The sequence below is a fragment of the Triticum urartu genome, chromosome 7A (genome assembly GCF_056163025.1).
Source record: "Triticum urartu cultivar PI428250 chromosome 7A, HENAU_Tu73, whole genome shotgun sequence".
In the NCBI taxonomy this organism is placed as follows: Eukaryota; Viridiplantae; Streptophyta; class Magnoliopsida; order Poales; family Poaceae; genus Triticum; species Triticum urartu.
In genome coordinates, this window is record NC_141879.1 from 703,738,501 (window position 1) to 703,869,157 (window position 130,657).

A 130,657-nucleotide genomic window follows, 5' to 3' on the forward strand; every position below is an offset into this window, starting at 1 on the left:
TACCTTTTCGTTACTATAGTTTGGGGTACGAGCTACTACAGCTCAACCAACCATATTTTGCCTACCTCGAACCGTGACGTGATATTGTAGATCAATACGACCAACTAAGTTAGGATCACTTTAGCCCGACATATTTCTAACTTCCAAGTGTGCAAAATTGAATTATGTTGCATGATCAGGACGAAATAGACATCTCTCGTAAAAAAAAAAGACATTAGACATCGTCGCCAACATAATGATCTCGGTGTCAGACCAGCTATCGGCCGATCTCCAACAGACTGAGCCACCAATTTCCTTGTACTACGTACTGGGAGTTCACGAAGACAGTGATCGTGCTAAACATAAAGCAGATCACGTACGTCTTTGGATCATCAAATTAATGATGTACGCTCGGACCACAACGCATGCATGTCATGTCGACGCAAAATCACACAAGACATAATTCAAGTGTGTGCTCTTCCAGCACACACACGACCGACATCAGTACAAATATAAATCGGTTGACCGATGTCGATCTGCTTCGCGTGGTGCGATTATATAGCAGCGTTCGTATACGCTCCTAGCTAGAGCTAGCAAGAGAATGGTGGATCAAGAGCCAGCTACCAGCTAGCATGCATGCAGTGCATGCAGCATGCGCGCTCTAAGTCTATAACTGTTAAACTGTACGTACCTTCGCCGCAGCCGAGCTTGGTGCCGGTGAAGGGCGTCCGGGTCCGGATGAACTCGAGCAGCGTGGTCCCGGGGTGCACGTCGGCGCCGGCCACCTCGTACCGCCGCCCGTTCAGCGCGAACACCACTTTCTCCAGCCTCGTCGACCCCATCGCCACTTCGCCGTCGCCGCCGCTCGGTCGACCTCGGTGAGCGAGCGAGCTAGCCAGAAATGGTGGATTGAGATGTCTACTATATGAGGAGGTACTCAGCCTGGCTGGCAAGGACGACGCGCACTGCCTGCGATGTGAGCGACGGGGGGACGTGGTGGGCGAGCTGCTGCTGGCAGCTAAGCTATAGGGAGTTGGACGAGTGCTGGTCAGCCTCTGTTGCCTCTTTACTTGCGTGACGGCGAGTGCTTAGCTGCCCCGGCGACTCGGCGCGCGGGGGAGGAGATCGGGCCAGCCGTCACCCGACGGGGACATCCACGATATGGGCGGCGATCCGGTAGGTCCGCGGACGTGCACGTGCAGTGCGATGTACTTTACTTGTAAGCTATGCCGTCTAGACACCAAAAAAGTCTCAGCATATTCTGTTGCCTTCATATACTCGTATTCGTATAATAAATTGAGGCGAAATAGATATGATCCAAACTCCCGTCCCGATCAATCTACTGTCTCGCCGTCTCTTGCTCTGTCAGTGACACACGGTGGTTCTTGTCACGAGGATGAAACAACCCATCACCTGTTTCTCTCGTGTCTAGTAGAATTTCGCCCGCTCTCTCAAAATAGACTTTCGTCAAGTTCAAAAAAATAATAGACTTTCGTCATGCTTTATGAACATAGTCACACGGCCAAACGACACAAAGTGTTCGAGAAGCCCTGTTACAAAGATTGAAGAAAAGCCAGACGAACAGAAAAGACAACACAAAATACTGCACAAGGCATGCATTATCGGACGTTACCCTCTCACCGGCAAGCATGAACACAGAACGACACCTGCATGCATGCATGTTTAAGGGATAGGATGCCTCAAGATCACCACGTGTTAGTGCCAAAGATACTTCGAGCTACAACCCAACCCACCGGGAAAATGTTAATGCGGGACAAGAAGGTATTTCTATACCTGACACCCCAAGATCACACTAGTGCAGGTGTACTTATAGACAATCTACATTTACTAGAAGAACGCCCGTGCGTTGCAATGGGGCCACGTTAACTTAAAGAGTTCAATATTACGACATTGGCGACCTTTTTTACCATCAAATCCTCACACACACACTCCCTCCCTCTTCCTCACTCTCTCTCCCCCTTTCCCTCTCTCTAACACACACACATATCCATCTTATTGGGTACGGGACCATAATCCATCTATTTCACACACACACACGCTAGTGCATAACAATATGGATTATGTGTATTATATTTGCCACCAGAATTGAGGGAATTAATTTCATGTAAATCGGCCAGCCACAGCTCCAAGAATACGTGGAGGAGGTGGCCCGGGTCAGCGTCGGCGCCGTCCGGCGCGGGCCACGGGCCCGCTTCCAAATGCACGTGCAATGCACGTCTTCACAAATATTACAACCAGATGTGAGAAATCACATACTAACACGATGTTGCAATCAATTTGTAATTAAAGAAGCCAAAAGTCTTTTTTCTTAAACAAGAATTCCTTATGCTGGAGTTTAAACAAACCCCACAATAGCCCTACTTATCACCTAATTAAGCAGATGCATGACTTATGAAGCGGATAAGAAATCATGTTAACTTGGAACTAAAATTCCAACAAAAGAGTGAGGAATAAACCTTTTTATCATTGCTCTGAAGTCTGAACCTCCCCCTATTTGTTAGTGAAATGTGAGTATGCTTGGAAGATAATAATTTCTTATGCAACATATGCTTTTACATCCGAAAGAGCTACAAAATATGTTGACCTACCTATGTGCACTTCCTAAATCAAGCGGATAAAATTATTTCTATCGGCAATATAAAATATTAAACATTAGAAAGAAAGGGACAATGTCCACTAACCATGCAAATATTCTGACCATGGGATATTTAGGCTGGCGTATATGGGAAATCAAAGCTAAAAATGACTCGATGAGTTAGGGATACATCAATAAATATTGTAAAAAGTGATAAAAACAAATCTGCAGCAACTCGCGACCCCACGAACTCGTATTCGCAATGAGCAAGTTAGTGAGGCCACCACGGTAGGCTAGCACCAAGGGACAAGGGCAACAACCGCCTTCCCATCCAACCTACTGATTCTGCTGGCGCTACTTTCATCCTAAGCCCATGAGTACCGTTAGTGTGTTGCCACGTATGGAGAAACTATGAACTGAAATTTTCATCCAAATCATGAAAAATGTTAATGTTCCTCTCCTCTCCCATCCCTCGTGTGAACATACCCAATTCGTGGTTGGCTCGCTACATTCAGCGTAGCTCTGATGTGCACTACCCTCGCTCTTGATTAGTTGCCGCAGTGCCACGCATCTACGCCAACAAGCTGGGGAAACAAATGCAAATGTTACACCGAGTCAAAATCAACCATCCCACAATCGTAACAATAGAAAAGATAATAACCAAAATTTAACAGAAGAACTATTGCTTGGCTCCCAGATCCATCTCGATAGCCCTTGATCTGGCTGCTGAGCTTCTCCTAGCCGCCTCAACATCACGTCATTACCAAACATGTAGTGGATGCCTAGTGGGACAAGGATTAAGAAATAACATGAGGTGAAAAATGCGATGGCTGTCAATTCCATAAGACGATACAAGTAATTTGACAAAACAGATCGGGAGCATCTTGTATAATCTCAAAAAAGCAACTAAAAATATGAGAAATGAAGTGATGAAAATCAGCCCCTGCTCTCATTTATGCTCGCTTTTGTAATGGGAGGCAAGGAATGGGGATACCGGGAGAAGAAAGGATCACATGGACGGCAAGCCTCCACCACCGGCAAGTGGGGTTGCTTCACATCCAATCTCCACGGCCGCCGCCTCCATGGGGACGAACTCCCATGTTCACAACCGGGCTCCCAATCGGCCGCTGCCTCGCCGACCTTGACGACGAAGTAGTCCCTCCCTTCGATCCCATTCGCAACGGAGGCAACACCCATCCCAGCGGACGGGTCCGCGGTGAGATTGTTGGAAATATGCCCTAGAGGCAATAATAAAAGCATTATTATTATATTTCCTTATTCATGATAATTGTCTTTATTCATACTATAATTGTGTTATCCGGAAATCGTAATACATGTGTGAATAACAGACACCAACATGTCCCTAGTAAGCCTCTAGTTGACTAGCTCGTTGATCAACGGATAGTCATGGTTTCCTGACTATGGACATTGGATGTCATTAATAACGAGATCACATCATTAGGAGAATGATGTGATGGACAAGACCCAATCCTAAGCATAGCACAAAGATCGTGTAGTTCGTTTGCTAGAGTTTTTCCAATGTCAAGTATCTTTTCCTTAGACCATGAGATCGTGTAACTCCCGGATACCGTAGGAGTGCTTTGGGTGTACCAAACGTCACAACGTAACTGGGTGACTATAAAGGTAGACTACGGGTATCTCCGAAAGTGTCTGTTGGGTTGACATGGATCAAGACTGGGATTTGTCACTCCGTATGACGGAGAGGTATCACTGGGCCCACTCGGTAATGCATCATCATAATGAGCTCAAAGTGACCAAGTGTCTGGTCACGGGATCATGCATTACGGTACGAGTAAAGTGACTTGCCGGTAACGAGATTGAACGAGGTATTGGGATACCGACGATCGAATCTCGGGCAAGTAACATATCGATTGACAAAGGGAATTGCATACGGGGTTGATTGAATCCTCGGCATCGTGGTTCATCCGATGAGATCATCGTGGAGCATGTGGGAGCCAACATGGGTATCCAGATCCCGCTGTTGGTTATTGACCGGAGAGTCGTCTCGGTCATGTCTACTTGTCTCCCGAACCCGTAGGGTCTACACACTTAAGGTTCGGTGACGCTAGGGTTGTGAAGATATGTATATGCAGTAACCCGAATGTTGTTCGGAGTCCCGGATGAGATCCCGGACGTCACGAGGAGTTCCGGAATGGTCCGGAGGTAAAGAATTATATATAGGAAGTGCTGTTTCGGCCATCGGGACAAGTTTCGGGGTCACCGGTATTGTACCAGGACCACCGGAAGGGTCCCGGGGTCCACCGGGTGGGGCCACCTATCCCGGGGGGCCCCATGGGCTGAAGTGGGGGGGAACCCAGCCCAAAGTGGGCTGGGGCGCCACTCCCCTAGGGCCCATGCGGCTAGGGTTGAGGGGAAACCCTAAAGGGGGCGCCCCTTGCTTGGGGGCAAGCCCCCCACCCTTGGCCGCCGCCCCCCCTAGGAGATTCCATCTCCTAGGGCCGGCGCCCCCCTAGCACCCCTATATATAGTGGGGGAGAGGAGGGACTTCATAGACCAGCCCCTGGCGCCTCCCTCTCTCCCCGTTACATCTCTCTCTCATAGTATAGGCGAAGCCCTGCTACTGTGACGCCCTGCATCCACCACCATGCCGTCGTGCTGCTGGATCTTCATCAACCTCTCCTTTCCCCTTGCTGGATCAAGAAGGAGGAGACGTCTCCCGTCCCGTACGTGTGTTGAACGCGGAGGTGCCGTCCGTTCGGCGCTTGGTCATCGATGATTTGGATCACGTCGTGTTCGACTACATCATCACCGTTCTTTGAATGCTTCCGCACGCGATCTACAAAGGTATGTAGATGCATCTGATGTCTCGTTGCCAGATGAACTCCTAGATGGATCTTGGTGAAACGAGTAAGAAAAGTTTTTGTTTTCTGCAACGTTCCCCAACAGTGGCATCATGAGCTAGGTCTATGCGTAGTTCTTCTTGCGCGAGTAGAACACAATTTGTTGTGGGCGTAGATTTGTCAACTTTCTTGCCGCTACTAGTCTTTTCTTGCTTCAACGGCATTGTGGGATGAAGCGGCCCGGACCAACCTTACACGTACGCTTACGTGAGACCGGTTCCACCGACTAACATGCACTAGTTGCATAAGGTGGCTGGCGGATGTCTGTCTCTCCCACTTTAGTTGGAGCGGATTCGATGAACAGGGTCCTTATGAAGGGTAAATAGAAGTTGACAAATCACGTTGTGGCTTTAACGTAGGTAAGAAGTCATTCTTGCTAGAACCCTAAATTCAGCCACGTAAAACTTGCAACATCAATTAGAGGACGTCTAACTTGTTTTTTGCAGCAAGTGGTTTGTGATATGATATGGCCAAAGTTGTGATGAATGATGAATGATCTATATGTGATGTATGAGATGTTCATGCTATTGTAATAGAAATCACGACTTGCATGTCGATGAGTATGACAACCGGCAGGAGCCATAGGAGTTGTCTTTATTCTTTTATATGACCTGCGTGTCATTAAGAAACGCCATGTAAATTACTTTACTTTATTGCTAAACGCGTTAGCCATAGTAGTAGAAGTAATAGTTGGCGAGCAACTTCATGGAGACACGATGATGGAGATCATGATGATGGAGATCATGGTGTCAAGCCGGTGACAAGATGATCATGGAGCCCCAAGATGGAGATCAAAGGAGCTATGTGATATTGGCCATACCATGTCACGTTTATTATTTTGATTGCATGCGATGTTTATCATGTTTTGCATCTTGTTTACTCAGAACGACGGTAGTAAATAGGATGATCCCTCATAATAATTTCAAGAAGTGTTCCCCCTAACTGTGCACCGTTGCGACAGTTCGCTGTTTCAAAACACCACGTGATGATCGAGTGTTTTATTCAGACGTTCACATACAACGGGTGTAAGACAGATTTACACATGCAAACACTTAGGTTGACTTGACGAGCCTAGCATGTACAGACATGGTCTCGGAACATAGAAGACCGAAAGGTCGAGCATGAGTCGTATAGAAGATACGATCAACATGAAGATGTTCACCGATGTTGACTAGTCCGTCTCACGTGATGATCGGACACGGCCTAGTTAACTCGGATCATGTAATACTTAGATTACTAGAGGGATGTCTAATCTAAGTGGGAGTTCATGAATAATTTGATTAGATGAACTTAATTATCATGAACTTAGTCTAAAATATTTTACAATATGTCTTGTAGATCAAATGGCCCACGTAGTCCTCAACTTCAACGCGTTCCTAGAGAAAACCAAGCTGAAAGACGATGGCAGCAACTATACGGACTGGGTCCGGAACTTGAGGATCATCCTCATAGCTGCCAAGAAAGATTATGTCCTACAAGCACCGCTAGGTGAAGCTCCCGTCCCACAGAACCAAGGCGTTATGAACGCTTGGCAGACACGTGTTGACGACTACTCCCTCGTTCAGTGCGGCATGCTTTACAGCTTAGAGCCGGGGCTCCAAAAGCGTTTTGAGAGACATGGAGCATATGAGATGTTCGAAGAGCTGAAAATGGTTTTTCAAGCTCATTTCCGGATCGAGAGATATGAAGTCTCCGATAAGTTCTTCAGCTGTAAGATGGAGGAAAATAGTTCTGTCAGTGAGCACATACTCACTATGTCTGGGTTATATAACCGCTTGTCTCAGCTGGGAGTTAATCTCCCGGATGATGCGGTCATTGACAGAATCCTCCAGTCGCTTCCACCAAGCTACAAGATCTTTGTGATGAACTTCAACATGCAGGGGATGCAAAAGACCATTCCTGAGTTGTTCTCAATGCTTAAATCAGCGGAGGTAGAAGTCAAGAAGGAACATCAAGTGTTGATGGTCAATAAAGCCACTAAGTTCAAGAAAGGCAAGGGTAAGAAGAACTTCAAGAAGGATGGCAAGGAGGTTGCCGCGCCCGGCAAGCAAGCTGCCGGGAAGAAGCCAAAGAATGGACCCAAGCCTGAGACTGAGTGCTTTTATTGCAAGGGAAGGGGTCACTGGAAGCGGAACTGCCCTAAATACTTAGCAGACAAGAAGGCCGGCAAAACAAAAGGTATATGTGATATACATGTAATTGATGTGTACCTTACTAGTGTCCGTAGTAGCTCCTGGGTATTTGATACCGGTGCAGTTGCTCACATTTGTAACTCAAAGCAGGGGCTGCGGAATAAGCGGAAACTGGCAAAGGACGAGGTGACGATGCGCGTCGGGAATGGTTCCAAGGTCAATGTGATCGCCGTCGGCACGCTACCTCTATATCTACCTTCGGGATTAGTTTTAAACCTTAATAATTGTTATTTAGTGCCAGCTTTGAGCATGAACATTGTATCGGGATCTCGTTTAATTCGAGATGGCTACTCATTTAAATCCGAGAATAATGGTTGTTCTATTTATATGAGAGATATGTTTTATGGTCATGCTCCTATGGTGAATGGTTTATTCTTTATGAATCTCGAACGTAATACTACACATGTTCATAATGTGAGTACCAAAAGATGTAAGGTTGATAATGATAGTCCCACATACTTGTGGCACTGCCGCCTTGGTCACATAGGTGTCAAACGCATGAAGAAGCTCCATGCAGATGGACTTTTAGAGTCTCTTGATTATGAATCATTTGACACGTGCGAACCATGCCTCATGGGTAAGATGACCAAGACTCCGTTCTCAGGAACAATGGAGCGAGCAACCAACTTATTGGAAATCATACATACTGATGTGTGCGGTCCAATGAGTGTTGAGGCTCGCGGTGGCTATCGTTATGTTCTCACGCTCACTGATGATTTAAGTAGATATGGGTATATCTACTTAATGAAACACAAGTCTGAAACCTTTGAAAAGTTCAAGGAATTTCAGAGTGAGGTTGAAAATCAACGTGACAGGAAAATCAAGTTTCTACGATCAGATCGTGGAGGAGAATACTTGAGTCACGAATTTGGCACACACTTAAGAAAATGTGGAATAGTTTCACAACTCACGCCGCCTGGAACACCTCAGCGTAACGGTGTGTTCGAACGTCGTAATCGCACTCTATTAGATATGGTGCGATCTATGATGTCTCTTACCGATTTACCGCTATCTTTTTGGGGCTATGCTTTAGAGACTGCCGCATTCACTTTAAATAGGGCTCCGTCGAAATCCGTTGAGACGACACCGTATGAATTATGGTTTGGGAAGAAACCTAAGCTATCGTTTCTAAAAGTTTGGGGATGCGATGCTTATGTCAAGAAACTTCAACCTGAAAAGCTCGAACCCAAGTCGGAAAAATGCGTCTTCATAGGATACCCAAAAGAAACTATTGGGTACACCTTCTACCTCAGATCCGAAGGCAAGATCTTTGTTGCCAAGAATGGGTCCTTTCTAGAGAAAGAGTTTCTCTTGAAAGAAGTAAGTGGGAGGAAAGTAGAGCTTGATGAAGTATTACCTCTTGAACCGGAAAATGGCGCAACTCAAGAAAATGTTCCTGAGGTGCCTGCACCGACTAGAGAGGAAGTTAATGATAATGATCAAGATACTTCTGATCAAGCTCCTACTGAAATTCGAAGGTCCACAAGGACACGTTCCGCACCAGAGTGGTACGGCAACCCTGTCTTGGAAATCATGTTGTTAGACAACGGTGAACCTTCGAACTATGAAGAAGCGATGGCGGGCCCGGATTCCGACAAATGGCTAGAAGCCATGAAATCCGAGATAGGATCCATGTATGAAAATGAAGTATGGACTTTGACTGACTTGCCCGTTGAACGGCGAGCCATAGAAAATAAATGGATCTTTAAGAAGAAGACAGACGCGGATGGTAATGTGACCATCTATAAAGCTTGACTTGTCGCTAAGGGTTATCGACAAGTTCAAGGGGTTGACTACGATGAGACTTTCTCACCGGTAGCGAAGCTAAAGTCCGTCCGAATCATGTTGGCAATTGCCACATTCTACGATTATGAGATATGGCAAATGGACGTCAAAACGGCATTCCTTAATGGTTTCCTTAAGGAAGAATTGTATATGATGCAGCCGGAAGGTTTTGTCGATCCTAAGAATGCTGACAAGGTGTGCAAGCTCCAACGCTCGATTTATGGGCTGGTGCAAGCATCTCGGAGTTGGAACATTCGCTTTGATGAGATGATCAAAGCGTTTGGGTTTCGCAGACTTATGGAGAAGCCTGCGTTTACAAGAAAGTGAGTGGGAGCTCTGTAGCATTTCTCATATTATATGTAGATGACATACTTTTGATGGGAAATGATATAGAACTCTTGGACAGCATCAAGGCCTACTTGAATAAGAGTTTTTCAATGAAGGACCTTGGAGAAGCTGCTTATATATTAGGCATCAAGATCTATAGGGATAGATCAAGACGCCTCATAGGTCTTTCACAAAGCACATACCTTGATAAGATTTTGAAGAAGTTCAAAATGGATCAGTCCAAGAAAGGGTTCTTGCCCGTTTTGCAACGTGTGAGATTGAGCTCAGCTCAATGCCCGACCACGGCAGAAGAGATAGAAGAGATGATTATCATCCCCTATGCCTCAGCCATAGGTTCTATTATGTATGCCATGCTGTGTACCAGACCTGATGTAAACCTTGCCGTAAGTTTGGTAGGAAGGTACCAAAGTAATCCCGGCAAGGAACACTGGACAGCGGTCAAGAATATCCTGAAGTACCTGAAAAGGACAAAGGACATGTTTCTCGTTTATGGAGGTGACAAAGAGCTCGTCGTAAAGGGTTACGTCGACGCTAGCTTCGACACAGATTTGGATGACTCTAAGTCACAAACCAGATACGTGTATATGTTGAATGGTGGAGCAGTGAGCTGGTGCAGCTGCAAACAGAGCGTCGTGGCGGGATCTACATGTGAAGCGGAGTACATGGCAGCCTCGGAGGCAGCACATGAAGCAATATGGGTGAAGGAGTTCATCACCGACCTAGGAGTCATACCCAATGCGCCGGGGCCAATCAAACTCTTTTGTGACAACACTGGAGCTATTGCACTTGCCAAGGAGCCCAGGTTTCACAAGAAGACAAGGCACATCAAGCGTCGCTTCAACTCCATTCGTGAAAATGTTCAAAATGGAGACATAGAGATTTGTAAAGTACATACGGACCTGAATATAGCAGATCCGTTGACTAAACCTCTCCCTAGGGCAAAACATGATCAACACCAGAATTCCATGGGTGTTCGATTCATCACAATGTAACTAGATTATTGACTCTAGTGCAAGTGGGAGACTGTTGGAAATATGCCCTAGAGGCAATAATAAAAGCATTATTATTATATTTCTTTGTTCATGATAATTGTCTTTATTCATGCTATAACTGTATTATCCGGAAATCGTAATACACGTGTGAATACATAGACCATAATATGTCCCTAGTAAGCCTCTAGTTGACTAGCTCGTTGATCAACAGATAGTCATGATTTCCTGGCTATGGACATTGGATGTCATTGATAACGGGATCACATCATTAGGAGAATGATGTGATGGACAAGACCCAATCCTAAGCATAGCACAAAGATCGTGTAGTTCGTTTGCTAGAGCTTTTCCAATGTCAAGTATCTTTTCCTTTGACCATGAGACCGTGTAACTCCCGGATACCGTAGGAGTGCTTTGGGTGTATCAAACGTCACAACGTAACTGGGTGACTATAAAGGTAGACTACGGGTATCTCCGAAAGTGTCTGTTGGGTTGACATGGATCAAGACTGGGATTTGTCACTCCGTATGACGGAGAGGTATCACTGGGCCCACTCGGTAATGCATCATCATAATGAGCTCAAAGTGACCAAGTGTCTGGTCACGGGATCATGCATTACGGTACGAGTAAAGTGACTTGCCGGTAACGAGATTGAACGAGGTATTGGGATACCGACGATCGAATCTCGGGCAAGTAACATATCGATTGACAAAGGGAATTGCATACGGGGTTGATTGAATCCTCGACATCGTGGTTCATCCGATGAGATCATCGTGGAGCATGTGGGAGCCAACATGGGTATCCAGATCCCGCTGTTGGTTATTGACCGGAGAGTCGTCTCGGTCATGTCTGCTTGTCTCCCGAACCCGTAGGGTCTACACACTTAAGGTTCGGTGACGCTAGGGTTGTGAAGATATGTATATGCAGTAACACGAATGTTGTTCGGAGTCCCGGATGAGATCCCGAACGTCACGAGGAGTTCCGGAATGGTCCGGAGGTAAAGAATTATATATAGGAAGTGCTGTTTCGGCCATCGGGACAAGTTTCGGGGTCACCGGTATTGTACCAGGACCACCGGAAGGGTCCCGGGGTCCACCGGGTGGGGCCACCTATCCCGGGGGGCCCCATGGGCTGAAGTGGGGGGGGAACCCAGCCCAAAGTGGGCTGGGGCGCCACTCCCCTAGGGCCCATGTGGCTAGGGTTGAGGGGAAACCCTAAAGGGGGCGCCCCCTTGCTTGGGGGGCAAGCCCCCCACCCTTGGCCGCCGCCCGCCCTAGGAGATTCCATCTCCTAGGGCCGGCGCCCCCCTAGCACCCCTATATATAGTGGGGGAGAGGAGGGACTTCATAGACCAGCCCCTGGCGCCTCCCTCTCTCCCCGTTACATCTCTCTCTCGTAGTATAGGCGAAGCCCTGCTACTGTGACGCCCTGCATCCACCACCACGCCGTCGTGCTGCTGGATCTTCATCAACCTCTCCTTTCCCCTTGCTGGATCAAGAAGGAGGAGACGTCTCCCGTCCCGTACGTGTGTTGAACGCGGAGGTGCCGTCCGTTCGGCGCTTGGTCATCGGTGATTTGGATCACGTCGTGTTCGACTACATCATCACCGTTCTTTGAACGCTTCCGCACGCGATCTACAAAGGTATGTAGATGCATCCGGTGTCTCGTTGCCAGATGAACTCCTAGATGGATCTTGGTGAAACGAGTAAGAAATTTTTTTGTTTTCTGCAACGTTCCCCAACAGAGATCCCTACTGGGTTGTGGTCGCGCCTCCCCAAACCTCACCGCGGGACACATGAGAGGGCGCCGTTGCCATGGTCAGGCTTGGATGGGGAAAGGAGGCGACATAGCAGCAACGGCGCCTTCGCCGGGATTGGTGGCGACGGCGGCGGCGAGCGAGCGGGAGGATGGCGGCGGCGAGAGAGTAGGAGGGTGGTGGCGGCAGTCCATCGGCCGCCGTGACGTGAGAGGAGGATGGGGATGGGGCCGCGATCTGGACGTATGGAGCGGTCGAGAGGAGGGGAAGCAGGCGGCTGGGTTTTTCCATCATGCGGGGTTTGGGGGAGGTCAAACGAGAGGGTTTTTTTTTCGTGCGGGAGGCAGAGCAACGAGGGCGGATGTAGGGAGACGGGACGCGGTCGGTTGGCAGGAAAAGGAAAGCTACGCAAAATCACATCAATATAAGAAAATATCCCATCAATACTTGATTGATTGCGATTTATTTTTTATATGGTAACTAATCTGATCATCAATACTTGATTGATTGTGATTTATTTTTTATATGGTAACTAATCTGATGGGTTTATGTGGGTGGTGAAGCGAAAAGGAAAGCTACGCAATTTTTTAGTCAGTAGAGATGATTGATGATAAGAAAGGGAAAATCACATCAATATAAGGAAATATCCCATCAATACTTGATTGATTACGATTTATTTTTTATATGGTAACTAATCCGATCATCAATACTTGATTGATTGCGATTTATTTTTTATATGGTAACTAATCTGATGGGTTTATGTGGGTGAAGCGAAAAGGAAAGCTACGCATTTTTTAGGCAGTAGAGACGATTGATGATAAAAAGGGGGAAATCACATCAATATAAGGAAATATCCCATCAATACTTGATTGATTGCGATTTATTTTTTATATGGTAACTAATCTGATCATCAATACTTGATTGATTGCGATTTTTTTATGGTAACTAATCTGATGGGTTTATGTGGGTGGTGAAGCGAAAAGACAGGTGGGAGGGAGACAAAATAAAACCAGCGAAATAAAACCAACGAAAGTGGTGAGGCGAAATAAAAACCAGCGAAAAATAACCGGCGGACTATTCGTAGATTTTTTTGGTTCGTCTGTCTTGGTGCGACGGGATGTTAGGGCCTGGAGTGCGTGGGGGCGGGCGGGGGACTCGGCTTGAGGTTTTTTTTGGTTCTATGCGGCTTAGCGTGAGATGGGAGGTTGGGCGTGTGCGGGACTCGATCGCGGGGTTTTCCTTGGTTTTTCGCGGCTGAGAGGGAGGTGGGAGGAAGTACCAAAGAAGTATCAAAAAAGACCGGGTGAGGTGGGACGAAAATAAAACCCGGAACGCGACCTACCAACTGAGACATTAGGAGTAGAGATGGTGCGCCACCAAAGTGCCACACCAGTGGCGTGCCAAAGTTACAAAACACCACTTGTGAGGTATTATTAGTGGCACGGAGGCGATGGCGCACGCCACGAGTGTGTGCGACCCAGGAGGGAACAAGGGCAAAAGTTACTAGTGGCATGGTAATAAAACCGACATATCTCAGGTAGGGGGTCCCAAACTTGGTGATTTGAGCTAGATGGTAACAAGACAATAGGGACACTATGTTTTACCCAAATTTGAGCCCTCCCGATGAGGTAAAACCCTACGTCCTGCTTCTTATATATTGATTGTGATGGGGGTAAAAAGTACAGATTGATCTACCTCGAGATCATATGAATATGTTCTATGTCTTCTATGAACTAAACTCAACGGTTTTATATAAGCACCGGTGATATCTAGGGTTTACACATGGTAGGTTGTGATCTATGGATAAACATGCCAACTTATAAAAAATATGCTTAAAGTGTACACCAAGCCTTCAGGAGATCTTCATCTTGATTATGCCGTGAGTTGGGGTTGGTAGGGCCCCATCATTAGTCTTTAGTGGGTCTTTGGCCCGGCCCATAATTGGCGGACCGATGTGGCTAGCACCCCTAATCTAGGAGAAACACAAACCACTTCCACTGAAGATCTACTTATCAACTAGGCCAAAGAAAACTCATAGGTCAGAAAGAATTACATAGCTGTAGAAATCAGACATAATAGAATTCGGAAAAGACTCAATTACTTTATATGAATAACCTGATCATAGACCCATAATTCATCGCATCCCATTAAATTCACCGCAAAAGAATATTACATCGAATAGATCTCCAAAGATAACATTATATTGAAGATCAGAGAGAGAGAGAGAGAGCCATCTAGCTACTGCTATGGACCCATAGGTCCTGTGGAGAACTAGTGATGCATCATTGGAGAGGCAACAAGATTTATGTACAGGCCCTCCGTAATCGATTCCCCCTCCGGCAGGGTACCAGAAGAAAAATCTCTAGATGAGATCACGGAAGAACAGAGACTTGTCATGGCAGAAAGATTGTTTCAGACCTTTCTAGGGGTTTTGGAATATTTGGCAATTTATAGCGCTGGAATTAGGTGATGTCTACTACACAACCTTCTTCTTGTAGACGTTGTTGGGCCTCCAAGTGCAGAGGTTTGTAGGACAGTAGCAAATTTCCCTCAAGTGGATGACCTAAGGTTTATCAATCCGTAGGAGGCATAGGATGAAGATGGTCTCTCTCAAGCAACCCTGCAACCAAATAACAAAGAGTCTCTTGTGTCCCCAACACACCCAATACAATGGTAAATTGTATAGGTGCACTAGTTCGGCGAAGAGATGGTGAAACAAGTGGTATATGGATAGTAGATAAAGGTATTTGTAATCTGAAATAATAAAAACAGCAAGGTAACGAATGATAAAAGTGAGCGTAACCGGTATTGCAATGCTAGGAAACAAGGCCTAGGGTTCATACTTTCACTAGTGTAAGTCCTCTCAACAATACTAACATAATTGGATCATAAAACTATCCCTCAACATGCAACAAAGAGTCACTCCAAAGTCACTAATAGCGGAGCACGAACGAAGAGATTATGGTAGGGTACGAAACCACCTCAAAGTTATTCTTTCCAATCAATCCGTTGGGCTATTCCTATAAGTGTCACAAACAGCCCTAGAGTTCGTACTAGAATAACACCTTAAGACACAAATCAACCAAAACCCTAATGTCACCTAGATACTCCAATGTCACCTCAAGTATCCGTGGGTATGATTATATGATATGCATCACACAATCTCAGATTCATCTATTCAACCAACACAAAGGACCTCAAAGAGTGCCCCAAAGTTTCTACCGGAGAATCACGACGAAAATGTGTGTCAACCCCTATGCATAGGTTCATGGGCGTAACCCGCAAGTTGATCACCAAAATATACATCAAGTGAATCACGTGATATCCCATTGTCAGCACAGATATCCACGGCAAGACATACATCAAGTGTTCTCAAATCTTTAAAGACTCAATCCGAAAAGATTACTTCAAAGGGGAAACTCAATTCATTACAATAGAGAAGAGGGGGAGGAGAAACATATGATCCAACTATAATAGCAAAGCTCGCGATACATCAAGATCGTGCCAAATCAAGAACACGAGAGAGAGAGAGATCAAACACATAGCTACTGGTACATACCCTCAGCCCCGAGGGAGAACTACTCCCTCCTCGTCATGGAGAGCACCGGGATGATGAAGATGGCCACCGGAGAAGGATTGCCCCCTCCGGTAGGGTGCCGGAATGGGTCTAGATTGGTTTTTGGTGGCTACGGAGGCTTCTGGCGGCGGAACTCCCGATCTATTGTCTCCTGGAAGTTTTACGATACGTAGGTATATGTGGGTGAAAGGGGTACGTCGGTGGACCGAAGGGGGGGCCACGAGGCAGGGGGCGCGCCCCAGGGGGGTGGGCGCGCCCCTACCCTCGTGAGCACCTCCTTCATCTTCTGACGTAGGGTCCAAGTCTATCCGGTAAGTTTCCTTCCAAAAATAACTGCTCCAGTTGATTTCGTTTCGTTTTGACTCCGTTTGATATTCCTTTTCCTCGAAACACTGAAATAGGCATAAAACAGCAAATCTGGGCTGGGCCTCCGGTTAATAGGTTAGTCCCAAAAATAATATAAAAGTGGAAAATAAAGCCCAATATTGCCCAAAACAGTAGATAATATAGCATGGAGCAATCAAAAATTATAGATATGTTGAAGACGTATCATTAGTGAAGGAAATATGCCCTAGAGGCAATAATAAAGTTATTATTTATTTCCTTATTTCATGATAAATGTTTATTATTCATGCTAGAATTGTATTAACCGGAAACATAATATATGTGTGAATACATAGACAAACAGAGTGTCACTAGTATGCCTCTACTTGACTAGCTCGTTAATCAAAGATGGTTATGTTTCCTAACCATGGACAAAGAGTTGTTATTTGATTAATGGGATCACATCATTAGGTGAATGATCTGATTGACTTGACCCATTCCGTTAGCTTAGCACTCGATCGTTTAGTATGTTGCTATTGCTTTCTTCATGACTTATACATGTTCCTATGACTATGAGATTATGCAACTCCCGTTTACCGGAGGAACACTTTGTGTGCTACCAAACATCACAACGTAACTGGGTGATTATAAAGGAGCTCTACAGGTGTCTCCAAAGGTACATGTTGGGTTGGCGTATTTCGAGATTAGGATTTGTCACTCCGATTGTCGGAGAGGTATCTCTGGGCCCTCTCGGTAATGCACATCACCTAAGCCTTGCAAGCATTGCAACTAATGAGTTAGTTGTGAGATGATGTATTACGGAACGAGTAAAGAGACTTGCCGGTAACGAGATTTAACTAGGTATTGAGATACTGATGATCGAATCTCGAACAAGTAACATACCGATGACAAAGGGAACAACGTATGTTGTTATGCGGTCTGACCGATAAAAGATCTTCGTAGAATATGTAGGAGCCAATATGAGCATCCAGGTTCCGCTATTGGTTATTGACCGGAGACGTGGCTCGGTCATGTCTACATTGTTCTCGAACCCGTAGGGTCCGCACGCTTAAGGTTTCGATGATAGTTATATTATGAGTTTATGCATTTTGATGTACCGAAGTTTGTTCGGAGTCCCGGATGTGATCACGGACATGACGAGGAGTCTCGAAATGGTCGAGACATAAAAATTGATATATTGGAAGCCTATATTTGGATATCCGAAGTGTTCCGGGTGAAATCGGGATTTTACCGGAGTACCGGGAGGTTACCGGAACCCCCCGGGAGGTACTTGGGCCTTAGTGGGCTTTAGTGGAAGAGAGGAGAGGTGGCCAGGGCTGGGCCGCGCGCCCCTCCCCCCTAGTCCGAATAGGACAAGGAGAGGGGCCCGGCGCCCCCCGTCCTTCTCTCTCTCCTCTTTCCCCCCTCCCGAATCCTATTCCAACTAGGAAAGGGGGGAATCCTACTCCCAGAGGGAGTAGGACTCCTCCTGGCGCGCCCTCCTCCTGGCCGGCCGCACCCCCCCTTGATCCTTTATATACGGGGGCAGGGGCATCCCTAGACACACAAATTGATCCACGTGATCATATTCTTAGCCGTGTGCGGTGCCCCCTTCCACCATAGTCCTTGATAATATTGTAGCAGTGCTTAGGCGAAGCCCTGCGACGGTAGTACATCAAGATCATCACCACGCCGTCGTGCTGACGGAACTCTTCCCCGACACTTTGCTGGATCGGAGTCCGGGGATCGTCATCGAGCTAAACGTGTGCTAGAACTCAGAGGTGTCATAGTTTCGGTGCTTGATCAATCAGGCCGTGAAGACGTACGACTACATCAACCACGTTGTGCTAACGCTTCCGTTGTCGACCTACAAGGGTACGTAGATCACACTCTCCACTCTCGTTGCTATGCATCATCATGATCTTGCATGTGCGTAGAATTTTTTTTGAAATTACTACGTTACCCAACAGTGGCATCCGAGCCTAGGTTTTATGTGTTGATGTTATATGCACGAGTAGAACACAAGTGAGTTGTGGGCGATATAAGTCATACTGCTTACCAGCATGTCATACTTTGGTTCGGCGGTATTGTTGGATGAAGCGGCCCGGACCGACATTACGCGTACGCTTACGCGAGACTGGTTCTACCGCCGTGCTTTGCACACAGGTGGCTGGCGGGTGTCAGTTTCTCCAAATTTAGTTGAACCGAGTGTGGCTATGCCCGGTCCTTGCGAAGATTAAAACAACACCAACTTGACAAACTATCGTTGTGGTTTTGATGCATAGGTAAGATTGGTTCTTGCTTAAGCCCGTAGCAGCCACGTAAAACTTGCAACAAACAAAGTAGAGGACGTCTAACTTGTTTTTGCAGGGCATGTTGTGATGTGATATGGTCAAGACATGATGCTTAAATTTTATTGTATGAGATGATCATGTTTTGTAACCAAGTTATCGGCAACTGGCAGGAGCCATATGGTTGTCGCTTTATTGTATGCAATGCAATCGCGCTGTAATGCTTTACTTTATCACTAAGCGGTAGTGATAGTCGTGGAAGCATAAGATTGGCGAGACGACAACGATGCTACGATGGTGATCAAGGTGTCGTGCCGGTGACGATGGTGATCACGACGGTGCTTCGAAGATGGAGATCACAAGCACAAGATGATGATGGCCATATCATATCACTTATATTGATTGCATGTGATGTTTATCTTTTATGCATCTTATCTTGCTTTGATTGACGGTAGCATTATAAGATGATCTCTCACTAATTATCAAGAAGTGTTCTCCCTGAGTATGCACTGTTGCGAAAGTTCTTCGTGCTGAGACACCACGTGATGATCGGGTGTGATAGGCTCTACATTCAAATACAACGGGTGCAAAACAGTTGCACACGCGGAATACTCAGGTTATACTTGACGAGCCAAGCATATACAGATATGGCCTTGGAACACGGAGACCGAAAGGTCGAGCGTGAATCATATAGTAGATATGATCAACGTAGTGATGTTCACCAATAAAACTAATCCATCTCACGTGATGATCGAACATGGTTTAGTTGATTTGGATCACGTGATCACTTAGAGGATTAGAGGGATGTCTATCTAAGTGGGAGTTCTTAAGTAATATGATTAATTGAACTTAAATTTATCATGAACTTAGTCCTGGTAGTATTTTGCAAATCATGTTGTAGATCAATAGCTCGCATTGTTGCTTCCCTGTGTTTATTTTGATATGTTCCTAGAGAAAATTGTGTTGAAAGATGTTAGTAGCAATGATGCGGATTGGATCCGTGATCTGAGGTTTATCCTCATTGCTGCATAGAAGAATTATATCCTTGATGCACCGCTAGGTGACAGACCTATTGCAGGAGCAGATGCAGACGTTATGAACGTTTGGCTAGCTCAATATGATGACTACTTAATAGTTTAGCGCAGCATGCTTAACGGCTTAGAATCGGGACTTCAAAAGACGTTTTGAACGTCATGGACCATATGAGATGTTTCAGGAGTTGAAGTTAATATTTCAAGCAAATACCCGAGTTGAGAGATATGAAGTCTCCAACAAGTTCTATAGCCAAAAGATGGAGGAGAATCGCTCAACTAGTGAGCATGTGCTCAGATTGTCTGGGCACTACAATCGCTTGAATCAAGTGGGAGTTAATCTTCCAGATAAGATAGTGATTGACAGAATTCTCTAGTCACCATCACCAAGTTAGTAGAACTTCGTGATGAACTATAGTATGCAAGGGATGACGAAAACGACTCCCGAGCTTTTCATGATGATGAAATCGATGAAGGTAGAAATCAAGAAAGAGCATCAAGTGTTGATGGTAGACAAGACCACTAGTTTCAATAAAAGGGCAAAGGGAAGAAGGGGAACTTCAAGAAGAACGGCAAGCAAGTTGCTGCTCAAGTGAAGAAGCCCAAGTCTGGTCCTAAGCCTCAGACTAAGTGCTTCTACTGCAAAGGGACTGGTCACTGGAAGCGAAACTGCCCCAAGTATTTGGCGGATAAGAAGGATGGCAAAGTGAACAAAGGTATATTTGATATACAGATTATTAATGTGTATTTTACTAGTGTTCGTAGCAACCCCTCGGTATTTGATACTAGTTCAGTTGCTAAGAGTAGTAACTCGAAACGGGAGTTGCAGAATGAACAGAAACTAGTTAAGGGTGAAGTGACGATGTGTGTTGGAAGTAGTTCCAAGATTGATATGATCATCATCGCACACTCCCTATACTTTCGGGATTAGTGTTGAACCTAAATAAGTGTTATTTGGTGTTTGCGTTGAGCATGAATATGATTTGATCATGTTTATTGCAATACGGTTATTCCTTTAAGTTAGAGAATAATTGTTGTTCTGTTTACATGAATAAAACCTTATATGGTTACACACCCAATGAAAATGGTTCATTGGATCTCGATCGTAGTGATACACATATTCATAATATTGAAGACAAAAGATGCAAAGTTAATAATGATAGTGCAACTTATTTGTGGCACTGCCGTTTAGGTCATATTGGTGTAAAGCGCATGAAGAAACTCCATGTTGATGGGATTTTGGAATCACTTGATTATGAATCACTTGATGCTTGCGAACCATGCCTTATGGGCAAGATGACTAAGACTCCGTTCTCCGGAACTATGGAGCGAGCAACTGACTTATTGGAAATAATACATACTGATGTATGAGATCCGATGAGTGTTAAGGCTCGCGGCGGGTATCATTATTTTCTGACCTTCACAGATGATTTGAGCAGATATGGGTATATCTACTTAATGAAACACAAGTCTGAAATATTTGAAAAGTTCAAAGAATTTCAGAGTGAAGTGGAGAATCATCGTAACAAGAAAATAAAAGTTTCTACGATATGATCGCAGAGGTAAAATATTTGAGTTACGAGTTTGGCCTTCAGTTAAAACAATGTGAAATAGTTTCACTACTCACGCCACCTGGAACACCACAGCATAATGGTGTGTCCGAACATCATAACCGTACTTTATTAGATATGGTGCGATCTATGATGTCTCTTATCGATCTACCACTATCGTTTTGGGGATATGCATTAAAGACAGCTGCATTCACGTTTAAAAGGGCACCATCTAAGTCCGTTGAGACGACACAATCTGAACTGTGGTTTGGCAAGAAACCAAAGTTGTCGTTTCTTAAAGTTTGGGATTGTGATGCTTATATGAAAAAGTTTCATCCTGATAAGCTCAAACCCAAATCGGAGAAATATGTCTTCATAGGATACCCAAAGGAGACTGTTGGGTACACCTTCTATCACAAATCTGAAGGCAAGACTTTTGTTGCTAAATTCGGAGTTTTTCTAGAGAAGGAGTTTCTCTTGAAAGAAGTGAGTGGGAGGAAAGTAGAACTTGATGAGGTAACTATACCTGCTCCCTTATTGGAAAGTAGTTCATCACAGAAATCTGTTCCTGTGACTACTACACCAATTAGTGAGGAAGCTAATGATGATGATCATGTAACTTCAGATCAAGTTACTACCGAATCTCGTAGGTAAACCAGAGTGAGATCCGCACCAGAGTGGTACAGTAATCCTGTTCTGGAAGTCATGTTACTAGACCATGACGAACTTGCGAACTATGAGGAAGCGATGATGAGCCCAGATTTCGCGAAATGGTTTGAGGCCATGAAATCTGAGATATGATCCATGTATGAGAACAAAGTATGGACTTTGATGGATTTGCCCGATGATCGGTAAGCCATAGAAAATAAATGGATCTTTAAGAGGAAGACGGACGCTGATAGTAGTGTTACTATCTACAAAGCTAGACTTGTCAAAAAAGGTTTTTGACAAAGTTCAAGGTGTTGACTACGATGAAATTTTCTCACTCGTAGCGATGCTTAAGTCTGTCCAAATCATGTTAGCAATTGCCGCGTTTTTATGAAATCTGGCAAATGGATAAACAAAACTACATTCCTTGATGGATTTAAAGAAGAGTTGTATATGATGCAATCAGAAGGTTTTGTCAATCCTAAAGGTGCTAACAAAATATGCAAGCTCCAGCGATCCATCTATGGACTGGTGCAAGCATCTCGGAGTTGGAATATACGTTTTGATAAGTTGATCAAAGCATATAGTTTTATACAGACTTGCGGTGAAGCCTGTATTTACAAGAAAGTGAGTGGGAGCACTATAGCATTTCTGATAAGTATATGTGAATGACATATTGTTGATCAGAAATAATGTAGAATTATTCTGCAAAGCATAAAGGAGTGTTTTGAAAGAAGTTTTTCAAAGAAAGACCTCGGTGAAGCTGCTTACATATTGAGCATCAAGATCTATAGAGATAGATCAAGACGCTTGATAAGTTTTTTCAATGAGTACATACCTTGACAAGATTTTGAAGTAGTTCAAATTGGAACAGTCAAAGAATGAATTCTTGCCTGTGTTACAAGGTGTGAAGTTGAGTAAGACTCAAAGCCCGACCATGGCAGAAAATAGAATGAGAATGAAAATCATTCCCTATGCCTTGGCCATAGGTTCTATAAAGTATGCCATGCTGTGTACCAGACCTATTGTATACCCTACACTAATTTTGGCAAGGGAGTACAATAGTGATCTAGGAGTAGATCACTGGACAGCGGTCAAAATTATCCTTGGTGGCATAAGGATATGTTTCTCGATTATGGAGGTGACAAAAGGTTCGTCGTAAAAGGGTTACGTCGATACAAGTTTTGGCACTGATCCGGATGACTCTTAGTCTTCATCTGGATACATATTGAAAGTGGGAGCAATTAGCTAAAATAGCTCTGTGCAGAGCATTGTAGACATAGAAAATTGCAAAATACTTACGGATCTGAATATGGCAGACCCGTTGACTAAACTTCTCTCACAGGCAAAACATGATCACACCTTAGTACTCTTTGGGTGTTAATCACATAGCAATGTGAACTAGATTACTGACTCTAGTAAACCCTTTGGGTGTTGGTCACATATCGATGTGAACTATGGGTGTTAACCACATAAAGATGTGAACTATTGATGTTAGATCACATGGCGATGTGAACTAGATTATTGACTCTAGTGCAAGTGGGAGACTGAAGGAAATATGCCCTAGAGGCAATAATAAAGTTATTATTTATTTCCTTATTTCATGATAAATGTTTATTATTCATGCTAGAATTGTATTAACCGGAAACATAATATATGTGTGAATACATAGACAAACAGAGTGTCACTAGTATGCCTCTACTTGACTAGCTCATTAATCAAAGATGGTTATGTTTCCTAACCATGGACAAAGAGTTGTTATTTGATTAACGGGATCGCATCATTAGGTGAATGATCTGATTGACTTGACCCATTCCGATAGCTTAGCACTCGATCGTTTAGTATATTGCTATTGCTTTCTTCATGACTTATACATGTTCCTATGACTATGAGATTATGCAACTCCCGTTTACCGGAGGAACACTTTGTGTGCTACCAAACGTCACAAAAAGGAGCTCTACAGGTGTCTCCAAAGGTACATGTTGGGTTGGCGTATTTCGAGATTAGGATTTGTCACTTCGATTGTCGGAGAGGTATCTCTGGGCCCTCTCGGTAATGCACATCACCTAAGCCTTGCAAGCATTGCAACTAATGAGTTAGTTGCGAGATGATGTATTACGGAACGAGTAAAGAGACTTGCCGGTAACGAGATTGAACTAGGTATTGAGATACGGACGATCGAATCTCGGACAAGTAACATACCGATGACAAAGGGAACAACGTATGTTGTTATGCGGTCTGACCGATAAAAGATCTTCGTAGAATATGTAGGAGCCAATATGAGCATCCAGGTTCCGCTATTGGTTATTGGCCGGAGACGTGTCTCGGTCATGTCTACATTGTTCTCGAACCCGTAGGGTCCGCACGCTTAAGGTTTCGATGATAGTTATATTATGAGTTTATGCATTTTGATGTACCGAAGTTTGTTTGGAGTCCCGGATGTGATCACGGACATGACGAGGAGTCTCGAAATGGTCGAGACATAAAAATTGATATATTGGAAGCCTATATTTGGATATCGGAAGTGTTCCGGGTGAAATCGGGATTTTACCGGAGTACCGGGAGGTTACTGGAACCCCCCGGGAGGTACTTGGGCCTTAGTGGGCTTTAGTGGAAGAGAGGAGAGGTGGCCAGGGCTGGGCCGCGCGCCCCTCCCCCCTAGTCCGAATAGGACAAGGAGAGGGGCCCGGCGCCCCCCTTCCTTCTCTCTCTCCTCTTTCCCCCCTCCTGAATCCTATTCCAACTAGGAAAGGGGGGGAATCCTACTCCCGGAGGGAGTAGGACTCCTCCTGGCGCGCCCTCCTCCTGGCCGGCCGCACCCCCCCTTGATCCTTTATATACGGGGGCAGGGGGCACCCCTAGACACACAAGTTGATCCACGTGATCATATTCTTAGCCGTGTGCGGTGCCCCCTTCCACCATAGTCCTCGATAATATTGTAGCGGTGCTTAGGCGAAGCCCTGCGACGGTAGTATATCAAGATCGTCACCACGCCGTCGTGCTGACGGAACTCTTCCCTGACACTTTGCTGGATCGGAGTCCGGGGATCGTCATCGAGCTGAACGTGTGCTAGAACTCGGAGGTGCCGTAGTTTCGGTACTTGATCAGTCGGGCCGTGAAGACGTACGACTACATCAACCACGTTGTGCTAACGCTTCCGTTGTCGATCTACAAGGGTACGTAGATCACACTCTCCCCTCTCGTTGCTATGCATCATCATGATCTTGCGTGTGCGTAAGAATTTTTTTGAAATTACTACGTTACCCAACAATTAGGTCATACGGAGCCATGAAGGGGCCCACAAGACACCATGGCACGCCTACCCCCCCGGCATGTCGTGCTTCCTTGCCGTCTCCTCGTTTGTCGTCTAGGTTCCCCCGAAACTTCTAGAGTCCCTTTTAATCCAGAAAAAATCATCAAAAAATTTCATCATGTTTGGAGTTCGCTTGGTATGGATTTTCTATAAACGCAAAACAAGCAAAAAACAACAACTGACGCTGGGCACTATGTTAATAGGTTAGTATCCAAAAATGATATAGAATGGTATACAAAGCATACAAGATTGATAATATAATAACATGAAACAATCAAAAATTATAAATACGTTGGAGACGTATCAGGGAGTCAACAACCACACTTATTGTGAGGGACAACACCCTCTACAGGTATCACCTTACAAGTTACAATCTAGGCACACACACCTGTCTTCTCTTCCTGAGAGGATGAAATCAATCTAACTAGAGTGTTGACCACTACTAAAATTCACTAGATGTGATTCTCTTTTCTTAAGGAGGATGTTAGCTACAATCATGTCGTAGGCTAGAGCAAAGCTTAAGACATCTTCTCCTTCTTGATTCATGATACCGTAGCCAAAGCCCCCGTGCACACATTCAAAAATGGTGTTAAATGTGCCCACGTGGTCATTGAGATGTCCTCCTATGGAGAGCCTCTCACTAATCGGTACACTCTTAACCATGTCCTCCATGCCATCTCAGAACTCCCTCTTGATGTTCTCATTGTGGTCTACTTGCAGGGCATATGCGATGATAACGTTGAGAACTAGGTCCCCAACTACCAGATTGATCAGGATAATCCGGTCCTCATGTCTCTTACATCCACCACTCCATATTGAGGCACTTGTTGGTCAAGATGCCTACTCCATTTCTATTTGCAGCCGTCCCAGTGTACCACAGCTTGAAGTCAGTACCCTCCATCTCCTTCGCCTTCTGTCCCCTTCATTTGATTTCTTGGACGCAAAGGATATCAATGCCTCTCCTCACCGCCATACCAACTAGCTCTTGAAGCTTGCCTGTTAGGGACCTTACATTCCAGCTACCTAAGAAGAACTTCCAAGGCTCGCCTAGCTTCCTTACCCTTTGCACTCGTCGAGTCAAATGCGAAGACCCATCCTCATTTTCCACTACACCCGAGCGTCGATGTAGCGCTCCACTAAGGAAGCGATGAACCGATTCTTGCTCACTTGCCATTGTATCCAGATCAAGATACAACGCGCCACCAGGGGGTGATGGCCCGGGCCTTGCCCATTTGACACCACACCCAGGTTTCGATGTCGCGCGTCGCTGAGAGGGTTATGCCCCCAACGAAATTCGTTTCGGTTTGATCTTCATAATAGTGGTTGAGTTTTGACCTTGACTCGTCAAGCCTATCACAACCCTCCTCCTTTACCCGGGTTTGTGACCGGCTATGTTGAGACAACATAGGCGGAGTTTGAGAGCATCTACACTCGAATACACCAAATCCGGTCCTTCAAATGTTCGCGGATGCGCCCGAACGTGTCCACAGACAGTGACTGTCACACCTTAAATTTTCGTTTCCACAACCAAATACCACAATTACGAATTCTTAAATTCATAAAATTACATGCAAAGTAAAGTCTAATTAAATCTACCGCGGCGCTATGGCCGTGCCCATGTCCGGCGGCAGACTGAGCCCCTTGGAGTGAAGGTGCGGTCGCCCACGAGGTAAAGTAAGGCATGGGACACGGACCGGCTGACAGGACTCAAGGCGATGCCATCTCACATGCCCTACTTCCTTGTCGAAGCCCGTCGCCTGCACGTCGCCGATCGATGTTAGGTCGAGACGATAGATCCGTCGTGGTCGGAGCCTGACACGTCCCCATGATGCAATTGCGGCGCTAGGGATTGCCAGTCACCCGTAGCAGTGCCGTGACGTGCAACTCCGCCTCGCCGGCATCTGCTGCAAGGGCTTCCGCAGCTTCCCGCATTGCTGCCTCACACGGTGGTCATGCCGTGCCATATTAGCATCCGTCGACGACGGGCCATAAGTTCGGGCCTCTAGCTTGGCGCGCCAACAGAAGGGCTGCGCATCTGCCACAGTGTTCAAACGCTAGACGTATCCCACCACCTCCGGTAAGGCAGCGGCAACGCGCCTCATGCCGGATCCAAGCGACATTTTGCTGTACGCTGTGGATTCTCATCGAATCAAGTTCGATCACTATCAGGCTTTCTCCTCGCAGGCACGGCGGAGCGCTATGCTGATGGCCATCTCCTCCTCGAGCGCGCATGAGATGAGCTCCTAGTCCCTAGATCGGGCGACGGAGGACTTAGATGTGCTGCCGAGATTGTCGGATGGGAGCTTGGAAGCGGAGCAGAGTGGGGTTTGGTTCAAGGAGTGGATGGGAACGAATATATATGGGGTTGGGAAGGGCCAGCGTGGGCTGGATCCGACGTGACGAATGCGCCTGAGTGCGCGCGGGGCTCCCTATTTCTGTCGAAGATTTTGACCGGATACGAGGATTGTCGGTCAACCCCAGGAGTTTGGGGCCGATACGAGGGTCTTTCTGGATTAAATAATTTTGACCGGTCAGTAGCCAAGTAGTCCTTGCGGGTGTACAGAGTGGATTTAAGGAGGCCGACGGTAGATGCTCTGAATGCCGGTTGCCTGCTTGCCTTGCGTGATGGCGATTGCGAGTGCGACGTCTCGATCAGCGTGCTTCGCGCGCGCGGGGTCGGGAGGGAGAGGATCAGAGCTAGCCAGCGTCACCGACGGGGGCAGCGCGGTACGGCGGCGATCCTTCCGCCACATTTTTCCGTTGCGTGGATAACGATCCTTCCTGTTCCTGAAGACTAAACTATAAAGGAGCTGTGCGGGCAGCAGCAAACAGAAGAAAATCGGTCGAGAATCGTTTCTCGATCGTCAAAACAGAGATGCGATCCTGAATTCCTGACTCCCAATAGAAAACATTATCTGATGTTCCACCGTCGCCTCTCCTCTGATCCTCTCTCCATTGAAAAAGGAGTTTCATCATGGACGTGGAGCTTGCAAAGCTTGCGGCGTGGTCGTGGAGTCCACATGCATCGTCTCTCTGTCTCCGGCCCCGTGAAAGAAAATTTTCCATGGGTCTGTCGCAAAATATGGGTCCGGTGTCGGTGTGGTCTCCTCCCATGTCGTGACGTCCTCTCACGACGACCCTCTAGCACCGAGGCCCCAACAGTACCAACCAACAACAATTTCCACATGCATGCAAATTTCTCATGCAACGGAGGATTGCACCCAAGCCGATGATGAGGCGTCTAGGCATGCACGCGGACGGCCCGAATTAGTTTTTTTCTCTTCAATCTCCGGAATTAATTAACACGTCATTGTTTTCTTAACATAGATGCATACGCTCATACATACACACACATATTGTTCCTATATAAACACGCGCACGCAAATCCTACCCTATGAGAAAGACCGAGTCGGAAAATCATCTTGAGATTGACAGAGTTGTCAAAGTCGACTTTGTAGTTGACGGAAATGTCTTCTCTCACTGAATATATAATGTTGAAAGACTTAAAATAAAATCAGAAAAATATGAGCACCGGTGTCAATCTAGGACTTGAATCTTATGGCCTGAGGATACCAGAGGCGGAGACACGACCGGGGCACCCAGGGCCTATGCCCGGGGCGTTGGAAATTTGTTTTACGCACGACTACCTAGATTTTAAGTTGTGCCCGGGTCTAGCCTACCAAGCACTCCACTCAGCCACCCACGAAGGAGCTCCGCCCCATTCCCCAATGTGTGCCTTGGCGGCACCACCGCCACCGGCGGGTCTCCCTGTTGCCCTTCTGGACAGATTGCTCCAGCAAATTATTGTATTGACCATTTTGATCATATTAAGGACAGTATAACCGCACCTAAAGCGAGCCCTCTCAGCGATTCGCGTTTTAGGCTGTTCGTTTTCATGATCAGGATGTTTTTGGTCGTTCGATCTCTGTGTGAAGCGATCTGTCCCGCACATGGTTAATATTGGGCCTACTGTCCTATGGGCAGTTGCTCCACAGGCCGAAACGGCGCCCTGTGGTTAACTGGGCCGTAGGCCAGCCCATTCCCGGTGATCGCTCGTTTCTCTAACCCTGACCTCTTGTCCCTCCCGTTCGATTCCCAGCCCCATCTCTCCTCCCTCCTCAAAAAAAAAATCTCTCCTCCCTCTTTCAACCACGACACAGGCGGCGCCGCCACCATACTCGTGGGGCAGTCAGAGGAGGAACTAATCCAACCGAGGCGCCACGAGGGGTTAGGCGAGCAGACCCATCCCTCCCGAGTCGTCCTACCGACCTCAACCTTGGGCGGATCCTAGGTCCGCCACCACCACCGGATCGCAGGTCCTCCACGCCAATGGAAATCCTTGCCCAATCGCTGGCTGTTGTTCGTCTCGCCAGCAGGGAAGAAAGGAAGTTGTTACTTGCACATGCTGGTCGACTGTCAGTTTAGGGGTGGAGACCAACTACAAGCAGTCATGTGGGTGTTCTGCAGTTCATAAAAATATAACCATTATTTTACTGTTGCACTGCACATTCTCCAACTCCTTGTTATTTGTGCAGATCGATTTCTTATTCAAGACATGGAACAACCGGTAGACTCTGCTCAATTCTTTTCTGCACTAATGCGAGGATGATGATGAGTTCTGCATGAAACAAAGTTTAATTGGTGTTCAGCACAGTTCTGGTCAAATGATTCCGGTGAATATTTTGGCTGGTTCTCATATTTTGGTTCAAGGAATTTTTCAATCTACAACGGCTGCTAGCCAGGTAATTAGTTTCCATGAACTGCCATACCTCATATCTCCATGTTTTCAAAGTGTGCTAATTGATCAAGAACCTAATTACGAGGTTTTGCAATTGTTATCTCCCCTGAATTTATATTTCTCCATTACAAGATTGCAACCTTTTTTAAGTACTGGTACAAGATGGAAGACACCTTGGCTTTATCTTTCTTCTTGCAAGCACTCTGATGAAACCCTAGCCATGGTCTAGCGGCGCTGCCGCTCTTGCAATGCTCGTCTGCACCATTGCAGCAGCCGTATCCGATGAGCCCAAGATTAACAAGTGCATGCCTTTACCATTCCTGCAATGATTATATTTTCGTTAGGGGACTGACAACCTCTCTTTCTTATCTTCATTCAGTGGTTGAAAGATTGTCTACCAAATATGTGTACTGCAATGATTATCTTCATTCAGAGGTTAAAAGATTGTACATCTCGGCTGTCAATTGAGGCTTTGATCGAGCGATGACAGCTGTTTGATCCCACGAAGGGTTTCTAGATGCGCGCCAGTTAACTGAAGATCGACACTTTTCAGGTTCAGATAGATGGAGCCTGACACTCTCCACCCTCAAGAACCACTTCGGTGCCGCCACACCCGGCAGCGACAAGTTCGGTGGCCTCTTCTCCGCCGACACCGCCGACCAACTCGCCCTCAGAGTTCCCCACATTCAACGCATGTGTGAGCCTCCCACTCCCTCGACCCCCTTTCCTCACACCGCAATCCGTCGGCCTTTGATCCGTTTGCACCCTGTTGTTGTTTCCCGGTGGCAGTTTGATGAATTCCAGAAGGCGGCCAAGGAGATGGTGAACCACAAGAAGGAGACGACCACACTCTCCTTCATCTTCGACAATGGCGTCATCGTCGCGACCGATTCCTAGGCCAGCTTGTGCGGGTACATATGTAATCCTGCACCTCTTTTTCATGGCATCATACAAGTCTCTTGTATTACAATATTTGCACTATACACATCCTGACGGTTTAGTGGAATGCTTTCTTCAAATTCTCGGAATGCTTTCTTCAAATTCTCTGGCAAGGTGCTTCACACATAGATAGAATGCTTATTATTAGGTGGTGGTTCAGTTGGTTTAAAGGTGAATGGTGTATAAGAAGCTCACTTGTTGGTTGGTACATAGTAATTTTATTTCTTCCAGTAAGAGATCTTTGACAACTGTCAAATTCTGTTTGGTACTTGCACATGTAAGAGGCAATGGCAGCAATGTTTCTTGTATTATAGTATTTGCACTATACCCATCCTGTATAAACTGTTTTAATGGGAATGCATTCTTCAAATTATCTGGCAAAGCTCCTTCACACAGACAACATGCTTCTTATTAGTTTGTGCTTCAGTTAGTTGAAATGTGAATGATGTATAAGAAGCCCAGTTGGTGCTTTCTACAGAGTAATTTTATTCATCCCAGTAAGAGATCTTTCAAATATATCAAATTTTGTTCGGTACTTGCATATTATGTATAAAATGCGGCAATGTTACCCATGTGAATTCAAAAATATTTGCACACCATATGACAAGGTGAACTAACCTGGATCTCTTGTATGATCTAATTAGTATGTACTACTTTGCTTCATCTATATACAACATGATGTGCTCTTCACTTGTATACATCTCGATCCAATGTTATTGGACATTATTCAGCTATAATCAATTTCTTGATATGGACCTGGATCTAGATGAGAGGATCATACATAAATCAACTTCGTGCAGCCAATATCAGTAGTGTTGTCAAGATGAGGCGGTTGACAAGGAGATGGGAATGACAAAGCTCTTCTGCTTACTTGAGATCCAAGTAATAAACACAATCATACTGCAACTTTCGTACATGCCCTCCATTTATGGTAGAAAAATCTACAATCTAAATTGTAATGTTCAGACATGAGCATTGAGCGTACATTTCTCTTGACACGAGACACTTAATTTAAAAAAGGTCATAGGCATACACATTTAGGACAGTAACCTTTGAATTTCCAGTGATGTTTGTTCATCAACGAATGAATGGATATGCCTGCAATTGTTGCATGCAAAGAGAACAACTTCGAGGACGGCAGCCAGAACCTGTACCCCTTCCTGGAACACGACCCTGTCGTCCCCAAGTACTACAATTTCAGGGATCAACAAACAACAGCGAGCCCAAGCAGAAAAATCGAATATCAAAAAATCTGTCCAGGCCTAACAGTTGTTGGAAACGTAATAAAAATAGTACTGAAAAGTATGATTTACCATATTTGATTTTCAAGAAGGCAAGATCCAGAGCAGCTGACAAAGACTAAATCATTGATCTTTATCTTGGTGCAGACGATTTGCCTAGAGAAGACGGAACCAGCAATTGCTTTGTGGTGCAGGACAGGGACAAGCACACACACACATTTCTGCTTCCTTTGTGTTCGAGAAAACAAGTGGTCATTACATAATATTTTAAAAGAAGTTTTTTACTCATCAGTTACAAATACGTAATCAAGAATGAAAAATGAAAAGCCATAAGCACTTTATTATTGCCACCCATTGATAAACATATAATATTTCATTAACTTGCCTCCTCTAGCTTCTATGGGACAATTAAGACCACGGGAACCTCACCAGTCCTTTTTTGAGAAAACCATGGTCTATTGATGTGACTGCGTGTGCACTTCACAAAAAAAAGGCCCACAACAACCCAAGAAAAAAAGAAATTCTATTACGTGGCCCATAACATCCTAAAATATATATATATATATATATATATAAACAAAATAGATGTTTTTACAATTTTTTTTTGCAAATCTATTTCATCCAAAATTCCTAATACACGGGCGCAGCAACGCGCGCCATTCCCGATCTAGTGATGGTGAGAACTCGTACACCTTTATGAAGATTTATCCTTCGTACATTCCAATACATCAAATCTGCTTTGGTTTAGAGCTGCAAAATATATGAGGGTACCGCAACAACATCCGCAGCCATGGCGATGGTGATCGTCCTTCATAGAGGAAGAAGCCGAAGGAGGCGAACAGAGGTCCAGTATGTAATCGAATTTTAGTGAGCAGTCACACTGAGACACTTCTCGAAAACTTTATTAGCACTCACCCACTACAGATTCTTAAGGGAAACGATTTTGAAGGCATGCTCTCACGGACGGTTGTGTACACAGTTGTTGGGAAGGGTTGCCGGAGAAGCGACTCAGCACTATGAATTTGATCAGAGTGTGTGTTCTGTTTACTGCTCTACGCGTGTGTATCCTATCTCCTCTGCATCTCCTCTACATATAGGGCATGTTGAGAGAGTGAAGAGATGCAACTGACATGTGATGAAAATACTCTTTGTAAGTACAAAACATGTCCAAAACAAGCTCAAGTATTGACACGTAGACCCAAAGTTAGGCAGTGCACTGTCATGCGAAAAGTTTAATTCTTTCAGTAACTATAAGGTGCATAACATTAGTCGAAACTCAACTTGATTCACGAATGGAAGACGCGCGTGTGGTGTGGCATGAGTAAGTGAGCACTCATGTTACTGGTCTCTTTTCTCATACTACACGATGTAGTAGATAAACATTTTATATTGGTGATTTTTATCGTGAATTGAGCGTAGTTCAGATGGTGTTTTTGTGTGATGGAACCAACCCATCAGGGTCCAAGTCCTACCTTTGGCATTGGTGATCCCACAATGTGTGTTTAGTGGAAGAAGACGTTTAGGTCGATTATGAAGATAATTGTGACCACTTTGTCAATCTCAAGATGATATGTCGGATCAGTCTCTCGGAGTTGCTCATAGGGTTCATGCATTCTAAGACTTAATATGTCTCGCCTACATGGCGACATTATTGGGCCTGGCCAATATTGTAGCTGCGCTTGTGTTTTTTTTTTATTGATTTTCATTATTTTGGATAGTTTTTCTTGGGTTCTCTGCGCGTTTTTTGTGTTTCCTTCAGTTTTTTTTTCTATTTTCTTCAGATGCTTTTGTTTCTTTCCTCGTTTTTCTTCATTTTTTTTTCTGTTCTTCCTTTTCTTTTTATTTTTCATTTTTGTGTAACATAATTCTAATTTTTTGAGAAACATTGTATATTTTTTGCATGTATCCGGAACATGTTTTATACATTTTGAACATTTTATACATGATTAACTTTTTTTAAATATATGCTTTGATGTCTACTTTTCTCATACACATTGCACATTTTTGTATACATTAAAAAATTATATATGTTTAATATTTTGAAATACATGATTAACATTTTTTCCAAATATTTTCTTTGAATACATGTTAAATATTATTGAGATACATGTTGAAACCGTTTTTAAAACTATGCAAGAATGTTTTTACAGTGATTTTTTTAAATGTCACAAATCATTTGTTTGAAATGCATGAACACTTTTTTAGATGTAACATATATTCTTTTAATGTTATGAAACATTTTTATGAGTTATAAGAACATTTGTTTACATTGTATACCATTTTATTTAAAATGTGAGGTACATTTTTTTGAAATGCGCGTACATTTTTGAAATATCACATACATTTTTTTGAACAACACAAACATAAAAAAAATACAGGCACGCGGCATCAGCATGACCAAACCACATGGTTACTAGGCTGACCCACTACCGGCTGATTTTAACTTGGGCGAGGTAGAAGATTTAGTGGGCCGAGGGCCCATCTTGTGAGAGGGGAGAGAGAAGGGTGGGGGACGAGAAGGGATGATGACCCGAGCACTGTTGTCACCCAGGTTTTCTTACCTTTATTGGCTGCTCCGGTGGCGATGGGAGGGAGAGGAACCCCGAGATCTTGTTCCGTGGATGTTTAGTACTCCCCCTGTCCCATAATATAAGAGCGTTTCTGTAGTGTCGAAAACGCTTTTATATTATGGGACGGAGGGAGTAGTTTAATTTGTTATATAAATTAGGGTCTTTGGCATGTTCAAATTTATTTTATTTAAGGTTTTGGGTTATCCACGACTTTAGCTCTGGCGATGGTGATGACTTCACTCTCTCGACATTGACGTCAAAAAATGACGAAAAAGGGTTTCCCCCCGCTTTATATTATAAAGCATACCACCAAGCATCCAACACCAAGCATCCAACATCAAGTTACAAGTACAATAAGTCATAGAATCATGCTGGGGGCACAGCAAGACAAGCCCCAAATAAGACTACTAGGAGACGCTAATCTGGCTCAAGAGGGGGCGGGGGAGGTGGCGGGGGAGGAGCAAAAGACGCAGCCGAGGCACGAAGACCCGCCATGATGTTGTCGATGACGCCTCGATCGCTCCGCTTACTAAGCGGTCTCCAGAGCTGCAAGAAGCCACACATTTTGTAGATCACATCAGTCACACATGACGGAATCACTCGTTCGACGACTAATTTATTGCGGGTACACCAAAGGGACCAGGCAAGGGTACCTAGCGCGACCCAAATAGGGGCACTCCTAGTCCCGGGGAGCCGGAGGACCTCCCCGAACAAATTCGGGAGGTTGTCATGGCACCATGTGCCCCCAACTACCTCCCGGAAGCAGCTCCATAAGAACCGCGCCGCCGGGCACAGGAAGAAGATGTGGTTGCAATCTTCCGGAACCAGACAAATGGGACATAGACCGTCCCCAGGTCCATTACGCTTACGGACCTCATGCCCGAGGGGAGGCGTCCTCTAACCCATTGCCATAAAAAATACGGATCTTTAGGGGGAGTTTGATCTCCCAGAGCACCGTGAGCTCCACTGGACCAGGAGTAGGCACAATCGCCTGGTACAGGGATCTAGTCGAAAATCTACCGCTTGGCTCGAGGTGCCAGGAAAGCGAATCCGGTTCCAGAGAAGGAGGATGAAGGGCAATGCATTCAAGTAATTCATCCCATTGCGAAAGTTCGATCGCCCCGAAGGTGCGACGGAAGGCAATCGCGCCTAGGTTCTCTAGTGCCGCGGCCACAGAGATCTGTGGGCGAACACAGAGAGAGAATAGAGCGTAAAAACACTTTGCAAAGGGGCGGGGTCCCGCCCATCTATCCAGCCAAAAAAGGGTGGCAGACCCAGAGCCTATCTGGATGGAGGTCCCAATGCGCAGGACCGGCAACAAAGATATCACCGATTGCCAGAATTGGGAGCCTCCAGACCTAGAGGCAAACGCTAATGGCTGCCCGCGAAGGTACTTCCTACGAATAATCTGAAGCCACATGCCGCCCTCCTCAGTCTAGATCCGCCAAAGCCATTTGGACAGGAGGGCAATGTTCATGCGCTTGGAGGAGATGACCCCAAGCCTCCCTGGTCCTTAGGTTTGCAGATCTCAGACCATTTGACCATATGGTACTTCTGCTTATTGTTCTCTCCCGCCCAAAAGAAGCGGGAGAGTAGTTTGGTAATTTCCTGATGAAGGGATTCATGTAGGCTATAGAATCCCATTATATACATCAGTAGTCTAATAAGGGAGGAGTTCATTAGAATCACTCGAGCGGCTTTTAGAAAGCCATCTCCCTTGCCAAGGCTCCATTCTAGGTTGGAGCTTGGCGACTATTGGACGGAAACCCTTTTCCAGGAGTCGTGCATCACTAAGGGGCATGCCAAGATAGGTCATCGGGAAGGAACCCAAGCGACAGTTCAGACGATTGGCAATCCGCTGGGCCTCCCTTTGGGAATATCCCATGACCATTACCTCGCTCTTGGCAAAGTTTATTTTGAGGCCCGACATTTCCTGGAAGCAGAGGAGGAGGAATTTGAGGTTCTGAATATCCTCATCAGATCCCTCCACCATCATAATGGTGTCGTCCGCGTATTGGAGATGGGTTAAACCCCCAGGTGTCACCAAATGAGGACACACCCCTCTAATGTGACCCGCACGCTTGGCTAAGTCCAGAATCGAGGCGAGCGCATCAACCACAAGGTTGAATAAGAATGGGGAGATCGGGTCTCCCTGCCGGACCCCTTGGCCAGTCATGAAGTAGGGGCCAACCTCCCCATTGATGTTAACAGCTGTCCGGCCACTCGTAACTAATTGCATTACCCGGGCTACCCAGTGGGGGTCAAAGCCACGTTTCAGCAACACTTCCTGAAGGAAGGACCAGTGCACAGTATCATAGGCTTTATGGAAATCGATCTTGAAGAAGACCGCACGAAGGTGTTTGCTCTTAACCTCATGAATAATCTCATGGAGGGCAAGAATCCCATCTAAGATATATCTCCTTTTGTGAAGGCCGACTGGTTCGGATGATGAATCCGGGGGGCAATAAGGGCCACCCTAGTGGCGTACCCTTTAGCGAGGATCCGAAAGATCACATTGAGGACTGTGATGGGACGGAATTGTCTAATGTCCGCCGCTCCCGGTACCTTGGGAATCAAGGAGATAATCCCGTAGTTAAGTCGGGACATGTCTAGGGTACCCCTAGAGAACTCGCTAAACATATCAAGGATGATGTCCTTGACCATCGGCCAGAAGGCCTGGAAAAAGCGAACCGGCAAGCCATCGGGGCCAGGGGCCGATATCGGGTTTATAGCCTTAACAAAGGTCTCCACTTCCGCAGCATCGAAGGGGGCTAGCAGGGTAGCATTTTCCGCGGGGGAAATCTGTTGGTCGCGTGACCAGATATGGTCAGCTAGGGCGGCACCATTCCGCTGCCGACCCTGAAATAGAGACTTGTAAAAGTCGTCAACTAGCAGGCGAATAGCCTGAGGGTCTTGAAACAACTGTCCACCCTCCCAGAGGAGAGGGATGGAGCAACGTCGCCTACGGCCATTAGCGATAGCCTGGAAGTAAGCAGTGTTGGCATCCCCAAATAGCTCCCAGTTAATGGAGCCGCGTTGGCGCCAAAACTCCTCCTCCTTGGAGTAAATCTCCATAAGGGAGTCCTCCAAGTTATATCTATGCATCCATTCCTCCGCGGAGATCCCTGAGATATCTGCGCGGAGGTCAAGGTCCCGGATCTCCTCGAGGAGGGAAGCCTTCCGAATACGAAGATCTCTCCCAATGTTCGCCCCCATCCTTTCATGAACTGTCGGGATCATTTGGACAAGTGATGCCATTCATCGAGAATAGACATCTGCCTATGGGGCTCGGCGCGAGCCGAGACCTAGTGATTCTGGACCGCTTCCATAAAGCCAGGTTGCCGAAGCCAGAAGTTCTCGAAACGGAACCGCGGGGGAGGGCGCAGCCGTTCATCCATAGAAGCTAGGAGGAGGGGGACGTGGTCAGAGCCAATACGGGTAATGGCCTGAAGGGATGCCAAAGGGAAACGAAGTTCCCAGTCCGGGGAGACAAACACCCGATCAAGCACGCTAAGGGTCGGGGAGACCTGTCGATTAGTCCAGGTAAAACGCGCCCCGACCCTGTCTAATTCACGGAGACCCAGATCCGCGACCCAGTCATTGAAACGACGCATCTCGGCCAAATCCACCCGAGAGTTATTCTTCTCCTCAGCGGATCGAAGGAGGTTGAAGTCGCCTCCAACCACAACCGGGAGGGTTGCGGAGGAGATCTTGGCATGGAGCTCTGCCAAGAAGGCGGCGGATCGACTGTGATCGGCCGGACCATAGACCACTATGATCTCCCATTTGAAGTTTACGTCACATTCCCAGACTTCCATACTAACAAAGTGGGTTCCACGGTCCATGGAGCCCACCTCAAAGGTGGCATCCTTCACACCTAAAAGGATGCCACCGGAGTGACCGGTCACCCCACTAGACGGCAACCAGTGCCAAGCGAAAAGATGTCTACTAAGACGCTCAAGTTCCACTAGAGAGAACTCAGTGTGCATTGTCTCTTGGATTGCCACCACATCAATGGCTTCCTCACGCATGTACTCAATGAGCTGCCTGCGGCGGCCATCGTGACCAAAGCCCCGCAGGTTCCAAAAAAGAGCAAGCATGATCACTCGCCTAACGGGTCCTCCCTGGACCCAACAGTGGAAGCAGCGCTCAGAGCCCGGCGTAGTTGAGCAGTGTGAGACCGAGTACGGCCACGAACCTCACCAGGATCGGCCTCCGGGGGGGCACGACCACGGGGACAGCGAGGTGGAGGGGTGGGGGCCTCCGCGGCTGCTGCCGCCTCGCGCGCCCTAGTGGCTGCGAGGTGGCCCTCCAGGATTTCTTTTGCCTGGAGGGACGCAAGCTGCTCAAGGGCCGGGCCCTTCTCGCCACGGAACACAATAGCCGAATCAGCCGCTACCTTGGCAAGGTGCCCAAGAGGAACCCCGGCAAGAGCGGAAAAGGATGCATCACAGAAATCATCAAAATCAGAACAAGGGGCTTGGGAGGCAGACGGACCTGTGTCAAGGTTGCGGATAGCGGCACGTCGCGAAGCCTTCTCCACCGTGTTCGGGGACGCCCCGGAAAGATCCGACGCCGCCCCAAGCCTGGCACTCTTCCGGGCAGAGGATACCGGGGTAGAGGCCGAGCGAGGACGGCCCCGAGATCTGGGGAGCCTGGAAGACGGGGGAAAGGGTGGAGCCATAGGAGACTCAGGGGGTGACGGCACCAGGAAGTCCTCCCGGCCTGGCATCGGGGACACCAGCCGCGGGGAGGACAGAGGACGGACCTCCAAGCTACCCCGGCTGACCTCGCTCTCCTCCTCCTCAGATACGGACAACGGAGGCAGGAAGGGTGGAGGAAGAGTAGCGCTAGGGGGGAGGGTGGCGGCCTCATCAAGCATGGCTGCGATCGCCACGATGTCCTCACAATCGTCTGCAGGATTGGCATCGGAGGTGCTGAGACCCACACTGTGGGTGGTCGAGGGATGGGAGGAGCCAGCAGGAGGCCCATCATCCTCCGAGTCGGACGAGTCGTCGCCAGAGGCCTCAGAGCGGGGAGAGCGGCGATGGGGATCCCGAGGGGAGCCCGGAGCGTCAGCTCCCCCATCGGATCCTGGGGCAGCACCACCTCCCGCCTCTGGGTTGAGGGGATCAGTGGGAGTCCCACCCTCAACAGAAACGTGCAGGTTGTATCCAACGTCGTTGAAGAACATGCGGATCGTCGTCTTGAGCTTGGAAGGGTCGGGCGATTTAATCTGCATCCGCACAGCCGGGCCCTTGGGCAGAGACGCACAGTCCACCGCCACAAACTTGCCCAGCAGGCGGGACAGGCCCCGGAGGACACCCTCGTCGCGGGCAGGAGCAGGGAGCCCACGAATCTGCACCCAGACCGTAGACAGGGTGGCCACGGCGAGAGGATCCACTGAGGGGACCGAGATGCGGACTGAGAGCTGGTTGAGGGCGAGCATGAGTCTGGCGCTATGGGTGCCATACCGAAGGCTGACGGGGTCGGGGAAGATCACCGTGAACTCCCGGTCTGAGATCGGGGTGACCTCCCAATCCCAGTCCGGGTTGAACAGGTGGCGAAGCTCGTCGGAGATGATGGCCGGGGACGCCGTCTTGCCGTCCAAGACCGAGATGAGAGCGGACATGGGCGGAGCGGCCCGGGTCTCGGGGAGGTCCATCTGGAAGAAGCCCAGATCGTCAAGCGCATAACCGAACAACCCAAGCGCTCCAATGGGCTGGTGGTCGGGGCAGAGCGCGGCGGGATGATCAGTTCGCGAGCAGCGGAAGCAGGCCAGTGGCTGGGTACACTCGACCTGGCAGTGTCCGGTCACCCCGCAGTTGAAGCAGGTAGCCGCCGACACAGCAGGCGCAGGGGCGGCCGCAACAGGCGGGTGGGTGACAGAGGAGGCTGGACCACCGAGCTGAGATTGCGCTCCGCGCTTCTTCTTCTTCTTCTTCTTCTTAGCGAACGCGTCGCACCCCATTGCGGTTGCCGCCGTTGTTAGGGCCGGCCGGAGGAAACTGGGCCTGGCGGCGAGGGGGGTCGTAGCGCGGAGGAGGAGAGGCCTCAGACCAACCAGACCGGGGCGGCGACCGGGATCGACGGGGAGACGGGCGGTCCCGATCCCGGCCGCGGCCACGCCAGGAGGAGGGGGAACGCTCCCGGTGGCGGGTCGTACGCCAGTCGCCACCCTCGGATGGCGCAGCCTCCTTGTCGCGCACCAGAGCTTCCCGAAGCTCGGCCTCCCGACGCGAGCCGTCCGGCGACGGCCGAGGAGCCACATCGCGGCCCGGCGCGCGGCGCTTTGGGCGCGGCTCGCCGTCACCGGCATCGCGGGCCATGGAAGGCTGGCAGATGGGGGCGGGGGTCGGGGCACGAGAAGCAGTGGCGGAGAGGGCGATGCAGGGAAGGGCGCGAGGGGGAGGGGATGGCGGCGAGGGGGGTGCGGGACGGGGCTGGGATGGGGAGCCAGCGTCCAGCGAGAACCTTAAAGAGGGGAGCTGGGTTGGGCCGGGGGAGAGGAGAGACCCACTCGGCCCAGCTTGGGCCGGCCCAACCAAAGTAGGCCAGGGAGAGGGAAGGAGACCCCCCGACGTGGACGGCCCACAAGGCCTACGTCGGCCCAGCCCAACACACACGGGCGCGTGGGGGGAGGGAAGGGTTTCCACCCGCGATCGCAACGTCGCCGGCGCCGATGGAGAGCATGGCACGGCCGCGACCGGCCGGAAAGCCCGGAACTTTGGGCCCCCATACACTGCGGCGGCCGGAGCCAAGCAGGGAGGGGCCAATTCCAGCCGCGGGGGCCGACGAACGCCAGCAGAACGCCGCCACGAGATCGCCGCCGTCCCGAGATCGGCCCGTTCGGCCACCCCCCAGTTCAAGGACCGGGCCCCACGCCCCCGACAACTAGCACCGCTGCCAACGCCAGGGGGAGGTGGGGAAGGTGGTGCAGGTGGGCGGGAGCCGCCGCGCTGCAAAGGACGGGGAGGGGGGAGCATGGAGGGGAACGACGGGGGGCCAGCGAGGAGGGGTCCGAGAGAGGGGAATGCATCACCGGCCGGTGGAGCAGCAGGGAGAGCAGTGGCGACAGCCTTCACCAGCCGGTCACCGAAACGTCGGGGAGGGAGGCGAGCGCCGGCCGCCGCCGCGGCGGCATCCGCGAGGTCCTCCTCCGCAGCCACATCCGCCCACTGCAAGCCGTCCGCGCGAGGAGCGGGAGAGGACCGGGGAGGGGGCGGGGGGAGGGTCGGGGCACCGCCCCCGGAGGAGCCGGGGAGAGGGCCGGGGCGGGCATCAGGACATCGGCGAGGGGCGCGGGGGCGGCGCAGTCGCCAGAGGCGAGACGCGCGAGGTCGCCCATCCCCTCTTCATCCAGTGTCATTTTGACCGTTTCCCAACTTGGTGATGTGAAAAGTGTACAAGGCCTTGACGTCAAAAAATGGTAGTAACATTCTGCTGTTATCTTTCTTTTTTTTATAACATGCGTATGTTATTTTTTTTTTGAGCATGGGCCAAAGTTTGTATCGATTCGTGGCCCAGGTCATCGCCTTCAAGCGACAACAACGGTTCACGGCCCACTCGAGACGTTAAACCCCATCTCGTGCGTGCGGCGGCTGAATCGGCAGCGGGCGCCGTGGTGAGCTCAGGATCCGCCGTCACCTGTTCGACGGGATGCGTCGGGGGTTCGACGGGAAGGCTCCGGCCACCGGTGGCTGCGGAGCCGACCGCCTAGGCGCGCTGCCGGACGAGATCCTCCAGCATGCGTTGTCGTTCCTGCCGTCGCGCGAGGCCGTGCGCACCTGCCTGCTCGCCCGCCGCTGGCGCCACCAGTGGAAGTCCGTCCCGGCCCTGCGGGTCGCCGACGTCGATGCCTTCAAATTTGCCCAGCGCCTCAACGAGTTCGTCAACCACCTCATCGTCCTCCGCGACCGGACGCCACTCCACGCGTGCGAGATCGCCGCCTACAAGGAGTACAAGGGGCGGTACTATGACGACGAGGAGCCCTCCCGGTACACCGACCTGTGGATCCGGTACGCCATGTCGTGCAACGTTCGGCTGCTTCGACTCAGCAACCATGACCCCACTGATCTAGATGCTCAATATGAGAATATAGAGGATGTTCTGCTTCACGCTCACATTGCCTCCCACCATCTGACGACACTGGAGCTTGAGGGCGTGATGTTCTCGTGCCAATACCCTCTGGATTTATCGAGCTGCCCCAACCTGGACATCATCAAGATGAACCGATGCTCCTCACTAATTCACGTCAATATATGGTCACGATCTGTGCGGTGTCTTTGTATCACGCACTACGATTTTTATAGCTATGAAGAGAAACCTCGTGCTGTTGTTTATGTCCCAAGCCTCGTCTACTTAGAGCTGACCGGCGGCCGTGGCCTGGTTCCTGCGTTTGAGAGCATGCCCTTGTTGCAAACAGCATCTATCAAGTTTGACTGGACTTCCACTAGGGACGACAACAATGATGGTTTCTTGCTTCTTGGACGCCTGTCAGATGCCACTAATCTAGAACTCATATCCGAGCCTCAAGCGGTATGTTTTTCGCATTGTATCCACCGGTTCTCCTTTGACATACATACTATGGTTGTTGAAGCACCATGTTATTGAACCTACATACTATGGTTGTGCTTGCCCAGCTTTCTTTCAGGAAAGATTTAATGCGGTGCACTGCATTTAGCAAGCTCAAAACCTTGTCACTCAATGATTGGTGTGTAGAGCCTGATTTTGGTCCACTACTCCACTTTCTCCAGAGGTCACCAAGTCTCGAGAAGCTCTGCCTCCAACTATCTAAGGTATATTTGTATGAATGATTTTTAAGTATAACTTCTTTTGACTTTTGACCTATTAAAGTTGCTTTTGCTTTGTTGACCCATTTTGGTAAATTGTACAGCCAAATGAACATGCTAAAGAAACAGATGCAAGCTATGTTTCAACTGAACCATTTTTGGCATCGAAGCATCTTAGGGTTGTCAAGATCAGATGTCATGAAAATGATGAACGAGTTCCCAAAATTTTGAACGTCATGAGTTCATATGGAGTACCTCCTGAGCAAATCAACGTCAAGGAAGGCAATTGGTCATCCGAGGTTAAGTCAAATTATAAGTCTTTCTACATTTCGAAGTTTTGCATTCCCGCGAATACGCAAAGCTTGCATATCTTTCATTGATGAAGTTTTGCATTCCCATCCCTTGTATGTTTGTATGAAAAATTACTAGTCTCGGTGACTTAAAAAAAATTAGCAGTCCCATATATATTTATTAAATTTATCAGTGTATACTTTTCAAGCTAATTGAACTACCAAGTACGTAAAATGCAAGACAAAACTTGATATCTGTTTTCTGTTGTTAAAATGATGACGTTCTTCTTGCTTCACAACGTTAAAATCAAGTTGGGCACTAGTCTAACTAATTGCACTTTCCTTTTAAACTTCCACAGGATCATATTCAGATTCCGAGCAGTCAGACTATTCTTATTCAGATACGGATCAGTCGGATTAACATTCGGAACATTGCTATGATTTATTTTTTTTGCTTCATCAGAGGACCTTTGGCGAAATTTTTAGTTGTCGAGTTGAAACCTTCTCAATTCAATCCACAAAACTAGAAACATGGGCGCAAATGGGATTTGATTAGGTGTTGAACATGAAGCTATCTTATTTGCTTTGTACTTTTGGTTCATGGCATATATATGTCCGTTTAATTTTCAGGAACATGTTATGATATTCTGCGTTACATACCGGGTGTTTCATTTATTCACTACCCATGTTGATTGGCTTCTGCTAAAGCATGGCATGGCATGGCATGCCCTACTATCCTCATGGAGGTGCACGTCAGGTAATAACGTACTTTAGGAGTAATGCTCGCTAGATGAGTCCCTGTGGTATGTTCTAAATTCTCGCTGCACAGTCTGAATCATCAGCTACACTGCAAAGCAGTTGAGGCTTGCAAAGTGCAAGACTGATATCGCTGGGGACATGGTTCACATTACAACGACCCGAATTTGCACTTATGGCATGCGTTTGCCATAGGCCCTAGCGTGTTAATTTGTGTCTTAGAACGTAGCCGCACTTTGGGATTGTGTTTATCATAGGTATAACTTTGGCGTGTTGGTTAGTGCCTTAAAGTGAAGTATAACTCATACATTGGTTGTGTTATTTGAACCAGATGAGTCGGTCCAGGCATGCTAAAAAGATGAAAAATATAATTCGATGACTCCATTACTGAAAGTAGTGCAAACAACGCCGGTTTTTATTAACGTTCTCTAGACTGGAAATATGTGTGAATTTGACTGTAGGACTGCATCTTATCACTTGCACCGGCTAAGAGAAACAATTTACTTTCTTGAGAGTTAATTTTGCATACACGCTCACACACCACCTACATGAAGAAGTCTCAGCACACGCCTTGCTGTCAACAAACCCACAGAGAGAATAGTTGCTTCGGTGTGACACTCTCTGGCCCTAACTCCGCAGAGTCAAAATTGAGAAGCTGACAGACGTCCAAGTTCCAAAACGGAGGAAATGGGGAAGCTGGCCTATCCCGGATATGTAAAAATAAGGAGCAAGAGTTGTGCAATATGACAACTAAATGCTACCTCCAAGTATACCTGGCCATGGGCTGCCCGGCACGGACGACCTGACCTGACCCGGCCCAAAAAAGCCCGACCCGTCCCGGCCTGACCTTGTCCACGGGACGAGGCTTGGCCTAGATTTTGAGCCCGAAGGCCGGGCCGGGCTGGGACCGTCATATTAGCGATTTAACAAAGAGGCCCAGCGGCGTGCCGGGCCTGGGCCTGAATTTTAGGTCCGACGCCCGGCACAGGCCGGGCCTGGGTTTTCTGCATCGGGCTTGCTTAGGTCCGGCCCGAGGGATGGCTAGGTATACCTCCAAGTGAGTATAACATCTCTACTAGTATAGTACACACATTTTTGAACTTGAATTAGCTATTCGACAAGACCCTGGAGCAGTTACAATCCATAGATTTGTTCCAGAAGCTAAACATCCACCGTTTATCAGTACCCAGCTCAAAAAATCTCCCAGTTGATAATTCGTGGATTCGCTATGTACGGACAGGCGCCAAAGCGACTCCAGCAGCTTTCTGAAATGCTCTAAACTGACCCACACACGTGCTGGTGTAGAAGTACTTAAGATCTTTGTGGCTGTTTAGAACTTCAATGCTCAATGCCGGAGGCTTAGAATATCCGGCAAACAACAATGATAGACTATAGGTTTCGTAAAAAAAAGAGTAAAAAAGCTATAGCTTTTATACAAATCAAAGCACAAACCAAACATTCTAATGCAGCAACTTGACACTTCAACGGAATGTAACACTTAAAGGCACGCATACTACTCCCTTTGTACCAAAGTATAAGATGTTTTTGTATTTCAAATAAACTCGCAATGTGTTCATACTAAAAAGAATTAGTGGAGAACACGTGCATAGCACGTACCTTCTACTAGTACAAAGAATTAGTGGAGAACACGTGCATAGCACGTACCTTCTACTAGTACCTGTTTATCTCTTCTTTTCTCTTATGATCTGAGTGACTCGTGCCCCCTACCCTATGTGCCGTGTCCGCCAGTTTGCTGTTTTGTGCCGTTCCGATCCATCTAGGACCCACTACTTCGCCACATCAATGCAACCTAGACGAGACCCGGTTGACCGTTCCGGTCAATCTGGAGCCCACCGTTGAGGTCATAATTTCCATTCTGCCACTCTGATGTAGGCCCACCAATATTCATGAGGAGACTCATTTGACCATGTTGGCCAATGTGCAGGCCCTCCGTTGAGGCCATAATTTCCAATTACATCCACAACGTGATAGAGACCTTGGCATTCTGTTTTGCTTCAGCTCTGTCTAATTGCGCCTCTTTTTGCATGCTTCTACAGGTTCATATGCAGATCCAGATGAGTCGGATTTGTTGGTGGCCAGGGTGTAGTACTTATCCTAGGAATTATAACTGAATTGCCGGTTGTGGCTATGGGGTTTTGTGTTCCTTCCAACGATAAAAATAAGTAGTATATGAATACAGTTGGGACCTGACTGAAGGATTGAACGATGGAGCTTGGCTCCAAGGCCATAGCCTCAAACTCTGTAGCTGGTTTTGGTTGCTGAAATCACCAGGGTTTTGGTTTACTTAACGGGTCCTTGAGGATGGTTAGAAACATTTGTTGGAAGGCTTCAGTATAGGACCGATACAAAAACATGGTTCGATTCCTGGTCACTAAAATAAGTAGTATTTTAGAGCAGTTGGGCAAGCGGCTCCCTAACCCGCTTGCCATTCTGTTGGGTGTTCATGTATCCTCAGATGCTCTTCTTGGGATAATCCCTGCAGCTAAGCCTTAGATCACAGAAACAACCACAAATGTGCATCAGTATGAAAACAAGTTACTACACTTGAGCCTCACAAATACTGAAAACAATTTACGTACTATAGTTCAGTCTCAGCAGATACTGAAAACAAGTTCTACAAGTTAGAAAGTCACAAGAGTTCAGTCTCACAAATACTGGGAACAAATTGCTGGACTCAAACAAGTTGCCCAAGGTCAATTTCACAAAAGTAGGCTGCTCTGAAGTCTGAACTGACAACCATTGCAAAGTGACGGACTTGATGTGCTAGTCACATAAATAAACTTCTTCACGACGAGTGAATTTCATACATATTCCTGGCCTAGAGAAGCTTAGTAACAACTTGCGGAGCTCTTCGCCCTTGCTCTCAGTGATTGAGTCATGGTAATTTATTGTCATCCCCTTTAGCATCATTGTCCAGTTGAATAACCTTTTCACAAGCGCGAGTTCATGTTCAGTTCCTCTCAAGCGATTGATTGTTACTTCTTCAAGGCAAGGGAGCACGAGTTCCTCTGTTTTCCAGTTTGCTGGCTGATTACAAATGCAACCTGAATTGCATACAACAATCACCTGAAAAAAGAGGCATACCAGCTCTAAGAAGTGATAGCATTAACTGATATGATTTTATATTTGATTAAACTGCATGGATAGTCTTAGATATGTCAACAACGAAATTTACAACTCAAAGAATAAAGTACACAGATTAATCTAAAGCCAGCTATTGCTGAAAGTAGTATTACTCTGCGCATACACAAAATCGTACATCCAGCATTACTAAAAACCTTACACAAAATCTCATGTATCGAACTATCATCAACACATATAAAAATAAAAGAAGATTCTATATTTGCCAATGTTTTAAATAGCGGGCTATGGCATTTAGCGGCGACCCTTAAAAACAACTATAGTTGGGCTATAGCGGAGCAATAGCGGCAAATTGTACATGAAATCATTTAGCGGCAACACCCTCAAACAGCTATAGCGGAGCTATAGCGGGGCTATAGCCGGCTATTTAAAACTATGATATTTGTTGAAGATCAAAGGGGGGTTCCAATTTCTTTGCTGGAAATATGACCCCATCAGTTTGTTTTGGACTAAGCCAAATTACAAAGTCACGAACCCAAGTAATATTATACTTCATCAAACTTGAAAAGCAGCACATCAGTTCTAACCTTAATTAAGCAACAACATGATTACGGCAACTCACAGCTAAGCCATGGGATTCGCCACATACTAAGTATAGTGTTACCTCCATATCGGTCGATTTGTCGAGAAGTTTCAGCTCCAGCTCTCTAATACCACTAGACATCCTGAGACATGGAATACGCTGGCTCCAAAGGAATGTCCACGTGCCATAACATTCAGTTTCAACATGGTAATGTTAGGAGACTTTGTCATCTCTTCAATCAAGAATCGGCCGTAACATTTGACCTATAGGTTCACGGGAAGTCATATAACAGATAAGGATACAAACATCTCATTTCCTACAAAGTGACTAACACACAATAATATTAAAAAAAAAATCCACTTTTGTGTGCATTGCTGTGAATTTTCTGTTCTGTATAATTTCTCAAGTATTTCAAATGACATACTCCCTCCGTCCGGAAATACTTGTCATCAAAATAAATAAAAGGGAATGTATCTAGATGTAGATCTTTAACTCCCAAGTATTTTCGGACGGAGGGAGTATTTCTTTTAACTCCCAAGTTTGGTTACAATATTTATTGAGTTGGTAGTATGTTATACTAACTATGTTTCAGTAATGACATTACTCACATAGGAATAAACTCACCGCATAGACAAGGATGAGAATAAGTCTACTGATGCTGTCTAAATGCTGCAGAAGCGTCAAACAATGGCGATTGCGTGGAGAAAATGAATCGTGTCCATACACAACTAAATATTGTGTGGTCAGCTGTTGGAGATGTGTCATCTCGCCAAATCGGACGGAGCTAGGAACATAAGCACTAGTCCAATAAAGTGTCACCAGCTGCGGGGCAGAGATGTCGGCAACGGGTTGACTTTGATTATAGGTGAAGCAACTGCTTACTGCTAGCTTTTCCAGAACCAACGCAACAACATCGAGCTGTCGCAAGAAAGGTAGCCTCTCGAGCTCTAGTTCTAGCAGAGACTCCGAGTGGATTGTGAACGTGTTCAGACCGCTGACACTGCAAACTAAAAGGCGCCGTAAAGATGGACACCGTGGTGAAGAGACAACGTCACCAAGGCTACACAGACCGCACATCTGGATGCCAACCAGCTCCAGCTCGGCGAGCCGGGTAAATATGCCGGAAAGGGGCAGGGTGAGGCCAGTAGAATCTAGGTCGAGCATGACCTTGGTTGCGTTCTCGAAGCAAGGCAACTTCAAGGCGCCTCTTCCCCTGGCGGAGGTTGCATCCATGTTCCGCCTGTTCTGGAAATGTAGGACACCGGAGAGGCGCCGCGCGGTGATGGGGAGCCATGCCGCCACGGATGCGGAGGTGGCCTCGGTGGCGACAACGGAGAGGTGACCGAGGGCCGGCGCATCGTGGGTGGCAAGGGCGGCGCGTATGCGGTCGGGTTGAGTGCCGGCGGGAAAGTTGAGCTCCGGGAGGAGAGCCCACAAGTGGCGCCAGCGGCGGGCGAGGACGCTGGTCCGAGCGGCGATGGGGGTGTCCTGGAGCTTTAGGAGGATGTGCATGAGGACGTCGTCGGGTAGTGCGCTGAGCCGGTCCTCGCCACCACCAGCGTGGATGCCGGCGGCCTCGGAGAGCTTTGGCCGCCCATGCGCCGGCATGGGCTCCATGGAAACAAGAGCAGAGGGATGCGGTGCCTCGAGCATCTTCAGCCGTTGGCTCCTCAGGGAGCGCTTAAAATCGCCGTTTGTGGGCTAGCCGGCGCAAAAAAAGAATCTAGGAGTGAGTTGGTCCCCAGTCGCTCACCCCAGGGCTGCCCCTAGACGTGTCTAATTTTTTCAAAAAAAAAACGTTACTCGAAGTTCGGTTAAACACGGCTAAATTTCGTCAAACTTTGGCATATATTAGACATGTTCGTGACGCCCCACATAGCAAATATAACTAAAAAAAGAAATCCCTGAACGCCGAGTAGTCGCTGTCGTCGTCGCCATCCTCGCCGCCGCCGTCGTCGTCGGCCTTCTCCTCCTTGACGTGGCCGTCCCTGCTGGACCCTTGCCCGGTGTCGCCATGGCGGACTGGTGGCGGCGGCGGCGGCGCGTCGTCGTCGTCGTCGCTGTTGTCGAGGACGACGACTCCTCCTTCGTCACGGCCCCGGCGGCGCCACTCGAAGCGCCGCAGGGCGGCACACTGGTGCTCCCTCTCCGTCTTCAGGAAGTCCTTGCGCACCCATTTCAGGGCCGCCTCGTCGTCGAGCTCCACGTCGCCGTGCTCCGTCTTCACGGTGGGGAGCCCCGGCTCCGTTTTCACCGGCGGGAGCCCCGACTTCGTCTTTGGCTTGACGAAGCGCGGAGGAGCCGACGAGAAGGCGCGCCGGCCGCCCTCATTGCTGACGATGCCGGCGCTGCGAGTGTGCCGGCCGAGCGACGTCTTCGCCGCGGGCTCGGCCTTGACGCCGAGTAGCGCCGGAGAGACGGAGGAGTGGGAAGAAGACCGTGAGGAGGAGTGCGAGGAGGAAGACGAAGAGGAGCCGAACCTCCTGGGCATCAATTGCCCGACGCGTCGGCGGTGGGCGGGGGCGGCCGCCGGGGGAGGGTATGCCAGCGGTGGGTTGTTGCTGCCCTCAAGGTGCGTCAGCACACCCTCGAGCGTGCGGCCGAGGACGCCCCACCACACGCAGCGCCCCTCGCTGTTCTTCGTGCCGCCCATCACCGGCGCCCCGTTGGTGGACGCCAGCCTCTGCTCCTGACGGCGCTCGAAGTACGCCGCCCACGCCGCGTGGTTGTCGGCGGCGTACTGGGGGAGGGCGAGCTACTTGTCGGTGAGGAAGGACCGCACGAGGCGAAGTAGGGGTGCGCGCCACGGTGTCGGGCAGTGAGGGAATGGGCACTCCCTCGTTGCTGAGCCTCCACCCCGTCGGCCCGGCGCGCATGTCCAGCGGCGCCGGGATGTTGGCCTCGAATGGGAGCCACAACTCCTGTTCGCGGAGCGAGCGGCGGCCGAAGCCGTTGGCCGCCACCTCGTCGTCGGGGAAACGTTCGGCCATCGCCGAGGCTGTCGGAGTGAAGGAGGGCTCGGAGGCGGCGCACGGGAGAGGGAGGGCTCGGCGCTGGCGCACGGGAGAGGGAGGGCTCGGCGGCTAGGGCTGGTGTGGCCAGAGACGAGGGAGGCCACCGGCTTATATAGCCGCGCCCGTGTGTATGCGTGGCGGGAGGGAAGGCATCGCCGCGCCGCCCTGTGACGCGCCGCCCGTGAGGAATCAATGACAAGGCTGACCGGCGGCGGCAGCGCGGCAGCCTTGGCATTGATTCCCGCGGGAACCGAGGCGATGAGGGTGACGAAGCGCCCGTCTCACTGACTCGGCGGGCCCGCGACCGTTTCACGCCAAAACAACTCGCCCCGGTGACCCCGGGCGCCCCCAGCGCGTCGGGTTCGGCCTGAGTCCACCGGCGCTGATTTTGGCCCAGGCCGACGAAAATCGGGATCCTGCGGGCGCGACTGGACTGTTTTTATCGACGCCGGCGCGAAAAAATCGTCTGGGAAGGCCTTTCTGGGGGCGCTGCTGAAAATGCTCAGGTCATACCATTGTGCGGTGGCGGTGGCTGGGGATGGGAAAGGGAGTCGTGGAGACTTGGGGGCTAGGGTTTTCATGGGATCGGGGATTGGGCCGACTGTCGATCATGATCGCACGGCCTCAACAATTACATGCACAAGAAACAATATTAGTCTTTTTTTCTTTTTTCTTTTTAGATTAAAAAGAAAGAAAAAAGAGACTAACATTAGTCTCTTTTTCAATGCCAAGAAACAATCGAGATTAAAACTAAACTAAAATGAGTTACCAGCCAAATCAAACAACAACGAGTTTTTGTTTCTTCGCGTGGACCCTTTGGCTAGGGTTTCTCATGCCTCCCGCCGGTGTATGACCCAACGCCAACCACAACGACTTTAGGCGCCCTACATGATTGCGGTCCATGTGGTGTATCATTTGTTGCAATCCTTCATGGTGAAGCCAGGTGCATGACGGGTGCAATGAAGTGTTCACGGCAAACTTATCGGACTCAGCGTGATCATAGAGGGGTGCTCTCCTACCGTGGTTGGCATCTCTAGAACGGCAACGAGCGTTTGCGGACCCAAAAACTCAAATATTGTCTATGATGGAAGTTGTATCAAAACGATTCACAAGGTCCAAAAACAGCTTAGGCACGAAATAAAAATCAACGATGTTTCCAGACTTGTTAAAATTTAGGGTAAAACTAGGGGAAAGCGCGCAAAAACGGCTTAGCACCTGCCGCCCCTTGTATTTTTTGTGTTCCTTTTTGGGGTGTCAACCGATTCTATTTATGGCCGGCGAAAAGTACGTCCCAAGAGCCTCCTGCCTAAAAAAAAAATTCCCCAGCCTAATCTCATTCCCTTTTGTTTTGATTAGCTCGCTCTCTCTCCCTCTCTCTCTCTCTCTCGCCTAACTACAATAGTTGCAGCAAGAAAACTCGTCGCCGTCACGGGACTTGGCTCGGCCGTGAACGAATGTAGCAAAAAAATTAAATGATTGTAGCAAAACAAATCACTGGTCGCAGGAAAAAATATACCGGTTGCAACAAAAAAGAAGCAAAAAAAACCATCATGGTCACCGTAGTCACCATTTTTGCCGTCGAAGAAGAAGCCCGTTCCAACAATTCTGGACACCGGTTCCAGCAATCTCCGCGGCTGGTTGCAGCAAAATGATGCGCCCGCAACATCGATTCCAGCAAATGTGATTGCCAGTTCTAACAAATCGAGAAGCCGCTTCAAGCAAATCTCGCCGCCGGTTCCAACATTATGACAGCACACCCATTGCATCTTCTGCGTCGGTCGTGGCTTTTTCGCCGGCCAGCTGTAGCTTTTCCATGGCCCTTGCAGCACGAGTTGCCGCCACCATTGTAGCACGCGTGGGCGGTAATCCTGCCGGTCGGTGCTTCCGCTCCGGCCAACAGCAGCGACGGCGCATCACGGCTTGCAGCTTTTTTTACTCCATTCACCGCGGCGACGGCTGTTGTCAAACGGTGGCCGCACGGTGCGTGGAGGAAGGGGTAGGGAGGAGCAGAGGTGTTGTAGAGAGAGAGGATTGGGGACTGCAGTGGGCGGTGAGAGAGAGATGTGTGTGAGGAAGAAGACGCGGAAGGGAGAGGGGATAAGGTTGCCAGGCTGGATGTGATAAGCGGTGCGCGGGCCCGATAGTCAGTGCACGAGCAATGGAGCCAGACCGGTGCTGCTTTCAGCCGGCATGTCGTTGCAAAACATTTTTGTTTCCGGAATTGGGGATTTGGAATTTGGGGGCTAGGATGGGAATTGGTTTTTCCGGTGGGTGGGGCTAGGATTTTTCTGAGATTTTGGGGCTCTGGTTTTGTAGTCGTTTTGTAAACTGGACTGTGATTTTGTTGGACCCCCGGTTGCTTTCGGAGGAGCTCGTTTTTATTTTCTTTATATATAGTAGTAATAATGTACGTGCAATGCACGTTTATATTCGGTAGGATATTAGTTGCACGTTATATTAGGTAAGATATATCTGTTGCACGTTGATATTTGGTAAGATATCAATTACTTTTTCATGAGAATGATAGGATATTAATTACATGACAGATTTTAAGGGTTAGCGTTGAGTCAAAACGTGTTTATAACCAATAGCAGTGATGGGTAATTAGAGCGTTAAACGTGTTTGGTGCTCAACATTGGAGCGATTTGAACCACTAGATAACATGATTTAACTGTGAAGATGGTTTGAATTTGTCTATTTGGGTCTTTTTATATTGGTATAGATATAGATACTTCTTCCGTTCTTAAATACAAGTTTTTTTTAAAGATTTTATAATACGGGAAATGTTTATAACCGACGCAAAGGTGGTGGCTGGGTTCCACTGTTTGAGACCATGCGGTCGTTGCTGACGGTGTCTGTCAAGCCTGATGGCGACCACTATAATGATAAAGCATGTATCTCTGATTTTGGGTGCTACTATTGCGGTCATGATAGCTCCTCTGCTGTTTGTCGCTCTCCCCACTATGTTTTTTTTGAAATAAAACATCCTCTTTATTTATTAGTAATAATGGTTACATCATCTATAAGAAAATTTACAATATTGTTCATAGGTTCCTCAAACCAATCCCTTGTTTCAGAAAATTTAGCTACTCTAGCAATTTCATGAGCTACTTTATTTGCCTTCCTATTACAATGTTCAAATCTAACTAACGGAAAATCACAAGCCATAAAATAACAATCATCAAACACAGCTGCCGCCGCTCCCGCTGTATGTCCTCCATTCTTCATCGTGTCAATTACTTCCATATTGTCGGAGTTAACAACAAGTCGGTTGCCTCCCGCCTTTTGTGCAAGTAATAACCCAAAACGTAGTGCCATGGCTTCTGCTGTTAAAACATCTGCACACCAATCCATCTTTCAATTCCCTCCAACAATAAATCTTCCTTCATCATCTCTAAGTACAGCTCCCGCTGTGCCTCTAAGCATGTCTTGATCGAAAGAAGCATCGACATTTAATTTCACAAAACCTAGAGGGGGTCTCGTCCATCCCTCTATTTTATTTGTTGCCTTGGAGGATTGGGCAATAACATAGCTTGTCGTTATAGCACGGGCTCCCATCGAAATTTGGTATGTATCTTGGGTCTTCCCCTGATGGACTAGCGAACGTCTTTGCCACCATAAATACCAGGTTGTTACAGCGATCAGTTCGCGAACATTCTGTATGCCCACTGTAGATAGCTCATGTTCTGGCATAAAAATTAGAAATTCAAGTACTGCCTCTCCCGCACGATCGACCGCACAGGCTTTTTTAATGGCTTTGTGCAGTCCCAGTTTCTCCCACACCTCTTTGCCTTTTGACATAAAAATAATAAGTGTTTAGTATCTTCATGCCCGTTCGAACATGATGGGCAGGTGGGCGAAACTTTCATATGTCTATTAGCAAGTGTAACACGACACGGGAGGGTTCCATGTAAGGTACGCCAAATAAAAATCTTCACTTTTGCTGGACAAGATAATTTCCAAATCTTGCTCCAAATAGTATTGACATTTATTCCTCCCATGCCATCTGAGTGTTGCAATTTCCTCCCATGTTGCGTTTTCCATTCCTCCAGATAAGCAGAACGAACCGTGAACAGTCCATTCTTTGTAAAACTCCAAGCTATGAAATCCGACATGTCATACGTGGGGAGGGGGATCATAAGCACCCTCTGGACATCAATTGGCCACAATGTTTGTCTTACCGAATCTTCATCCCCGCAATTGTTGATTGGATCTATAAGATCAGCAACTTTTGTTAGAATCTGCCCTCTTCTAGGAGTGATAATTTTCCTATTTGCCCCATTCGGGATCCATGCATCTCTCCAGATATCAATATTCTGTCCATTACCAACTCTCCAAATATAACCTTTTTTGAGAGAATCCACTCCGGCCATAATGCTTTGCCAAGTGAAAGAGGATCCTTTTTTCAGACCCGCATTCATTAAATCTCCATCTGGAAAATATTTAGCTCTCAAAATGGTGGCACATAGGGAATCAGGGTTATCAAGCAGGCGCCACGCTTGTGTGGCTAACAAGGCCAGATTGAAACAATGTATGTCTCGAAAACCCATTCCTCCTTGGTCTTTAGGTACACACATCTTCCACCATGCCATCCAATGCATTCTCTTCTGATTGTCTTCGTCACCCCACCAAAAATACGACATCGCGTCAATGATTCCTTTACAAATCTTTTTAAGAATTTTAAAGACGGACATTGCATAAGTTGGGATAGTTTGTACAACCGATTTGAGAAGGATTTCTTTTCCTCCTGCTGATAGCAACTTTTCCTTCCAACCACTGATTTTCATAACAATTTGATCTATTAAGAATTAGAAACAATCACTTTTGTCCATACCCACATTTGAAGGCAGACCCAAATATTTGTCATTGAGAGCTTCAGTCATAATGTTCAGAATAGTACATATATGCGCCTTATCTTCCACTTTTGTGTTGGGACTAAAAAATATACTAGATTTTCCAACACTCACCATTTGCCCCGATGCAGCACAATAAGCATCCAAAACTGCTTTCAGCGCCTCCGCGTTCATGGAATTAGCTTGCATCAGGATTAATGAATCATCTGCGAATAGGAGATTTGAAATAGATGGGGCATCTCTGCTAACTTTAATTCCGGAAATACTTCTATTCTCCTCCGCATTAGCTAAGAGTGCAGTCAGGCCTTCCGTACATAACAAAAATAAATATGGGGAGAGAGGGTCCCCCTGCCTCAGTCCTCTAGATGGTTTGAAGCTCTCTGTTTCTTCCGTGTTAAAAAAAAGCTCCCGCGATCGCCTGGCGATCTGGTGGCGACGGAGATAGAGAAAGGGGAGTGATGGAGACGGGGAATCCGGCGGAGGCCCCGGCGGCTCGTGACCCCAACGGGAGGGGGCGGGCAATAGCGGCGTCCCAGGCGGAGTCAACGGAGCCTCGCGTCCCCAAGAGGGCGGAGATTTTCGTCGGGGGCCCGATGGGCAATCTGGATTGGGAAGAAATCAAGGCCACGTCAAGGCGGATCCTCTGGCAATCTCTAAACCGGAAAAGGTGCTGGAAGCGGATGAAGAGGAGGGCGGAGGAGATGATGCGCATGAAGCCAGAGAGGAGCCCCACTGATCTGGCGGGGAGTGTGAAAGCCGGCGGCTACAACGGCGACAAATCGGAGGTACTTCCATATAATAGGGACCTTGTTTCTCAGGATTTGATCCCGTTTGGGGCAGGGGGTCCGATTTTGGATGCTACTAGTATGGAAACTAGTGTGATTGTGTTGGATTACAGAGAGATTCTTTCTCTGAGAGATATAAAAGAGAAAAAGAGAAATCAGGGGATGAATGTTATCTGTACATTAAAGGAAAAAAGAGAAATTAGTGCCTCTTTATTTTGGAAACTGCCCATTTATGATCTTTTAATTTTTGATAAATGCACAATTCTCATCATGCTGGTGGCGGATTTGGGTGAGGGGAGGAACTATATCTACAGCAGAGAGGGGGGTCTCGAGTCATCAGCTCTCCATACACAGCAAGTTCTTCTGTTTTCCTGTGTGAATTTCTTCCCTGTACGAGTTGTTTTAGTGAGTAAGGGAGAGATAGCTATGGAGAGAAAGGGGGAGGCGGAGAGGGAGGTGGGTCAGGGATCGGGAAGTGTGCCGGCGACCATGGGGAGCGGTTCTCTGACTACTTCACCTGGGGGCGAAAAGATGCAGGTGTCCAGGCAGCCTTGTGGGGATGGCTCACTGCTGGTCATCGATATGGAGGCCGCCAGGAGGGCTGTGAGGGGTTTCTTGGTGGTGGGGCGATTTCTGTCGCCTTTCCAAGTTCACCCGCAGGTCCTTGTTGATGACCTTCGTGCTTCGTCGGCTTGGAGGCTGCAAGGCGAGGTCACCGTCCAGGAGGTGGACAGCAACGACGGGAGGTTCATCCTGAACTTCTCTGCCGACGTGGACAGACGCTTTGTGTTGAAGGCCCAGCCGTGGCACCATAAGCGTGATGGGATCGTCTTCGCCGAGTTCGACGGCAAGGGTAACCCGGCGGAGGTGGATCTTGGAACCATGGCTATTTGGGCCCAGGTTCGTGACCTACCGTTTGAGCTTAAAACTGAAGATGTGGGTTCATCTCTAGGGGACCAAATCGGGGAGGTGATAACCGTCTCACACCAGAATCACATGATAGTAGAGAAGTATTTGCGTGTTCGTGTGAAAGTCCCGCTACACGAGCCAATTAAGAGTAGAGTAGAATTCACTCCTCTAGGCAGGAAAGAAAAACTTTACTATGATGTTCGTTATGAAAAGTTGCCGTCATATTGTGAGTGTTGTGGGCTTGTAGGCCATATGTCGGGAAGGTTCTGTAGGATTCCTAAAGAGAGTAGAGTAGCTGTTTTTGCAAAAAACCTCAGTGTAGAGGCCTACTGGAAGGGAAATACAGCTAGTAGAAGAGCTCTTGTGTACTCGGGCTATAGTAGAAAAAACATCTCAAAGGCTACTGAAGGTATGGTGGTCAAAGTCACCAAAGCTGTGAGTGATCTCACTGTGAAAGAGAAAGGTGCTGCGTCGTCTATCCTGGCGACTGGAGGTCCAGTCCAGGGAGGCCACTTGCTCAGCCAGGAGGGCCGGGGGCAAGTACCTTCTCTGCCGGTGCCCGTAGGAGCTGCCTCGGGTCAGGTGGACCTGGAGCGCGGGCTACTCGAGCGCGCTAGCCTTGGCCAGGAGGGCCAAGGAATGGCGCCAGAAGGGCGCCCACCAAGGGGGCGCTGCAGGTCGGCCAGGAGGGTCGTCTCCCTGTAGCGTCCCAGAATGCATCACCATACACCCCTGCACCCCCTACTAGTGAAGGCCAGGAGGGCCAAGCGCTGGTGGGGGGAGCGGCTCCCACCACGGTTGTTGTACCTGACCAGGCGGGCCAGGACATGTTGCATCAGGGGAATAGTACTTCCCCCGTCAGGTCTGCTGCGGCTATGGCTGCATACCAGCCTAACCCGGTCGGCCAGGAGAGTAGGGCGGCTCTGCAATGGGGTGATCAACTCCTCTTTCGCCCGGGGGTGCCGGAGGCGCTGTCGGGGGCTGTCGCTGCAAGACTTGCTACAAAAAATACCACTGACACCCCTATTTACACTTTCAATGCTACAAAGAACTCCATGTAGGGAAAGACAAAAGAAAAGGGCAGAAAAGTAAAGAAGGGAGGAGGAGTTGGGAGTTCAGAGGGAGCACGCAAGAACATTATAGGTAAAAAAAAAGAAGCCTCTATGAAGCTCCAGCAACTGGTAGTGAGCTAGATTTCTCTTTTGAGAAAACCATGGATAGCTATGAGCGTATTCTGTATGGGGACATAAATGTTTCTTCTAAGCGTGTATGTATGGGTAGAGTGGAAGCTGTGAGAGATGGGAATGGGGTGGTTACACACGTATCAAAAGAAGTTGAGGAGAAAGAAGAGGCTCCGGGGCAGCAGAGAAGGGAGTCGGTTGGAGATGATGGCGCATCGGCGGCCTCCGAAGAGGAGGTACGCCGGGCCAAATGAGAATCATCGGATGGACCTGCCGTGGGATGCTCTCTCCCACGGCGGTTCGCGAGCTCTTGGATCTACAGGAGCGTACCAAAGCAGAGCTAATTTTCCTTTCAGAATCTCACTTAAATAAATGTAAAGCCGATGAGCTTCGTCGAGTTTTAAATTTCGATTCAATTTTTGTAGTTGAGAGCGATGGCCGGGCGGGTGGTCTTGTCTTGTTTTATCAGAATATGAATAAAGTTGAGTTGAACTATGTGTCAAATAATTTTATTGATGTTGTTTTCATGAATGGGAATTTTGTACAGTGGCGTTTAACAGGCTTTTATGGGCACCCCAACTGGAGTGACCGTGCTTTGTCATGGGATGATATTCGAAATTTGTATAAGAAGGGCGATCACCCATGGGTAGTTTTAGGAGATTTTAATGAAATTTTGTTATCATCTGAGAAAGAGGGAGGGAATGTGAGACCAAATGTGATGATGAGAGATTTTCGAAATTGTTTGGGAGATTGTGGACTAGCAGATATGGGATGTATGGGTGACTTATTTACATGGAGGAGGGGCGAAATCAGGGAAAGACTAGATTGAGCAGTCTGTAATGTGGATTGGGCGAATAAATTCCCTCGAGCGGCGGTTATAAACGAAGAACATGTACACTCAGACCATCGCCCTATTATTTTAGACACGGAATATTTTGACGATAATATTTTTGACTGCTAAAAAAGTCAAAGGAAACATTTTGAAGCTCGATGGCTGAAAGAAGAGACGGTTACGGAAGTTGTACGTACAGCTTGGGAAAAAGCGAAGATGTTAGGCATAGGGCCGTCTCTCGCTGATCGTACAAGAGCGGTACATGCAGATTTGCACACTTGGGATCGTGATATCCTTAAGGGTCCGAAAAAAAAATCAACAAACTAAAAAAAGATTTAGAAAAATTACAGAGAGGGCCTGTGAATGCTAACTCTCTTGCACGTCAAAAGGAGACTATTGTATTGATTGAAAATTTATTGGAACAAGAGGAGATACACTCGCTACAACGGGGTCGAGCAAACTGATTATTGCATGGTGACCGCAATATTTCTTTTTTCCATAACGCCGCAACAACTAGAAAGAAGAGAAATCAGATAAAAAAATTGCTTGACGATAATGGGGTTTGGGTAAAAGACACGGAGATGAAGAATCATATTCTGGGGTATTTTTCTAACCTGTTTACTTCATAAGTTAATCAACCAAACCATGAGGTCCTCTCCCTTGTAAAAAGAAAAGTAACGAATGAGATGAATAGGGCTTTCCTTGCCCCCTACACGGCCAAAGAGGTTAGGAAGGCACTTTTTGACATTGGTGATTTAAAGGCGCCGGGGCCAGATGGCCTTCACGCCATTTTTTATAAGAGATTTTGGGCTATGTTAGGGGATGATTTGACTGAAGAGGTTCTCCAAGCGGTGAATACATGTACTATACCTGATGGTTGGAATGATACTACAATAGTAATGATCCCAAAAGTTAACTCCCCGGAAAAGGTAACTCAATTTAGACCAATCAGCTTGTGCAATGTGGTGTATAAGGTCATTTCAAAGATGATTGCTGCTCGTTTGAAGACAATCCTCCCAGATATTATTAGCCCTACCCAAAGTGCTTTTGTGCCTGGAAGAATGATTACAGATAACATCTTAGTGGCTTATGAATGTTTCCACAGAATAAAAAATAAAAGGACCGGTAAAGAGGGCATGTGTGCAATCAAACTGGACATGCACAAAGCATATGACCGAGTGGAGTGGCCTTTTTTAAAGGAAATCATGTTGAGACTAGGCTTTCAGCAGGATTGGGTGAATTTAATTATGCAATGTGTGTCATCGGTGGAATATCGGGTTAAAAAAAAAAGCTCTCCCCACTATGTTGATGGTGACGACGATGACGATGGTCCCGTGGTTCTTGAAGGCTTGTCAGACGTCACTAATCTAGAGCTCGTGGCTAACCTTCAATTGGTATATAAATATAATGCATGCTCCTCTGCTTAAATTATAGCTTTCATTGCATATGTTGTGGCTCGTGCCATTAATTAGTTAGCTTATTAGGTGTAGTCGATATACTTCAAGTTTCATCAAGAAAACACTTACTAGGAAATCCAACTAGAAATTCCTTGCTGCAAATAAAAATTAATTAATATAAACATGAACTGATTGCTGCGAGTTTAAGGGATCCAATTCAAATGTCAATTCTTAGGCTCCTCAAATTGATGATTCAAGTGAGATTCCGCATCAACAATGACATCTCTTGTAGATATATCGCTAGGTTTCCTGTTTTCTCTACTTTAAATGTGACTTAGGGCAAATCTTGTGCTACTAAATCGGATTTACTAACTTGTGCTTACTTGCATCTCGCTCAGCTTACCTCAACACAAGATTTCAAGTGATGCACTACATTCAACAAGCTTAAGACATTGTCACTCGATGATCGGTGTGTAGAGCCTGACTTTGGCCCACTCCATTACTTTCTCCAGCACTCACCCGTTCTGGAGAAGCTCAACCTTCGGCTGTCCAAGGTAGGTGCATGCATGTTTTCTAATCATGACAGGCTTTGTCTTGTTTAAGTTGAAGCGCGCATTGTTTGAATCATTTTTGGTAATTCTGAAGCCATATGACCATGTCGAAGAAACAGATCAAAGCTACAATTATACAGAGCATTTCTTGGCTTCGAAGCATCTTAGTTTGCTTGAGATCAAATGTCGAGAAATAGATGAGAAGGTTGACAAAATTCTAAAGATACTGAATTCCTATTGAGTGCTCGCTGATCAAATCAATATCCAAGAGAACATCTGTCCGTCTAAACGTAAGTCAGATTATCGGTTTTTTTTTTTTGTTCTTTCATTTTTGTGGCCATATCGTATATAAAAATTAGCAACAGATATTTCTCAAATTAACTAGACACGGTAAAGATTCAGCATTTGAAGGGTGCACTGCACGACCTGTGCTCCAAAGCCTCTCGGTGCAATCTCTCTCAAAATTGGGTGGTTCCAGTAGGGCTGAGAAGAAGTAGCTCATGGTATTCATGTTCTTGCACCTTCTGTTTGTGCCAACTCCATTGAACTATCCAAATGGTGGGAGAAGTGGTTAATAAGAACACTCAAATTATTGCCATCAAATTGTAAGTCACGAGAAGTACTTAGAGTGGGATGCTAATCGCACTTTTTTTACATGCTTTTACAGGTTCATATTCGGATACAGATGAGTCGGATTAGCCGGTGGCCGCGGTGTGTACTTTCTTGCTTATTCAGAGAATTTGGTACCGAGATTTCCAGTCTTGGATTTGCTCTTGTTCTGACTACATGTGGGTTCACATACCCTTTGTGTTACGTTCATGAATAATAGTAATATATGAATGCAACTGGGGCCTGATTGAAGGATTGAACGATTGAGCTCCTTGGGTGGTTATGAAAAGATAAATCATTACTGGTGCTAGCAGGCTTTTTGCTTACTTGATTTCTATCGGTATCGATCTCTTGCTTATTGAGAGAACAGGTTGCAGCATGGAGAGTACTTCATGCTCGGTTAGCAATCACCAATAAAAATACAGCCCAGCCCGCGCCGCCCGCGAGTGCAGCAGGGGGCTGAGGCGGCGAGGTCCGACTGTCTCCGGCAGTCCCTGGGTGCTAGAGGTGGCTGAAGTGGGGGCGTGCCATGGTGGGGTGGCCAGCGACGTCAGCGGCTAGGCTGGCCTCGTCCAGGGGTGCGGGTAGTGCGGTCGGTAGGGCGGCGCGGGGCTGCCCCTCGGGGTCCCGGCGTGGATGGGGGTTTGCCAGGGCGTGGTGGTGGCTCATGCCGGTGGTCTAGGTCGTTTTACGGCGGCAGCTGGACATCTCCGGCGTTGGCTGTGTCGACCTTCAATCCCTCTCACCATTGTCCGGGCGCTATCTTCACTGAAGGGCTGACCCTCTCCCAGCTGCGGTACATCGCTCATCTCGCGCTCGGTGCAGCAGGACGGGTTGATGGAGGCCAGTTTTGGCCGGCCTACTGGGTCTCGGTGTTGGGGGCCATCCAAGGGTGCAAAAGGTGGGGCCTTTCCACTCGTCTCTTTGGTTGAAGTAGCGGCGGGTGTCGGGTGAGATGGTGTCGAGGTCTTGGATGCCGGGGTGGCGGTCCTGGCGATGGTAGTGCGGTGCTCATGGGCAGAGCCCGTGGCTTAGTTCTGCCCGGTGACTATGGTCATGTGGGCAGCATGGTAGCCGGGGTGTGGCGTTCGGGTGCAGTGAGTGTTGACCGGGGTGAAAACTTGCTCTATCTTCGGATGGACCAGCGGCGGCGAAACTCGTTCCCTTCTTTATGGCGTCGTCGCGGTCCTCATTGCCCATCGTGTTGCTCCAGGGAAAAACTCTGACCCTCGGGTCGGGCGGTGGCGACGCTCCGATGTCGTTTCCTTCTTGAAAGCGCCGTCTTATAGCTCACGGTTCATCGTACGCGGCTTCATCTTTTCGCGCTGGCGTGTTCATGTTCATGGTTGAGAACCCCGGTTGCTTTTGTAGTGATTGGGATGGTGTTACTGCATTCGGCGTCTATATATCCTGTCTTGGGTATGTGATCATTAATTTACATATAAAGCGGGACGAAAGTCTTTTTCGATTAATACATCCCAAGAATGAGGATCTGTACTTAGCATCTCCAGTGTCGTGCAAAATCGGTTCCTGGAAGGCTTCAGTTTGAGGATCAATGCAAGAAGATGCACCTCGTTGGACTGGAGAATAACACCAACTTGTGCTATGAATCTGACACCATGCTAGAAATTTTCCTTCAACTAAATTGAAAATACTCCTTCCATTTTTATATACAAGGCCACGAACTCAAACTACAGGTACCAAGATAAAAATCAATGTGTGCTTTATAAGCCAATTTGTTTTCTCGTTTACCGGGTTAATTAATAGGGTGCATGTACATTAGAGGAGACTGAGTGGCCGTGAGAGAGGAAGTAGGTGAGTGTGTCATTATCATTCACTACATGCCTGCTAGTAATTAAGCCATGGATTACTAGTACGAGAAAATATCATTAATATTTGCCTCAATTAATGTTGGTGGCCTTGTATAGATGCAAAATGTGTTTTTCATAATGGCCTTGTATACAAAAATGAAGGGAGTAGTCGTTCCAATAAAATACGACCCATTCACTCAATCATTGACTTCGACCAATTCACTCACAGAGCCTTAGAGCATCTCCAGCCGCGCCCCCAACAGGCCCCCCAGGCCACTTTTTCGGCGCCGGCGCCAAAAAACGCCTCAGTCGCGCCCCCCAACGCCGAAAATCGCCGGTTCGGCCCTTTTTTCCGCCTGGCGGTCACTGGCCGAACCCGGCGCACTAGGGGGCAATTGGGGGCTCCGGCGTAAGGGAAAAGCGTGGCTGGCCCACACCGGCAGGGGAAAAGTCAATGTTTTCTTCCCCGACTCGCCTCCCACCCCCGCGCCCTCGGTCGCCACTAGCTATATCCCGACGCCGCCCGCCGCCCTTCACCGCTAGATAGCCATTCCCCGCCGGAAAAATAGCAGAGCTTCGCCACGGCAGCCCCTCCAACAACAGCTAGGCGTTTCCGGCCGCGGAGGGGCAGTTTAGCGGCGGGTACACGCCCACCGGGCGCAAGATGTTCGGTGATTTGCCTGCCTCGACGATGGACTCGGATGACGAGGAAGCGCTCGCCGCGCTGCTGGAGGAGGAAGCCGAGGCCGACGTCCAGGAAGAAGAGTATCTCATGGTGCTCGCCGCCCTCGCCCAGCTGCTGGCGAGCAATGAAAAGCCGCGGCGAGGTGGCTCGGCGCTGGGGCGGGTGAAAGCAAAGAACCGACATCGTCTCGAAGGCTACTGCATGCTCTACTCCAACTACTTCGCCGATGCTCCACTTCACGGTGAGAAAAAACATTTCGGTGCCGTTATCGGATGAGCCGAAAGCTCTTCCTCAGGATTGTGAATTCCATCCGGGAGTTCGACAACTACTTCAAGTGCAAGATGGATTGCACCGGCGCCCTTGGATTCACCTCCATCCAAAAGTGCACGACAGCGATGAGATGCTTGCATACGGAGCTCCCGGTGATTCACTCGATGACTATGGGTGCATGGCCGAGTCCACCAACATAGAGTGTTTCTACAAGTTCTGTCGGGCAGTGGTGGCCGTGTTTGGACCGCAATACTTGAGAACACCCAATGCGGAAGACACTGCTCGGATCCTAGCACATAATGCAGCAAGAGGATTTCCTGGGATGCTTGGAAGCATCGACTGCATGCATTGGAAATGGAAGAATTGCCCATTTGCTTGGCAGGGGATGTACAAAGGCGCCAAAGGCGGTTGCAGTGCGGTACTTGAGGCGGTGGCCACACAGGACCTCTGGATTTGGCACTCCTTCTTTGGTTTGCCAGGAACTCACAATGACATCAACGTGCTGCAATGCTCTCCTGTCTTTGCCAAGCTTGTTGAAGGTCATTGTCCTCCAGTGAACTTCGAGATCAATGGGCGGCACTACAACAAGGGGTACTATCTAGCTGATGGCATCTATCCGAGATGGTCGACATTTGTGAAGACGATCTCAAACCCTGTGCCAGGAGGCAAGAATGCCTGGTTTGCGAAGGTTCAGGAGGCTTGCAGGAAGAATGTCGAGCGGGCATTTGGTGTGCTCCAATCTCGATTTGTTGTTGTCCGGTACCCCGCTCAGACCTTGTCGAAAGATCAAATGTGGGACATTATGACTTGCTGTGTCATCTTGCACAACATGATCATCGAGAGCGAGTAAGAAGACCCAGTGTTTGACACTGAACCATACTACAGGCAGGGTCCTCTAGCCGAAGTTAATCACCAGCTACCGGCAACCTGGACTGCCTATCTCAGTATGCGTCAGGAGATCCGAGACCCACAGGTGCATCATCAACTGCAGCAAGATCTGATAGAGCATCTATGGAGGCTCAAGGGAGACGTCGGGCACGACGTGTCATGAAATATGAGTTTTTATTTGTTAAACTATATAATTTGTATTGAACTATTTGTTGTTGTACTATTTTGTTGAAGTATTTGATATTTCTATGATGAAATGTGATAAAAAAATTATGTGCATAATTGAACGCCGAACAACGGCGAACCACACCGAATATGGGCCTATTGTCGTCCATATGGGCCCTTTATTCGCCGAAATGGGACTGAAAAGTGGGCCAATATCGACGCCTAAGGGCGAGCTGGGGGCGACGACTGGGCGCGAAACCGCCCCCAGCGCCGATTGTATCACCGACTCGCCCTCAGAAAGCGATTTTTATGTGTCCTGGGGGGCGAACGGCTGGAGATGCTCTTAGTCAGCATACCGTAGTGGTGAACTAGCTCTACTAAGTCTCAATGGCAATTTTCTCCAACACACCACACATCCAAAACTTATAAAATATGATTTCAAAACATACAGGAGATAACTCTCTACCCTTCCTCGATTTGGACAGCCATCCATGATTGGTTTGAATTCGCTCATCCATCGTCAACTCTGCAACTTATCAAACTCTCTCATTAACCTACTTGGATCACATAGGCTAATCGTAATCCTACACTCCCCCAGATCTGAATATAAACCTGTAGCACAAGCTTAAATGAAGGCGGGACGAGAATCAAGCTGGAAATGCAGCAAAGCCAGTATACAACTTATCATAATTATGTACTCTGTTCTTTTTGTTGAGGAAAGACCATCATGGCTAGCTAATTTATTGGCTTAAAACGAAATTACATCGTCCACAAGGTTTGAGACCAGACAGCCCGGGGACTCGTCCGTCCAAATGCTAGAGAGTTTATTACAATAACTATGTTTAGCTAGCACATGTGCCGCTTTATTTGCATTACGAGGACAATGCTTAAATTTAACCTTCCTAATCAAAGTCGAAACATCGACACACTCCGCGAAGATAGCAGCAGCTTCATCCCACCATCTTGCTTGGCCACCGCAGGAGTCAATCACTGTTAAAGAATCGGATTCCGCCTCTACTCGCGGGAAACCTAAGGAGTTTGCAAACTTCAGGCCATCCCGCATTGCCAGTGCTTCCGTCGTGACCATGCTTGATGCCACGGGGATATAGAAACATTGGGCTGCAAGAAACGATCCATTTACATCTCTGATAACCGCAGCAGTTGCTCCCACTCCTTCTTCGACATAAAACGCTGCATCAACATTTAGTTTGACAAATATAGGCTCCGGCTTCTCCCATCTGTCTTGCACTGATACAGTTTTCTCAAATTTGCCTGGTCGAAATTATTAGAAATAGCAAGGACAGATATAGGCCATTTGAATGTTGGTGGAGGATTACCATTATGAGTGTACTGGCGTCGGATCCATCACAGGTACCATCCTCCCACCGCTATGATCTGCTTCACATCCAAATTCGGTTTAATGGGCACTTGTCTTGGTGGGCCGATCAGGATGTGTTCTAGTATGATTGACCCCGAACGATCAACCCTTTTCGCTTCATTGATAATATCCAAGATTCCAAGCCGAGACCACATCTCCGTAGCATGGGAACAATCAAATAATAGGTGTCTCACATCTTCAGCCGCATTGTGACATATGGGACAAGCACCCTCTATGCCAACCTGCCTGTTAGTGAGGATGGACTTTAGGGGTAGGATTCCATGTAGTGCTCGCCAGCAGAAAATTTGAACTTTACGTGGGATTTGAAGTTTCCATAGTATACTCCAAACCAGTGGTGTGCTTGACCTCCCTGGCTGCGCTAGTGCATTTGCATGTGTCCTGAAAGTCCGAATCCATTGAGTATAGTAAGCTGATCGTACAGAGAAGATACCTCTTCGGTCCAGGTGCCAAGCTATGAAATCTTCAAAAGCATTGTAATTCAGCGGGATTTCTAGTATCCTTCGGACATCCACAGGATTAAAGATAGCTCCAATCAGATGCTCGTCCCAGTTCCCACTTATGGGGTCGATGAGGTCGTTTCCTGTAGACAGGATAGTATGACCCCGCGGCGTGATCACCCTTCTATTTGCACTGCTTGGAACCCATGGATCGCTCCAGATATTCACTTTCTCCCCCGACCCAATACGCCATATATACCCCAATTTGAACGTCTCCAAACCCTTCATAATACTCTGCCAGGTAAATGAGGCACCATTCTTTAAAGTAGCTTGAAGTAAACTACCATTAGGGAAATATTTCACCTTTAATACCTTTGCACATAAAGAATCTGGGTTGTTTAGTAACCTCCAGCATTGCTTTGAAAGCATTGCTAGGTTAAATGAGTATAGGTCTCGGAATCCCATTCCCCCTTCACTCTTCGGATAGCAAAGTTTCCACCAAGAATATGTTGGGATCATAGCAGAAATTTAAAATTTTCTACGCATCACCAAGATCAATCTATGGAGTAATCTAGCAAAGAGGGAAGGGGAGTGCATCTACATACCCTTGTAGATCGCTAAGCGGAAGCGTTGCAAGAACGCGGATGAAGGAGTCGTACTCGCAGCGATTCAGATCGCGGTTGATTCCGATCTAAGCGCCGAACAACGGCGCCTCCGCGTTCAACACACGTGCAGCCCGGTGACGTCTCCTACGCCTTGATCCAGCAAGGGGAGAAGGAGAGGTTGGGAAGACTCCGTCCAGCAGCAGCACGACGGCGTGGTGGTGGTGGAGGAGCGCGGAACTCCAGCAGGGCTTCGCCAAGCACTACGAGAGACGAGGAGGGAGAGGGGTAGGGCTGCGCCAACAGGGGAAGAACCTCGTGTGTTGGGCTGCCCCTTTGCCTCCACTATATATAGGGGGAGAGGGAGGGCTGCGCCCCCACCTAGGGTTCCCACCCCAAGGGGTGCGGCATCCCTAGATCCCATCCAGGGTGGCGGCCACAAGGGGGAGAGGGGGAGGCGCACCTGGGGTGGGCCTTAGGGCCCATCTGCCCTAGGGTTTGCCCCCTTTCCCTCTAGGAGGCGCCTTGGGCCTTGGTGGGAGGCGCCCCAGCCCACCTAGGGGCTGGTCCCTTCCCACTATTGGCCCATGTAGACCTCCGGGGCTGGTGGCCCCACCTGGTGGACCTCCGGACCCCCCCCCCCCCCGGTGGTCCCGGTACACTACCGGTGATGTCCGGAACACTTCCGGTGGCCAAAACCATACTTTCTATATGTTAATCTTTACCTTCGGACCATTCCAGAACTCCTCGTGACATCCGGGATCTCATCCGGGACTCCGAACAACATTCGGTAACCGCGTACATACTTTCCCTATAACCCTAGCGTCATCGAACCTTAAGTGTGTAGACCCTACGGGCTCGGGAGTCATGCAGACATGGCCGAGACAACTCTCCGGTCAATAACCAACAGCGGGATCTGGATACCCATGTTGGTTCCCACATGCTCCACGATGATCTCATCGGATGAACCACGATGTCAAGGATTCAATCAATCCCGTATACAATTCCCTTTGTCTATCGGTACGATACTTGCCCGAGATTCGATCGTCGGTATCCCGATACCTTGTTCAATCTCGTTACCGGCAAGTCTCTTTACTCGTTCCGTAACACATCATCCCGTGATCAACTCCTTGATCACATTGTGCACATTATGATGATGTCCTACCGAGTGGGCCCAGAGATACCTCTCCGTTTACACGGAGTGACAAATCCCAGTCTCGATTCGTGCCAACCCAACATACACTTTCGGAGATACCCATAGTGTACCTTTATAGCCACCCAGTTACATTGTGACGTTTGGCACACCCAAAGCACTCCTACGTATCCTGGAGTTGCACAATCTCATGGTCTAAGGAAATGATAGTTGACATTAGAAAAGCTTTAGCATACGAACTACACGATCTTTGTGCTAGGTTTAGGATTGGGTCTTGTCCATCACATTATTCTCCTAATGATGTGATCCCATTATCAACGGCATCCAATGTCCATGGTCAGGAAACCGTAACCATCTATTGATCAACGAGCTAGTCAACTAGAGGCTTACTAGGGACATGGTGTTGTCTATGTACCCACACATGTATCTGAGTTTCCTATCAATACAATTCTAGCATGGATAATAAAGATTATCATGAACAATGAAATATAATAATAATAACTAATTTATTATTGCCTCTAGGGCATATTTCCAACAGAATACCAATGCATTCTCTTATGTTCCTCATCATCACCCCACCAGAACTGAGAAATTAAATCAGTAATCTCTTTACATATTCCTTTGGGTAAACAGAAGACTGACATAGCAAACACCGGAATAGCTTGTGCCACAGATTTCAACAGGATCTCCTTTCCTCAAGTGGATAACTGTTTCTCCATCCAACCCCTGAGCCTCTCTTTGATTCTCTCAATAAAGTGGTTAAAGCAGTCACTTCTATCCGCTCCCACCATTGCAGGTAGGCCCAAATATTTATCAGAGAGTGCCTCTGTATCAATGTGAAGCTCCTGACATATTTCAGCCCTAGTGACAACAGAAGTATTAGGGCTAAAGAAAACACTCGATTTAGCGAAACTCACCATTTGCCCCGAGCTTTGCCAGTAAGTCTTCAGAACATGTTGTAAGGAAGCTGCATTAAGCGTGTATGCCTTCATGAGAATTAGAGAATCATCAGCGAATAAGAGGTGTGATACTGATGGTGCATTCCTGCACACTCTAATCCCTTCTATGCCACCAACTTCTTCATACTGCAATAGACTGGAAAGACCCTCTGCACAAATGAGGAATAGGTAAGGGGATAGGGGATCCCCTGCCTAATTCCCCTTGTAGGGTTAAAAACATCTGTTTCTTGTGAGTTAAATCTCACTTTATAACTAACTGATCTCACACATTCCATGATCAATTCTACCCACTGTTCATGAAATCCCAATTTGATCATCATGTCATGCAAAAACGACCACTCCACTCTGTCATAGACTTTATGCATATCGAGTTTTACTGTACACAACCCGGATTGTCCTGTCCTTTTATTCTTAATCTTATGCACACATTCATATACTATCAAGATATTATCCGTAATCATTCTTCCAGGAACAAAGGCACTTTGAGTAGGAGAAATGATATCAGGAAGTATACTTTTCAGACGTAGAGCTAACATTTTCGAGATTATTTTGTACATGACATTGCAAAGACTAATGGGTCTGAATTGCGTTACCAGCTCCGGAGCATCGGTTTTGGGAATCATCACAATTGTTGTGTCGTTCCAATTTGCTGGAATTTTCCTCGAATTAATGGCCATCAAAACCTCTTGAGTGATCTCATCACCAATTATATGCCAATATTTTTTGAAGAAATTGCCACTACAAGAATCTGTTAATACGTGATGGATCTAGTCCGGCACAGATAAATGAAAAACTGTCATGGGTGTCCATCCTTGACGGATTTGAAATCCGTCATGTATATCGCGTCATAATTTGGTACCGTACCAGTCATGACAGATCTTGGCCGTCATGGATCTGCCCCAGGCCCGCCCAGGCCCAAGTCTTTGTGACGGAACAATCCGTCATGGACTAACGCCATGTACGATTTTCAGTTGACTAATTCGAATGATGTGGCTGCCTACGTGGATACTATTTTTCGTCACAAAATTCATCATGGATTTAGGCAAAATTTAAAGGACAATTTAAATTTGGTTGAGACAATTAGCCCATTTCTTTTGGCCGAAATTTGACCCAGTATGTTTTTAACATAATGCGTTACACAATTCCTAATGCCAATTTTGGCCCAACAAAAAATATTTGCAAGGTGTGAAACATTACAAAGTTTATCGCATCCATCTGTACGTACCTAAAACATAGCAGTCTAAAAAATCCTCTATAAAATGATAACATACAACATATATTGAGAACATATATCACACAGCAGAGTTATGAACCAGTACAATCCATTTTACATCAGAACATATAAACTATTGAGGGTGTTGTTATTCAGGCTCTTGCCGTTGACGCTCTTGATGGCAACTATCATCCTGTGGCTGATTGTGATGGGCAGCACCAAGTAGCACGCTATCCAATCTTACCTACCATATTTACAAGAATATTAGATATTTGCAAATATGAATGGACAGTAGAAATAAGAGAATTGCAACAAAAATAAAAAAGAATTACATATTGTCCAGAATTCCTAAATCTTATAGTGCCTACAAATGAGAATAACATTGTATCTACTATGAAACAAGAGTAAACATGTGGTTTCTTAAAATTAATCCAAAGAAAAGTGTGTCAAATGGAAGTCAAATCACAAAGTGACAAAATACACATCACAGAACTCCAAGTAATATAGCAGCAGTAGTTGAGGCCGTATAAACCTGCCAACGAAATGGCATGTCACTAACAAACAATATCCCCCCTGATGTGTAAACTTGTTGACACATGAACATTTGAAGTTTATGTCATCCGGGTCGACGAGCAGCGGCAATGTTTATGTTGCAACTACATCTCAAAGGGCTGACAAATAGTAAATGATACTTGCTTGCCAAATGAACTTCAAATGGCATGGAAACTTTCAACAAAGAATATGATACAGTTTCCTTGAGAGATCGCCCACACTTAGTTTTATTCATTGAACATTAAGCTATGTATTTGTTATTAGATGAAAAATCAAAATTTGTAATGTAGTGGACTATGAAACTTGAAAATGCTTGATAAACAATGAAATAATTGATAGGGAAGTGCAGCTTGAAATGATCATGCATCGTTTATATTCATTCAGGATATACAGAAAAGCTTTTCTATCATAAACCTATTGATCTTATTATCCCTGTTACTTCTGTGCATACCAATTTTATAAGCTGTCCACTTGACCAGCATAGGCTAGAGCAGAAGAGCATCAGCAACTTGCGTAAACATTTTAAAGACATGACTTTCAGGCAATATTAGACAAACACATGTAAATTTCTTCACATGGCCATCCAGTGTGTGAATGCAAACAAGCATCAAATGAAAAGGGACAATTTTTCTCAATCTACTTCACATCTAATAAGCTCCAACTTACGGAATGAAAAGAGATAGATGAATCTAACAAATTGTTCATGTTTGTTTAAATTGGCTCATGATTATGTTACCTCATTAACAGAGAGAGAGAGAGAGACCTTCCATGGCGTCGGGGTCGACCCTCCTCTCCTAGTATGCCCTTGCAGCTGCTCCATGTCATTACCCTCTTCCCTTCCCTTGACAAAACCCAACCAGACATTGCTCTCATCCCTTCTCTTCCCTTTACACAGCCCAAACAGATTAGATGGGAGCAAAGTTCCGGCACAAATGAAAAGAACAGAGGTTCTGCTTCAGACTACTGCAGCAGTAAAATTGTCCGAATCAATAGAGAAACTGAAGATATTGCAGCAAAATTGTCAAAATTATATCAGCCACTAAAACTCCCAGGTCTTGCAGCAGCAAGATAGCAGAAAGAGATGGGCCGGGAACATAACATAATTTGCTCTTCCGATATGTCAAACCGGGAAGTGGAAAAAAAGACAGAACCGAACAAAGAGAGGAGAGGAGCATCCAATACAGTAAATAATTTATTCTCATTTCTGAATGCAAGCAAGCAGAAAATAGCATTCATTATAAGGCCCATAAACTCAGGGGAATGATAAATGATACCAGGACATGGTCCACCAAGATATGGCAACTCTAGTTGTGTAACAGTGCGATGCATGATATCAAGGACATGATCCAGTTCAGATGTTACGCACAGACTAATATTCAGGCAGTTATAATTTTACTGAAACCACACAATAGTCCAAACCTTTAATAGACAAAACTCTACATCCTAGCTAATTCACATCAAGAATAGAACAAGCAGAAGAATGGAAGGGTCTCAATCTCATCCTGTTCTTCTTGAGGATAATGGTATCGACGTCGATCAGACAGGAGATGTGCCGACTACAATGTCCAGATCAAAGAAATTAGTCTGACAATCATATATGCCGTGTTAAGAGGTCTGAATGTAACATCAATTTCTAGCTCCCAAAGCATTCAAAAATCTATTGAGATATGTCCCCATGTGATAAAAGGACTGCCTCTCAACTATGAAAAAGACAATCATAAAATTTATTCAGTTTCATAGCAGGTCTATTATTTGGATTTAACATTATGCCTTAAATATAATGCAAGAGTACAATTGTCCAGTTCATTCGTGTCTATGTCAGCTTCAATTGGCACTGCAAACATTACCAGTTTTAATATTTATCTTTGTTAATGTGAGCAACTGAGCTACGTTCCGAACTGTTCTAAAAGTAGATGGTTAATCCAATGTATTCTGTTTGTACATCAACATTTGACACGCCCAACTCGGTGTATATGTCATTTACCGGATGTTGAAATTACAGTTTGTATCTTTGTTCTGACGCTATACTTGAAATCTTTATGTTTTCAAGAAATAATCTATTACACTTCTACAAAGGAATGAAAATGTACAATTCTGTTTGCGGACATGCTTCTTCTACTTCTATTTAAGGATTGCATTTACTATTATTTTAGAAGATAACACCGACCAAATATCTGAGAATCCATTAGTACGTACATGATAATTAAAATGTAAATATTCAGACCAAAACATCAGATCAAAGGAGATTATATTCACTTAAACTTGACTGAAATTAAATTGGAAAAAGCCATGTAGTACAAGACGACAGCAACAACAGACATGTAGTGCTAGCTTCCAAGGATTCATTTCAGTACATGAAGAATTAAGGGGCAGTTTTGTTCAAAATAACAATTAAGGAGTGGCCGTTTACATACTGATGTACGCATACAAATGGACAACCAAGGAGAGGCCATATACTGCAAGTGCCATTCACATCCAGACGCATACAGACTGAATACAAACTGAACCAAAGTACCAAACCAAGGTGCTTATCCATATGTATGTATGTAACAGATGCTAGTGCCATCCAGATTTGGGGGTAGAGAGAAGGGAAGCTCACCACGTCCACGTTTCAAGTGTCGCGTACATGAGGAGGCGAATCCACGAGCGTGAGGATGAGCTAGACAACGCCGGATGGGTGGACGGGATTTGGGGACGGGGGTGCCTGAGCTGTACCGGTGCGTGTCCTTGGAGGTAGAGGACGAGAAGGAGCACCGCCGCCATCATCGACCGGGACAAGGTTGTCGTGCCCGCGCTCATCCCGAACAGCCGCTGCAGGCGCGCCACGTCAGCACATCCTACGGCAGGAGGGCCTCCGCGCGGCCCTGTTCCAGGAGCACCATCCAGCAGGTGGCAGGGGATGGAGAGAATCCGCCGGAGCCACGCCGGCGACGAAACCCTAGCTAAGAATATGGGTTGAGAGCGAGCGTTGGTGGCCGGGCGTAGTGAATCTAACCGGAGGGGAGGAAAGAGCGGAGCGAGGGGAAGATGGGGGTGTGCTGGGCGCCGGCCATAGCTGACAGAAGTCGCCTGAATCGGGCGGCGGCGCCGTGGAGTCGCAAGGAGTTGTGTGGGAGAGAGATTGGGGGCTGGCTGCGCGGGAGGAAGGGAGGGAGGAGTGGCCGAGCAGGTTTAGGGTTAGCATTTTATACGCGGGACTGTTAGTCAGGCTTGAGCGGGCTTGAGCGGGCCTGCGGGGCTGTAGCAGTCCATCCATGACAGTTTTCGAAAACGTCATCAGAAATCCGTCATGTATTAACAGCTTTCTTGTAGTGTGCGTGCAAACCATCAGGCCCGGGTGCTTTAATATCTTCAATACTAGAGATCGCTTTCTTCACATCCTCCGCTGTATATGGGGCCATGAGGAAATTATTCATCTGGTCTGACACCTTCCGCTGAACTCGCTCCATGATAACCAGATTAGTTTGCTGAACTTCAGAGGAGAAAAGGTGAGAAAAGTAGTTTAAGATATGGGCATTTAAGTCATCGGTACCTTCCAGCCAATTCCCAGCCTCATTCCTTAGTTTCTTGATAAAATTCCTATTCCACCTCGCCGAAGTGAAAGCCTGGAAAAAAGCAGTGTTGCGGTCGCCAGCTTTTAGCCAAGTTGTTCTGGACCGTTGCCTCACTTCGATCTCTTCCAATTCCAGCAAATACTCGACGAGTTCAGATAATTCTCTTCTCTTTTCTTCATTATCATCATCCATAGGTCCCGCCATAACTCTCTCAAGATCTCGTTGTGCTTTACGCAGACGCTTTTTTGGCTTTTTGAGAACTCTCTGGTCCTAGTCGTGGAATTGGTTATGCATTTTATTCAGCTTGTCATAAATATTAGTCACAGTTGGATCGACTGTAACATCATTCCACGCCGCCGTCACCGTCTCCTCAAAACTCCTCTCCCTCAACCAACGTGCCTCAAATTGTTTTACTTGTATGTTATTCTGGCCGGCTGTTGGGTGTGTGTAGAACTCTGTATCCACAAGAAGGGGTCTGTGGTCAGAGTGGTTAAATTCCAAGTTCTGCAATGCTGCATTAGTAAACAAGCTCGCCCATGCATCATTCACCAGGCCTCTGTCTAGTCTTTCCCTTATTCTTCCACGTCTCCATGTGAACAGGTCTCCGATGGAGCCCATATCATGTAATCCACAGTCATCAATTGCTTCTTGAAAAGCCTGCATATATTGTGCCGGATGTGGATTGCCTCCCTCCTTCTCATGAAGAAACTGGATTTCATTGAGGTCGCCAATCAAGAGCCACGACAAATTCTGACTCTGGTGAAGTTGCCGCATACGTGACCAGGTGAGATGCTTATTCGCCCATCTAAATTCACCATACATCCCCGTCAAACGTCAAACTGGATTGTTATTATTATCCTCCATTATTACATAAATGAACATAGTATCTAGAGCAAGCCTACGTACATTGATATGATTATTCCAAAAAAGAACTAAACCACCACTTCTTCCATTACTCGTGCACACAAGTTTTTGGTCCATCTTCATCCTCCTCCTTAAACATTCTGCCGGATAGCTGTCAAGGTGGGTCTCCGACAAAAACACCACGTCAGGGGAACATCTTCGCTGGACATCCAGCAGGTCACGCACTGCCGGGGCGTTCCCAAGACCCCGACAGTTCCACGATAATATTTTCATTGTGTCTGGTCATCCCCCTCTCGGGAGGATGCCGATATCTCATTGGTTTGCTGCCCTGCCGAACTGTCTATTGCTTCTCCATCAACTCCTTTATACTTCTTCCTGTTTGCATTCTTCTGAGGCGTGCTTGCGACCTCCACAGTAATCCCTGGCATTGTTTCTCCTTCAAACTGATCAACTATCGCTGCCACACTTGATGTCTTAGCTGTACTTGGGACCAACGCCAAAGTGTTAGGCTCGCTCGATTGTGTATCATCTGCTGTCCGCTTCCCCAGAACTTGAACCTGACGCATGTCTTGTTCCTCCGTCTCCTGTCCCGACCCTTGCCCCGGTTCCGTATGAGAGGTAACCGGATTGTACAGCGCATTATGACGCCAACTCTGCATTGTATCCCTCCCCGCTGAAGCAAAAGGAGGGGCTCCTCGGCCACGTCCAGGGCCAAAAGTTGGTTCATCTCTCCCTCTTTCACCTCTCCCGCGTCCAGGGTTCCTCCCTGCACCGCGACCTCTACCTCGGCCTCTTCCTTCGTCAACCAAAAGGAAATCCCCCCACTCCAGCTTGGATACATCATGTTCCCCAGTGCCACACTCCTCGTACCAATGCCCCATTAGACCACAGTTGCCACAGTAATCGGGTAGTTTCTCATATTGAACTTGGTAGAAATCTGTTTGCTCATTCTTTGTAATTGAAACAAATCTGATGAGCTTCTTCGAGACCGTAAGCTCAACTCTAACCCTCACGAACTCCCCTACAAAGCCAGCAGGCAGAGTTGTTTGAACCTCTAGCACCCTGCCCATTCTGCGACACATACCTTTGATTGCTGCAGGAAACAAGTAGTTATCTGGCAGTTTCAGTATCCTTGCCCATACCACAAGCTTATCCAGCACCACCGATTCCGGCTTCGTGAACCCATCATATTCCTCTATCAGAACCCCCTGGTTCCTAAACAGCCATGGTCCCTTATGTATTGCCATGTTCCAGTCCCCTAAACAGCCGAACTGTACCATGAACAGGTTGTCATCAACCCTGCGCCAGCGGACATCCCTGGCTGGGTTCCACGCCGATCTCATATCTGCATATAGAGCAGACGGGCTGAACCCCTTATTGGTGTGCACCTTTGCGATCGCAAGCCACTTGGCCTCTATCTTTTCCTCATTGAGTTCATCTTCCTAGACAAATTGTTCCTCCTCGTCTTCCTGAAGCTCCAAATGACTCAGGAGTTCTTCCACAGGCTCCTTGCCCCGGCGGGTTCTGCCTGGTTCCTCCTGCGTCGCCATGATGACCCCGATCACAAAACCCTAACCCTAGATGGGCGAGGCTCCAAAGGTCAAAACCCACCTCAACCTTGCACTCGCAGCCTCCCAGGGATCAGATCCAAGGTAGGGGCGAAGAACGGGTGGGGATGATCGGCGGCAAAAGGCAGAAGCAGACTCTCGACGGCTGCACCGCCAGAGGACAACGAAACCCTAACAGGGAGGGTTAGTACTTGAGTTTCAGGTCGGTCCTGCAGCACAACCACAAATATGTTATGGCTAAATAATCTTCCAGTATCATTTCCATTAAACAGACGGCCAACCATTAAAAGAGTGCCAAAAACAGGAAAATATGTGACAGGCTAAAACAAAAGGCTTAAAAACCAAATCTTGACAACCAAACTGCTTATTACTGGACACCAGACACCCCCTTTTATCTAAAAATTACTGAACACCAGAAGAAACAAGGTGCAGAAGAGAAGCACATCATGCCAAAGATCACAGTCCAATCATGATCATCGCTGGAAGTAGGATTGTACAAATTACATCAGCCTCACAAATGCTGAAAAAGTCTTAAACAAGGTACTCGTATAGTTCAGTCTCACAGACACTGAAAACAAGTTCTAGAATTAAACAAGTTACAAAAGTTCAGTCTCACAAAAGTAGGCTCCGCTGAACCGACAACCCCACTACAAAGCGATAAAGTTGGTGCCCTAGTCAAATGAACAAGCTTTTCCATGCTGCAGGAATTCCATACATATTCCTGGCCTAGAGAAGCTTAACAGCTGCTGGCGAAGCTCTTTGGCCTTGCTTTTAGTCATTGAAACACGAAAATTTACTGTCATCCTCTTTAGCACTGTTGTCCAGTTGAATAACCTTTTCACAAAAGCGAGTTCATGTTCAGTTCCTCTCAGGCCACTGATTACTACTTCTTCGAGGCAATGGAGGACGAGTTCCTTGGTTTCCCAGTTTGATGGCTCGGCACAAATGCAACCTGATTGGCACGCAGAAGCGAGTGCCTGAAACAAGAGGCATATCAGCTAGAGATAAGAAAGATGAAACTAAGAAATAATTAGACAGCATGGATACTCTTAAATATGTCCAAAACAAAATTTACAAAAGAAAATAAAACAGATAAATTAATTTGGAGCCAGCAAATTGCAGAAAGTATAATTGCTCTATGCATATAAGAAATCGTACAACCCAACATTATTATCTCTACCTAATAATAAAGTACGGAGTGTCAGTGCTATATATCATCAACCAGTACAAAAGAAGTTTTTTATTATTTCAGAAGAAGATCAAAGGAGGGCCCAATTTCTTTGCTGAAAATAAGACCCCATCAGTTTATTTTGGCATTTCCAACAGACTGGTAATCTTTTCTACTAACAAAACTTACTACAAAGCCATGAACCCAAGTAATAGTATATTACTTCGTCAAGCTTGATAAGCAACACGTCAGTATCTAACCCTGACCAACAAGAGTAGGCCAACTCGTCACTAGGATTTGCCACAAACTAAGAATAGTGTTACCTCCTGTTCGCTCGGCATGTCGACAAGTTTAATCTCCAGCTCTCTTACGCCACTAGACATACCGAGAACATGGAATGAGCTGGCTCCAAAGGAATGACCACATGCCACTACATGTAGTGTCAAGCTGGTAATGTTAGGAAAGTTTGTCATCTCCTCCATCAAGAATCGGCCGTTGACTTGAAGCTGTTGGATCACATGAGGTCATATAAGGATAGCGACAGAAACATCTCATTTTTCTACAAAGTGACTAGCTAGATGGTATTTTGTGTGCATTGATGTGAATTTTCAATTTTGTACATTTTCTTAGATATTCCAAATAACATATTCTTAATTAAGTTTAACACCAAGTTTTCTTATAATCTCTATTGGCTTGCTAGAATGCATGTTACAATAATCGCATAACTCAAATAAGAATAAACTCACCGGTGCATAGACAAGGTAGAGACCAAGTCTGCTGATGTGGTCAAAACGCTGCAGAAGCATCAAGCAATGACGATTATGTGCAGAAAATGTATATTGTCCATATACAATTAAATATTGCGTTGTCAGCTGTTGGAGATGTGACATCTCGCCAAGCAGGACAGAGCTAGGATCATAAGAACTCTTCCAATCAAGTGTCACCAGCTGAGGGGCTGAGATGTTGGCAATGTGTTGGCTCCGATTGAGAGCATCAGTGAAGCAACTCTGTACTGCTAAGTCTTTCAGAGCCAGCGCAACGACATTGAGCTGGTGCAAGCCAGGGAGACCACTGAGCACCAATTCTAGGAGAGACTCTGAGTGGATTGTGAACTCTTCCAGACCCTTGACACTGCCAACGCAAAGACGCGTCAAAGATGGACACCGTGGTGAAGAAACAACATCACCGAGGCTAGAGGGACCATGGAGCTGGATCCCAATCAGCACCAGATCGGCGAGCCGGGTAAATATGCCGGAAGGCGGCAGGGTGAGGCCGATAGAATCTAGATCAAGCACGACCTTGGTTGCGTTCTGAAAGCAAGGCAGCTTCAAAGGAGAGGCGGCGGAGGTCTCGTCCATGTTCCCCCTGTTGTGGAAATCTAGGACACCAGAGAGGCGACGGGCGTCGATGGGGAGCCATGCCGCGACGGATTCAGGGGTGGCCTCGATGGCGTGTACACCGCACGTCAGAAACACATGTACACTATGGAAGAAACGAATGTACTCGGCTTGGTGAAAGGGACCCAAGGTGGCGGCCTAATTAAAGGATTGTGTCCTGGGTGGTGATATGTGTTTACAATATGCTGATGATACCCTTTTGTTTTTAGAGAATGGCAGTAAGGCAGCTTTGAACCCAAAATGAGTATTAATCTGTTATGAACAAGTTTTAGGAGTGAGATGAGTTAGGTTTTTTTATATATTTTCCAGTGTGTGGTCAGTGAGTTTCTCATTAAATATTGGACACGACTAGGGAGCACACGTGTGCTCCCTAGCATTCCGGAGCACACACCCAAAAAAGGTAGAGTAAATTTTTGTCTTAATGCTATGATGCAAAATCCACTTCAAAAAAGGAAAGATTTTGTCCCATGTGCAATTATTTTATGTGTCCAATTTTTTTAGAAGTCATAACTTTTGAACGGAGCATCAAAATTATGATCCGTTTTTGCCGTTAGATTCTTGGTGGCGAGCTCTTCAAAACTAGATCCAATATCGATATGTTTCGACGAACTTTTTTTTCTTCGGGAAACTTTGGTGTCACTGGGAGGCAACTTTTGTACTACCGTAGGCAACTTTCGATTAGGGTGTGCATCATCGTCACCTATCATACGGATGTTCTTTTGAGTTGGTTATGATGACTACCAAATTGTCTAGCATCACGTGTAAGTTGCGTACCATGACTAGCTATCAACTTTGCTGCTATATGAAGCACTTGTTGCCAGTTTGCCTATCATGACTGTGTATCGACTCAATGCTCTTATAAAGTTGGCTATCATGATTGTCAAGTTGCCCGGCATCACCTATGAAATTGCTTTTGATGAACTTATTTTCTCAAGCAACTTTGTTTCCACAGAGAGGCAATTTTTGAATTACAATAGGCAACTTTCACCCCAATGTTCTTTTGAATTGGCTATAATGACTGCCAAATTTCCTAGCATGACATATAAGTTGCCTAGCGTCAACTATGAAGTTGCTTTCGACGATCCTTTCTTTTTTTCTCAAGCAACTTTGGTGCCACGGAGAGGCAACTTTTGGTTAGGTTGTGTATCATAGTCATCTATCATCCTAATGTTATTTTGAGTTGGCTACCATGACTATCAAATTGCCTAGCATCACTTGTAAGTTGCCTACCATGACTACCTATCAAAGTTGCTGCCACATGACCCACCTTGTTTTTTATCATGATTACATATCAACTCAATGCTCTTATAAGATGGCTATCATGACCTCAATTTGCTTAGCGTAACCAATGAAATTGCTTCTGACAAAAATATTCTCAAGCAACTTCGTGCCACGGAGAGGCAACTTTTGTTTTACAGTAAACAACTTTCGCTTAGGTTGTGTATCATGGTCACTTATCATCAAAATGTTCTTTTGAATTGGCTACGATGACTACCAAGTTGCCTACCATCACCTATAAGTTGCCTACCAAGCTGCCTACCATCACGTGTAAGTTGCCTACCATGACTACCTACCAACTTTGATGCTACATAACGCACCTCGTCGCTAGGTTGTCTATGATAGCTACATATCAAATCAATGCTTTTATAAGTTGGCTATCATGAACGTCAACTTGCCTAGCGCCACCTATGAAGTTTCTTTTGATGAACTTTTTTTCTTGTCAGATATACAACTTTGGTGACGGGAAGACAACTTTTGAAATAAGATAAGCAACTTTTGGTTAGGTTATGTATCATGGTCGCCTATCAGCCCAATGTTCTTTTGAGTTGCCTAATATGACTAACAAGTTGTCTAGCATCACATGTAAGTTGCGTGCCATGACTACCTATCAACTTTGGTGATACATAAAGTACTTTGTTGCAATGTTTCCTATAGTGACAACCTATCAACTCAGTGCTCCCATAAGTTGGCTATTATGACGGTCAAGTTGATTAGCATCACATATTAAGTGGCCTTCGACAAACTATTTTTTCAAGCAACTTTGATGCTAAGATGAGCAATTTTGGTGCTACAAGAAGCAAATTTGTTGTCAAGTTGCCTATTATGACTATATTAAACTAATGATTTTCTAGTATGGCTATCATGACTCTCAAAACGTGCTTCTCCAGGCAACTACCTAGTAAACGTTGGCCACAAGATTAGAATGATCGACCGTAATGTGGGTGAGGAGGCGGTCGGGGCATGCTGGCGGACCCCATGCGTGGGGGAGGGGTCAAGGACCAGAACGGCGAGGTGGCCATCACGGAGCACGAAATGGTCGAAAGGTGTGGACACAAGTGGTCTAGGCCAGTGAACCGACATTCCATCATAGACCTCCACCCCCCTATTACAAAACACACAAGGGGCTGAGCTAGGTCCATGAATTAGCTCTTGATGTTTAGGCCTCCTTTGGTTCCTTGGAATATTGTAGGAATTATAAAGGATAGGAACTTTGTAGGAAAAATTTATTTGAAGCCCTTTAGTTTGTAGGATTGGATTCCTATTCCTATGTAGGATAGGAATCAATCCTTCAAATTTCAAAGGAAAAAAAAAACATTAGCCTAGACTCAATGGGAAAATTCCTATTCTATGCATGAAATGACATTTCTTTGTTTATAGGAATTGAGATGCATGTCATCTCACTTCTTATGATTTTCCTATTCCTATAATATTCATACCCTATGAACCAAAGGAGGCCTTAGACTCCCTGGTTGTGCATTCGTTTTGCTAATAATCTTTGGCAACTTGTGTTTTACATGCATCGGCGTCCAAAAAATCTGATCATACATGTAAGAAACTTTTACCGAGTGATTTAGGCAAGTAGTATTTATATTGAGGCAACTTATTCCATTGGAAATTGCAACTTTTGTGCAAATTAAAACAACAAAAGCAGCGCAGCCGGTGGAGCCATCTAATTCGTCCAAATTCAGCAATAGTGCATGCAGCCGCTGTGACAAATCAGACGAGTTACAGATCAACTGTACAGCTACAAATGGCAAACCAGCAAAAAGGTCAAAGGTTCAGATTTGTAACAGCGACATGTTCCTGGTTCTAAGCAAGTCTAATTGCAGGAAGGCAGGAGAGTACTATTTATATTGAGGCAAAAACTACATTCAGTACTTAAAAGACTACTATAATCAACCCTTTATGCTCTCTAGTATATCAATTTTAAAAATGCAAAATGTTGTAACTACTACAACACCTAAATCAACAACCTAGGAGGCACGTTATACCCATTTGGTTATTTATGCCAACACCTTCTATTATTTATTACAAGAAGAAAATGTGCTCCCAAAACACCGAGCACAAACCCATACCAAGTTAGTCTCCTCGATGCACCACGGCCAAGCTACAACGATGCAATCCTAGGCTGCATGCAGGATAATGCATATAATTTGCAATCTTTTATAGGCAAAATAAACGTACACTATGTCTACACTTTAATTTGCTAGGTGGTTTTGCACGACAAAAGGAAAGGGCAGCCTCCCTACTGACACATACTTTCCTAAGTGTTTTTTGAGGGAATACTTGCCTAAGTGTTGGTTACAACTTGCCTGATCACACAGAAAAATTTGCCTGAAGAAAAAATAGCTGCTCATGCTGATTATTCACTTTGATTGGGTTACCTAGTGCGAAGCAACACACACCAGTCTGCATCACAAAACAAAATGAAAATGGGCAAAGTTCAGAATGCACCACGAGTTCTACTTCTATTACAGATACAAAGCCAGTTCAGAATTTACAGCGAGTATACGAACAGCAGAACTTCTCGAATTCCTTCACTGTGGGAGCACACTCCACCTTCTCAAGCAACGCTCACCACCTAGCAAAAAAGTGCCCTGCATCAACACACAGGCAATACAAATAAGTTCTGAAAATTGTACATTTCACAAATCTTTTCTTCTTCAATCTCATCGGTGGTCAGGCCCTTGTTTTTGAGGAAGGAGAGGAACTTGATGGCGTTCTGGACGTACTTCCCTCAACGGCTGCGTCTGCAGCAGCGCCTTGAAGGCTAGCTGCGGCTGCATCTCGCCACCGTCGTCGTCTGCTGCTGCTCCTGGTGGTTCCGGACAGAACTGGTTGATCAACAATCACATCAAATTGTAGAATTGAGAGAAGATGGTAGACCTTACGCGCAGAGCTGGCACAACATGACCGAGGGGGAAGCCGACGCCGTAGGGACGCATAACGGGCTGGCGACCGGCGGCGCAGGAGATCAGGGAGCAGGTCCTGCCGGGCGCGGCGTGCGACGGCCGAGCACTTGCTGGGTGCGGCGCTCATCGCCGGGACCGGGAGTAGGTAAGAGGAGGAGGCGACGGCCGGGGTTGTGCTTGGTGTGGCGCGCGGCGCCAGGAGGAGGATCGGGGCGGCAGCCGCGTAACCGGGAGGAGGAGCACGACGGCGGAGGGATGCGTGGCCTGGAGAAGGAGCGGGCAACGAGCGCATCTCAGGGAGGAAGCGCAGGGCGGCTGGTGGTGGGACGACGAGCAGGTGGGATGAGTGGATAAGGTGCGGGAGGTGGGCGACGCGTATGTTGTTTTGTCGATAGCGCGTGCGCTCGGGATGACTAACGAGCACATCTGCACTTTTTAGAATTTAGGTTAAATATTTGGGAAACCCACTACACCGACGACTTACAATTCCTGATTGATAAAATCCTAATTAGGATTGCTCGATGGAGAGGCAAGCTTCTTATTTAGGAAAGCTTACTCTTGGGAAGTGTTATTAGCTAGAGGTTGAGCGAACCAGCCCTCCCTCCTAGGGTTCTCGCGCCGCCGCCGGCTCCCCCGCGCGGAGCCGTCGCCGCTAGCCCTCTCCCGCTCCACATCCCTGTTGAGGAGGATGTGGATGAGGAGGTCGTCCGGCAGCGCGCTGAGCCGGTCCTCACCACCTCCAGCGGCAGCGGCGGATAGCTTTGGACGACGATGCTCCGGCATGCGTTCCATGGAAGCACGAGGCAAGAGGTATGTGATGCGCCATAGGTCACATCACATCGGGCCGCCGGTGGGTGGGGATGAATGGGAATGGGTCGGGAGGAGGGAGGAGGCTACACTCAGTCGATTTGGGGGCTAGGGTTTTCTTCTCCTGGGATTGGGGATCGAGACTCTGGGATTTTGGGAACTGTGGTTTCGTAGTCCTTCTTTTTTAAGATGGATTGTGGTTTCGTTGGACCCCATTGGTTTTTGGAGAACATTTTTTTATAATACCATGAAAAGGGTCATGCGCTGCAACAGAAAAAAAAAAACATAATCTCGAATGGCCATGACAACATTTGGCTACATCATTGAAATACACACTCTCAATTTCATGAAACCATGAACAACTTATGAAACCATGAACATTTTTTAAAAGACTCGTGAACATTTTTCGAATTGATAACCACTTTTACAAATTTTCAAACATTTTTTAAAATTAAGACCATTTTTTGAATTCATGAGCATTTTATACTATTTGCAAAAAAAATTTAAAATTGCGAAAAAAATAAACAATTTTCTTGAAACAGCGAACATTTTCAGAATGGACGAACAATTTTTGAAATTCACGAACACTTTTTTCATTGAACGGACACTTTTTGAAATGCATGATTATTTTTTGAATCAGCGAGCATTTTATGGATGAATATACTATTTTGTAAGTTCTGAACAGTTTTTAAATTTTTAGGATATTTTCCATTCATGAACATTTATTGAATTGGAAAAATTATGTTTCATTTTATTAACATTTTTAACACACGATTTTTTAAAAAATAAATAACATTTTTATTTCCCAAGCATTTGTTTTAAAAATTTCGAACATTTTTTTAATAAGCAAAGATTTTTTAGTAAAATGGTGAACATTTTTTGAGTTAACAAATATTTTACTCCCTCCGTTCATTTTTGTAAGTCGTTTCAGACAACTCAAAATAGGCTGTTTTGCACATTGTCTGAAATGTCTTCAAGATCTTATAAAAGTGAACAGAGGTAGTACAATTTATTGAACATTTTATTTAAAATTCACATTTCTTTATTTTTCGGATTTTTTGTGAAGTCCCGGATTATTTAAAGTAAAAAATGAAAAAGGAAAAGAAAAGGAGAACAGAAAAACGAGATTTAAAATACAAGCCGGTCGGACATGGGCCATCGCAAACGGGCGCGCTGCATATTCTCCCAGCGCGCGGAGCGCAGTATAGGAGGTCCCTACTCCATGGGTCGGCCCAAGCGAAGGATTCCCCTGTGTAAAACGTTATTTATGAGTGAGGGCTTTTGGCGGGCGACCTCCATGATGGTGGATACTTTAAAAAATACAATAATTACATTTTGGAGTTTAAAAAAATTCTGAAAAAAATCTACACATTAATATGGATGTATTCTGCATGTGTATAAAATCTCACAACGAAATACATTATGGTGAGAGGTACACAAAAAAGAGAAAATCATGCATTTCTAATGGTGAACAGTGTTTGCGCTGTTCATCAGTTTGAAAACCGCGATTTGTCTTTTTTGTGTAGCTCTCATCATAATGTATTTCATGTTAAAAATTTACACACATGTAAAATACATCCATGTTAACATGTATGATTTTTTCAGAATTTTTTGAAACTTTAAAATATGATTTTGATTTTTTCAAAATACCCATCTCCATGGAGGTCGACCGTCATTGGCATTTTGCGGTTATTTATCACTTATAGGGGGGACCCATATTTTGTAACTTTAGGGTAATTTTCATGACGTGCCGCCAAAAGCAATAGTCTCTTTATTGCTAGGTAGGTATAGATACTAGCACACATGCTGAAACTGTCCATGCAGAGGCATTCGCTCTAATGCACACAATCTCTCTTGCTGAAGCATAGGGAATGGGTCGGGTTGTGTTTGAAACGGACTGGTTAGGCCTGGTTAGCGCCATCTCCACCGATGTTTTGGATCGTTCAAGTTTGGGTGCCATATTTTGGGAGACGGGTTTCTTCTTCAACTAGATTTTATCCAGTGGAGCATTGTGCACTGCCCACGCTCTTGTAATATCCCAGCACACATGCTGGCATCTATGGGTAGGCAGGGTACACATGGGAGCCAATACGTGTGGCTCTCGAACTTTCCCCCTCTTGTAACCGATGCAGTGGCCGCCGATTTGGTCGGTCCGGCGTAAAGCCATGGAATGCAAGGTGTTCCAATTCAAGAAAAAAGGTATAGATACTAGCACCTACATCATGCATCTTGCAACGGGACAAAAAAAATACCGTATGATCTCACATGTGTCACAAGTTATACTTTTTCTCGTCCATGTCTATAGTGGTTGCAGTGCTCATCTGATTACAATATGTTCAAATATAGTCAAGCCCAAGATGGTGAGCTCGGACACAACATAACACACCTGCCATTGAACAAAAACTTTAAAATAATTTTTAACAAATTCCAAAAATGTATGACGAAAATCATAATTTTCAAAAATATGACCTGTCAGCCTCTCTTAAACCAAAAGGCATGTCTTCGTTCCTATGTAAAAGCTCAAGGGAAACTCTTCGTCCAACATTAGGCCCAAGAGGACATTTGAGTCCTGTGTGGGCTAAAGATAGACCGTTCTGGGCCGGAGAGTAATCTTCGATGGCCAATGGGCTGGAGAGATTAACTTCGGTCTAGCGTAGACCGAAGAGTTGTCTTCGTCCAACCTCCAACCGAAGAGACTAGCTTTGTCACTCACCTTTAGGGGCCTTCGTGACTCTTAGGTGCTCGAAACACTAGCTATTCGGGAGGCGTTAGCACTCTCAGAGGATCTCTATCTCAACCAAATTATGGTGGCCTCGGATTGCAAGGTGGCGATTGATGCGATCAGGGAAGGAAGCCTAGCAAATTTCGGTGCTATTGTCCAGGAGATCAAGGCTAGAGCAGCAACCTTTATTTCATGTTCTTTTAGTCATGAGTATAGGACCTCCAACACAGAGGCCCATAATCTCGCAAAGTATACTTTATCTTTAGGGTTTGGCCGTCACACCTGGCTCGGCCAGCCCGGCGACCTTGTCTTTGTACCCATGAACATTCTTATTCAGTAATAAAGCTTTGCGAGATTCTAAAAGAAAAACCTCCAACCGAAGAGTTCAGGATAAGGCTGGCGCGGCCGTCTTCTTCCTCCCGACTCGATCCACCTCTGTTTCGCCACCTAAACACTGCCACCTACCAGATCCGCTAGAGGAGAGCTATTCCCAACAGCCAAGTACCAAATCTAGCCACGAGGAAGAATGTTGGGGTGTGGATGTTGCGTCCTACGGGAAGGAAGGGGTGGTTGCGGAGGTCGCTTGGGCAAGCTCCATTTGTAATGTCACATCCCAATTTTTTCACTAAATTTAGGATGTGCATTTAGAAGCATTGCATCCATTATTTCATTGCATATTTCGAGTTTGAAAATCAAATTTTGGCCAATTTTTAAACCCTGGGTCAAATTGGAGTTTAATTACTAGCCATAATGTTTTTTTGCATAAAAGTTTTTCCAAAATTGCATTAAGGGCAGGAAAGTAATTCCTAAGATTCACATTTGCCCTATTTTCTTGTTGTTCAATTTTTATAATAGTTTGAATTTGGGCGATTCAGACTATAAGTAAATCCTTGTTTAAAAAGAAATAAGAAGATAAAAAGGAAAAAACAAAAAAAGAGAGAAAGAAAAGCCCAACGGCCAGCTTGCAAGCCCAACACACGCACCGGGGAGAGAGAGAGAGAGAGAGAGAGAGAGATGAAACACATGAGATCGAAAGGTTGTCGCTTCTCCTGCATGCTCTCTCTCTCCCTCCTCCCCCCTCTCATTGATACCACGACCCACCCGTCGGGCCACGTCATCGCCTTCAACCTCTCATCCACAATAGCCACACTCATGACCCGAGCGCCCCACTTGCCACGACCTCGCGTTCGTGCCATTCGTGGACGCGCACAACCCTGTGGCGCCATCCTATAAAAACCCTGGGCCCCTCTATCTCAAACCCCTCGCTCAATTCCACCAGAGTGCCACCAGGCTGCTCACTGCACCACCTCCATCTCCGCCACTACCGTGATCTCTAGCAAGCTCAGGCTACCGTTCGAGCAACCACTGCCACCACCACACCCCACGGCAGTTTATGCACCTCCTGGACATCAATCGCACACCCAACGACCACTGGAGCATAGACTTCATCGACACCCGAGCTTCTCCATCGCCGCTGCCGTATCTTCTAGTATTTATTTCTCTTTGTACTTCCAATATCTCTTTATTTTTTGTACTTCTTTTGTTGAAACAACCAGCCTCCGCATTGATTTCGATCAAAGAAACTGCCAACCATTACAAGAGTTATGAAAACAGGAAAATACATAAGGTAAAACAAAAACATGAAACAAATTTAAATACCATCTAGCTGGAATATGTCTACCAGCCAAGCACCAACAAAACTAATTACTGGACCCAGGGGATCCAGAAGAAACAAGGTGCAGAAGCACATCATGCCAAACATCGCAGTCCAATCATGATCATCGTAGGATTGAACAAGTTACTATGCTTTAGCCTCACAAACACTTAAGAAGTCTTAAACAAGTCAAGGAGCAGAGGAGGAGGCCGTTTAGGGGGAGCTCGGGTGGAGGAGGAGGAGCTCGTTAGGGGGAGCTCGTGCGGAGGAGGAGGAGCTTGGCTGGGGGAGTTGGGGCTGGCCCTCTTTGTTGTGTCCTATGGGGAGGAATTAGTGGTTGCGTGGAGGTCGTCGAGGCAAGGTTCATTTGCGATGTCACATCCAATTTTCTTTTCTAAATTTAGGATGTGCATTTAGAAGCATTGCATCCGTGATTTCATTGCATATTTGGAGTTTGAAAATCAAATTTAACCAATTTTAAACCCTGAGTTAAATTGGAGTTTAATTAGTGGCCATAATGACTTTTTGCATAAAAGTTTTTCCAAAATTGCATTAAGGGCAGGAAAGTAATTCCTAAGATTCACATTTGCCCTATTTTATTGTGTGTTCAAATGTTTAAAATAGTTTGAATTTGGGCAACTCAAACTATAAGTAAATCCTTGTTTAAAAAGAAATCAAAAAAGAAAAAGGAAAAACAAAAAGAGAGAAAGAAAAGCCCAACGGCTAGGTAGCAAACCCAACACACGCGCTCGCTCTCTCGCACGCTCCCTATCCCCCCCCCCCCCCCCCCTCTCTTATTGACACCAGGACCCACCCGTCTGGCCACATCATTGCATTCACCTCTCGCTCGCAACAGTCACACCCATGACCCGAGCGACCCACTCGCCATGACCTCGCCTTCAACCTCTCGCCCGCAACATCCGCAACCATGACCCAAGCGCCCCACTGGCCACGACCTCGCATTCATGCTATTCTTGGACGCACACAACCCTGTGGCGCTGTCCTATAAATACGGACCCCCCCTCTCTCAAACCCCTCACTCAATTCCACCGGAGCACCACCAGGCTCCTCCCATCTCCACCACTACCGATATCTCCGGCAAGATTCTGGCAAGCTCAGGCTGCCATTTGGCCAACCACCGCCACCACCACACCGCACGGCACTCTATGCACCTCCTGGGCATCAACCGCATGCCAAACGACCACTGGAGCATAGACTTCAACGACACCCAAGCCTTGCCGCGCCAACTATGACGTGTCTTTCAGTATTTCTTTCTCTTTGTACTTCCAATATTTCTTTATTTTTTGTACTTCTTTGGTTGAAACAACGAGCCTCCTCATTGGTTTGGATTTAAAGAAACTGCCGACCATTACAAGAGTTATGATGACAGGAAATACATAAGGTAAAACAAAACAGCATGCAACAAATTTAAACACCATCTAGCTGGAATATGTCTAGCAGCGAATTAAGCACCAACAAACTAATTACTGGACCCAGGGGACCCCAGAAGAAAAAAGGTGCAGAAGCACATCATGCCAAACATCAGAGTCCAATCCTAATCATCCTAGGATTGAACAAGTTAGTACACTTAAGCCTCACAAATACTGAAGAAGTCTTAAACAAGTTGCTAGAGTTGAACAAGTGTAGAATTAAACAAGTTACAAGAATTCAGTGTCAGAAATACTGGAAACAAACAAGTTGTTGGACTCACACAAATTACCCAAGTTCAGTCTCACAAAAGTAGGTTGCGCTGAACTGACAACCACTGCAAAGCGACAAAGTTGGTGCGCTAGTCAAATGAACACGCTTTTCCACGATGCAGGAACTTCATACATATTCCGGGCCTAGAGAAGCTCCTTAACAGCTGGAGGAGCTCTTTGCCCTTGCTCTCAGTCATTGACACATGAAAATTTAGTGTCATCTTCTTTAGCATTGTTGTCCAGTTGCATAACCTTTTCACAAGGGCGACTTCATGTTCTGTTCCTTTCAGGCCATGGATTTCTACTTCATTAAGGCAATGGAGTTCGAGTTCATCGGTTTCCCAGTTTGATGGCTCAGCACAAATGCAAGCTGATTGGCACGGAGAGTGTGTCTGCAACAAAAGGCATATCAGCTAGATGAGAGAGATGAAATTAATAAATAATCAAACTGAATGGATACTCTTAGATATGTCCATAAAAAAATTCACAAAAGAATAAACCAGAAAAATTAATTTGGAGCCAGCATATTGCAGAAAGTATAATTGCTATATGCATAAAGGAATAATACAGCCAACTTATTATAAACCTTACACAAATTATCATGTATTGTGCTATCGTCAACCCATGCACAAAAAGAAGATCTTTATATTTTCTGAATAAGATCAGGGTTCCTATTTCTTCTTTGCTAAAAAGATGACCCCATCAGTTTATTTGGCATTTCCAACAGACTGGTAATCTTTTGAAGTAAAACCTATTACAAGGTCACAAACCCAAGTAGGTAGTATATTACTTCGTCAAGCTTGATAAGCAACACATCTGTATCTTACCCTAACCAACAAGAGTAGGGTAACTCGCTGCTAAGCCATGGGCACTATAAACTAAGAATAGTGTTACCTCCAATTCGCTTCGCCTGTCGAGAAGTCTAAGCTCGAACATGGAATAAGCTGGCTCCAAAGGAATGTCCACACGCCATTACAAGCAATGCCAAGCTGGTAATGTTAGGAAACTTTGTCATATCTTCAATCAAGAATCCGTTGTCACATTCGATCTGCAGGTTCGGTGGAAGTCATACAATTGCATAAGGACACACACATCCGATTTTTTTTTAAAGAGTCACTAATACACAGTACACAAGTCCACCTTCCTGCGGACTGTTGTGAATTTTCAATTTAGCATCGTTTCAAAAGTACTCCAAACGACATAATCCTGAAGCAAGTTTAACTAGAAGCTATTTTGTTTATAATCTCTAGTGACTTGCAATAATGGCATAACTAACATAAGAATGAACTCACCGACATCCGTGGATAGATAAGGCTCAGATAAAGTCTGCTGATGTGGTCAAAATGCTGCAGAAGCATCGAGCAATGACGATTTTCTGTAGAAATCACATCTGGTCCATATGCAAAAAGAGGATTGGTGGTCAGCTGTTGGAGATGTGGCATCTCATCAAGCAGGATGGAGCTAGGATCATAGAAACTACTCCAATCAAGTGTCACGAGCTGAGGGGCTGAGATGTTGGCAACCGGTTGACTTTGAATATTGGTGAAGCAATTGCATACTAGTAGCGTTTGCAGAACGAGCGCAACAACATTGAGCTGCTGCAAGCTCAGATCCCTCAGCTCCAATTTTACGAGTGACTCCGAGTGGATTGTGAAATTATCCAGACCACTCACACGGCAAAGGGAAAGGTGCTGCAAAGATGGACTCCGTCGTGAAGACACGACGTCACTGAGGCTACACGAGCCATGAAGCTGGATGTCGCGCAGCCAAAGATCGGTGAGCCGGGTAAATACGCCGGAAGGCGGCAGGGTGAGGCCAGTAAGACCTAGGTCGAGTATCATCTCGGTTGCGTTCTGAAAGCAAGGCAGCTTCAAGGGAGAGGCCGCGGCGGACACGCCGTACATGTTTAGCCAATTCTGAAGATGTAGATGTAGGACACCGGAGAGGCGGCCCGCGGCGATGGGGAGCCACGCCGCGGCGGATTCGGGGGCGGCCTCACCCTCGATGGCGTCAACGAAGAGGTGGCGGAGGGCCGGCGCATCGTGGGCGGCGAGGGCCGGCGCATCGTGGGCGGCGAGGGCGGCGCGTATGCCGTCGGGGTCAGTGCCGAAGGGAAAGTGGAGCTCCGGGAGGAGAGCCCAGACGCGGCGCCAGCGGCGTGCGAGGACGCTGGCCCGAGCGGCGACGGGGGCGTCCCTGAGCTTGAGGAGGATGTGGATGAGGAGGTCGTCCGGCAGCGCGCTGAGCCGGTCCTCGCCACCTCCAGCGGCGGCGTCGGAGAGCTTTAGCTGCCGATGCTCCGGCACGGGCTCCATGGAAGCCGGAGCAGAGGGATGCGGTCGCCGGTGGCTGGGGATGGGGGATCGGAGTCACGATTTGGGGGCTAGGGTTTTCCAGCGATTGGGGATTTGTCCGACCCGCTGACCTTGACGGGCCTCATTTTTCTATTTTTTTAGTTTTTTATATGTCTTTTCTACTCCCTCCATTCCACGTTGTAGTGCTTCCTCTATCCTCGTGCTTCAACTTTGACCGTAAATTTAACTACCAAGACCGATTGTGGCGGAAGCAAAAGTTATATCAGTGAATTCGTATTTGAAAGAAGTTTTCAATTATACAATTTTTTCTTCCACCGTAGTCGGTTTTGTTGGTTAAATTTATGGTCAAAGTTGGACCTTGGGAAGCGCAGGCGCACTATATTTTAAAATGGAGGGAGTATTTTTTAGTTGAGAGTACACCTTAGATGCACTATAGCTTTATATAAGACAAAGGTTAAAATTACAAGAAACTATCATCTCGCTACGAACAATGAGCGTAGCACACATATCACTTCCGAGCAAGACCAAAGCCGGACGACCCACAAAGCAAGTTACCATACAAAAGAGCTTATCCTCAGCTCACACACAACACCGCATCTCAACCAATGCCGGACGCCTATGAAGTGTTACAGATGGAGTGAGAAAATATTCGGGAATATTCTCCCGGTTTCCGGCATTTATCGGACAGGCGATCCGGAGGGGGGAGGTTCCACGTTTGCAGTGTTAAGAGACACGTGACAGATGTGTGGATGGCATATCCGAGTTCATCATATTTTTCTGAGCAATTTTTATAGAAAAATTATTTTTACCGAGTTACGTTTATTTCCTATTTTTTTAAAAAAAATTAAACAATTTCTGAAATTATGGATTTATTTAAATAATTCGAATTAAATAGCAAAAAGGCTATGTGCACCTAAAGGACACACAGCCAGAGAGACTGACTAGTGGGCCTGGTCAACTATTGACTTAGCAGTTGACTGATCAATGTGTTGACTGGGCCCATGTGTCATTGACTATTAGTTTACTAATTTAGTTTAATCTAATAGGTGGGGGCCCAGTGTCATAGACTAATTTAGGAGGGGGGTTGTCTAACCTAACAGTGGGGTTAGCCCCCTCCTAATTAAGCTCGGTCGGGGCCCACTAGGCAGGGGCACAGGGCCACCAGGAGATTGCTGTGCACGCGCGCACGCAGCACAGGATGCCGGCGGGGCGAGCAGTGCCCGCGGCCATGAGCAGCGTGCAGGCTGGGCTACGCGTGAGGGGCGGTGCGACTTGGTCGGGGCGCGCGAGCGCGCGGCCATGGGCGTGAACGGCACGCGGCATGCAGCGGGGTGTCGTTTACGATGGCGAGACAGAAGGGGGAAGAAGGAGGGTCGACGGAGGGCCTCACAGAGGGTCTGGCAGTGTGCTCGGGGAGGTCAGTGAGGTGCTGCGGGCGTCGAATCGAAGCGGCGATGGTGAGCTGGAGCTTCAGGCGCGGACGGATCTCGAGAGGTGGAGAGGGGAACAAGGGGGAAGGGATGCCCTATCCTCGCCGGCAGGGAGGGGCGGGGGGGGGGGGGGGGGGGGGGGGTGGATGGCCAGCGCGTGGCCTGGCGCAGCCATGGCCACGGGATGCCTGCCACGATCATCATGTACCAGGAAGGAGATGAGTGGGGAGGTGGGCTGGGCGTCTCGCAGCCCACATGGGCCTTTTTATTTTGTTTTTCAGTTTCCTTTCTGTTTTTCTTATTGTAATCTGCTTTGCATTATGTTTTAATATTAAATGAATTTTGTTAAATATGAGACTTGTCACAAAAGTACTTCGCAATATATTGGACTTTCACAAAAAGTTTGAGGGCAATTTGATTCTTCTAGAATTTATGGTGGAAATTAAATGAGATAATTGGCGATGTTTGGTCTAGCTTAAAATAGGTCACGGGCATTTTAATAATTCAAATAATGTTGGACTATTCCTGAAAATTATTTAGTGAATTTTTCAACCCAGCGAACATTTTTGTTTCACCGTTCGAACAAATAATAATTTGACTTTATTTTAAATTTGAATTCGGTTTGGATCAAAGTGAGGTTTAGAAAATTAATTGCTTTGACATGGCACCAGTGTGTGTTTACTGTAGCTTAACTACCGGAGTGTTACATGGCATAGCTACCGGGATCGTGAGCATGTTGGTTTCCTAAAATCGGCAGATTCTTTGAATCAGGTGACACTTTTACAGTACGAGTAACACTGTAGAAAAAAAATGCAGTTTAGCATGTTCTGAATTTATTCACCAAGCTCCATTTAGAACTTACAGAGTTTACTGGTTTGAAGAGCCATCTGTGAATAGACCTCGGCGGTATCCTTGTCCGCCTGTGCAAAAACAGGAAGTCAAAGCATTCATCAGGGGCGATGCTAGAGGCCACGAACTACACCTGAGCCCGAAGATGAACCGTGCACACTTACATGCATGGCGATGTTGTGGACTTGGCAGAGCACCTGCGACGGGAGGCTTGTTGGATATTTGTGTGGCTTTCAACATTTACTAGAAGGGAACGCGCGCCTTGCCGCGCCGTTCTTCTTCCATTATAAGAAAAATGAGAAATTAGATATATACGTTTATATATGTGCATGTGCTAAAGGATTCTAGTTGCAATGATTTTGAAGTGTTTCTATGCATTAGAGAACATATCTGTCATCTTTAATTTCTAATATTCAAAAATGAAATTTACAGCGATTGTGTGAATATGCATGCATTAGTCACTGCATGTATACTTCAGGATATGTTTCTTATTTATTTGCATGTGTATGAAGAACTTACATCAGCAATCAGGAGACGCATGCATGAATATATATTTTTTCAAAATAAAGCAGGTAAACGACTACATATGGCATCTCCATGAGAAGCTCTGAACAAAATACAATTTCATAACCATCTCAAAAATAAAAATACAGGTTCATTGACAAACTACGACTTCTCTTTTGTTCCAAGTGCATGCTTTATTATTGGGGCAATAACGTTTGAACATGATTGCAGAGGTCAGGCTTCATTTCAGGAGGAATAAAAATAAGGGTGAATTCCATATATGCCACTCAAAACTTGTCTGTATCCGCATATGCCATTGAAAATTTCCCTCTGCCAAATATGCCACCGAAATTTTGCACCGCGTACATATATGCCACTACCGCTAGTTGACTGTTAGTTGACTGTGTAGAAGCTCTCACGTGATGTCAGTTTTTTCCAGTAAAGACCATTATACCCTTTGAGCCATATGTTAAAAAAATGAAACTAAGATAAAAAAAACTGGCCAGTTGCGCTCGACCTGCATCCATCCCCATCCGCACGACCTAGCGCTCGTTCCCTAGTCCACACGACCTGCATCTTGACCTAGCCGCCGCCGTCGACGGAAGCTGCCGCCGGTCCCGTGCAGCCTCTCCGCCGCTGGTCCCCCACGCCCTCCCCCATCCCGCATCCCCACCGGACCCGAGCAGCCGCAGGTGCCCGTCCCACCGGACACGAGCAGCAGCTGCCGCTCCCCGCCCCGGCGGTGGAGGGGCTGGTCTCTGCCGCGGCCCCCTCCACACGCGGTGCCAGCAGGATGGCGCCGCCGGCTGGCACATCTACATCGATGGGAGCACCGCAACAAGCACCCCCAAAGGCGGCGACGGATGGCAGATCGGTGGCGACGGGAGCACATCAAGTACCATCGGCAACCCGAATGGCGACGGATCCTCCTCCTTGGCTCCCAGCAGGGTATAATTAATTCTTCTGCACATTGTTTGTTCCCGAAATTTTAAATTGGTAGCAATCGATTTAGTTCATTGCGGTCTGAATGGTGGTATCCTGTTCATTCACAGGATGGATGCAGCTTCATCATTTTTAATGAACATGAAAATTGTTGGCTCTCATTTTAGAGAGGGCATCAGTGGCTATATGTTCAATATGGTCATTGACTCTGACACGACAAATTATAAAGACATTGTTGCTGAAATTGAAGAGAAATATCCGCGGCGTATGAATGAAACAGTGACACTTCATTATTTTGAAGAGTCCAACAGAACAATCCATGAATTAAGTACTGACCATGACATGCTTGCTATGTTTGCTAAGTTTGGTAGTAAAAAAACAATTGAGATGAGGATTACAGTCCATAATGTCAATGCTAGACCTGATAAACCTGAATGGCCAATAGAAGAGAGTGTTGGAGTGGATGTCCCTTATGTTGGAACTGACTTAGCAAATCCATTTGAGGAAAATGAGCATGTTGGTGTAAACGAGGAAGACATGTACTCAGATGATAGTGACAATGAAGGTGATGCTAGTGATGTGCCTTGTAAAGATCCTAACTTTGTGCCCGACGATAGGGAAAAATCTTCTTCTGATGACATATCAGAGGATGAGGAGGATGAAATTAAAGATGCTGAGCCCGTTGACCTTCCAGATTTTTCATATGATAGGGAAAATCCACCAATGACAGAGGGCACAGTATATAGTGACATGCATGAGTTTAGAGTGGCAATAGCTCAACATGCAATTGCACATGAATTTGATTTTCAAATTGACAAGACTGATCCTTCGAGATTCAGGGCCCATTGTTGTGATGAGAATTGCAAGTGGAGAATTCACGCCGCTAGGATGGATGAGGGTAGCATCAAGGTGGTGGTAAACAAACATGGTCACACATGCTCAAGCATAAGACAAGATGAAACATCCAAACATGCAAACCAGAATTGGGTGGCTGATAGAGTCAAAGTTTTGACAAGTTGTATAGCTACAAGGCAGAAATTGATAAGTCTTGCCCTGATAGCTCTTTTGTCATTGATCGTGAAGTATCGCTTGGAGCGAGAAGGTTCACAAAGCTGTTCTTTGCATTAAAGCCATGCATAGATGGTTTTCTTGCAGGTTGTAGGCCATATTTGGCTATTGACAGCACTTTCTTGACAGGCAAATTCAAAGGTCAATTGGCAGCCGCAGTTGCTGTAGATGGCCACAATTGGATATATCCTCTTGCTATTGGAGTAATCGACTCCGAGACAAAGGAAAACTGGGCTTGGTTCATGGAGAGGCTTAGAGATGCTATTGGCACACCAGAAGGTCTCACGATTTGCAATGATGCGGGAAAGGGTATTGATGGAGCTGTAGCTGACATATTCCCTATGGTTGAACATAGGGAGTGTATGTGGCACTTGGTAAAGAATTTTAAGAAGAAGTTTCGAGGCAAGGTATATGATGATCACCTTTGGCCAACCGCATATGCATGGAATTCTTATCATTTTAACAAGCACATAACAACTATTCAACAAGCAAGGCCAAAAGCAATATCCTACTTGCAAAAGAATCACATAAGGTTATGGACCAGGAGCGAGTTCACGACACTCTCAAAGGTGGACTATGTGACCAATAATCTTGCTGAATCCTTCAACAAATGGATCAAGCCTTACAAAGGAATGCATCTTCTAGAATTCATTGACAAGATGAGGCACGAGCAAATGATCATGTGGCATAAGAGAAGGAAGGTTTCTAGGAAATGGAAAGGCAGAATTATGCCACACATTGTGAAACAATTGCATGAGAAGAGCAGAGGTTTGACATTTCAGGTAACAAGAACTAGTGACACTGAAGCTGAAGTGCAGTGCAAGGCTGGGAGTGGTTATAGGCATGTTGTCAATCTCAGCAAGTGGACTTGCACTTGTAGAGAGTGGCAGGTTTGTGGACAGCCTTGTGTGCATGCTATTGCATTCATTGGGCATGTTCGAGTGTCTATAGAGGATTATGTTGATGATTGTTATAGTGTGGAAAAGTTTAGGGCTGCATATGAGCATATCATTCCTGGATTGGTTGGCAAGTCTCAATGGCCCAAAGGTGATCATGGCTTCTTCCTAGAACCACCTATACTAAAGAGTGTAGCGGGGAGACGAAGAAAGAATAGATACAAAGGATCCGAAGAAAGGTCAAAAGGAGCTCACAAATGCCCAATCTGTAAACGATATGGGCACCATTGGCATAGTTGTAGAGATGGTGATCCTGAACAAAAGGCAGCTATGCTTCTTGAAAGGTATTTACTTTTCCTGTATTTACTGCATGTATTTACTTTTCCTGTATTTACTTTTCCTGAATTTATGTTTTTTGATTTTATAACCCTGTTTTGTTTTAAGGGGGCCACCAAAGAAGAGGAGAAAGAAGAAGAGTGCCATACAAGACCCTGAGACGGCCATGGTAGTTGCATGTGCTTCTACAAACTGCTCCGGTCATGGTATACCCATCTAGGTAAGATTGCATTAAACTTGCGTGTCCTTATATATATATATATATATATATATATATATATATATATATATATATATATATATATATATATATATATATATACTCCTGTCAATTGCACAACATTGGTTAATCTTTTGATATCTAAAAACAGCACTGATCTAGTTTCTCAAATAAATGAGGATGCTGGCCCAAGTTCTAGTTTAGTGAGGTATATCTCCATCTATATTTGTTAGTTGCTGATTTGCACCTTTCAGAACCATGCAATGTGCTTACCAGATAAACATTATGTGTACAGATCTATCAAGGGTTCTAAATAACCAAAACATGCTTCTGGGGAACAAAAGGAAAAATCTAAGAAGAGTGCGCCGTGAAAGGGAAAGGGTAAGGCTGCCAAAGAGAAGATTGCCTCACGAGTTGTTGCTATTGGAGAGCAGACACCAAAAGGCAAAGAAAAATGCACCGAAGTTGCTCCACATGATAGCCCAGCCATGGGTACAAGAAGCAAAAGGGCATCTCATAGCCCAGCTATGAGCACTAGGAGCAAAAGAGCACCTGTTAGATTAGACTTGTAGTGCGTGCTCTGTTTCGGTGTATGTTTGACATTAAAACATGTTGAGACCTCTCTGTTTTGTGTTGTGATGAACCAATATGGTCTTGTGATAACTTTGATGTTTGTGAGGATATATTGCTCATGAGATGCAAATTGTGATTCTATGCTAATTAAGCGGAAATGCTGCCGAAATTTTGTTTTTTTGTGCTAACATTATTTTACTTGTTTTGTACTTTCATGCTGAAATTAATTAAAAAGTTCATCGCTCATCTTATATTCATGTAAAAATTATTGAAATGGAATACAATAGAAATCAGTATATCATTAGGCTAAATGGTCACAAGGTATGTTCAGGGGTAAAATCGTCTTTTCAACTGCCACTTAACAGTCAACTAACAGTCAACTCGCGATAGTGGCATATCTGTACACAGTGCAAATTTTCAGTGGCATATTTAGGGGAGGGAAATTTTCAATGGCATATGAGGGTACGGGCAAGTTTTGAGTGGCATATATGGAATTCACCCTAAAAATAATCATTGTAAACTGGGTCGGGGTTAATTTCTTGCAGACATCTTAATCACAATGGTAATCTTTGTAGATTCCTCCACATGCCAGGCAAAAGTCTTGTTTGTATTTGGTTCTGTCCCGAAAAGTTATTGTGTGACGATCCTTTAGAATTTAAGTTCCGCCATCAAAACCAGCCCACACCAACTGGCTGTAAGTGGCGACTTGTGGTGAGGAGCACCAACCTGCTGCAGAGTGCATATAGTAGGAAGAGAGAGCGCCATGGGGCATGAATAAAATGATGAGAAGCAGTGGCAAACCCACCGCTGGAAAGAACGGTTCCCCCGGCAACCGACACGCATAGACGCCCTCCGCCCCTAGAGAGAGCACATGCCGGCCGCATCACCGATTCCCCCTCCCTTTCCCAATCTCTTTGACCTCTCCACAAAACAGCAGTGACACATAGTGAAAAAATGGTTGAACAAAAAGTGTGAGAAGGTAGAGCTAAGTAGTAGATTGACGAAAAGCCAAATAGGGCGGCCGTAATGCTCGATGCACAAATTAAACAGATGCAAAGTTACTCTTAGTAATTGTTGGATGGACACATTAGCCGGCAAAAGGAAGATAATCATATGCCAAACAACTAATTCAGGCTAAACATAGTATCTGAACAAGATATATGGTGCCACATTAATAGATATTATTTCTACAGTGCCACATTCTCATATATATGGTGGTAACTGTAATTCTTGGGGCCCATCGGCAGCATCTCAAGCCTTGAAGAATCTGAGACTTGTCACAAACCAGATATAGGAAGTTTCAGAAGTCACTAAACAAACTTCTAGAGTTTCTCGTTGACAACTAATTACCTGGTTGAGAAGGAACCACCTCGTGCATGATCGATCAAGAATAGACGACTCTGGTCTTCTGATGAACAGGCTGTTATTCAGGAGCATAACAACTCGATAAAGATATCCAAAGGACATGATTGCTAGACAGTTAGGCTGGTAAAATTTCACAGCAGTTTAAAGAGAGATAATTATATCTCTAGAGTTTACGAATTTGTGAAGGCGAAGTTAACCCATCCATGAACAAAATCATTATGAATTTAGGAGCAGTACCAATGAATAATGATTGAGAAAATTTATATAGGAAGGCGCTAACCACTGACATACACAAACCTGAATCATATGCCATATGTATTGCTATGCGTCTCTTAAACATTCTAAAGCCATTAGTTTTAACAAACATGCAAACACAGTGAAGATGCTCAGCTAGATAACTATGTAATAGTAATAGATGCTTCTCTTTTGACATTTGTATCATTGGAAGCACCCTGTAGGTAATAACTCGAGTAAAGACACTACCGGAATAACCCTATATGCCTACGGCCTTATCTATGCCGATGGCTTTTTGTCGGGGCCGTCGGCATAACTCGAGCTACGAAGACGGCCTGGGAAAAGCCGTCGGCATAGAGAAGCCGTCGGCATACCTCCATCTATGCCTACGGCAGCCGTAGGCATAGTTAGGCCGTCGGCATATATCGATCTATGCCTACGGTGGCCGTAGGCATAGTTAGGCTGTCGGCATAGATGTGGCCCTGGTGGCCCAGGGACAAACGGCGGGCTGACGCCGTCAAATCTATGCCGACGGCCCTGACGGCGGCCGTCAGCATAGATATTATCTATATTTTTTTACTAGGAGCTGCCACGTGGCAGATCTATGCCGACGGCAAAGTCGTAGGCATAGTTTTCCATCTATGCCTACGGCCTTGCCGTAGGCATAGCCCCGCCACGTGGCACCTCCTGGCAGCCCTTGGCCGAGAACTATGCCTACGGCATGGCCGTAGGCATAGATATTATTTGTTTTTATTTTAAATTATTTTTATTTTTTAAGTTAAATTTTGTTTAATTTAAATATAACTTATCTAAACTTAAACATACACAAATTATACATCGATTTAGGGTAGAATTTTCCATAGATTATGAATATCTAGTTTGTTTTTGTTTTTGAGTATGTTAGAAATGTGGCCTCCTGTACTTTTGCATATAGGTCCTTCTGCTTTATTAAAATCATAAGTAATTGATACTTGGATTGATTTTGACGAAATTCATATGGTTTTTTATCAGAATCTTGAAAGTAATTGTCCAGGGTTCGGCTGACCGGGGGCCTTGGGGGGGGGGACAATGCCACCAGAGCATCGCGCCGAGTCCTCATACATGTCGAAAGATGTGGTGCCATGTCTAAAGAGGCAATACGCGGCTCCGGTGTGAGGTTTGCCCTCATGAACGGCGATGCAATCGAATTAATCCTTCTGCGGTTTTGGCGTTGCATGAATATTCCTGAACACTTGAAGCGTAATCAATTCATGAGATTTTTACACAGTGCAGACACATATGATATAATATGTGTGGCAATTTCTTATATTTTTGTAAGATGCAGGAGTATGTGAAAAAATCCCCCACCATGGATTGTTCTTCGCATGTCTACGAGTGTGGTCGGGGGCCTTTGGGGGCTAGCTATGCCATCAAATCTTGCGCCAGGTCCTCTTACATGTCTGGAAGTGTGCTGTCAGGTGCAAACAAACGACACGCGGCTCCGGAATGTGACCCCCTTCACGGAAGGCGCTGCCGCCGACACTTGCAGGGGGGGGGGGAATGGCCGCATCGGGTCGACACGAGGGGGGTCCGCTGGTGTGTTGGGCCCAGACCTTGTTTTGAAATGTTCCTATGGGCTGACCTATCACAACCAGGTGGAAAAGTACGTTGGTCAAAGGCGGTTCGGTGAAAGTCAAAGGCCTAGATCTTCGGGTCAACTGGGCTAGGATTAGGTCGGTCGGGGGCCTTGGGGGTATCAATGGTACCCAAACTTGCATTGTGTCTTAATATATGTATACAAGTGCGATGGAGGGTTGAAATAGCCAATGGAGGAACGGGCAACGCATTTCATTCACAAACCAGACACGTTCTCTCTCGATAGATAGATACTAACTCGAAGATGCTGCAGTTTACAAGCGGCCTCCGGTCAGGCTTTTGCGAAACGCGCTCAAACTTTTACCACACCCTACAAGGGGCATATGAAGACACTGTGCCCGGTCCCGGGGATTTCCGGCATCGTATGATTTTCCACAGATTTTTACGGCTTGATCTGGCATGCCACCAAGGTACATTCGCCCCCCAGTTGTGGGGCTCCTCCTTCTTTGGTTGCACTAGGCCTATGCATGCTGCAAATACATCATATATGATTTTACAAACCACTTCTGGACATCATTTCAGGTGGCTGTCGTGCAGATCTGCAATTCCCCGCATTGAAACCCTACGGATGCAGTAAATTTCTCAAATAATCCAGGCGGGCCCGAAAAATGCCATGTCCTGGCACATGTCATAAAATGGCCCCCTTTGAGAGCATGAGAATTTTTGAGGTCAACGGAGCAACAGGCAGCGCAGTTCCTTCACAAACCGAAACATTCTCTCTCTATAGCAAGATACTAACTCGAAGATGGTGCAGTTTACAAGTGGCCGCCGGTCAGACTTCTGCGAAACGCGCTCAAATTTTACCACACCTTACAAGGGCCATATGACGACACCGTTCCAGGTCCCGAGGATTTCCGACATCGTATGATTTTTCGTGGATTTTTACGGCTAGATCTGACATCTCGTCGAGGTACATTCGCCCCTCCCCGTGGTGGGGTTGCTCCTCCTTTGGTTGCACTAGGCCGACGCATACTGCAAAGACATCATATATGATTTTACAAACCACTTTTGGACATCATTTCAGGTGGCCGCTGTGCAGATATGTGATTTCCCGCATTGAAACCCTACGGATGCAGTAAATGTCTCAAATATTCCAGGCGTGCCCGAAAAATGCCATGTCCTGGCACGTTTCATGAAATGGCCCCCTTTGAGAGCATGAAAATTTTCGAGGTCAACGGAGCAACGGGCAGCGCAGTTCCTTCACAAACCGAAACATTATCTCTCTATAGCAAGATACTAACCCAAAGATGGTGTGGTTTACAAGTGGCCGCCGGTCAGACTTCTGCGAAACACGCTCAAAATTTTACCACACCTTACAAGGGCCATATGACGACACCGTGCCAGGTCCCGAGGATTTCCGGCATCGTATGATTTTCCATGGATTTTTACGGCTAGATCCGACATGCCGCCGAGGTACATTCGCCCCCCAGTGGTATGGCTCCTCCTCCTTTCATTGCACTAGGCCTACGCATACTGCAAAGACATCATATATGATTTACAAACCACTTATTGACATCATTTCAGGTGGCCGCCGTGCAGATCTGCATTTTTCCACATTGAAGCCCTACAGATGCAGTAAATGTCTCAAATATTCCAGGCGGTCCCAAAAAATGCCATGCCCGGGAACGTGTCATGAAATGCCCCCCTTTGAGAGCACGAGAAGTTTCGAGGTCAATGGAGCAACGGGCAACACACTTCCTTCATAAACCGGACACGTTCCCTCTCGATAGCCAGATACTAACTCGAAGATGGTGCAGTTTACAAGTGGCTGGATCCGGCATGCCGCTGTGATCCTCCTCTCCCCTCACAGATCGCCGGCAGCCGGGTCCGCCGGACCTCGTCCTGCCGCGTCCATCCATGCGTCAGGATCCGCTCCTTCCGTCCACCCACAACCCTACCTCGTGGCTAGGATTTCGATGGCCTCCACCTCTAGCGCTGCTCCGATGGCGGCGAGGCCAGAGGACGCCAGACCCTTCACCGGCGTGGACGCGGTTAGCACTTGCCCTCCTTCAGCGGTCCAAGAGAGTAAAAACATTTAGAAGAAAAACAAAAGGGAGAACACAATTGCATGAGCTTGATTCCTATTGGTGGAAACGTTTGTGCCACGGATCGATGACGTGGCGCATATCCATCCATCTAGCTCTCCACCCCACATCCATCCAGCCATCCATCCATCCATCTAGAGAAAAGGACAAAAAAAAGAGCCCACAAGATAGAGCCCACCCAACTCCACCGAACGCCTCCTCCCCCTCTCTGTCTCGCGACCTCGCTCCTCGCTCCTCTCTCCCCCACGAACCCCTCTCCCTCGCCGCCGCCACCACCCACGCCGGCCTATTCCGGTGAGCTCCGGCGACGGGAAGCACTCCCCCGAGCTCCCCAAGCTCCACGCCTCCTTCCCCTCCGTCCAGAATCAGCGCTCCCGCCCTCCATCGTCCCCCGTGCTAGCTAGGGTTTCGGCCGCCACCTCACCTCCGGCGACGGCGAGGCCAGCGGGGGCGGGTCAGGCACCGGCGAGCTCCCGAGCCCCTCTCTCTCTCTCGATCCAAGCCCCTCTCTCTCGATCCCGAGCCCCTATCTCTCGATCCCGAGCCCCTATCTCTCGATCCCCTTCTCTCTTTTGTCGCCTCACATCGCCGCCTCGGTCGCCGGCCGATTCCAGCCTACACCGGCGAGCTCTGTCGCTGAGCTAGCTACCCAGGGCTCCCCGTTGAGCCGCTCTACCTCCTCCACTCATTCGATTCGCTTCTCCCTGCCGCCCGTGGTCGCTCCCATCGGTTCTCCCTCTCTAGGGTTTCGGTGGTGGGGAGAGGTTTGTCGTCGGCATGCTCTTGCTCGTGGATCTAGTCGCCTGCGCCACCTCCCGTGCCTCCTTGTGCACCAGCGCCTCCTGGGTTTTGCCTGTGGTGCTACTGCCCCAGATCCGTCAGCGTCGACTACCTTATCGCCTGCCACCGTGCGACGGCGGTGATTTGGCCACACCGCAACCATGGTGGTGGCGTTGCTTATGGTAAGCTCCTCAATCCCTCTGCTCCCCTGCTCGTACTACTCTCTTCGGGCATGTCATGGTCGATTTGATGCTGCTCCGCGTGTCCTGTTAGTGCTTGGTGAAGGTTGGCTCACCTATTATTAGCTCAATTGATTACTGTGCTATCTTTATGGATTTGGCAATGTGGACTTTGGTCTACTTATGCTCCTGCTGCTTTACATGTTCATATTCTAGTTCTAGTTCATGTCTATGGACTGATTACAAGAAATTCTATGCTACTGTTGGTCTATCACTGCAATTATCTTGGTCTTATAGATGTTATTGTTCCTGTCCTATAGCACATGCTAGTTTCTTTATTAGTTGGCTGCTGGTTCTATTTATTCATATGTACAAGTGCTACTGTTTCTTTGTTATCTTATAAAGGATATAGTCCTTCATTTGTATATAGCTGTAACTTTCTTATTGATCAACATATACTGATTCATCTCTTTACTGCAATTACTCTGTGTTGTTCATGATTTGCTCCTGTAGTGGTATAAAATTATAGTTTCTCTTTCAAGCTGGTATGTGTGTTTGATATATACTAGTCTTTATCTAAATACCATGTATTGGTATTTCTTGTATGGTTTAGTACATCATCTACTGGTGTTTTAGTTGTATATTGTACAGGATATAGTCCTCATGGTTGCATGTAGTGTTAACTCTTTCTTTGCTTTAGCTATTTCAGATGTTTCAGATGATTTTGATGCATGCTTATACTCCTATCTATACTAGGTCCATGTGTTGTGCTTGTGTACCTATATACAGAATAGTACCCATGTGTAAGTGGGTGTATGTGTTCTGCACTTCTGCTTACGGCAGATGTTTAGTAAATGTGCTATCAATGGCCTATTTATTCTTGCAGGTTATGGACTGTATCTTTCCTTGCCAATTCCCTCTCTTAAATCTGATTTGAACAGATGCTACACTGGTCTCTTCACTTTCTTTCTCTCTCTCATACTCTCACTGATAAGAACAGGTGCTCCTTAATCTTGCCATGCCAATGATGGTGTCCTGAGGCTCTCACCATTACTTAACAGCAGATGCTGCACTACTTGATCCAATGATGCAATAGTCCTAGCACTACTAGGTTGCCTGAGGACAATCCCTACTTCAAACCCTACCTCTGGGTTAGTTGGTTAGTAGTGGGTTAGTTGGATTTCATCTGAAAACTAACCCAAGCTTAATCGAGGGATCCCCTAATCATGGAGTTAGTGCTAATTTGAGTTGATCTTTGGGTTTAGCTTTGATATATACTTTGCTGGCTTTACTTCTCTATTGGGTTATTCTTTACTGCCAATTGAACCTATTCCTTTTGGCCTTGCTGGTTACTGTTCCATTGGCTCCATTTATGCAGTGTTGGCTCTCTTCTAATGTTTCTTTTATCAACTTAATCTGATTGGGGTTTGACTAATGTTTCCAAACTCCTAAGTGCTAGCTCCTACAGCAAAGGCATTTCCATAAGGGGAATGCTACATTTTAACCTTAATCAAGTTTTTCCTATTTGTTGTTTCTTGTTTTGCAGGTTGATGAACTAGAAGAAAGAAGCAGAAGATGAAGTAGATAGTTTAGTATAGGTTTAGTTTAGGACTTTTCCTTTCTTCTTTTATTTCCTTTTCCTCTAAGTGTAATTCCTGAATGCTTGTAGTTGACATTCATATTAATAAAGTCTATTGTTTATTATTCAGGCCAAATAATTGCAATGCTTCATTTATTATGAATATAGTTTCTTTTATTCAGTTTTTGCAATATCACTTGTCTTATTTATTATGAATATAGACTTTTTATGCCTACAGCAAAGCCGTAGGCATAGCTGAAAATCTATGCCGACGGCTTTGCCGTAGGCATAGCCCTGCTGCCAGGAGGAACCAGGAGATGACACATGGCATAGATATGCCTACGGCAAAGCCGTCGGCATAGATTCATCTATGCCTACGGCTTTGCTGTAGGCATAGCCCTGCCACCAGGAGTACCAGGGGTTGCCACGTGGCAGAGGTATGCCGACGGCATTGCCGTCGGCATAGCTCTGCGACGTGGCATTGCGTGATTCGTCAGCGCTTTTGACGGCGCCGTCCGTTGCCGTCAGACGAAAAACACTGCCGACGGCTATACTATGCCGACGGCTGACGTCAGGCCGTCGGCATAGGCCCCTATGCCGACGGCTATACTATGCCGACGGTCTGACAAGACTACGCTGACGATATCTACGCCGACGGGCCTATGCCGACGGCAACCGTAGGCATAGATCTATGCCGACGGCTTAGGGGCCTATGCCGACGGCCCGTGACCGTAGGCATAGACCGCGAGTCCGGTAGTGAGAGGATAGCAAGCACATACATATCACAAGATAGAAGATGAGGCTCAGACTACCAATCTGGTATTTCCTCTCATCCTGCAACATCATAAGTTGCCATCCTCACTGCATATATCAAAGTAAAACCAATAGATTCTTTTCAGATTAGAACTGATCCAGCTTTTCATCAAACATTCCACATGTCAGAACATCTTCAGCATGCAGAGAGCAATGATACACAATACCTCAGTAGTACCCAAGTAAGCACCTACCTGCGCTTCCACTGTAGTACCAAGTAGGGGAGCTAGCGGGGCGGCGAGCTCTGTCATCAGTGTCAGTGGCACACACAAAGTGTAAATATTTCTTGTAAAGATTTATGAAACACATCCAGCCAGCCATCTGTAGTTTTATTGGGACAAAATAAACAATTATCATTGATCAATACATTGGACCATTCCCATGAATAAATTAGTATCTGCAAATCGCTAGATTGCACCATTTCCAATAATCTAATCACGTGGCTCTATCTTATGGTTTGAATTCAAATGAAATCAAAGAGAAAGTATGTTGCATGATAAATATATATAAATATAAATAAATAAATAAATAAATAGTTATTCCTCACCCCACCCACTCCACGGCCAGAACTACAAAACGTAAGGAATAAAATACTTGAGGTAAGATTACACCGGGGAAGAGAGGAACCAGTGTCTGGTGCCCCACGTTAACAAAAGAGAGTGGGGTAATCTTACAGCATGCATTCAAGTAAATTACTGGAAACCTTTATGACGCATCACAAATGGTATCCAGAACCCCAGGTGCGTCCGCCGGCCAGCACGCATACTGTTTACACTCCCCGCCCCTCCTCGCCCCTGTCTATGTGCCTTCTGGTCTGGTCGGGTCGGTTTGGTCCTCCAGAAATATTGGATCTTGGTCTACTTGTCTTGATTATTGTGGGTACTAATTGTTCGTAGCTGTGTCTAGCAGATCTTGTGGCAGATTTTTGGGTGGCAGTTATAGGCCTGTAGATGGGGAGTTTCAGTGTTGTTTGTCTTGCAACGTATGAAGATTTAGAGATGTCAAATGTGCAGTGTCCGCTGTGTGAGCTAAGGCTACTGTTACAACTTACAACAATTTTTTGGGATACCAACGTCTATATTGGTACTTGTTTCTGGTGGTTGTCCTAAGAGCTAGCTAGCCTCTTCGGATTGGGACAATGAAATCATTAGCAATTGTAGTCGCCTTAAAAGTTCAGCTTCAGTTTATTGTAATTTTGATATTCCTATAGCATTTTACTAGCAGAACATGTGGCATTGTGTATTTACTTCTGAGTTTTCGTCCAGGCCCAGCAGAATAAGTTATCTTTGATGTCGATACTGTGGATAAAATTAGGGAAACTTGTGCTATTTCAATGAGTGTTTTGAAATTTTCATGTTGCTGGTGTGCCAAAAATTAGCCTGCATGCTGCAATGCCACTATTGTGCAAGCTGTAAAAATGTCTGGTTTCATATTCCACCATGATTTCATATGATGTTGCCTTTTAGCAAATGTCTCGCTAATAGCACGCTATAACATGCTAATAGCATATTTTCAGGGGCGACGCTATTTTTTGTAGCGTGTGATTTTTTCATTGCAAAACAAAGATATAATGTAAGTGCTCAGTATGTAAATTTCCAATATCAGAACTGAAGAACCAGAAAAACACACAATGTCATATGCTTGCTTTCACCTATATAGAGTAAAAGAAAGGACACCACCCACCACATATGAATTGAATATGTGAATTGATTTCCAGTTTGAAAGACCAATTAGCTAGAGCCAAGACCTGCATCTGCAGAAAATAAAAGAACAATATCAATTAGTGTCTAAAACAAAAATAAGTGATGGATTTGCTGCTGTTGGTATGCCTTCTCTCCCAGGGACGGTGCAGGGCGAGCAACAAGGACATGATCTTGCGGGGTCACTGCATGGCAAGCACGCACAACAGCAGCCCAGACCCACCATACACACAATATGCACGCCGGCTGCAGCCTGCAGGCACTCACACAACCCACCAAATCCTCCGCCAGCTTTCTCTCTGCCTCCTCATGCGGCTGCTTCACCAATCACCACCACACCCCCTAATTCGCCGGGGCACAGCGCCACCAAATCCTCCGGGCCGCCGGCCCCTAAACACCGCCCGTCATCACGCCCAAAGCCGCAGCAGCGCACATCCTGCTGGAGCCGCCGAGACGCAGAGGATGCGAGAGGAGAGAGGCCGGAGGGAGGGAGGAAAATGGAAGGCTAACATCTGCCACCGTCGCCGTCCTTTTACGGCTGCCGCCGCTGCCGTAAGTCATGCGAGAAAGGACTCAAAGGAGAGAGGAAGACGGTTCGTAATTTCGTAGACAAAGACGGTTCGTGAATTCCTTCCCAGTTCCTACGATAGATAGAGAGGGAGCGAAGCACAGCCTTACAACCGGGCCAACAAACGAGCCCCCTAAGCCTCGAGCCATCCTGGGCCAGCACTTATTGGGAGCTTAATAACTGTACTGATTCAACATAGATATTATTTATGTAAAATCAATTTGGAATTATTCATATTATTAATGTTTGTGGACGAGGAATAATTGATGTGGAATTTCATTCGAGGAAGTAATACTCGAGGTGCTGAGGACGACTGTGATGGAATACAGTAGAGCAATTAATAGGGATCCGTTCTACTAGAATTTACATGTATGCATGTATTTTTTCGGGATAACACAGGGTGGAAAAGCTCTGTTTGTTTTGCAGAATCGGCTGTACATGTTGTTGACCCACATGATTAAGAAGTTGACCTCACACATACAATGTAATCATAACATATGACTCACACATGTGTGCTAGGGACTAGTATATTTAGACTCCAAAAAATGATATGTTTTATCGTGGTTGGTAACATTGCTGAGTCATACGGATTTTTCCAGAAACAGGTGAAATAATAGAACATCTGAAGTGGGACCTGATTCTGATTGAAGGGTTAAACGATGGAGCCTGCGTTGTTATTTTGGAACATGTATACATATGCACCCAATGTCTGAGCCTCAACTCGTATGGATTGAACTATAAAATTTGTTCGCCGAAATCACCACTGGTTTAGGAAAACATGGTTTCTGTCTTTACTTCCCATGCTAGTGGGGTTCTTGTGATGCACAGAAACAAGTGGAATGCTTTGTTATCACTTATCACCCAAAAAAACAAAAAACAGCCTAATAATGAGGATACTGAAAGCAAGTTCTAGACTTAAACAAGTTACAAGAGTAGAGCCTCAGAGATAATGGAAACAAGTTGTTGGACTCAAACAAGTTACCAAAGTTCAGTTTCACAAAAGGAGGCTGCTCTGAACTGACAAACATTGCAAAGCCACAGAGTTGGTGCACTAGTCACATGAATAAACTTCTCCACGGTGCACGAATATCGTACGTATTCCTGGCCTAGAGAAGCTTAATAACAACTTGCGGAGCTCGGCCTACTAGGAAATCCAACAAGGAATCCCTTGCTGCAAATAAATTTTTTTAAAAATGACTATAAACATGAACTGTAGAGTGTGTTCCAAATCCTCTTGGTGCAATCTCTCTCAAAATTGGATGATTGCAGCAATGCTGAGAAGAAGTAGCTCGTGGTTTTCATGTTCTCGTACCTTCTGTTTGTGCCAACCTCATGGAAGAGTGAATTGCAGAAAACCATCACATTTGGGGTTAGCTTTGCGGAAAACTACATAGTCCCTAATTATTTACAAAACGTGTCGCGGATTCAGTAAACTTGTTGCAAATAGCAATGATGAGGTGATCTGGCCTGTTTGATCACTTTCTGACAAGTGGGGTCAGATTGTAAGAGCAAAAAATTTACACACACACCCCTTGATCTAAAACAGAAAAGCAATCAGCCCCCACCCCTCGGGCAGAGGCGCGCTGGGCGTCGGGTTCATGGCCTCCGCCGCGCTGCTTGGCCGGCGACGCTGGAGCGACGTGCTGGGCGGAGGGCCGGCGACCTCGTCGTAGCCGACAAGCACGCCGGCGACCACCGCTGCCCCGCCATCCTCCTCCCATTTTCTTTCCTTCTCTGGGACGACCCGCACCTCGCCCCTACCTAGCCCAGCCGCTGGCAGCCACGGCCATATCGACGGTGTCGGAATCCGCGGCGGCCTGTATCCCCTGCTGCTCTCCAAGCACGGCCGAGGCCATGGCCGAGCAACCGCCAGGCTCCAACCGCGCGGCCGGCGCACGGGCCCGACCCAACCGGCACGGTCGAGGAGCTCTTCGCAGGGACCTCCTCCACTGCGCGGCCGTCTGCGCCGACGAGGTCGGCCTCGCTGGGGAACGCCTCCTCCTTTCCTCTCTCTGCGTGCCTCACGGGCGCGAGGGCGTCATTGATGCCAGGTCCGTGCGCGCGACGGCGAGATCCACAGCCATGGCGACCCGCGTCGTCAATCCCAGCCAACGCGGCCTCACCTCTCGCCTTTCCGGCCATCGCCGATGGTAGACGAGGCAGCGGTGGAGAAGAAAAGAAAAGGGAGGAGGAAGGAGATGGTAGACAGGGCAGCGGTGGTCGCCGGCGACGAGGTCGTCGGAGTGGCGTGGGTGGTGGGTAGCTCGGGGGCTCTGGCTCTCCCGATCTAGACGGGGTCCAAGCAGGGGGGCTCTGATTGCTTTTTCTTTTTAGATCCAGGGCCTGTATGTCAAAACTTTGCCAAGTCAGCTTCTTACAATCTGACCCCACTTGTCAGAAAGTGATCAAACGGGCCAGATCACCTCATCAGTGCTATTTGCAACAAGTTTACTGAATCCACGGTGCGTTTTGCAAATAATTAGGGACTAGGTAGTTTTCCGCAAAGCTAACCCCAAATGTGATGGTTTTCTGCAATTCACTCCCCATGGAACTATCCAAATGCTGGGAGAAATGGTTAATAACAACACTCAAATTGTCGCCATCAAATAGTAAGTCATGAGAAGTAGGGATGCTAATGTGCCTTTTTTACATGCATGCTTCCACAGGATCATATTCAGATTAGCCTGTGGCCACGGTGTGCATTCTCTTGCTTATTCAGAGAATCTGGCACTGAGATTTCCAGTCATGGATTTGCTCTTCTTCTGCCTACATATGGGATCACGAACCTTTTGTGTTCCGTCCATCCATAAACAAAAGATAGTAATGTATGAATGCAATTGGGACCTGATTGAAGGATTAAACGATGGAGCCTCGATTCCTTATCTGGTTTTGTTTGCTGAAATCAACACTGGTTTAGAAACATGTTTTTCTGTCTTTACTTGCTGTGCCAGCAGGCTTCTTGTGATGCACAGAAACAAATGGCATCGATCTCTACATGTGTGACTGAACAACATGTGGAATGCTTGGTAATCACCTGAAAAAACAGAAAACAACCCAAGAACGAGGGCCTGTAATTAGCATCTTTAGCGTCGTGCGAAATCGGTACCTGCAAGCAGGCTTCAGGAGGATCGATGCAAGAAGATGCACCTCGTTGGACTGGAGAAATACAATAACTTGCGCTATGAATCGGCACCACGCTATAAATTTTCCTTCAAATAAATAAGTAGAGAGGGGTCAACATAGGAATAAAATGAGGTCCAAAACCACCACCCTGATCCCCGATCTCCGGTACACAAATCAGCTCAGTTCTGCCTCCTCAATCATGACTCTGACCCATTCGCTCATAGAGCATTAGTCAGCATACCGTAGTGGTGACCTAGCTCTGCTAAGTCAGTGAATGGCAATTTTCTCCAGCTTTTCGAGTGTGGTTTTGTGTAGCTCAAGCTACGTGGTATCCCTTATCTTAGCTATTCATTTTTGCATCATGATCCGTGCAGGCATATTTGTCATTTTTGTTTCTCTCAAACGAAACAACGTATAAACTTCAAACTTTGCAGGACAACCAAACATTCTAATTACTATGTGGGAAAAAACTTTCAGATTTTTTCATGCATTTTAAATGCTAAAATTTATTTTTTAATATAAAAATCCTCATTTTGTATATTTATGTTGGTCCAAAAAATCTAAAAGTTTTTTCACACATTGAAGTTGTAAATTTTGTTTGATCTGCAAAGTTTGAAGTCTATATGTTTTTTCATTTGAGAGAAACAAAAAAGAGAAATCTTCTTGCTGTAAGTTAGTTGAAGAGTACGGATCTCAAAGCAATGTTGAAGGGATGGAGATAAGAGGTTCCATGTAGCCTGAGCTACAGAGAAACTTTACCTTTTCTCCAACGCAACACACATCCAAAACTCATAAAATACGATTTCAAAAACATACAGGAGAGGATTCTCTACCCTTCCTCAGTTTGGACAACCATCCAGCAGGACCATTCCATGATTGTTTTGAATTCGTTCATCGATCGTCAACTCTGCAACTTATCAAACTCTCTCAATAAGCTACTTGCATCACATAGGCTAATCGTAATCCTACACTCCCCCGGATCTGAATATGAGCCTGTAGTACAAGCTTAAATGAAGGCGGGACGGGCATCAAGCTGGAAATGCAGGGGGGCACTCCGTTGTATATGAAATTCTGTTGGTTTCTTCCATGCAGAGTATACAACTTATCATGCTTCTGTGTTCTGTTGGATATCCATGCTCTTCTTGGTACCTCTGCAGCTAAGCCACAAATTAGTGATGGCAGAAACAATCACAAATGAGCCAGGAAAATACGCGAGAGTCTAAAGCAAAACAGCACGCAACAAATTTGAACAACCAAAGCTACTTATTACTGGACACCACAAGAAACAAGGTGCGGAAGCACATCATGCCAAACATCACAGTCCAATCCTGATCATCGTAGAAAGTAGGATTGTACAAGTTACATCAGCCTCACAAATGCTGCAAGTCTTAAACAACTTACTAGAGTTAAACGAGTTTCCTATAGTTCAGTCTCAGACACTGAAAACAAGTTCTAGAATTAAACAAGTTACAAGAGTTTGGTCTCACAAATACTGGAAACAAGTTGCTGGACTCACAGAAGTTACCCAAGTTCCGTCTCACAAAAGTAGGCTGCTCTGTACTGGCAACCAATGCAAAGCGACAAAGTTGGTGCCCTAGTCAAATGAACAAGCTTTTCCACAATGTAGAAATTTCATACATATATCTGGCCTAGAGAAGCTTAGTAACAACTTGTGGAGCTCTTCGCCCTTGCTTTCAGTGATTGACTCATGGAACTCTACTGTCATCCCCTTTAGCATCGTTGTCCAGTGGAATAACCTTTTCACAAGAGCGAGTTCATGTTCAGTTCCTCTCAGGCCAACGATTGCTACTTCTTTGAGGCAAGGTAGCACGAGTTCCTCGGTTTCCCAGTTTGATGGCTTAGCACAAATGCAAGCTGATTGGCACAGGGAGTGTGTCTGGAACAAAAGAGATATCAGTTAGATGAGAAAGATGAAACTAAGAAATAAGTAGATTTCATGGATACTATTACATATGTCCACGACAAAATTTACAAAATAATAAAACATACAGTATAAATTAATTTGGAGCCAGCATATTGCAGAGAGTATAATTTTTCTATGCATATAGGAAATCGTCCAACCAACTTCATTATAAGCCTTACACAAATTATCATGTATTGTGCTATTGTCGGCCCATACAAAAGAAGTTTTTATATTTGCTGAAGAAGATCAAAGGAGGGTTCCCATTTCTTTGCTAAAAATATGATCCCATCAGTTTATTTTAGCATTTCCAACAGACTGGCTATCTTTTGAAATAAAACCTATTACAAAGTCACGAACCCAAGTAGTATATTACTTTGTCAAGCTTGATGAACTACACATCAGTATCTAACCCTAACCAACAGGGCTAGGGCAACTCGCTAATAAGCCATGGGATTCACCATAAACTAAGAATAGTGTTACCTCCAGTTTGATCGGCATGGCAAGTTTAACCTCCAGTTTGAGGAGTCTTCGTGCTACTTGTGTTACACATGTTATGCGTAGTCAGAACTCTGTTAGTGACAACTTGGCTAAATTTGCTAGGAGTAATGGTAGAACCATAGTTTGGTTAAACTCTGGCCCGTCAGAGGTAATTGATCTTTGTATTGCAGACCGTAGCATTTCTACTACTTGAGTAATTCATTTTTCTATCCGCAAAAAAAAATAACCTCCAGCTCTCTTATACCACTAGACATCCTGAGAACATGGAATAAGCTGGCTCCAAAGGAATGTTCACATGCCACTACGATACGACCAGTGTCAAGCTGGTAATGTTAGGAAACTTTGTCATCTCTTCCATCAATAATCGGCTGTTATTACATTTGACCTGTAGTTTCGCAGGAAGTCATATAACAGTTGGATAAGAACACAAACATCTCATTTCCTACAAAGTGACCAACACACAATAATCAAGAAAATCAACTTTTGTGTCCATAGTTGTGAATTTTCAATTTTGTATGGTCTCTCAAGTATTCCAAATGGCATATTCCTTTTAACTCCAAGTTTCGTTACAATCTCTATTGGCTTGTTGCTAGAATGTTACAGTAATCGCATAACTCACATAAGGATGAACTCACCGGTGCATAGACAAGGTAGAGACCAAGTCTGCTGATGTGGTCAAAATGGTGCAGAAGCATCAAGCAATGACGATTATGTGCAGAAAATATATCTTGTCCATATACAATTAAATATTGTGTTGTCAGCTGTTGGAGATGTGCCATCTCGCCAAGCAGGACGGAGCTAGGATCATAAGAACTCTTCCAATCAAGTGCCACCAGCTGAGGGGCTGAGATGTTGGCAGCTAGTTGACTTTGATCAGAGCACTGGTGAAGCAATGCTGTACGGCTAACTCTTGCAGAGCTGGCGCAACGACATGGAGCTGCTGCAGGCTAGGCAGATGCTACAGATCTAATTCTAGGAGAGACTCTGAGTGGATTGTGAACTTGTCCAAACCCTTGACATTGTAAATGGAAAAGAACCGCAAAGATGGGCAGCGTGGTGAAGAGACGACATCGCTGAGGCTACACGGACCATGTAGCTGCGTACAGCTCCACATCGGCGAGCCGGGTAAATATGCCGGAAGGCGGCAGGGTGAGGCCGATGGAATGTAGATCGAGCACGACCTCGGTTGCGTTCTGAAAGCAAGGCAGCTTCAAGGGAGATGCGGCGGAGGAACCGTCCATTCCCCGCATGTTCCTGAAATATAGGACACCGGAGAGGCGGCGCGCGGCGATGGGGAGCCATGCCGCGACAGAGTCGGGGGTGGCCTCGATGGCGTCAACGGAGAGATGGCCGAGGGCCGGCGCATCATGGGCGGCGCGTAAGCCGTCGGGGTCAGTGGAGGCGGGGAAGTCGAGCTCCGGGAGGAGAGCCCAGACGCGGCGCCAGCGGCGGGCGAGGATGCTGGTCCGAGCGGCGACGGGGCCGTCGCAGAGCTTGAGGAGGCGGTCCTCGACGCCGGCGGCGTCGGTGAGCTTTGGCCGCTGCTGCTCCGGCATGCGCTCCATGGAAGCAAGAAGCAAGAGGGGGTGCGGTGCGCCTCAGGTGTCAGGTCGCATCATTGCAGGCCGCCGGTGGGTGGGGATGGGAATGGGTCGGAGCCATGGTCGGGAGAGGAGCTGAACTCGGTCGATATTTGGGGGGCTAGGGTTTTCTTCTCCCGGGATTGGGGATTGGTTGGATTGGATTGGGGACCTTCCTCCCGGACGGGTGTATAGGGTGTCTTCTCTTCTTTGTATAAGCAGCCTAGAAGGTGATTTGTCTGCTCCCATTTTTCGAATCTCATATGTATTTCCTGTGGATGCCACCAAACGATTGAAGAATACTGAAACTATGGAGTAAGATAAGCGCACCAACACATCAAGAAAATACATGTCAATGACCTGAAATCCGCTCTACGCCGCCATGCCCACACCAACGGCATTGACCACACTCCGGGCCAAAGCACCAAGCCGTGAGATACCTTCTTGGTATCGGCGTGCAAGTTTGCTTCTATCGCGAGCACAGACCCGACCGACCTAAAACTCCCACCATTGAGAACTGCCCCAGGCACGCCACATATTGAGCTTGATGTGGTCTTACCACCGGCTCTCCGTTTTAAGAAGTCACCGACGTGCAGCTGGTGAATCCTGAAAGTACCTGTCGATGTCCTGGAATCTATTCCCACTCTTCCACGCCTGGTGGTGCAATTCCGAGGAGCGGGGCCATATTAGGCAGACCATCCCCTATATTGACCATGTTGCTTGAGTACACGTGCAACCACTGCCAGATATTGCCCACCTTCACCATTGGTGTTGTACCTTCTCATCGACCACCGACAATAGTTACACTTTCGATATAGCCGTCACACCGCTCTAGACATTCCATGTGTTCATGCTACTAGGGAGAACATCAACGACCAAGCCCTAAAGCATCGGCTCTGTGCATAACGATGAAGGCTTGGGTAACTCCTCAAGTTAGCTCTGTGCAGAATGATCAAGTTAGGTCATGTCAATCTCTTTATATCCTGTCGTTCAACATTTATTAAATTGTCCACACAAGTAAACAACTCAAAAAATATAAGAAGTCTGTGTGTGAGAGAGAGAATAACAAATCAACTCGTGCCGTTTCCCTTGCCTGCAGCAGCAGAGACCACTCCCACTTCTTCTCCAACTTTGGGATCTCAAGGCGAGCACTTAAATTTAAGAAATGAGGACACAACAAACAACTCAGAACACTCTGAAATAAAAGCCAGCTCCATATGTGAAGGAAATTAGCCAAATCAATGTTATGCCATATTGTTGAGAAACTGATAAATAGATACACCATGTAGAAAGGACAAATGCTCAAAATTTAATTCCGGTTGCCATTTGATAAGAATAATCGATTGGTATGTACGTCGATTGCATGTTTCTTGGGAAACTTTAGGAGCGAAGTTGTTAATCGACTATCTATGTCATTTCCCAATGTTGGCGGGGTTATTATTTAGTGATTCTCTTTCATCATAAAACTCAAGTGTGGCCCTGGAGAGAACATATATAAGAACAGTTGACAGGACGTTGAAACATTGCCTAGTGTAAGCATGAAACTGTATGAACAATCATAGTAAAATAAATCAAGTGTGGCTTGTTCTTGAAAATGATTTTACATTTGATCAGATAGGCTCAATGTATGGACAATCCCTAAATAGGACATGCATTTGAAAAAAATCTGCAAATATGTGCATCAATTAGGACAGAGTTTTCTAGGGGAATACATGAATGCAACAAATGCTCTTACCAGTGTAAGCATGAAACTATATGAACAATCATAGTAAAATAATCAAAGTGCTGCTTGTTCTTGGAAATGATTTTACATTTGATCAGGTAGGCTCAATGTATGGAGAATCCCTAAAAAGAACGTGCATTTGAAACAATATGCAAATATGTGCATATATCAGGATAGAGGTTTACGGGGGAAAACATGAATGCAACAACTACTCTATGGGGGAAAATATGAATGTAACGACTACTCTTACCTTCTTATTAGTACATTGAATATTGCCATGGTAGTAGGAAAAGGGTAGTAGAACACTAATCCTATCATCTATTCTTAAATAGTTGCAATCCACTACCTATTTTTTCTCTTCATGCATCTATGCCACATCAAGTCATGCACGTTGTCATAAGTAACAATTTTTGCACTAATCTATTCATGCAACCATGCCATCTCAGCAATCATGCATGTTAATTTGTTTTGCTTATTTTTGTGCGGGCATAGACGGTCATGTTTCACATTTTTGTAGAATGACCTACATATATTTATACGTTGGACGCTTGGAGCAAATATGTGTACGTCATGTTACACATTTTTTGTTTAAAATGGCACCCCATTTGATTTCAATCCAATAGGTTTCTCTTTTTATGCAACATTTGGTCACATGCTTCATATACTTTACTAGATCAGGAATGCACGCGTTGCAGCGTCCGTCAGTCTCAAGGAAAGAATAATATAAATATGTAAGGAAATTAAACCTGCAAATACTCAACTGGTTTGTGAATGATTTTATTTGAGTGACATCCAGCAAGCCCTACTATCTTTGGGGCATTCATAAACATTGAAGTAACTTAGAATAAACAATTAGACATGGTAAATAATACATGCCTAATCATGTTAGGTGGACATAATAGAAATACCTAAAGATATGTAAATCAATAGAATGTATTGATGCCACTGGAGCAAACACAACCTTAATTAGTTGCACGCTTAGCATTATAAGAGACAAAGACCTTTACTTGAATTATTGTCATGCTCTTATCTACGAAAACATGTGGTTCTGTCATATTTTCTACATGCTCATAGTGAATTTACAGAGATATGTTCATTGAAAGCCTGATGTACAATGAATTGTCTTAATTATATTACAGATCTTTCTTAGTCTGCACACACAGTTGTGCTTTTTCTTACCATATGATAGTATTTATATCTTACAAAATCGAAGATGCCACACCAAAACTGAGATAAGATGGTTACCTTTGGAACATTTGTCACTCAACAACTGGATAGTATTAATATAGGTATTTGAAGCATGCATGAAGGAGTAAGCGAGCAACAACAAACATGCGAGGAATATTGAAACAAGAAGTGTTCTGAAAGTCATTAAAGAAGTAGGCCTATTCGTCATCCAGGGTGAGGAATAGTTATTCCTCACCCCAACCAAGCCGTAAGAAAAGGGGGGCTGGGAGAAAAAATTACAACGTGGAAAAGGAATCGGTTCCCGCACCCAATCCAGCTTATACGAAATATAGATGCGTGGTAATCTTACGAACTCCCTGGGTAAGTTACATCGTGAGATGAGGAAACATACCGGCTAGCCGAAGTGGCCGACTGGCCGTAAGTGAAAAAAAACTTCTTATATAGTATTAATATACCTGATGTGCAGCTGGGATAAGAATGTACTGGAGTAAATTTGGACCATGTAAAACGTGTGGATCCAACCTATTAAATCCCTTCTTTCTTGGAACACCTCTTTCAAAATATGTCCCTCCTTTTATACTAGAACATTTCTTTCAAAATGTGTCTACCTGCATGAGCTTTAGCTACTCTAGCACATATCCCTCTCATCTGTTTAATTTCTTTGAGGAAAAAAAGAGAGCGTATGATCAACTCCAAGAGAAAAACGATAGAGTGGAGATTTGAGAAAAAAAGAGCTTCCGATCAACTCCGAGAGAAAAACGATATAGTGGAGAGCGGTCAAGCCCCGTCTCTCTTTAGAGCATCTCTAGCAGGATCCAAAAAAAGCCCGGCCTGATCAGATATGGTAAAAACGGCTGGGCCCGTAAATTTCTTACGGGTGGCACGTAAAAACTCAGCCGAACCCACTATATATACCAGAACTTTGCCAATTTAGGGTTCGCATCCGCAAATTTTGTTTCCCCTCGCGTACCCTCCGATGAGAATTGAGTTCCTTGGGCCATCGTTCGCCGAGCGAACAGCCAAAAAAGGGCCGGCCCTGATGATGGACACAGGCGGGGTGGCCGAAGGGGCTGCGGCGGCTCGCCACCCCGACATGACTCCAAGACCGTGAGCTCCTCCCTCCACCCGCCAATGGAAGAATGGCGCCATGTGCAGGCGCGTGAGCGCGGCGCACCTCCCGCAACGCCGGGAGGCGGGCGTTCGTATTGATTTTTGTTTCATTTCCCCCCTCCATTTTAGTTGGACATGTTCACAACCATTTTAGCTGGACATGTTCACAACGTGCACAATGCTTAGCTTCTCGGCGACGTCCTGCTTCGCGACCACAAGGACATCGTCCATGGCGGACCGGGAATGGCTCGGCGTGCTTCTCCTCGCCACCCCCCTCAACAATGAGGATGACAGTAACGCCGAGGTGAGATACTGAAATACATGGCGACATGAGTGCTCTCTTTAGGCAGAAAATGCATGTGCTGTGCCTATTGATTCTTTGCGTCCTTTTTGAAGAAAATGATTCTTTGTGTTTTCTGACATTTTTATCAACAAATGAGATGTACTTCGTGATTTGTTTAAAATTGCATCAATGGAATATTTTAAATGCGATGTGTTTAATTTGAGGTTCAGCTCTTGGAGTAGTCTCTTTCTTATTTATTTTGACAGCAGGCTTATTTTTGATAGGGCGGCAATGAGTTGGAGCTTGAGATTGATGCAGAGGTTGTGCGTTTGTTCCAAAGAATTTGAAATGATTAGGCATGCTCATGCTTTTTATGAACTTATAATTTTGTACTGAGATTGAACATGGATGCTCCAGCTGAGAGATGCATTCATAACAGACATTGTTAATTAAAAAATGCATCGACAAGGAGACACTGGCACAGACGTGTATAACATAGATGTGTAAATGCTGGTCTCTTTAAAAAAACAGAAAAAAAACACTCGCAACTAAGTAGTAGAGCAATAACATGTATGACATTAACATGTTGATAAAGTCAGTTGCAATTAACCAGCAGCCAGAACAAGAAGTTTTCTTCTTCGACTGAATATTCTAGTAGGAGTAGTGACAATGACTTCTTATGTATCTTTTTTCTAGACTGTAGAACACCGGCTCTTTAACTAACGCTCCCAAGATTGATGTTTGTTACAGATGAAGAAGCTTGTGAGTGTTGGACTTGGACCTAGGCAAGTTGATAGAGTCATGGCCAAGCTATCTTGTCATTTATGGTACTAGCTAATGCCTTGTTTCTCCTTTGAGGCGGATTCAAATGCTGAAAATTCAACCAGCGAGCATAACTAGGCAGTGCAAATGTATATAGTTCCAATACAAGCAAAATTCAGAAGAAAAAAAATCAAGGTGAGATGCGTGACTGCATAAATGTGTTTCAAGTAATGCTGATACAAGGTAGTAAATGAGATGTGAGATGTGGAAGTACAGTAGCATTTATCTAATTGACCTTTAACTTGCCTTTTGATCTGTCCGAACAATTGGTATGCCATGGTACTGGCAGTACACTACGGAGTACTAAGATACAACAACTATAGACACAGAGAAAAATTTCCTCCAGACCCAATACAAGGTGCAGGTTTCAATCAAAAAAAAATAACCTTCTCTCCTGGACAGAAAAAAGGGCGGAGCTCAGCTTCCTCCTCTCCTTTCTGTGATTTGGTAATTAGACCATATGACCTTGACCTTGCAGACTCATCATTACTATCGCGAGTTCAATCCTTACTGTGAGTGTATGTCAACATAAAAGAATGAGTTAAACCAGTTTTTTTACTTAATCAAGAAAAATATTCAAGATGTAAACATGACGGCACACTGAGAGGTGCTCGGGTGGTGTTTTTTATGTGAGCCAAAGCTAGTGTAAACTCAAATGAGGGCAAGGAACTTCTTTCTGTCGGAACCCTTGGTACCGGTACCAGCACCAGCCTCATTCCCCCACAATACCCCTCGCTCTTCGCCTTGGCAATGTCCATCTCCACCTCGGCGATCTTCCTCTCAATCCCTCCATCCTCCAAAACCAAACAACCCATTTTGAATCAACAAACCAGAAGAACAAGTCACACCAGAAAGGAACCAATAAATTACGTGCATCCCAGGTCCTTCGGCTTGTCGTCCACCAGGATCTCCTTGGGGAGCTGCAATCAAGTGCCACCTCCAGGAAAAATTGAGAAAAACGAGAGGTGGGCAGAGAGGGGGATTGAGAGATCCGCACATTGCTGCTGCTCTTCTCGAGGAGGCCGGAGAGCCTGACCGGAGAGGGTCGCCCGGGTCTGCGCGTCCTGCCATAGCCTGCGAACGAATCAAGGTGAGATCAGATCTGCAGAGTGGAGGAGAGATCTGGGAAGGAGAGGGAGGGCGCGAGCGTACCGGCCGGCGACGTACAGCCAGGCGAGGCAGGCGAGGAAGGCCATTACGAGGGGGATCCTGCCGGTGGAGGCGGCGGCGGAGGAGGAAGACGGGGGCTCACCTAGGTGATGGAGTGGAAACTTGCTATCAAGGACTTGCTCCTGAGCAAACCACCGAGCACCTCTCCGTCGTCTACACGCCCGATGTTGATTAGAAAAGGATGTGGGGAGTGGGATGGATCCTTAGACTAGCGTAAAGGTAAAATTACTTCGTCGGCAATATAATTTTAGGGAGTTGGGATGGTGACTTGGCTTGGTTCTGCCTAGCTTGGTTGAGCACAACATCTGGCTCGATGAACTGACCAGGGAGAAGAATTACTTATTCTTCACCCTGGGTCTCAGATAGACTTTATATATATATATATATATATATATATATATATATATATATATATATATATATATATATATATATATTCGCACTGTTACTCGCAACAACCAATTTGTTGGTCGAATAATTAATAATATGTCTAACCTGTATTTGAAGGTTGTGTATTTATTAGTGAATTATGCAAACACAAACTTCTTCCTAGAGAACATGATGCCACAAAAACATTGGAAATTTATTGCATCTATATTGTGAGGCCCCGCTCACTAAAATCTATGAGGCCCTGAATCAAGCTCTAAACAAAAGTCCAAGTTGAAAACAAAAAAATGGAGACCAGAGTTAGCGAAAAGCATATCTTGCCTCTAAAATTTCTTGAAAGAAACTATTCGTAGTGAAATAAAAGGCACTGTAATACCATACAAAAAGATTATACAATATTAAAAGACAAATTTGGGTAGGAGGCTAATCTGATAAACAAATCCTCTTAACTATGTTCAATGCTATCAACATTCAATCTTCACATACAGTAATACCAACCACTGCCTTGTGAGTGACCTGCAAAGAATAGTTGAATCCCATTAGTATATATGGCATCAACTGTAATTACTGTTAAATTGGTAAAAAGGGCACCGTACAGAGAAAACTGCTTATGATCTCTAAAATAAAATCATTAGTTCGTGTTTGCCGGGTCACCTTTAACTCCATTGAGATTTATCAGCAACCCAAGAAGCCAAAACTTTCATCAAGTACAACTTTATCAATTGTGAATTTGTGATCCTAACCTGCAGATTTATGTAGTAGAATGTAAAGAACTAATATGCATGTAACGGCTTCAATCATATACATGGAACCCAGAATTTACCTGCTATGTCATGTCAACTGATGGAAAATTCAGAGAACAAAGGCCAATGAAAACGTGGCTAACTCCTTTTAATCAAAGAAAAATCATGAAGTTGGTAAATTGCTTGAAATGAAGAATGCATAACAACCTGAATCACCTTAATTTAAGAAAAGCAAACATCACACAATCAAAGTGTGGTGTACTGTGAGGATGGTAGTGGTTACGTGGATGAGGTTAGTATACCTTTGGAGGTGCCAGCACCCAGCAGAGCAGATCCATGGGCCATGGCAACAAACGGCAACAGGCTCGCAGCTGTCCCGACGGTGAGGAGGGCAACAACTCACGAGCAGTTCATGAGAGTTAGAAAATAGGGATCAGTGATGGAGGTGGTGCCGTGGACGGCGTGGCGGGGTCACTTGCCAGAAGAGACAGCGCCGGCGGTGGCTCGTATGTTCCTCGGCGGTGAGAGGACGGAGGTAACGAGGCGACGACATGAGGCGGTGACTGAAAAGGGCTGTGAAAGAGTATGGGTGAAGAGGAGGAGAAGATCGCCGCGAGGGGAGCGCATGGTCGTGCTCAGGGGATAGGAGCCTGTTGGAATTAAACACGACTTAATCCCCCGTTGGCCCGGTGTGTGTCCGATCCATGTACGTGCATGTATCCTAGTAGAACTCTAATTAGCAAACCGAGTAGTATTGGTAGTATATATATGCGTGCACCCTGCTTGTAAACAACACAACCGTGAGACCAATAAAGCAAAGCAAGGCTCGATATGAGCCTTTGGCAATAAGCCAAGTGCGTACGTGCGTGGAGTTTCCGGCTAGAATCAATCAAGTAGATTGGAGGCTAGCTTTGTACACGCTCATCGCAAAGTCTACGGTGCTATCGATCAGGGTAGATCGAGCCAGCTTGGGGCAGGAACCAAGACAGTCAGCGAGTTCCGTTCGTCGCCGTCGTTCGTCATTGTTGATCGTTACCATCGCCGGAAAGTACTCGGCATCGGGACTAGGCCAACAGAGCCGCCGCAGGTGAGGGGAGAAGAGGCGTCATCAATCGATGGGGTAAAAAGGGGAGAGATAGAGCAACGAACCAAGGAAGTTGTGCTGGATTCGCAACTTCCACTGGACCTGGGCCTTTACAGCCCGATTACGCACAGAAACCGCAGGTTACTCTGCGGAGCAGCGGCCCGCGAAACGTTGCGGGGAGGTCTTAAACGACCTGTGGATGACCGAGCTGATTTAAAACGTACGTTAGAGCGATCCAACGGATGAGAGTGCCAAATCACTGAGAGGCTTCGTAGATGGCTCTATTATACTGTTTCTCAATTGTTTTCAATATATATACCGAAAGCATTCTTAAATTTGTTTTTGCAATAGTTTTAGTCCTTTTGCATCTATTTCTGCATATGTTTTACCAAGGTTTCCACACCAATGCGCGGGGTATCATCAAGTATACATAAGAGAGTCATCCCACTAATTTAGTTATCTCAACATGCAAGCATGCCACAACACTATACAATTATGGATGGGATAGGATCCACCTCAACACGCAACCATGCATGGAAAGAACCACCACCACGTGCAACCATGCATGGAAAATATTTTTTCATTCTATTATTCTACCTATATACAATAGATGCTTTACAAGTTTTTAATATAAATATTTGTATTCCACGCAATCAAATCAAATCGAAATATATTGCAACTCATTCCCGCAACAATGCTTGGGGTATCGTCTAGTTCAATATAAACACAATGCTATATGTATATCACAATGTATTGGCTCAAATTTGTCAACACCCTTGATACACCACATATGTACACACTACTAGGGAAAACTCTAGTAGTAGCGCGGGTTTAATGCCCACTAGTAGCGCGGGCAGCCGCGCTACCAATAAGGCGCTACAGCTATTACTTAGCAGTAGCGCGTGCGACAAGCTCTACTGCTAAGACACATAGCGGCAACGCTTGTTCTATCCCGCGCTGCTGCTAATCTAGCTAGTTGTAGCGTGTTTACTATCCATCGCTACCAGTACTCTTTTTTCATTTTTAGTGTATTTATATGCCGTTATACAAATTTTGGTACAATACCAATTATGAGGTTTATATCATTATGTCCATAACAGTGTGTCAAATGAAGGTGGATTAGGTTCAAGTGGAGGCAATATGTGGTGCATGTCAAAAGTATACTACTAATCCAAACTTGATCTAGTTTGGACTAGTAGTACTTTCGATGTGCACCACATGTTGCCTCCACTTGAATCTAATCCACCAGCACAAGCTATTTAATCATCATCATAGTCATTACCACCAACAGTATTTATTTAATCACCATAGTCATAGTGTAGCACATCATCATCTTCAAACTCATTCTAGCTAGCTAATCACCACCAACACTAGATGCGGTAGCTATCTAATCACCACCAACACTAGCTAATAATAATCATCATAGTCATTACCACCAACACTAGCTATTTAATCATCATAGTCATAGTGTAGCACATCATCGTCTGAAACTCATTTCTAGCTAGCTAATCACTCCTGCTGCTCTCTCCCAGGTAAAATAATATAAAACATGTGTAGCTCTCCTCCTTAATCAAGTTGGAGCATGCAGATGAACCTGTCTCCTAATCGTGGCCTGCGCTTCTGATTGCTGCCCCCTAGTACTTTTCTGCGCTCCTCCATCACAAATTTGGTCCAGTCTTTCACTATTAAGACTTCCTCGCTCTTAGAAACTCTGAATACACTAAAGTGCATTGTAGGATATCTTGGTTGTAAGCTAACAATACTCATGGTACCATTAGTCTCGATCCCATGAGGCACAACATTCATCGGGAGTCCCTATTGAAGAACATCGTATAGTAACATACTTAGCAATGAAGTTTAGCTTAAAAAATAATGTATGCAAAAGATGCACTGAGGAAAAATAATAAAAATCTTATCATCTTTCCTAAATAGATGTGACCGTAGTTCATTACGAACACTATTGGTCGCACGTTTTTAGTACTAACATTTCTAAGTGCAGGAAGAAAATTTGTCTTGACAGTATCAAGATCCTCAAGCCATGAAACATAATGACTTAGCTCCTCGCAGTTTAGTTCAGCCCTGGGACAGTAGTAGGTCCTGTCTACCAAGCGTTGGACATGTTTGCTTGAACCGAAATAAGCTGAGAATAGAAATTAGTTGTCAACTATTTTTGAGTAAACAATATCAAAGACATATGGTTGAGAAACTCACATAATGGTATAACTGGAGGCGTCTGCACATCGACCCTGATGTCGGTATTATCTTCAATATCATCTTCTGAACGAATATCAAAGGTGACAACCATATCAGGCTCAAATGCATAAGTCTTGCATAGTGCTCGCCAAGTTTTGCATCCAAAATAGATGTAGTCGTCTGCGTTGTATAATTTTGCGTGGAAAATATAACCATGCTCGGTCTTCAAGTAAACTTTCTTTACCTCCATAGTACGAATGAAACCTATCTTATCCAAGACAAAAACTCTTGCATGGCAGAGGATACGCTAGTAGAATAGTAAAAAAATTATAAGTTGAAGCAAATGAAGCAGATGTCATGCTTAATTACGAAAAAGACTTGTCGTTGTGACTTACTGTATCCACTTCGAAGTTCACGTCCAGCTTGATGCTGAAGTGCCTATCATCATCTAGGAAGATTCCGTCGCACAGGCCGCGCTCGTCTACGCAGTATTTGCAAATACCGAAATCATTTTCGTCGTCAGACATTTCCTCTGTTCATAGTTGAAACATTAATTGAAAATCGATCGAAGACAACTCCAGGATACTCAAAATATTTTATAGGACTCATATTGCCATGAGCATTCAATAAGCAA

General features: G+C 46.1%; 7 protein-coding genes, 1 long non-coding RNA gene and 3 pseudogenes across 13 annotated transcripts in view; 3 read left to right on the forward strand and 8 right to left on the reverse strand.

Annotated features, from left to right (window-relative positions):
- Window positions 1–997, reverse strand: part of LOC125525922 (putative aldehyde oxidase-like protein) — a 13,694-nt gene extending 12,697 nt beyond the window's left edge. The window contains exon 1 of the mRNA XM_048690926.2: window positions 671–997. Within this exon, the coding sequence (XP_048546883.2) occupies window positions 671–821 (151 nt within the window). The 5' untranslated portion in view covers window positions 822–997. The remainder of the gene's footprint in view (window positions 1–670) is intronic.
- Window positions 998–38,054: 37,057 nt separating this feature from the next.
- LOC147961814 (uncharacterized) lies at window positions 38,055–38,849 on the reverse strand. The gene has a single exon (XM_087533956.1). The coding sequence runs from the start codon at window positions 38,847–38,849 to the stop codon at window positions 38,055–38,057; it is 795 nt and encodes a 264-aa protein (XP_087390082.1).
- A 3,534-nt stretch (window positions 38,850–42,383) lies between these two features.
- On the forward strand, window positions 42,384–44,252 carry LOC147961815 (F-box/LRR-repeat protein At3g26922-like). The gene is made up of 4 exons (XM_087537456.1): window positions 42,384–43,287; window positions 43,392–43,547; window positions 43,646–43,833; window positions 44,183–44,252. Exons 1-4 carry the CDS (start codon window positions 42,409–42,411, stop codon window positions 44,250–44,252), a joined length of 1,293 nt encoding a protein of 430 aa, XP_087393582.1. The 5' UTR covers window positions 42,384–42,408.
- A 4,835-nt stretch (window positions 44,253–49,087) lies between these two features.
- LOC147961816 (F-box/FBD/LRR-repeat protein At5g56420-like) lies at window positions 49,088–49,938 on the reverse strand (annotated as a pseudogene).
- Window positions 49,939–58,708: 8,770 nt separating this feature from the next.
- On the forward strand, window positions 58,709–59,268 carry LOC147961817 (uncharacterized; annotated as a pseudogene).
- A 17,093-nt stretch (window positions 59,269–76,361) lies between these two features.
- Window positions 76,362–76,913, reverse strand: LOC147961818 (uncharacterized). The gene has a single exon (XM_087533957.1). It carries the CDS (start codon window positions 76,911–76,913, stop codon window positions 76,362–76,364), a length of 552 nt encoding a protein of 183 aa, XP_087390083.1.
- A 2,054-nt stretch (window positions 76,914–78,967) lies between these two features.
- LOC125521806 (uncharacterized) lies at window positions 78,968–85,672 on the reverse strand. 6 transcript variants are annotated; one of them, XM_048686871.2, is made up of 7 exons: window positions 85,261–85,672; window positions 85,012–85,184; window positions 84,871–84,950; window positions 84,682–84,778; window positions 80,438–80,485; window positions 80,015–80,197; window positions 78,968–79,500 (listed from the first exon to the last, which is right to left on the reverse strand). In XM_048686871.2, the coding sequence occupies exons 4-7, from the start codon at window positions 84,724–84,726 to the stop codon at window positions 79,195–79,197; spliced, it is 582 nt and encodes a 193-aa protein (XP_048542828.2). In that variant the 5' UTR covers window positions 84,727–84,778; window positions 84,871–84,950; window positions 85,012–85,184; window positions 85,261–85,672; the 3' UTR covers window positions 78,968–79,194. The 6 variants fall into 6 exon arrangements, 5 of the variants coding, with proteins under 5 accessions (XP_048542828.2, XP_048542827.2, XP_048542823.2 ...); XM_048686870.2 differs by having other exon boundaries at window positions 85,102–85,184; window positions 85,261–85,670; XM_048686866.2 differs by having other exon boundaries at window positions 84,871–84,966; window positions 85,102–85,184; window positions 85,261–85,670.
- LOC147961819 (uncharacterized) lies at window positions 80,492–83,449 on the reverse strand (the record flags this gene model as incomplete). Its single annotated transcript, XM_087537615.1, has 2 exons — window positions 83,342–83,449; window positions 80,492–81,226 (listed from the first exon to the last, which is right to left on the reverse strand). Coding segments are annotated over exons 1-2 (843 nt in total), but the record flags the coding sequence as incomplete, so codon positions are not given.
- A 6,301-nt stretch (window positions 85,673–91,973) lies between the features above and the next one.
- LOC125523433 (putative F-box/FBD/LRR-repeat protein At4g03220) lies at window positions 91,974–94,701 on the reverse strand. Its single transcript, XM_048688468.2, has 3 exons — window positions 93,457–94,701; window positions 93,059–93,212; window positions 91,974–92,556 (listed from the first exon to the last, which is right to left on the reverse strand). The coding sequence occupies exons 1-2, from the start codon at window positions 94,477–94,479 to the stop codon at window positions 93,087–93,089; spliced, it is 1,149 nt and encodes a 382-aa protein (XP_048544425.2). The 5' UTR covers window positions 94,480–94,701; the 3' UTR covers window positions 91,974–92,556; window positions 93,059–93,086.
- A 9,225-nt stretch (window positions 94,702–103,926) lies between these two features.
- Window positions 103,927–106,778, forward strand: LOC147961820 (uncharacterized). The gene is made up of 4 exons (XR_015611111.1): window positions 103,927–104,941; window positions 105,054–105,441; window positions 105,556–105,963; window positions 106,056–106,778. It is a non-coding gene; the product is annotated as an uncharacterized LOC147961820 (long non-coding RNA).
- An 11,719-nt stretch (window positions 106,779–118,497) lies between these two features.
- Window positions 118,498–119,305, reverse strand: LOC147961821 (putative F-box/FBD/LRR-repeat protein At4g03220; annotated as a pseudogene).
- Between the last annotated feature and the right edge of the window lie 11,352 nt (window positions 119,306–130,657).

What these genes read in the sequence shown, in the direction of transcription:
- LOC147961814 (XM_087533956.1), bottom strand. Translation starts at nt 38,849, where the DNA reads ATGCTTGCTCTTTTTTGGAACCTGCGGGGCTTTGGTCACGATGGCCGC.
- LOC125521806 (XM_048686871.2), bottom strand. Translation starts at nt 84,726, where the DNA reads ATGAGCAGCTATTTTTTCTTCAGGCAAATTTTTCTGTGTGATCAG. An exon ending in TCTACCTTGTCTATGCACCG is followed by an intron (nt 80,198 to 80,437) that starts GTGAGTTTATTC and finishes GTGATCCAACAG; the next exon opens with CTTCAAGTCAACGGCCGATT. An exon ending in ACATGCCGAGCGAACAGGAG is followed by an intron (nt 79,501 to 80,014) that starts GTAACACTATTC and finishes CTCTTGTTTCAG; the next exon opens with GCACTCGCTTCTGCGTGCCA.
- LOC147961815 (XM_087537456.1), top strand. Translation starts at nt 42,409, where the DNA reads ATGCGTCGGGGGTTCGACGGGAAGGCTCCGGCCACCGGTGGCTGCGGA. An exon ending in TCTGCCTCCAACTATCTAAG is followed by an intron (nt 43,548 to 43,645) that starts GTATATTTGTAT and finishes TAAATTGTACAG; the next exon opens with CCAAATGAACATGCTAAAGA. An exon ending in GTCAAGGAAGGCAATTGGTC is followed by an intron (nt 43,834 to 44,182) that starts ATCCGAGGTTAA and finishes TTCCTTTTAAAC; the next exon opens with TTCCACAGGATCATATTCAG.
- LOC125523433 (XM_048688468.2), bottom strand. Translation starts at nt 94,479, where the DNA reads ATGGAGCCCGTGCCGGAGCATCGGCAGCTAAAGCTCTCCGACGCCGCC. An exon ending in TTATCTATCCACGGATGTCG is followed by an intron (nt 93,213 to 93,456) that starts GTGAGTTCATTC and finishes CCGAACCTGCAG; the next exon opens with ATCGAATGTGACAACGGATT.
- LOC147961818 (XM_087533957.1), bottom strand. Translation starts at nt 76,913, where the DNA reads ATGTATGGTGAATTTAGATGGGCGAATAAGCATCTCACCTGGTCACGT.